The following is a 144,179-nucleotide window of genomic DNA, read 5'->3' as shown; positions in this document are numbered from 1 at the left end:
GCCATGAGACTTTTTTTCCCAGGAAATAGTGTACTTCCAGCCCACATAAAGACAACTTGAAGCCTTTTGATCCAAGTTTTCCATGATGTTACTGGATACTGTCATGAAAAACAACTTGCCTTTTCTTACTCACCATCTTTTTTTTCTATTGGTAACTGCCAAAATAAAGGAAGCACCAACATAACTTCTATATAGGGCGTTGGGCCAACACGTGCCAGAACAGCTTCAATGCACCTTGGCATAGATTCTATGTCTGGAACTCTATCGGAGGGATGCAACACCATTCTTCCACAATAAATTCCATAATTTAGTGTTTTGTTGGTGGTGGAAAACAATGTGTCAGGCACTGCTCCAGAATCTCCCATAAGTGTTCAATTGGGTTGAGATCTGTTGACTGAGACGGCCATGACATATGGTTTACATCATTTTCATGCTAATCAAACCATTCAGTGACCACTCGTGCCCGGTGGATGGGGGCATTGTCATCCTATGGGGGCATAGCCATGGTAGACCCCAAAATTTGCCATAATAATGGCCTGCCCAGCATTTTTGTACTTGACCCTAAGCATGATGGGATGTTAATTGCTTAATTAACTTAGGAACCACGCCTGTGAGGAAGCTCCTGCTTTCAATATACTTTGTATCCCTCATTTACATGTGTTTCCAATATTTTGGTAGTTACCTGTATATTAGCTATTAAACCGCTGTTTAGTCCCTCCTCTGTTTGCCAACTAGAATACTACATTAAACCAAATGCTGTCCGGAGAGACACTGTTAGTTGAGCCCCCTTCTCCAGTGCCGGGTGATTGCATTCCTGCTGAGCTTGCCAATTCGCATCAGTCCCATCCCAGGTCAGGGCAAGCCGACGGACTGTTTTACACTGTCATTAATATCTGGAAGCTCAGAGACTTATTGGTTTAATAAATTCTCCCTGATGAACTGGAAAAGGATATCTTTCATAACAAAAGTAATTACCTCTGCCATTAAAACAGACCCCCGTTGTTGTCCACTGAAATATAAGACTGCCTGTTCCCCTGATCAACCCAATAACTTTGTTAACTCTATAGACTTTAGTCACACTGAGAAACTTAAACCGCATACACACACACACACACACACACACACACACACACACACACACACACACACACACACACACACACACACACACACACACACACACACACACACACACACACACACACACACACACAGACACAGACACATAAATATATATATAAAAAAGAGATAAATCAATGCAAAAATGTATATATATATACATTATATACATTATATACATTATATATACGTTATATACATTATATATACATTTTTGCATTGATTTATCTCTTTTTTAAAAATTTTTCACCTATGTTTTTAAGTAAATTGCCCTGTTACTTGATTTGATTATTTAGCATCAACCGTGTCTTGACTTTGGCTATTTGAAGTTAATTTGAGACATTTTCAATGTAGTACACGTGTAGAATACAGAGAAAAGTTATTGTGCTTGTGTTCTAGTAGCCAGTTCTTATGTTCTAGTTGTTCAGTAGCCAAGCAACAATAACTGAACAGAACCAGCACCATGGCCTAAATTCCTTTACAAGGTTTGGGACTGGTACTCACAGTGTGTCTGCAGGAGATGCGACCCTTTCTCCTTTTGGATATCAAAATAACAGGGTTGATGAGGAGGACATATAGAAAGGCTGCCTTATTATAGTGTGATAGACCCTGTCAGCCTTTTGCCAAGATTCCTCTTAGCTAGATCCATGTCCCCCCCCCTCACCAGCTCATGTGACTGCTAGGCTCCTTGAGCTGGGACAATGGATTGCTGTTGTGGGTTGAAACCATAGTGGCCTTGGAGCCAAGCTTGGGTGACGGACGAGATTAGAGGTCTGACTGGCTGATGGATCGATCCAGCATCCTCCTCAAAGGGGAACCAGTGCAGATGTAGTCTGTCTTTACTGGGGGTAACTGATGTCTTACTAGTCAGACCACTCAGACTCACGTCCAGTGGATATGGCAGACGGAAGCTATGGGTTCTAGACTGGATTGAGGTTGCGTTAACTGAAGCTTGTTGGTAGAGCAAGTGAGTGATACACATGCACAAACTGGATTGTACCAACAGAGAATATTCATCTTCAGTGTAATGACTTTGTAGTGAAGTATGAGCGATGGAGAAGAAAGGAAAATACTATTTATTGTAGGCTGTGAAATATCAGAGACAGATTATTCATTTGGCAAAGCATCCTTGAAACATTTAGTCTAAGTTTGCATTCTACATTTGTAGTAGCTCTACAGTGCATTTAACATTTTAACCTACAAGGCATTTGGGTAATTTTGATAAATAGTGAATAAAGTTAAAAACTTGTTTATAGCTCATTTTCAGTTAACTACCCATACACAGACACACATTATTGCTTACAGACAGACACACACACACACACACACACACACACACACACACACACACACACACACACACACACACACATACACACACACGCATGCGCACACACACACATGCACGCGCACACACACACACACTCACACACTTCATCCTTCTCATGTTACCATGCCATCTCAGGTTGATCTCAAATCCTGTTAGTGCTTTTTGTCCTGGTGGTCACGAGCCATCTCTGATCCTCCTGAAGGAGTCATTCTTTGTGGTATTATGAGATATTTCTCAAATGACTGGCAGTGGAGTGGTCATATATCAGCTTGTAATTTATCTCTATGGGAGGAATCAAATTGTAATCAAATCAAACTTTATTTAAAGTGCAGTATTAACATAAAGGAGATCAAAAAACATCACAAGGTAATAAAAGAGATTAATAAAAGAACCTCAAACAAAAAATCTGTCTAAAAGAAAACAAAGAACCACTAGGGACAAACGGAACAAACAACAAACATCTGAATCTGACTGTAACCTCTCTAGGCTGCAGGCTCTCTAACATTCTTCTTATAGATAGAGTGAACATCGGATCATAATATATGGTCTCAATCCCCCCTCCCCCTTTAATCACCTTAGTTTTATCACCTATTAAATGACAGAGAAAAAGGTTTGTCAAAGTAATTCAGGATTGGCCCTCGGGGTTGAATACAGGCCCCAACTAGCTAAAGAATGATACTGTATACTGCTTCTAGTGTTCTTGATGTAGACACTGTTGAAGACATTCTCTGTTGAGAGGGACTTCCAGTGCCTAAAATGAGATCACTTTTACTTCTGAATGCACCCTACCCATGGACAGAAGTGTAAGGCAAGTAAGCCATTTACTGGAGATGCCACTTTACAGGTAAAAGGTAGCACATTTCTCACCGATATCATACCTTCCATCAGGTAGCAGGTGTTTAAAACCTCTTACACCTCAAATTAAAGTACCGGTATAACATTACTGCAGTTTCTGGGGCTCCTCCGCCCGCTCGATTCTTTGGGAAAGTAGCATGGGGGAGGTTTGCTACTAATGTAGGTTTAAGGGGGTTGTGGGGGGAGGGGGGTCAAGCTTCAGTGGCCACCCCCATTTCGTCGTCTGGCAGGGCACAGACTCTTTGTTCTGAGCTGTTTGGAGACTTTTGTCTTTGGTTCACCTCCCATCTCCTCCTCTTTCTCCTCCTCTTCCTCCGTCTCCATGCAGGCTGCGTCCGGTCTGGACCACCAGGTTTGGTTTATTTGTAACGTGAGAAGGCCTCCAGGCTTCAGGGGCCCTTTGGAGGAGCCACGTGGGAACTTGAGCCCTTCTAAACAGCTCTTTTGCGGTTGGGTCAAGCGATCTAGTCCACTGGATGACATCAAAACCCAAACTTTGATAACATAATATCCCCTCCTCTCTGTCTCTCTCTCTCTCTCTCTCTCTCTCTCTCTCTCTCTCTCTCTGTCTCTCTGTCTCTCTGTCTGTCTCTCTGTCTCTCTGTCTCTCTGTCTCTATGTCTCTCTGTCTGTCTGTCTCTCTCTCTCTGTCTCTCTCTCTGTGTCACTGTCTCTATGTCTCTGCAGGTATGTATCTACATATCTCTGTCTGCTTTCTCTTAGAGGTTGACCCCAGTTAAGGGATATTCCATTTCTGTATGAAATCTGTTGTAAATATGCTGGAGTCCAATGGGACACAAACTGCTGCAAACTGCTGTCGGAAAGTGTCATTTGATGTCAAGCTCTTCCTGGTTGCACTGTGCTAAAGAGAGACTCATAATCATAAATTGTTATGGCCTTAAGTTTGGGAATTTGTCATTAAAAGTTCAGAGGAGACGTATAGAAATCTACTTTCGGGAGAGTGTGATGAATGGGGCGGCAGTGTAGCCTAGTGGTTAGAGCATTGGGCCATTAACCGAAAGGTTGCAAGTTCAAATCCCCGAGCTGACAAGGTACAAAATCTGTCGTTCTGCCCCTGAACAGGGTGTTAACCCACTGTTCCTAGGCCGTCATTGAAAATAAGAATTTGTTCTTATCTGACTTGCCTAGTAAAATAAAGGTAAATAAAAAATGAAGGGTTGAGCCCATTCAACCATCCTCCACAAGGGGGTCAGAGAGAGCACACTCCCTTTGGTTCCTTCCCTATATATGTCACTCCCTTTGGTTCCTTCCCTATATATGTCGCTCCCTTTGGTTCCTTCCCTATATATGTCACTCCCTTTGGTTCCTTCCCTGTATATGTCGCTCCCTTTGGTACCTTCCCCTATATATGTCACTCCCTTGGGTACCTTCCCCAGAAGTGTGCTGTTAGTGTTTCTTGTTTCTGTATTACATTGTGTTTATTTATTAAAACACTCACTCCCTGAACTTGCTTCCCAGCTCTCAGCGCACATCGTTACAGATATATATGCAAATATAACCAGGAATAGAGTGACTAGGCAACAGGATAGATCATAGACAGTAGCAGCAGCATATGTGATGAGACAAAAAGTTAGAGCAAAAGGGGTGAATGCAGATATTCCGTGTAGCTATTGGTTAACTATTTAACTGACTATTTAGCAGTCTAATAGCTTGGGGTGGAAGCTGTTCAGGGTCCTGTTGTTTCCAGACTTGTTGCATCGGTACTGCTTGCCATGAGGTATTAGAGAGAAAGCTCTATGACTTGGGTGGCTGGAGTCTTTGACACCTCCTGGTATAGAGGTCCTGGATGGCAGGGAGTGTGGCTCCAGTGATGTACTGGGCCGTACACACTACCCTGTGTAGCGCCTTGCGGTCGGATGCAGAGAAGTTTCCATACCAAGCGGTGATGCAGCCAGTCAAGATGCTCTCAATGGTGCAGCTGTAGAACGTTTTGAAGATCTGAGGGCCCATGCCAAATATTTTCAGCCTCCTGAGGGGGAAGAGGCATTGTCTTGCCCTCTTCACGACTTTGTTGATGTGTGTGGACCATGATAGTTCCTTAGTTATGTGGAAACCGAGGAACATGAAGCTCTCGACCTGCTCCACAACAGCCCCGTCGATGTGGATGGAATCCAAATGAAAGCTATGGTCCCTTATTGATGTCACGTCAATCAGTGTAGATGAAGGGGAGGTGACAGGTTAAAGAAGGAGTTTTAAGCCTTGAGACAATTGAGACATGGATTGTGTATGTGTGCCATTCAGAGGGTGAATGAGAAAGACAAAAGATTTAAGTGCCTTTCAACGGGGTATGGTAGTAGGTGCCAGTCGCACCAGTTTGTGTCAAGAACTGCAACGCTGCTGGGGTTTTCAAGAATGGTCCACCACCACCCAAAGGACATCCAGCCAACTTGGGGGGGGGGGGCTCAATATTAGGAAGGTGTTCATAATGTGTGTTATACTCAGTGTGTAAGACATTTAAAAAAACAATGCATTGATTTTGTGTGCGCTGGATTCCCTGCTTTTGCTCGGAGAAGGATATCTTAGGACAAGGTTAAGGAATGCGTAAATAAGCAATGCCAATGGCATGCTGCTTTCTTAGAAGACAAACGCCACAGTGGCACTGACTTGGTTGAAAGGAAAGTAGGGCGTGGCGCTATCCATCTAGAATGAAAGCTTTGTCAGGAATAGGAGTGTTGTACACTACTCGACACAGTTGATCGAACGTCTCAAGATACAGTTTAGGAGAAACTTGTGTCCACTGGCCCTGCCTTACCTGTAGCTAAACAGTGATTGCTACCAGGCCACTTCACGCTTCTTCTTCATGTCATCATTGTCATTGGCATGGTCCCTTTTATTACTGTGTCGGTTACAAGTGTGCTATGTTATCAGACCCCAGATGTAGGACTTTGCAACTTCAAAACATGGCTATTGAACTTGACATGTGTGTCAAATTCTCGTAACTCTATTGATTATTATTATGATATTGTATTGTATACATTTGATGTTATCATATTATTTATAGTTGATATTATTGTAAAGTATGCATTTCGCCTGTTCTTTACAAAGCATGTGACAAATACCACATGATTTGAAAGTCCTGGGAGTCTGTGAGTTGGCTTCTTACCGGCTACTCGTTTCATCCGCTGATTCACAAAAACACACACATATACAGCTTTTTATCCCCAAAAACTTGCTGACTACTCAGTCTTTATTAGATTCCCCCCTGTGTACATATTCAAATGACATTCTCATTATGTCTATACAATTGTTATTTTACAATTTTCCGACCAATGTAGATCACACGTTTTTAGTACTTTCTCTATAGATTTGTTTTGTATACCTTATCAAAGACATTGTTGTGTCATTAAATGTATGTACACTTCATTTTGTATAAATGACCTAATGTTTTTCATAATTTAAAAACGAATGTTGAGCTGTGAGTCAGTCTGAGTTATTTTTCAAATGTAGCAGCTGTTATCAGTGAGAAGGACAACGTGCCAAATGAGCTTTCTGTCAAGGACTGAGACATCAATGCATCATACAAAACCTGTAGGAACCCTGCAGAAACATAGCAAACCTACAATGACTGAATTAAAAAACTGACTTCTGGTATTCTCAAGGGCATTGTAAGAGAACATAGTGACCATTTTATCAATATGCAAGTTGATACGACAGGAGTGTAACTACATAAAATGTCTTTAACAAAAAACAAAGTTGACATTCTTCATGATTCAATGTCCAACTACCCAAAAAACAATACAGTCAAAAAGTGGGTAAAAATGTAATGTACACCAAAAAAAGTCGAATAATTTAATTGTATCCTCATAGACACTGCACACACCACCATTTTGAGTGGCAAAAGAGGGTTAAGGAACTTAAGAGCAACATTTGACTAAAGTTTTTGTTGATATTGCTTGTTGTCAGTTTTCTGTGAGAATCACCATGATGGGTCTGCAATGAAAGGAGACGGAATGTGAAATGATTATATATATTATTTCAATGTACAGGATACCTCTCCTCTCATTAGTAAGTACAAATCAATGGGCTTTAGGTACCTAACAAAATGTCTGATTCCATCCACAGCGTGCTGTGGGCTCAACCCACAGGGCTAAGACTGGGCTGCCAGGGCGGTGGCAGCAGCATCAGCGGCTGTAAATCAAATGAGATATACAGTACATAGAAGTGAATACAACAGCATCTGACTGCATCATACCGTACAATAAATGTATGTCAGAGTGAGAGACGGGTCAAATAAGTATGTAATGGAAATGGAAAATGTGCGCACATAAAATGGATGCACGCATGACTAAGTCCATTTGGATAAAAGCGTCTGGTAAACTGCATATATTATTATATATTAAAAGTGCTGACATGGTTTGGTGTGTTGCAGTGTTTTGCTGACATTACCCTGCGAGGCGCCCTGTGTCATGTCATCCTGTTGGTCTGGTTGGTCCAGAATGTCAGCTGGAACGGCCGAGAGAGAAAAAAAAACACATTTATTCCAATAACTTTCTGTCATCTGTGTGTTGCTCTGTCACTTCCTCATATTTGTCATTCCCAGCTCATCAAGTGCTTTGGATAAATGTGTGTGTGTGTGTGTGTGTGTGTGTGTGTGTGTGTGTGTGTGTGTGTGTGTGTGTGTGTGTGTGTGTGTGTGTGTGTGTGTGTGTGTGTGTGTGTGTGTGTGTGTCTGTCTGTCTGTCTGTCTGTCTGTCTGTCTGTCTGTCTGTCTGTCTGCCTGTCTGTAAGCAATAATGTGTGTCTGTGTATGGGTAGTTAACTGAAAATGAGCTATAAACAAGTTTTTAACTTTATTCACTAAAGGGGGGGGGGGGGGTTTAGCACAAAGCAATTTAGCACAGGCACAGCCAGTACTCCACACCAAACCTCTGGTGAGTTCATTAGAGTTGTTTATTTAACTGGTCTAGCCACAGCAAAGTGCCCTGGATTCCTGTGTATGTGTGTGTGTGCGTGTTTGTGTGTGCGTACGGGCGGATTCATGTTTGTGTCTGCATAGGGTCTATTGATGTGAGCTGTGGGAGGCATCAGGCAGGGCAGCCCTGTCTCCTCTCTTACCTTCAGTTGCCTCGACAACCGAGTCCATCTCACCAGACTTCATTAACTCTGTTCAAACAAACAGACATCTGATCAGAAAAGTCACAAGGACAAAAGATGTGTTTATTTTGTGGCTCGTTGACTGAGTTGACTGGTGAACACAAATGCACTGTTTCTTCGCCCGGTGAGGAAGCCTTGGAATGCTTGGTTCTTTCATTGGTAACTACCCCAAGAAGTAAGTCAGTTTTGGGCCTTACCTTCTGAATCTGGAGTCATTGTTTCTTCCCCATCTATCTCATCGACATCTGTGGGAAAAAAACATGAATTTGAATGATACAACAGCTAAAGAACAAGCCATTTGAAAGCCCCAGTGATATTATTCAGGATCAGAGGAAATAAACCTGTGTGTGAATCTGCGCCTGGTTCTGCATCCGATTCATATTGGTCATCCACTGAGTCTATGAAAATAAAATGATGGACCGTTTGACATAGATTACTTGACAACTCTTTCATTCACTATTGTATGGATCAGCTGAAAAACAGGCAAGGTGATTAAGTGACACACAAGATAGAAAGACTTACCAGAGGCATCCTTGTCCATATCATCTTTGTCCATATCATCCTTGTCCATATCATCCTTGTCCATATCATCTTTGTCCATATCATCTTTGTCCATATCATCTTTGTCCATATCATCTTTGTCCATATCATCTTTGTCCATATCATCCTTGTCCATATCTTCTTTGTCCATATCATTCTTGTCCTTATCATCTTTGTCAGACTCAGCATCGTCAGAATCTATATCAGAAAGAAGTGTTTCAGTTACCACAATATAATACCATTGTCACGAACAATACTACACCATCTTTTACATGGAATCACATACGTACTTTTCATTATTAGCTGTTTTTCCTGACCACATGACCTGGCCTAATTATTAGCTACATTTCCATGGTTTTGTAGTGGTAACCTCACCTTTGGGCTCTTTCATCATGCTATCATCAGTGTCCTCTGGCTGGGCTTCAGTGTCCTCTTCACTGTCATCCTCTTGTGGTTCAGGGGCATCGCTGGTCCCAATGTCCTTTTTACTGTTGGAGTCTGGTTCAGCCTCACTTTCATCCTTACTGTCCTCCTGACTGTCGGACTCTATTGTTTTTAGTTTCCTCTCCTCCTCTGCCTCCTCCAACTCCTCCTCCTTCTTTGCCTCCTTCTCCAGCTCCTCCTCATTTGCCTCCAGCTCCGCCTCCTCAGAATCCTGTGGATGCTTAAAATCTTGCCTCCCTACAGGGCTTCCCTCCTCGATGCTGTCTTCAGGGCCGGGCTTCTGGTCCCCCACCTCACTCCCCTCCTCCATGTCTGCTGCTACAGTCTCCTCCTGGCTGCCAATCACTCCTCCCTCCTCCAGGTTAATTTCCTGCTGCTCTAGTTCCTCCCTGGGGACCTGGATCACCTCATCGCTGTCATCATTGCTGTTGTCTGCGCTGTCTCTGTTTTTCTTATCATCTTTGTCTGGTTTGTCGTCTTCGGTGGTGTCCTTGCTGTCATCTGAGTCGTTCTTAACGTCTTTCTCTGGCCAGTCATCGTCTGTGTCAGAGTCTGAGTCTGCAGCGCCTTGTTTGCTGTCGCTGTCTGCCACTTCCTCTGTCTGTGTGTCTTCTGCACGGGCCTTACCATCTAGTTCAGTGTCCTTATCCTCATCACTGTCATCTCTGTCTGTGGCAGCATCTGCAGACAAGTGAGAGTGTTAAGACATCCTGGTAATGAATAGGGTTCTGTTAGGGCAGGTATTCCCAAACCCCCAGGGATACGCACAATGCCGTCGGGGGTATGCCAAATAAAAATGTGATTCGCATTTTTTTTAAATATATATATATATATATATATATATATATAAATATATAAATATATATATAAATATATATAGATATATATATATATATATATTTTTTTTTTACTTTTTTTCTTTTCACATTTTCAAACCGTCCATTTATATTTCCCAACGGGGCTAAACATTTGGTAATACATTTTCTTGCCTGAGTTGCATCGTTTCACTGCCAAAAATAAAATTTAACCATCTAGTGTTCAGCGAAATAACAACAAAGTCAAATACAGTTAGCCTAGTCAAATAAGTAACATCCAATCACATTAACCATTACTCGCTCGCTGGAATTACACTAACGGTCCGTATGTAGCCAAACGTAGCTGCTGCTCATGTTGTTATCTGTACTGATGGCGCAAAAGCAATGACAGGGAGACATAGTGGAGTGGTAATGCGCGTGCAAGCAGTTGCTCCCGACACCACTTGGGTCCACTGCAGCATCCACCGAGAGGCTCTTGCTGCCAAGGGAATGCCTGACAGCTTGAAAAACGTTTTGGAAACTAAAAGTTAAAATGGTTAACTTTAAAGCAAGGCCCCTGAACTCTCGTATATTTTCTGCACTATGCAATGATATGGGCAGTGACCATATAATGCTTTTACAACATACAGAAATGCGCTGGTTATCAAGGGGCAAAGTATTGACAAGTTTTTTTTAAATTGAGAGACGAGCTTAAAGTTTTCTTTACTGACCGTCATTTTCACTTGTCTGACCACTTGCACGATGAAGAGTTTCTCACAAGACTGAATCTAGGATTACAGGGACTCTCTGCAACTATATTCAATGTGCGGGACAAAATTGAGGCTATGATTAAGAAGTTGGAGCTCTTCTCTGTCTGCGTTAACAAGGACAACACACAGGTATTTCCATCTTTGTATGATTTTTTTGTGTGCAAATGAACTCAAGCCTTCGGACAATGTCAAATGTGAAATAGCGTAGCACCTGAGTGAGTCGGGTGCGCAATTACGCAGGTGCTTTCCCGAAATGGATGACACAAAAAACTGGATTCGTTATCCCTTTCATGCTCTGCCTCCAGTCCACTTACTAATATTTGAACAAGAGAGCCTCATCGAAATTGCAACAAGTGATTCTGTGAAAATGTCATTTAATCACAAGCCACTTCCAGATTTCTGGATTGGGCTGCGCTCAGAGTATCCTGTCTTGGCAAATCGTGCTGTTAAGACACTGATGCCCTTTGCAACCACGTACCTATGTGAGAGTGGATTCTCGGCCCTCACGAGCATGACAACGAAATACAGGCAGACTTATGTGCATCCTTTCAAGCACACCCTTCTCATTAACCTGTCGTGCGTTATTCACAATTCTCCATTAACAAATAAGGTTTTGTATGTAAGATGGTTAAATTAAGATCATAATTATTGATTATTATTATTGATTATATTATATATTATTATATAATTATTTGTGCTCTTTGTCACATCCCACGAGCCAGGTTGTGACAAAAACTCACAGCCATTCTTATGTTTAATAAATGTATCGTATAGTGTGTGTGTGGCAGGCTTACAATGATGGCAAAAAACAAAATTTGAGAGTTCGTTGACCCTGGTGCTAGAGGGGATACGCAGCTGGAGGTTGAATGTTTGAAGGGGTATGGGACTATAAAAAGTTTGGGAACTACTGTGTTAGGCTATATGAAGTAGAATATGTAGAACCAAGTGAGAACAAGAGAGATCCTAGTATTGAGCCTTTTGGGGGGCCAGTGGTAAGACCTACCCTATCATGACCCTTGGGTGAGAGACTAACGTAACCTTCAATGAGCTCCCCTGCAGAGTCGTTACCTAACGTTTTTTCTTCATCTGCGGCATCCTTTTCATCTGCACCAAGAGGATGCAGATGAGAGGGAAGTCAAAAACAGGTTTATGACCAACTGAAGGATAGAACAGCTCAAAATTACAGTTTCCCAGACAATCAATGTCCAGTTCAGAAATGTCAACTAAACACACCTGCATCACTCTTGTCGTCACTCTTATCATCATCTTTGTCCGTCTCTGTGGCCTCATCCATGTCATCACTGGTCACATCTACAATAACACATGATTTATGTCATCAAACTGCCGTAACCTATTATTTGATGTCTTTTAATTGTCCATGAACCTGTCTAGTACAACATTACAATAAAACCTTGATGTTGTTCTTCATACTTACCAGCAGAGTCAGCTTGCACGTCTGTCAGCACTTCATCTTGAAAAGAAACAAAAAGTTGCTTGTGTGTTTTATTATGAGTACCTAATCATATTTTCATTAGACAGGATAATGTATTGTCTACTTATCAATGCTTTGAATGGGGGATCAGTGTATGTGTGTCAGGACTGTCACAATGTCTGCTTTAAACACATTTTACCTGTGGAGTCACTTCCTGGGGACTCTGTGGAGTCACTTCCTGGAGACTCTGTGGAGTCACTTCCTGGAGACTCTGCGGAGTCACTTCCTGGAGACTCTGTGGAGTCACTTTCTGGAGACTTATCCACACCTGCTGAGTCTGAAATCATAATTTAATTAGCAACATAAATGTATTATATTTATTAATTAACAACATAGACCTGTTGATTTTTACAGCGATGTTTGTTACACTGATTATGTTTATTATAATGATAATGCCTGTTACAATGCTAATGTTTGTTACAATGATAATGTTAGTATGTTCTGATGATCTGTGAAGTTAGAGTTTGGTTATTGTGTAAGTAAGTCAGAGAGAATGGGTCTTACCCAAATCCTGTGTTGACACCTCTGTCGACACCTTCTCCCTGTCATCAGCACCATCTGTATCTGTGGTGAAGACAGACTAAATGTGTCAAAATTCAAACAATTTATGGCCGTTTTGTCATGGGCGAGTGTTATTGTGGCCCTAGTCTAGAATGAGTTAATTGTTTTAGGGTACGTCCCAAATGGCACCCTATTACCTATACACTATACAGTGCACGGTGCACTATATTTGACCTATACTAAACAGTCCTGGGTCAGTATCCCATCCAATAACTGGGTGTATCACAATTCCAGTACTTATTGTTGATCTGTCTATCTATTGATTGACGTATGTCAAGTCAAAATGATCATTCACAGTGATGAAGGACTTGAAGATTTAGGCTCAGTGGTTGTGAAGTCTGCCATTGCTTTCTGTGCTGCAAGATGTGCCCTCACCTGGTATATCATAAGTGTCTACGGTCTCTGCCACAGCCTCAGAGGCATCTGAAAAAACAGATCATATTTGATCATGTACTGACAGTCATCATCAGCTCTACCCTACATCCCTCCATTAACGTAGCCATGTGGACTCAGCTAATAATGTAACCTAATGTAGAAGGAGTAAAGGAAACGCCTGAGTGGAGTTCCCACATCCACCTTTCTGCAGAAAGGGAAGCTGGGTTGAAGAAAGCTGTATCCCTGAAAACAGGATGCGTCCGGCTGTTGGCAACTCCACTCAAGGTGCTAGTAATGTAACAGTATTACTGTATCATTATATTACTATGTATCAGATGAACTATCATTTTGTACTTTATTATATTATTAGGTATCAGATGAGCTATCATTTTGTATTTTATTATATTACTAGGTATGATAACTCTAGTCTAGAAGAATGTGCCTTTCATTTTGTATCTTTGTTTTGACTAAAGTAACTGTTGTGTCCAAAAGAATGAGACAACTTTGACATTGGGTAGCAAGAACATCTCTCAAAACATATTGTTTCACTCACCAGCTGCATCCGTTGTATCTTGGCTGCCTACTGCTTCAGCTGCATCTTAACATAATGACATTAATGTTATTGGAAGGTATGAAAATACTGTATCATTTCCTACCTTGTTATTGAACATGATTACATAACCATACAGTAGTTTGGCCATCTATTTGCTGCTGATGTTAACTGCCACTAAAATGGTTTATTTGATTAATGCTTGACAATAGATGTATGGCTGCAATATGTCTTCCCCCAGGTTTGTCCAATTCGCACTTGAAAGTAGACAGACAGATGCAGTAACTATTGTAAAAAAAATAATAATTAAAAAGCACATTACAGCACAGCACAGCACAGCACAGGCCAATGTGGCCTGGGGAAACAATGTGGCCTGGGGAAACAACAAATGCCATGCATTCTCATCGTCACCATGGAAATAATTTTAGGGTGTGTCTGACTTTCTCTCACAGATTTTCACTCAGGCTAATGTGTGGCACGCAGTGCTGTGACACGATAGAAGACTGCATCTGTACATCCTGCATTGTTATCAAATGATTTCGACCTTTTCCCTTAACCCTTATCATTGACCTTTGTGTATTTTGCTCCTAGGTCTCACCTGGGGCATCAGAGTCATCAGGATTGCCTGTAGTTTCCACGCTGGTATCTCTGTCTGTAGGACAAGGAAGGGTGAATATGATGCTCTCTGTGAAATCCCTAGTATAGAGTGTTTTTCATTGAATTCAAATGAATTGGTTTCTCACTGTTTGTGTCTGGGAATATATCACTGCTACTGGCATCTGATAAATGAAGAACAAACTGGAATTAGAATTAGACGTTTGGCATTAGAAGTTTTAGCCATGGATTCTTCAGTACTAAAATCTGTCTGGGTAAGATTAATATTACCATGTCATGTTTCCTTGGTAACTGGTTTTGATTGGGCTTACCGTCTTTCAGATAATGTATTCCTCTAAGACATCTGATGCAGTTTATAGCGGGTGTTAAAGAATGACAGTAAGTAAACAATGTGTTCTGTCGTGAGGAGGTTTGGGGAAGTGGGAAACGTGGTTTTTGGCAAGCCTTGATATACCTTTGGCTGGGATTTGAGACCCCTTTGGTTTACTGTCTGGACATTTACTGTCTGGTCTAGAAAGCATTTGTTTAGCTCTGTTTCGGGGGGGGGAGTTGTTATACTGTATGTGAGTATCCCCCATTGCAGATCCTCTATAGGGGATAGTTAAGGGTTTTTTATAGTCTTATAGCAGGCCCATTTTGTATGCTCACTAATTATTTGCTGTAATTTTGATAATTGTGGCTAATGAATGAGGTGTGTGTTTCTTACATTATAGTCTGAGCGGCTCAACATGTGTTGTCAACAGACCCACCCACACCCACCCACACCCACCCACACCCCCACACCCCCACACACACACACACACACACACACACACACACACACACACACACACACACACACACACACACACACACACACACACACACACACACACACACACACACACACACACACACACACACACACACGCACACACACTGACCTGGGGTGTCTGTTGTATCAGGTGAGGAATCCACTGCACCTAAAAACAAATCATGATCAACAGCTCAACGTTCCTTCTCTCATGTTGAACTTTCTTCAATGGTACTGTGAGGGGAATTTCTTTACTTTCTTAGGGAATCGGCATATTCATTCTTGTTCTCTAATCTACAGAGTTGGTTTCCTTGAAAGTCTAGTTGAGTTGGTTCTACATCATTCACTCTTGATGACATTAACTTCTTCCTTGATGGAAAGATCCCCAGACCCTCATACCTCCTGCTAGTTCTTTACTGGAATCAGTCCCATCTGTGGTCCCTGTGAACAGAGGATTTCTTATTAGCTCCCGTCGGTATAAAATGGTGCATACCTTGAGTGGTTAAGAAGGTATTAGGTAGGAGATACATTGGCGTCAGTACAAACCTGTGGAGACTCCCTCCGGGCTCCCTGTGAGGCCTCCGCCATCTTTGTCACCTGAGACAAAAAAAAGTATCATAGCACCCCTTGCCAATGATCACCCAGCTAAGCCAAAACCAAACTGGAAAACTCAGTATCTTAATGTATCCAATTATGCAACAGTCAAATGGTTTGACTTTTAGCACTGTTGAGGTTTCAGTCCATTGTTTTCAAATGGAAATGAAATAAAACGACAAAGCACATATCGGAAGCGATCCATACGTAACCTATATGTGTAGGCTTTGACTGGAGGGGTTGTCCGTGTGCTTACCTTTAAGGTGCACAAGCAGGGGGGCAGCTCTCTCTGAAACACACAGCACAAGGAATGGTGTCATTACACCAGCATAAACACTAGTTCAGACTGAATAGAAAACCACTTCTAATTAGCAAAGCTGATTAGCATGTACTTTTCTAACTGTTGTGGTGATTATGAATGTCATGATAAAACACGAATTACACATTACCATCATTGTCTGCCTCGGTCCCATCTGTCAAATAAATATGCATTAGATAGCATTAGGGGAGCATGATTAGTGGTTTGGGGAACTAGCTCCATTTGAATGGGTCATATATGAGGCCCACCCTACTACTCCTCTCTCTACCCCACATCAGGCAAAGGACAACAGACCTCTTTTGTGTCTCCACAGAGTGACCTGGGTTCTGATTACACTGCCATTGTGGAGAGGCAGAGGACTCCCATTGTGATTCAATGAGATGGATGGAGGTCGCAGTATACATTGGAAAAGCCTCCTCACTTAAACATTATGTCATGGTCATTTCGGTTTATATATTTGCTCACTTTATGTTTGCAGTGTAGCTTAGAGTAGCTTAAACTGGATAACTGGAAAGGTGAAGCATGATGAATGAAATTAAACTTAAATAAAAACCATCGTCTCGACAACATCTTGTGCACATAACTATAAAATTGTCATTATTATTAAACTGTAGTTACTGATGGAAGAATTCTAAATTCACCCACATTTATATGATTTAGAAGAATGTTTACTTGAATGTTTTCTTACCATTAACAGGGGCTGAGATAGCAAGACCAGCCAAAGCAAAGATCAAAGGAACAATCAACAGTCTGTTAGAATAAGAACACAGAGATATAACTGGTCACTTCCCTTTTTAAACAATCATTTAGTCAAACAGATAGTCTGTGTTCTCCTAGAAGCCATCTTAGGGTTTTTAGAGGCAGTGGAACATGTTAAAACGACTATTTGAGAATGGAAGGTTGCAGGAAATGTGTTTGCCCTGCTCATAGCATTATAACACATGTGAATATATGTACCTTGCAGCAGGGAAAGGTTCTTATGTTCAACATATCTTATGGATAATTACTGATCACTAAAACCAATTAAAAGTTCATCAATGAAAAGTTGTTAGATTATGTACTTTATCTTTGTAATATAATGAAAAGTCAAACACAGGGTGTTTATTAAACATTTTGACTTTCTCAAATTCTGACTTCTCAAAAGCTTTTTAAAGACTGTCTAGAGTCCCATCATTTTATCTCGTACCACAATCATTATTGGGTTTTTATCCTATTGTTATTGGAGTTTAGAAATGAACAAGGAAATCTTAAATAAGAAAAAGAACTACATCTCCAACATATTGCGATCCACACAAAAACAATTCATTCAACTATCCCCTCTTGCCATCATTGAAATACCCAAATCAGATGTAAACTTCTCAGGTTTCATTCTACATGTAGAGTGACAAATAAAACTTCCCCCAAGAATACAGATATATGTCCAAATAGATTGAGTAATTGTATAAGTACCCGTACACACATGTAAGTTCAAAATAAATACCAAAAGCTAGCCATCCTTGTGTTAGTATTCACTTACCGTGATAACATTGTGATGGGATAGTTTAGCCAGTGGGGCAACACTCAGGTGTCTCTATAGTTTCCAGTAGGTCTACAGTCTGGCTGGAGGGAACCCAAGGGGTTTTATACTTTCACCACTCCCTCCGCTCCTAGGGGGCAGAGCCTGTGAGACACACAGAGAGACACAGGGGGCTTGCAGAGGAACATCATTGCACTCCTTTAAAATAAGGTTGAGAGAGGCTCTGACAACTTTGTTTGTGTTTCCAAACAGTGATCTGAATCAATCCCCCATATCTCTCCCCTAAACATTCAGCCCCTCACACATACTCATAGTATACACTTACCCCGCCCCCCTCTCAAAGTACCCAAACATATCACTTAGGTGTGTAGATCGTTTTGTTGTTTTACTTCATTTGTTTGCCCGTGAGATTTTAATTGTGTTTCTCAAGTGAGCTGTGGTTGGTGTGCTCTTCTGGGGAACAAAACACAGATGTGTGGTTAGGCAGGAAATGTTCTTGGATTTTAACCACGTGCTTACTCTGTGCTTTTTTCTTAGCATAGCAGGCTACTCGTAGACTACATGCCTAGAAGTTATCTAGTGGTAAGGGTATGATGTAGCCAGATATAAAGTAGGTATGTTGTGATGTTTTTATGGTGTGAACTGAGAGTCAATGGCAGTAGAGGAATGGGTTCTACAATGCTATTTATGAAGGTTATGTAATGCTCACCGACACAGGATGTTGAACATGTTGTCAAAAAAAAATGTAAGCTTCATCAAATCTGTCCCTAAAATCTTTACATCCTTGTCAGAGCTGAATGCCAGCCGGAGAGGAGGAGATTGTTGAGAGACCTTCAGTCTTTCTTTGTTTTACATTAGGCAGTAGAGAACCTTCTTACAAGGTTCAGTATGGTTGAAACAGGGAAGCAAACATCAAGGCAAATAGTGTGCCTTGATGTTACCATTTTAAAGAATGTTGTAACATATTTAAAGCTTTGTAACTTTTTGATGATGTTTTCTAGCAGTGTTGGGAACCTCTGTGATAGTCTAGGACTTTGTCCCACCCAATCAACTTTCAGTGACTTCATTAGTGATGATGATTAGGATTTAGCATGTTAGGTTTTGAGACATTGACATAAAGATAAACCTGGACCAACATGGATAACTTTAGTACCATCTCTATGGAAAAAAAGTTGCTACATTATCACCCTTATCATTTCACTCCTCACGAGTTGCATCACAGATTTACACTCTCACTCTGAGGAAACTTTTAAAGCCAGTGTTGAAGAGAAAGGATAGTTTTTGTTTCGTAGTTCCAACCCAAACTCTTCTTGCATGCTTGTCAAATAACTCTTCTACTAACCTGATGAAAACATTCATTTAAGACATTTTCACATGCAAGATACCCCACTGGCAGGATTATAATGGGTCTGGACTTTTTCTTATAGGTCAGATTTAACTCTCTTGAGGATTGGGGATTGACTGTTTCAGATGCTAATCTGATGCTAATGTTAACGTTTGTATGGTAATTAGGCGAAAAGCCAATAGATAGTTACTGTAACAGAATAGAAGATGACTAGCTAGTTCCAATCATATTAACTCCCTGTTGTTAACTTTATAAACCTCTTTAGAAGTGTTTGTATTTTTTTTTGGTAATACCAATTCCCCCACACATAGTATACTCGGTCATATAATACTTTATATGGTCAAATAATATTCATAGAACAAAAATGAAAGTTTTACATCTTCCTAAGTCTGAGGGTGGTTTTAACCTTCCAGACATAGAATTGTATCAACTCACTACCCAAGGCTTATACTTGCGACATATAGTTAAAGCTGCAATATGTAACTTTTTGGCCGATCTGACCAAATTGACATAGAAATGTGTGTTATAGAGCTGTCATTCTCATTGGAAGCAAGACTATGAAGGGGTATATCTGTTTTATGTGTGCTATTTCTCTGCTTCCCGTTAGTTTTGGCTCTTTTACCCTTTCGGTTTTGTACACCAGCTTCAAACAGATGAAAATTCAATATTTTTGGTTATGGAAAGCGGTTTAGATGGTCCAGTGATTCTCTACACTATACTTGCTTGTTTAGTCACATACACTGAAATTAGGCAAACTATTAGAATAATAGCAACCAGGAAATGGTGGAGCGATTTCTGCATAGTGCATCTCAAACGGACTAAAAAGGAACAATGTGTACATATTGAAGATGTGGATGCTCATCCCCAGAATATTTGTACATGTTTATTTTCAAAGGATAAAGCTAAGAACATTAACAACTTCATAGTTAAAAACACTGTAACAACATGGAAGAAAATGAAACGTATTCTACAAGAACCAATGTGACTTCCTAAAAACACAACCCTATGGAACATTCCTTGGATAGCTTTTCAGAATTCACTGATAAATTGGTCCACATGGAAAACTAAAGGCATAGCAATTGTAAAAGACATGGTAACAGGAAATATATTCATTTCCATGACAGAATTAAAAAGTAATTTTGGACAGACCAATGTAGATAGTATCAGATACATGCCACATAAAAGTTATATATCACAAAATATGGATTAGAAATGTTTTGGACACCAGAGCAACCTTGAGGGAATCTTATTTGAGTCATAAAAGTTTGTTAATTTGATAGGGAAAATAGACAAAACCTTGCAGAGAGCATATCCAACTGACAATCTCTTAGAAAATAATATAAACTACTGGAACCAAGACTTCAGGAGAACTGATGTTGGCACAAGATGGAGGGAGAGTTGGAGCATAACTAACAAAATTACATTTAACAACAATGTACCCTTAATCCAGTATAAACCAATGTTAATTATACAAGAGACAAAATGCACAAATACTACAGCACAACAGCAGAGTCATGTTTTAAGTCTAAAACTATTAATGACTCAATAATCCATGCTCTCTGGGAATGCTATAGTCTCCGGAAGTTGTGGGCGGAGCTAGAAAGTTACAATGTAAACTTACTTTTAATCCGTCTGTCTGCATATTTCAAGACATGACATTTAGGGATGTCGTGAGATACCCAATGGGTTGGATGATGCTCTTCTCATCACTCATCTTGAGACAACGTATATACTAAACTCTTGGAAATCAATCCGCCATCATTGACACATGGGAAAATCAAATTATTTATTATTGAAATATTGAAAGTGTGTGGGCTACGGAGAGAAACAAAATGGTGCCGTTTCAGGCCATGTGGCAGAAAGTGATGTGGGAGCTGGAGATAAGGGAAAGGGGTATACCTAGTCAGTTGTACAACTGAAATGTGTCTACTGCATTTAACCCAACCCTTCTGAATCAGAGAGGTGTGGGGGGGCTGCCATAATAACATCCATGTTTTTGCCGCCTGGGGGAACAGTGGGTTAACTGCCTTACTCAGTGGCAGAATGAAAGATTTTTACCTTGTCAGCTCAGGGATTTGAGCCCACCACTCTAACCACCAGGCTATATATAGATTGGGGTGGGTGTGCTAGTGTGTCTGGGCAGGTGTGATGTAATTGATGTTTGTTCGATGTTGTTGTTTGTATGTGTATGTTTTGTATTGTCTATAAAAGATTAAAAAACATTTTACAAAAAATAAAAAGGATCACTTTAGTATCATCTCTATGGAAAAACAGCTGCTACATTATCACCCTTATCATTTCACTCCTCACAAGTTGCATCACAGACTTACACTCTCACTCTGAGGAAACTTTTAAAGCCATTGTTGAAGAGCAAGGATAATTTTTGTTTCTTAATTCCAACTGAAACTCTTCTTGCATGCTTGTCAAATACAGTGGGGCAAAAAAGCATTTAGTCAGCCACCAATTGTGCAAGTTCTCCCAATTAAAAAGGTGAGAGAGGCCTGTAAATGTCATCATAGGTACACTTCAACTATGACAGACAAAATTAGATTTTTTTTTTACAGAAAATCACATTGCAGGATTTTATAATGAATTTATTTACAAATTATGGTGGAAAATAAGTATTTGGTCACCTACAAACATGCAAGATTTTTGGCTCTCACAGACCTGTAACTTCCTCTTTAAGAGGCTCCTCTGTCCTCCACTCATTACCTGTATTAATGGCACCTGTTTGAACTTGTTATCAGTATAAAAGACACCTGTCTACAACCTCAAACAGTCACACTCCAAACTCCACTATGACCAAGACCAAAGAGCTGTCAAAGGACACCAGAAACAAAATTGTAGACCTGCACCAGGCTGGGAAGACTGAATCTGCAATAGGTAAGCAGCTTGGTTTGAAGAAATCAACTGTGGGAGCAATTATTATGAAATGGAAGACATACAAGACCACTGATAATCTCCCTCGATCTGGGGCTCCACGCAACATCTCACCCCGTGGGGTCAAAATGATCACAAGAAAACTGAGCAAAAATCCCAAAGCCACACGGGGGGACCTAGTGAATGACCTACAGAGAGCTGGGACCAAAGTAACAAAGCCTACTATCAGTAACACACTACGCCGCCAGGGACTCAAATCCTGCAGTGCCAGATGTGTCCCCCTGCTTAAGCCAGTACATGTCCAGGCCCATCTGAAGTTTGCTAGAGAGCATTTGGATGATCCAGAAGAAGATTGGGAGAATGTCATATGGTCAGATGAAACCAGAATATAACTTTTTGGTAAAAACTCAACTCGTCGTGTTTGGAGGACAAAGAATGCTGAGTTGCATCCAAAGAACACCATACCTACTGTGAAGCATGGGGGTGGAAACATCATGCTTTGGGGCTGTTTTTCTGCAAAGGGACCAGGACGACTGATCCGTGTAAAGGAAAGAATGAATGAGGCCATGTATCGTGAGATTTTGAGTGAAAACCTCCTTCCATCAGCAAGGGCATTGAAGATGAAACGTGACTGGGTCTTTCAGCATGACAATGATCCCAAACACACCACCCGGGCAACGAAGGAGTGGCTTCGTAAGAAGCATTTCAAGGTCCTGGAGTGGCCTAGCCAGTCTCCAGGTCTCAACCCCATAGAAAATCTTTGGAGGGAGTTGAAAATCCGTTTTGCCCAGCAACAGCCCCAAAACATCACTGCTCTAGAGGAGATCTGCTTGGAGGAATGGGCCAAAATACCAGCAACAGTGTGTGAAAACCTTGTGAAGACTTACAGAAAACGTTTGACCTCTGTCATTGCCAACAAAGGGTATATAACAAAGTATTGAGATAAACTTTTGTTATTGACCAAATACTTATTTTCCACCATAATTTGCAAATAAATTCATAAAAAATCCTACAATGTGATTTTCTGGAGAAAAAAAATCTCATTTTGTCTGTCATAGTTGAAGTGTACCTATGATGAAAATTACAGGCCTCTCTCATCTTTTTAAGTGGGAGAACAATTAGTGGCTGACTAAATAATTTTTTGCCCCACTGTAACTCTTCTGCTAACCTGATGAAAACATTCATTAAGATGTTTTCACATGCAAGATACCCCACTGGCAGGATTATAATGGGTCTTTGTCTCTTATAGGTCAGATTCAACTGCTGGGGATTGACTGTTTCAGATGTTAATCTGATGCTAATGCTAACCGCTTATATGGTAAGTCGGTGAATAGGTGATCACTGACGAAAGCCAATAGCTGGTTAGTATAACAGAATAGAAGATCATTAGCTATCTTCTACTCCTATTAACTCCCTGTTGCTAACTTTGTTGGGTCTTCATTTTAGCATTGTAGTGGTAGAGGGCCACCATCAGCACCCCATAGTGTACATAGAACTAAGGGGCTTTCCACCCTCGACTAGCGGGACTAAACTGCAGACCATGTTAGGAGCTAGTAACATAAGCATTTCGCTGTACCCGCTATAACATCAGCTAAACTGTGTATGCAACCTTTGATTTGATTTAGTCAGATGGTAGAGGCTAATTGAAATGACTCGGTACCATTAATACATTTGGTACAGATGCTAACTTCAGAAGGGGCTTCCCACCCTTTACTAGCAGTAGGACTAAGCTTTAGACGATTCAACAGAGCAACAATCAGTCGGCCTGTGCAACAGATAAGCATTTGATATCTTTCTCTTTCGTCTTAGCTTCTTCCTGACTCTGACGTCTAACCCCCGGTAGATTTCCAGAACACCTTGATAGTCTTTCCTTGTTCTTTTTAATTTACACAACATTTCAGTGGATGAACCTGTGAGTGAACTCAGATTTTTGCTGACCTGGTTGCTAGCTTGGCATTATCAAAACTAACTGCATCGTATCAGATTTAAATCTATTGAAATCTCTCGGAAAAAGGCTTTAATGTAAATAAGGGAGATTTCAGTGCCAAATGCTGACCACTGATGAAACATCTCTGTTTACTGCGCAGTTTTTGAATGAAAATAGTTCCTGAAATCTGTTGAGGAGGTATACTGTTGTGTAATGATGAGTCTTGTGATTGAACAATGAAGATAGTGTGGTATAATGGATTCAATTGGGTTTCAGTGTCAATGGTCTCAAATCACATCTTTTGCCATATTTTCCATATTCAGTGGTTCACTGGTTGGCCTCAACACTCCAGTATTAAAACATAGTTCACTTCCTTCCCAACATGGCTGTGGACTATCAAGTGTGAGGCATGACCTTACAAGTTTTTAACAACCTGCCAACTGAAACCTACTGACCCATTAGTTAATACAGATTCAAGTCCAAGGTTTTAGGAATAGAGAGTTAGAGATCAGTGCCTGGTCTTTCCCCCTGCCTGCTGTTGTCCTTTCTAGTATACTGATGTATCTTGCTCCAACCGTATCACTCCCCTGGCACATTCTAGAACACTGTTTCTGGTCCTGGGCACACTAAACACCTGGACTGAGGTCACTTCTATCACAATTTCTGCCAATTGATATGGTATGATTCCAAATCTATCTGTCCAGTGTTATTACTGAATGGACTGAAATTAAAATGGTATTATCTCTCTCCTGCCTTTTATTCAGAGTTGGGTAGTTTATTGTATCATAACGGATGTACAGCAGTAGTACAAGTGACCAGTCATATCAATGCTTTGAAAGTGAAGTCTTCAGTCAGTGGTGTTTGAGCTGGCGCACCTATGCCCGCTTGTACACCTACTCAGTATTAACATGGAACACCTCCTCATTCCTCTGATGAGAGCTTTTGGTAGGGTGGCTCTTATCTTCTCCTTTTACCTGGATGTTGGCTCTGTAACACAAAATGAGAGGCCTGTTATTTTTAGCCTACCACTTATTTAGAAGCAAGCACCTGTTTTCTAGCTCAATCCCAACCCATCCCTTCTGCATTAATTACCCTATAATGTAGTGTACATTGTGAAAAGCAATAGACTTAATTCCTCAACTGTGCCATCTTTAAAAAAGATGGCCACGTCTTTGTCAGAAAATAAATTCCTTATGTCAAGGAACTTCATGGTGAGGTAAAGGTTGATTAAAAACACAGGGGAACGTTCCAGATGTTGTCTCCTTTTTTTCCAAAGGGAGCTTTTATGACATTTTTAAATATGACATTGTAATGTCATCACAGCCAAAGGAGAGAAGGAAATCAATTTACTCATTGCAGCTTTATCGCCAAGTTTTTTTGCAATGAATGCAATGTATTGATTTATGCATCAACACTCTTGACGCTTATCTCTTTGCATTGAATGCAACGTATTGACTTATGTGTCAATAATGTTGATGCATATCTTTTCAAATCAAATCAAAGTTTATTAGTTGGGTACACAGATTTGAAGGTATTATAGCAGGTGCAGTGAAATTCTTATGTTACTAGCGGCAACAGTGTGTCTCCCCAATACAATACAAATACAGAAATCAAAACAAGAAATCAAGATATGACAGAATGAGTCCAATTAACAAAAGTAGATATGTTAGAGTGAGCATGTCTCAGAATCCAGAATATATATATATGTGGTGTGTAGAGATAGGATATGATTTGGAAGGAAATTGGTATGTACATTAGGATGAGGATGAAGAATGTCAAGAATACAGTACGTACATACACAGTGAGTAAACAACAGAAACAGAATAGGAGGTGACCAGCATTCAATGAGTCTATATATATATATGGTGCATTTGTCTCAAGGTGCAGGGCGGAGTACTGGGCAGGTAGCCCACTACTGATGGCTGTTCAACAGTCTGATCGCATTAATATAGAAGTGGTTTCTCAGTCTTTCGGTCCCATCTTTGATGCACCTGTACAGTCTCCCATGTCCCTGTGATGCTTTGGGATGACCGCACCACCCTCTGGAGAGCCATGTTGTTGAGGGTGGTACAGTTTCCGTACCATGTGGTGATGCAGCACGACAGAATGCTCTCGATGGTACATCTATAGAAGTTTGTAAGGGTCTTCGGGGCCTTGCCGAATTCCTTCAGCCTCCTGTGGTTGAAGAGGTGCAGTTGCGCCGTCTTCGCCGTAATGTTTTTTTTTTTTTTTTTTTTTTTGTATTGACTTATGCGTCATGGTCTTTCTTTGTATTAACAATGATACCATATTGGGAGACCTAGACGTCAGTTCAACGTCTAGTTTTGATTTACATTTTATTCACTTGTCAAGCATGAAACAACGTTGAATCAGCCAGTTTGTGCCCAGTGGGAAAGGCCATATGTATTTTTCATCACATTTAAAAAGAACATCATGGCCTATGGAGGATGGAGTTGTTTTTATGGAAAATCATGATGTATTCCTCATGGCTCTTCATTTGGTTATGGCTGATATCAGGAACAAATGATACATGTACGTATATGTGGGAAGTACAAATCCCTCTTTTCAGCTCAAGTCATGTAGAGCTAGTTCCTCTTTGTAAACAGACTACTTACCTGTGAATGTGCAGCTTCGTAAGGAAAGACTTGCTTGCCTGCCCTTCAGTAGCCGTGCTCTATACAGCTGCAGTCACAACAGGCCTGGACAGAAAACCCGGAAAACAGAGGACAAAGTGAGGTCTCAGGAAACTAGAGTTGATGGATCCAACAAAAGAGGAAGGTCAATCTTGAAGACAGACACCTCTGTTAAAAGATGGAGGCCATTCAGTGAAAGTGCAAGCATGGTAACCAGCCAAACTCTTTCCATTGCTCTGTGTTTCTTCAACTTTTTTATTCACAGTTGGAAGCTGGTGGTATGCATACAAACGGCTCTTAATGAGAGAGAAAGAGAAAGAGAGAGCGAGAGATTACTCAGAACTTGGTAAAACCCAAACCCTGTATATAATTGACAGAATATACAGGCTACAGTTCCCCTAATATACTGTACATAGTATTGGTTAACAAGAATCCCATATCTTTATAGGCCTAACTAATACACTTAGCTGACTAGGTGATGGTGGAGAACCCACTACTCTACTACAACTTCTTACCACGGTCTGTGTTGGTGAGTGTCAATAGCAACCGTGTTGGGTGGTTGAAGCATGCCTCTAGCCTGAGAGAAAATAAGGTGCCGGTTTTCTGACTAATGCCCTCCTCTTCTCCCAAGCACTAATTGTACTTACCTCAGTGTCTGTGTTTAATGATGGTGAAGTCACACTGAGAGCAACTGGTTAGCCTATTTATATTTTAAGGTCCTCAGTGAGTGATAGACCTTTCTGAAGTTTGTGTTTGGCCTGGTCTCTAAAAGGCTATCAAACAGTTGTTGTTGTTGTTATGTTGAGTTGCTACCATGCCTTGTTGCCATGGGTTGCTGCCTTGCTATGTTGTTGTCTTAGGTCTCTCTTTATGTAGTGTTGTCTCTCTTGTTGTGATGTGTGTTTTGTCCTATAATTATATTGTATTTATTTTTTATTCTTAATCCCAGGCCCCTGTCCCCACAGGAGGCCTTTTGCATTTTGCTAGGCCGTCATTGTAAATAAGAATTTGTTCTTAACTAACGTGCCGAGATAAAGGTTACACTTTTTTTTAATACAAAAGAAAATCTGATTTATTATGTGTGTGATTATGATTTTAGTTCTTCATCCTTGTTTCATTTGGATTCACTGTGTTTAGTCTTGTGAAACGTAAGCACAACAGACACCGTCTTACTAACATGAGTTGAAAAAAATCACTCTGGTAATATCTCACCTGTCTGCAATCCTTCTCAGGAGCAGCAGGGAGCAGCACTGAGGCCTTCACCCGATGAACTGTGCACTAGCTCATAGACAGGACGGAACCCTAGCAGAACTTTATAGTAGCCACATCCTTTTCTAAATTCAGTTCAGAATTGGGTCCCTACAAAAACCTGGACAATACAACATGCAGGAGATGGTCCTGTGTCAGTTTGACATGTGACTGATATTTTAGAGAGCATGTTCACATGATGCTTTTTCATGTAAGTGATGTGAAAGACTGTTGCTGTGAGCAACCGAGCGTCTTTGTCTTTGTCTTTCTGGCACCTAGTGTCTGTGAGGGAGGCCTTTGAATGACGCAGCACATCAGAGACAACAGACAGACCTTAAACTGCTTTAAAGTGCTTGTGTTCAGAGCCTGTACTGAGTTTAAGTGATGCTGCTGTAACTTTAGCTAGTCGGTTGACCTTTAACCCCGTTTCAGGATGCAGACAATCCAAGTCGTAGCAAAGATGCGTTCAAAGATGCAAAGTACGTTGAATTGTTCCCTATATTGACATTAGGCAGTATATGCTAGGTTTGTTGTTAACAACTTTCAAATATTGCAAACCTTTACAACAGTTCATGAAACATTAAAACACAACTAAGAAACACACTGAGGTAGTACAGCATGATTAACATAGAGCTTTCGCTTCACTGAGTTATACCTGCAACAGAGGGCGTTTTGTGGTTGCAGGGAAGTGGGGGGGGGGGGGAACCCAGCAAAGGAAGGTGACACCGGAGACCAGTGAACCATAAAAGGTCGATAGAATCTAGAGGAACTGGGCTGAGTGTTGTTTTGTCTTGCCGGTGTGTGGGTGTCACTCTAGAAGTCAAACCCCTCACAGAAAATATAAGAGGGAGGATGGAGTGGAGGATTATGGGGAGGGTAGGTAGCCTTAATGCCTCATAGGATAGGCTTGGAGGGTTGAGCTCTATAACCTTCTTGCATGGTGGTGTGGGATTCAGCTGAGAGAGAAAATAGACCCTGGTTGCCTCTCTCTGAGGACGGCTGCCTGGGGCCGGGCCGGATCCAGGGGCTTATCCATCCGATAAGGGCTCTTGCAGGCCCCAGAAGTTTAGTGTATCGGGCTGCAGGGGTGTCCAGTAACCTGGTGGGTATCCACTTCAGTGTAAGACTAAGAGTGGTCTGACCATTATGGGGGAATAGAACAGGTAATGCTGTTGTTGTATTGATCATAACTCTGATGGTTTAGTGTGGGGATTGGAAGTGGGACAATATTTCATGTTGCTGAAAAACCCTTTTACACTAGAAGGGACCTTGAGCAGGGTTACCCTCTGTCTGTGCATTCACACAGGTAATGGGGTTAGTAAAGTCAAGTATACACTAAGAGGGTAGTTTGGGAAACGTTATTCTGATGTACACTGACTGTACAAACTTTAGGAACACCTGCTCTTTCCATAACACAGACTGACCAGGTGAATCCAGGTGAAAGCTATGGGCCCTTATTGATGTCACTTGTTAAATCCACTTCAATCAGTGAAGATGAAGGTAAGAGGTCAGGTTGTATGCCTTGAGACAGTTGCGACATGGTTTATGTCCCCAATTGTGTATGTCCGCCATTCAGAGGTTGAATGGGCAAGACAAAATATGTAAGTGCCTATGAACAGGATATGGTAGTAGGTGCCAGGCGAACTGGTTTGAGTGTGTCAAGAACTGCAACACTGCTGGGTTTTCCACGCTCAACAGTTTCCTGTGTGTTTCAAGAATGGTCCACCACCCAAAGGATATCCAGCCATCTTGACAAAACTGTGGGAAGCATTGGAGTCAACATGGCCCAGGATCCCTGTGGAAAGCTTTTGACACCTTGTACAGTCCATGCCCCAAAGTATTGAGGCTGTTCTGAGGGCAAAAGGTGGTGCAACTCAATATAAGAAAGGTGTTCCTAATGTTTTGTACACTAAGTGTATATTAGGACACACCGTATGTTCTGTCCTTATCCTCCTGAATGTGATGGTTAATTGATATGTGTAATAATCTCTTTGATTTATGATTATGAGTTTTAACAGTTATAATAATGGATTTCATTTGTATAAACAGCCCATATGATTCAGGGTTGCTGGGTTCATATCAGGGGAACATAGCAGGAGTGAAACTTAGTTGCAACTCAATACTATATGATACACTATATACAGTTGAAGTCGGAAATTTACATACTTCTTAGCCAAATACATTTAAACTCCATTTTTCACAATTCCTGACATTTAATCCTAGTAAATATTCCCTGTCTTAAGTCACTTAGGATCACCACTTTATTTTAGGAATGTGAAATGTCAGAATAGTAGAGATAATTATTTATTTCAGCTTTTATTTCTTCCATCACATTCCCAGTGTCAGAAGTTAACATACACTCAATTAGTATTTGGTATCATTACCTTTAAATTGTTTAACTTGGGTCAAATGTTTTGGGTAGCCTTCCACAAGTTTCCCACAATAAGTTGGGTGAATTTTGGCCCATTGCTCCTGACAGAGCTGGTGTAACTGAGTCAGGTTTGTAGGCCTCCTTGGTCGCACTCGCTTTTTCGGTTCTGCCCACACATTTTCTATAGGACTGAGGTCAGAGCTTTGTGGTGGCCACGCCAACAATGCCTTGACTTTGTTGTCCTCAAGCCATTTTGCCACAACTTTGGAAGTATGCTTGGGGTCATTGTCCATTTGGAAGACACATTTGCGACCAAGCTTTAACTTCCTGACTGATTTCTTGAGATGTTGCTTCAATATATCCACGTCATTTTCCATCTTCATGATGCCATCTATTTTGTGAAGTGCACCTCCTGCAGCAAAGCCCCCCCACAACATGATGCTGCCAACCCCGCACTTCATGGTTGGGATGGTGTTCTTCGGCTTGCAAGCCCCTTTTCCCCCCCTTTTTCCTCCAAACATAACAATGGTCATTATGGCCAAACAGTTCTATTTTTGTTTCATCAGACCAGAGAACATTTCTCGAAAAAGTACGATCTTTGTCCCCATGTGCAGTTGCAAACCGTAGTCTGTTTTTTTTATGGCGGGTTTGGAGCAGTGGCTTCTTTCTTGCTGAGCGGCCTTTCAGGTTAAGTCAATATAGGACTCGTTTTACTGTGGATATAGATACTTTTGTACCTGATTCCTCCAGCATCTTCACAAGGTCGTTTGCTTTTGTTCTGGGATTGATTTGCACTTTTCACACCAAAGTACGTTCATCTCTAGGAGACAGAACACGTCTCCTTCCTGAGTGGTATGACGGTTGCGTGGTCCCATGGTGTTTATACTTGCGTACTATTGTTTGTACAGATGAACGTGGTACCTTCAGGCGTTTGGAAATTGCTCCCAAGGATGAACCAGACTTGTGGAGGTCTACAATTTGTTTTGTAAGGTCTTGGCTGATTTATTTAGATTTTCCCATGATGTCAAGCAAAGAGGCACTGAATTTGAAGGTAGACCTTGAAATACATCCACAGGTACACCTCCAATTGACTCAAATTATGTCAATTAGCCTATCAGAAGCTTCTAAAGCCATGACATAATATTCTGGAATTTTCCAGGTTGTTTAAAGGCACAGTCAACTTAGTGTATGTAAACTTCTGACCCACTGGAATTGTGGTACAGTGAATTATAAGTGAAATAACCTGTCTGTAAACAATTGTTGGAAAAATGACTTGTGTCATGCACAAAGTAGATGTCCTGACCGACTTGCCAAAACTATATTTTGTTAACAAGAAATTTGTGGATTGGTTGAAAAACAAATTTTAATGACTCCAACCTAAGTGAAGTGTATGTAAACGTCCGACTTCAACTGTGTACAAAAGTATGTGGACACCCATTCAAATTTGTAGATGTGGCTATTTCAGCCACACCCATTGCTGACAGGTGTATAAAATCGAGCACACAGCCATGCAATCTCCATAGACAAACATTGGCAGTGGAATGGGCATACTGAAGAGCTCATTGACTTTCATCGTGGCACTGTCGTAGGATGCCACCTTCCAACAAGTCAGTTCGTCAAATTTCTGCCCTACTAGAGCTGCACCGGTCATCTGTAAGTGCTGTTATTGTGAAGTGGAAATGTCTAGGAGCAACAACGGCTCAGCCATGAAGTGGTAGGCCACACAAGCTCACAGAACGGGACTGCCGAGTATTGAAACGCGTAACGTGTAAAAATATGTCCTCGATTGCAACACTCACTACTGAGTTCAAAAACTACCTCTGGAAGCAACTTCAGCACAATAACTGTTCGTCGGGAGCTTAATGAAATGGGTTTCCATGGCTGAACAGCCGCAGACACTCCTAAGATCACCATGCGCAATACCAAGTGTCGGCTGGAGTGATGTAAAGGTCACTGCCATTGGACTCTGGAGCAGTGGAAACCTGTTCTCTGGAGTGATGATTCACGCTTCACCATCTGGCAGTCCGATGGATGAATCTGGGTTTGGCGGATGCCAGGATAATGCTACCTGCCCAAATGCATAGTACCAACTGTACAGATTGGTGTAGGAGGAATAATGGTCTGGGACTGTTTTTCATGGTTCGGACTAGGCCCCTTAGTTCCAGTGAAGGGGAATCTTAATGCTACATCATACAATGAATGACAATTCTGTGCTTCCAACTTTGTTGCAACAGTTTTGGGAAGGCCGGTTCCTGTTTCAGCATGACAGTGCCCCTGTGCACAAAGCCAGGTCCATACACAAATAGTTTGTCAAGATCGGTGTGGAAGACCTTGACTGGCCTGCATATAGCCCTGACCTCAACCCCATTGAACACCTTTGGGATGAATTGGAACGCCGACTGTGAGCCAGGCCTAATCGCCCAACATTAGTACCCGACCTCACGAATGCTCTTGAGGCTGAATGGAAGCAAGTCCCCCCAGCAATGTTTTAACATCTAGTGGAAAGCCTTCCCAGAAGAATGGTGGCTGTTATAACAGCAAAAGGGGACCAACTGAATATTAAAACCCATGATTTTGGAATGAGATGTTCGACGAGCAGGTGTCCACATACTTTTACTCATGTAGTGTATGTGGTTATTTTCACGCCAGTGGAACGGAGCAGGAGTTAAAGACTTCAGTGAAACTTCACATGATTATTGCATTTCCATTTTCATTGGTGTGTTGCACTTGCATTCAGTAGCATCTATGAATCACATGTTTATGCACAGTATTGACGTCAAACGGAAGAACCAAGGACACGGATGGTTTCTGATGTTGTGAGATTCTTTCTGGTGTTTACAGAACAGCTGGTGCTGTGAGATCAGGATATCAGGACCTGCTTAGACAAAGCAATTGTAACAGCAGAGCAAAGGAATTGCAATATATGGGAAAATGAATGGCTGCAGTATTGCTGTTATAATGAGTACATGATGCATGGAATGCTAAGGCATATATGTATGAAAGTGTGTATTCTTATTAAACATGTATGTAGTTCTGTCCTTGTGCTGGACTTGTCTATTCATGTTATGCATTATGTCATGTTTTGTGTGGACCCCAGGAAGAGTAGCTGCTGCTTTAGCAGTACCTGATGGGGATCCTAATAAAATAAGAAATTGTCAAATGTTTTCATTAGTGGTTACCTTGAAAAAAGTGCGTGCTCGAGAAATACTACGCTGGAGAGAAGCACAAGGCTCATGTTGGCACCAAGACTCCAGGATTGGTATTCAAAACACAGGGAGCTTCAGGTCAGAAACAGAGAGCAGTGTGCACAGCCCCATTGTAAACACCAATAGTACTACTTACTGTATATACTAAGATGTCACATGGAAAATGGTAATAACACTAATAACCTATTATTTTTTTTGTACTTAGGTCTTCTTTCATCCTCATAATTGCATGTCGAATTATAATTCCAGATAACCTTTCTTGAAATAGTAGAACACAGGTATCTAGGTTTTACAAGTTAACCAGAATAATACATTTTGAAATGCCAGCAAAGCAATTTTTTAAAATCCTTTTGTTATTTAGGAATGTATTGTCAATTCATTATTATTATTATTATTATTCATTTTTAACAATCCGGCATGGTTCAAGGATGGAAAACAGTCAGAAATCACTTTGCTCAAAGAAGTTTATTTAGAATGATGTGATGTAAGATACAGAGGTTCACACTTAAACATGTTTTGAAATTGATATTCATCAAACATGTTTCATACATAATGTGTTGAATACTGTGGGTATAAAAATGATGATTAGAAAAAAGAAAGAAACATTTTTGATTGAAACACTGGTTTTGTGTTCGAGAGCAGGGTTGTTTTGAAAGATTATGCACCAAAAGATATGCTGACTGAGGACAGTATAACAGTCTTTGGGTAGGCAGCAACAGTCAAAGGTATCCTCATCAACTGAGATAAATTATGGGATTTCTTTAGCCTTTTTCTGTAAAGAATATCTAGTCTTTTCACTTTAGCTAACAACAGTTTGTATTGCTAGTTCGTAACTCCATATTTCCACCAACTGGCTCATGATCAAAATAGCAAGAGTCTCTCTAAAGGCACTGACACACTGGTTGCGTTTGCCAGCCGAGAGTACTTAGCACCTCTGAACAGAGTGCCAGCTGTAATTTGCAAACCGAGTGCAAACCACGCGAAAATGTTGGCTGTCAGACGCCCACAGGCAAGTGGTCCATAAAACACACCACGCCGAATGAACGGCGATCGACATTTAGTGCGGTGTGTGCGCTCATTTAGAAATGGAGGTATTTTCATGGGAGTGAGGTCCTTGCTATTTTGAAACAGGTTGGTGAATTTAGAGCCGTTTCAGTGGCTCTTAAGGTCAAGGTCAGTTATGATAGTTTGGCCTGGTTTTATGTCATCACAATACATTGTTAATTGAATCCTACATTTCATTCACAGAGAAATGCCCATGAGTTTGTATTGAACATACCACTGAGTGTTTTTCACAGATGTTACAGTAAACAATATGTCATGTCTTGCTGACTGTTCTGCTGCTCAAGATACATCAAAGCAGCTTCATCATGCGAGTACGGTTCTGTACACGTTCATGTTATGGCATATACAGTAATAGGATACAATATGTTTCTTCTTCTATGCAATTAACTAAAAGTAAATGTTTGCCTCTGTGTCTTTTTGTCATTTCACTGCTGACGGCGGGAGGGTCGTGATCTCCTCTTTTGTTGTGGGGCCGGGGCCTTTCTCCGGTTCCCACCTGCTGGCCCAACTAACTTTCCGGAGTTTTGTTGTGGAGCAGGAGTAGGAGGAGGAGGAGGAGGAACATTTTTCTTCTTCAGACCTTCATCTGAGCTTTCATCCTCTGAAAGATAAGGAAATGTTAAACTTCATTGTGGAACATTACACACATTTGATTGGTTCAATATTTGTGTTGGAAAGGTGTGTGTGTGTGTGAGTGTGTTTCTCGTCCCCACAAGGATAGTAAAACATGGAAAAAGGTTATTTTAGACTTAGGGGTTAGGTTTAGGGTAAGGGTTAGGTTTAGGGTTATATGGGTTAGGGAAATTTTAAATGCCCCCCCCCCACACACACACACCCGCTCCTCACGCCCAACCCACTAAGACTCACACTTGACTTTTTCCCCGTTACTAGCTCTGACTTTGCTAATAACTACTTTATTGAGGAAAAGTGTACTTACTATGCCTTTGATAAGTGGTTGTGACCACCTAGCTATCTTAAGATGAATGCACTAACTGCACTAACTGCTCTGGATAAGAACATCTGCTAAATGACTTAAAATAAACCATTTCAAAAATGTGTGTGTGTGTGTGCATGGTGCTTCCCTGTTTGTATATGGTCTCTTACCCTCCTGGTCCTCAACACTGTTTGCTGCAACACCTACAATAAGGAATTAAAGCACATTCATATAAATATTATTTTTTCTCTCCCCCAGACAGGTGTCCTGACTAAATTCCCAATCTGGCCCTCGAACCATCACAGTCACCTAATAATCCCCAGTTTACAATTGGCTCATTCATCCCCCTCCTCTCCCCTGTAACTATTCCCCAGGTCGTTGCTGCAAATGAGAATGTGTTCTCAGTCAACTTACCTGGTAAATAAAAAATAAAAATACATTTGTGACTAAATGGAACCCATAGGTCTACGGGTTATATTCCTACACATAACAAAACGATACCTACCAGGTCCAGTGACCCCATTAGGTTTAGGAGCTGTAGGGAGAGAAATTATGAACAAATACTTTAGATATACACACAATTATGTTTATTTATTCATTCAGAATTGTTATTATACCAGTATTCTTTCAATGGTTTTATTGTGAATACAGAATGACATAAACTCATCATCTTGTCTAACCTCTACAGTTGTGCCGCTTTACATCTAAGATCAAACATGTTGACATGTTAGAGCAAGGCATACATTTTCTGTCTAAATAATGTTTTGTTTCTTTTAAATACATCATATTTTTTTGTGTTTAATCTTGTGCTTTTTGACAAACTGTAATTATACTGCATCAGATCATTAAAAAAGCCCCTACCAGCAATCCCTCATTGTAATACTGTGGCATATATATAAAGAAATTGCAGAAAAATTGCATCATAAAAAACAGTATCACCAGCTATATTGTCTCATTTATGGATTCAACATTTATGGATTGCGTTATTGTCTGCCATCAAGCTTCACTGTACTGAGGGAATGTTTCAGGATACAAGAAGTACCACTAGATGGCAATGCAGGACAAAAGGTTCCAGGATCTCTCCTGTTTTGGGCGGTTCAAATGAGTCACGGAAAGGGCTCTGTAGACTTTTCTGAAGTGCAATCTAATACATAATCTCAGAATTTGTTAAAATTTGGTTCAGGTTATTGTTAGGGTTATGGACAGGTTTAAGGGTTTGGTTAAGTTAAGGGTTAAAGGTCAGTTTTGATTTGGTCTAGTTGGTCTGTTTAGTCCTTCCCATAGCTCACTTCCAGTGGGAAAAAAAATATATATATTTGCTCCTGTGACAATGACTACAATCTACACTGAGAGGCAGTGAAATCTCTATGTTCTTCTCAGGAACACTCCAGAATGTCCAAGCACAGAACAGAACCTCAATTTCTCGCAAGAGCAGGCTGTCACAAAGTTGACAGGCCGTATGTTATACAACTAGTCATTTAACATCACATCTTTGGCATAGATTTGAAGATTCACATTTGAGTTTTTTCAGCTAATTTTAACTTTCAGTGGGCATGGTTTACCTGTTTATGCTAGACACACTCAAAAGTCGACATAGTTACACCACTAATGTAGCTTCCTCCCGCTTTCTTGAGAAAATTGATTTATTGGACTTTCAAATAACCAGACTTGATACCTGCCTGGGTTTACGAACAAGTGTGCCCAGTCTCATGTCACATAGTAATGCGGAGGGGGGGGGGGGGGGGGTCTGTGATTCAGCAGACAAACAACCATCTGACCTGGGTTGGTCAAGACTACAAGACCCACTTTTATTTAGAGAGAATCAGAGGCTTCGTACCAGTAATCCACTCTCTTCCTGAAGTGTGCACTCGCAATCTCCTTTCCAGAGTTTGCCCCATGCCTAGACCTTCCCCTCTCCCATGGGTAGGACATCATAACCCCCCCCCCCCCCCCTTTCTGCTGTGCTCACCATTAGGCTGATCCGAGGAGATGGCATTTATGCTCTCTGTGGAAAAAGCAGAGATTGCCATTATGAACGGGTATATAGAGCACAGATTGATTACCGTTACGAATGGGTATATAGAACACATATAGACCACGGATTATGGATTAAGTGGCTGTTCCACTGGATGTCAGAAGGTGAATTCACCAATTTGTAAGTCGCTCTGGATAAGGGCGTCTGCTAAATGACTTAAATGTAATGTAAATGTAAACTACAGGCATATTGAGCACTGGGTGTAAAGAGTTAGCCAATGAGGTTATGATGCTCTTACCAGTTGGAGCTTCCTCTGAGGTTGAGTCCTTATCTGTTTGTGAGAAAAGGGAGTGTGGTTCAGAATCAGGCAGCAATGGGCCTTTCTTTACATAGTCTATTCATAGAATTTAGATCCAGACAACTTTAATGTCCTTAAATAGGCAATTAATTTTGCAGCAATCACAATACATACAGACAAAGTCACATTTTAAAAACAACAAGATCAAAATAGCAATGGATATTTACAAGCAAGTTGGCTGGGTAAGTGCAGTGCAATTTCAATATACAAATGACTGAATAAAAATTATTTTCAAAGTCAACATAGGAGTTAGGCAAAATCAGAACATTTCTCAGAATACCTGTGGACATGGCTTGGGCAGCGTGATCTGAAAGTGTCACACAGAGACACACATTGTAACCACCATTCACAGATACTGTTAGTAACTCATTAATAACAGTTAATAACTACTTTATGCTGATGTTACTGTACATGCTGTTTGATTCAGCATCTGTTTTTCTGTATTCAAACATAATTGCCAACACTTACCGTTATTAGTATCGAAGTCAGCTTGTACTAGCAGAACTGCCAGAGAGCAGAAGATGAGAAAATTCCTGGAAATCGAAATTCAAAATTGGAATTTAAAAACCAATGCTAATTGCAGACTAGTTAAAGAAGCAATGGCCTCGACACAGCTGCCTTCTCTGTTTCAGGCTCTTTGACTTTATGCCTGTCTCAGTGATTTTACGACCATCTGTTATTCTGAATTCTAATTTCCAATCACACACCAAATCCTTGTAATCAACAGGCTGCTTTGGGGATATTTTAGTTAAGGTGCCAAACGAAGGATCTCTGAAATCCACAACTTATTCCCATTGACCTGGGGGCAGACGTGTTCTTTAACCAGTGTATGGCATGGCCATTGGAAAATACCTAAGCCATCCTAATGTGGTGTTTTAAATACACTTTCTATTGAAAACCTTGGAACCAAAAAAAGCATCTAAATTGTGAAGGTATGGTGGTATCAAAAAGAGGTAAAGTGTGTACAAAAAATAATATGTATTTTTATTTATTTAACTACGCAAGTCAGTTAAGAACAAATTCTTATTTACAATGAAGGCATAGGAACAGTGGGTTAACTGCCTGTTCAGGGGTAGAACAACACATATTTACCTTGTCCGCTCTGGGATTTGATCTAGCAACCTTTCGTGTTACTGGCCCAACCATCTAACCACTAAGCTACCTGCTGCCCCGGTTATGTGACAATCATTCAAATTAAAGATGTAAACTAAAAAAAACAGCACTAAGTCTGCTCAATTCTGATATTTTGCCCAATTATTGATCTTTTGACCAATCAGAACAAATCTTTTGCCAATAATTGGAGAAAATATCATAACTGGGCTGTCTGTGTAAATGCAGCCTTAGGGTCCATGATGACATGTCACATTCTGCATCATACGCTTAACCTTTAAAAAAAATCATGTTAACAATAATACACTTACCTGGTCAACATGCCTTGAGGTTAGAGTCTGGATCCTGAATCATACAGTACAGGCTTCAATATTGCACTTCAACTGGTCCTGACGCAGAGGATGGTGGTGGCGTTTTTATACCTTTCCCAAAGCCCATTGGAGATGGAAGGAGGAGTGGCCTGCTTATTGTGGAAAACCTGTGAAAGAAGAAAAAAACGGTGTCATACCTATTAGATTTCATTAGATGCGTGGCTTAATGTACAGATTCATATGTTTCCTACCTACATGTATTCTCTCAAAGGAATCCTATTCCACCAAAGGCACATCTGAATATCACAGAAAACCTTTTGTTATATGAGGGTGTTTCTAACATTATATTTCCCTCTCTTTTCTGTGTGTGTTTTTTTTTATCTGAAGGAGACGTTGCACTACAGTCTCTGTAAAGTTCAGCCTCTACGCTACAGTGGCTGTCTGAGGGGGTGTTGGGAACCTGTGCCAAGAAGCAAGGTTAAGGTGGAAACCAGAATGGGCTTAGGGCCCATAGGGCTCTGGTCAAAAGTATTGCACTAATAGGTAATAGGGTGCCATTTGGGACATAGCCCTGATGATGGGAAGCTTTGAACAGCCTCTGTCCAGACCATGTGAAATGTGTGTACTTCCTGCATTTCAGGCGGCAGCATCTCGATAAGGACAATTCCCTGGTCCCAAATAGGGATCCTAGACTGAAATTTAAGTAAGTAAGTAATTAAGTAAGGCAAACCCAGACTAGGTGAAGGTCAGGAGGAACAGTCTGATTTTGGTCCAACAAGTTGGTGAAATAAGGTTACAAGGGTCTGTTTCATTCAAACATAATCCAAGGACCTAGTTTCTAGAGATGGGCTTGATAGACTTAACCAAGATTGTATCAAACTTAACAACAGTCTTAGCTTGGCACAGGCAGATCTTATCCTGTGGTATTCCACTTCAAACTCTCTACGTACAGTAGCTTATACTACACTCTTAGAAAAAAAGGTGCTATCTAGAACCGAAAAGGGATCTCCGGCTGAAATCTTTTGGTTCCAAGTAGAATCGTTTTGGTTTCTATGTAGAACCTTTCCACAGATAGGTCTACATGGAACCCAAAAGTGTTCGATCTGGAACCAAAAAGGGTTTTACTTGGAACCAAAAAGGGTTCTCCTATGGGACATTCCGAAGAACCCTTTTGGAACCCTTTTTTCTAAGAGTGCACTTTTTAAGTGCAGTGGACATGGAAGTGGGATCTCGCCTTACAATGCAGACTTCGGGTCTCAGGGTAGCCTACAGCATATAGTTACTGTTGTATGTAGAGTTATGGAGAAGGCCTCAGGCACTGACTGACCTAAGGATATACTCTTTAAAAAAAAGGTGCTAAGTAGAACCATACAGGGTTGTTTGGTTTATCCTCATAGGGGAATCGTTTTTGGTGCTGGGTAGAACCCTTTGCAGAGGGATCTAGAACCACTCTGAGGGTACTTTAAAAAAAACTACTGTATATGGTTTTACCTAGAACCCTCTACGAAGGGTTTTGTCTAGAATCTTCAATGAAGGGTTCCACTGAGAACCATTTTAACATCTAAAGGTTCTTCCTAGAATCCTCTATGAACGGTTCGACTAGCCTTATTAGCCTTTAAAATGTAATTCTTTATGACAATACATTGCATGTATCATAAGGCCTAGTTATACCCTAACCCATTGGTGTTAGGAATCTCCTGGTTTACAGGCCACATCAGTTCTGTAGTTTTGTAGAAATACACATCATGGAACAGCAGGGACTGTGAAGAGACACACACAAAGGTACAGACATACTCATACATTGTAATATTGTTGTTTGGTGGTATTATACATTTTGTATTGTAGATATGTAGTGGTGTAATAATGTTATATGATACTGTTTAAACTTTTGTTGTATATGTAATATAAGTGCTTTAATGTGTTTGGACACCAGGAAGAGCAGGTGCTGCCTTGGCAACAGCTAATGGGGATTCCTAATAAATACATATACAAAATCAGGCCTGCAAGTCACATTATGCTGGGTTGCAAAGTGATGTGTGATTCCTTTTGGAATCCAGCTAAAGTTAGGATATCCAACAAGTGTAATTGTTAATCATCTGGATCCTGACTTCAGTCAGAATGACTGCCAGGGTAGGGAAGCTAGAATACTGAGACTAACTCGATCATCGAAACTGGAACAACCATCTCAGTAATGGGTGCAATAAATCCAATTACTATCAGATTGGATTAGTTTAGATGGTATGTATCTTTGTGTAGCATAAAATGAATCAACCAACCAATGTGCATGCAAAAACACATTTATTACAGGAAAACAAAACATTCTGAAATCCCCCTGTAATAGAGCATGCTGCCTTTCAAAGAATCATCAAAGAACCCTTAATTCCAAAAACAGTTCTTAGGATGTTAAAGGTTCAAGGTAGAAGCCTTTGACTTACAAAGAACCCATCTTTTGATCAAAACAGCTATTGGTAGAACTCTATCCCTCCTTCAAGAACCCCTTTGGAACCGTTTTCTCTACGAGTGTAGTATATGCAGTCCTTTAATACACAAATGGCAAATCCAATGTTGTGTGAAAATATTATGGAACTTATTTCAACAAAACCAGCTATTAATGAATGACAACCGTCTCCAGAAGATAGCAATTTCATAAGTATAGAATAAGAGTAATTAGAGTACAGAAGCTGCGTGTGAACTCATTACCCCAGTCTGAATACAATGGCAACACTGACATTGCTCTCTGGAGAATGAAAGGCAAATTTGAGCCCCAGACTGCGGTAAAGTTTGCCCCATGTGCATCCAAAACAACCTGAAAAAGAGAAAGAAATCCAGCACTACCTGCGCGGACATGGTCAATTTCACAAGCTCATGCAGCTAAGACTAATGCCCTTGTAAGCCCCCCCCCCCCCCCCATTCGCATCTCGTCCACCGCCGTCATCCGATCTGTGGGGTTATTTGCTTTTTATCAGACGAAACAAATGCCAATGGAAATGAATTGGCCGTCCTCAGACAAGACAGGAAGTCTAACCATCTGGGTTTTACCTTTCCTGGCTTTCTATGGGAAGGCTCCTCTCCAGAGCAGAACAGAGGTTAGAGCACTGATAATGGGAGAGAGTAGTCTCCCTGTAGTACAGTTACATCTCACACGTCCCCTTGCTTTGGTATTTAGGCCTGTTCTGGCCCAGGTATCAAAGGAGTCCTCTGTCTGCTCTCACTAAAAGGATTTCTCTCTTTAAGTGTAAAAGGATAATTAGCTATTTCTCTCTCTCTCACATTATGGATCCCCTGATCAGGCCGATGGGAGCTGTCTTTTCAAGGCAAACATTGGCCTGGAAAGCCTTTGAAAGCTGGTAAGGTCAGATTTACATGTGCATAGGGAGGAGGAAGCCTATGAGTGCAATGGACTACTAGGGTTCCATCCCAAGCACTGAAAGGACTGGGACCCAACTTCACTTTTAATTAGGGATCGTCATACAGTAAGAAAATAAGAAGACTACAGTACTGTATATCAATGACAGTGGCAGTGACCCCTCTTAGGGAAAGTTCATGAGATTGTAAACACATTATACGGAACTCGTTGACCTTCACTATTTTTGGATGTATTGTTTATTAAACAACATACAAATCCTTGAGTATGAACCTTATACACTGGGCTCTAGTAAGGTCTTACCTCACTAAAAAAGTGGGGGGAAAGAAATTACGATATTCTTGATATTAATTACAAACCACAATATTATTTTTCAAGACAACATATTGATTTACTCGACTTTTACTGTAAAAATCTGTTTTGAAGACAATGTGATGACAGAAGACAAGAGCACAGCACTCTCGGGTCTCCAGTGTCCTCTCAAATACTATTGAATAAGATCGTTTGGTGCCAACTTTAGAAATTGCCTATAAAAATTCAGCCGCAATTTTCAGAGCTCTCCATCACCATGAAAAATTAGACCCTTCGACCAGCACATACCAGACAGGATTTATTCAACTGGGGATGGTATTGAATATCTAAAGTGTCACACATAGGCCTAGAATTAACCTGAATCATGATGCATTGTCTTTATTGTGATGGGGAATAATCTTTGGACTCTATAATCTGTGGACTCACCAACTCTAATGAGCAGTATCGAGACTTACCTGTCTTTTGGGTTGTGCTGAGGGACATGTTCAGCACCCATTTATGAAGGTAACACCTATAACATATGATATCTTCAGACTAGTTAAGAATTTTTATCTATGTAGATTATCTAAAAAGTACTCATGTCCCCTTTATGGTACAAACAGAGAACACTTTGTTTTTGGTCAATTGTGTTGCACAACAGCACTGGATTTACAGTACCAGTGAAAGTTTGTACACACCTACTCATTCAAGAGTTTTTCTTTACTTGTACTATTTTTTACATTGTAGAATAATAGTGAAGACATCAAAACTATGAAATAACACACATGGAATCATATAGTAATCAAAAAAGTGTTAAATCAAAATATATGTTATATTTGAGATTCTTCAAAGTAGCCAACCTTTGCCTTGATGATAGCTTTGCACACTCTTGGAATTCTCTAAACCAGCTTCATGAAGTAGTCACTTGGAATGTGTTTCAGTTAACAGGTTGCCTTGTTAAAAGTTAATTTGTGGAATTTCTTTCCTTCGAAACATTTTTCAGCCAATCAGTTGTGTTGTGACAAGGTAGAGGATAGCCCTATTTTGTAAAAGACCAAGTCCATATCATGGCAAGAACAGCTCAAATAAGCAAAGACAAATGACAGTCCATCATTACTTTAAGACATGTAGGTCAGTTGATCCAGAAAATTTCAAGAACTTTGAAAGTTACTTCAAGTGCAGTCGAAAAAACTATCAAGCACTATGATGAAACGGACTCTCTTGAGGACCGCCACAGGAAAGGAAGACCTAGAGTTACCTCTGATGCAGAGGATAAGTTCATTAGAGTTAACTGCAACTCAGAAATTGCAACTCAAATAAATGCTGATAAATAAATAAAGAGTTCAAGTAACAGGCACATCTCAACATCAACTGTTCAGAGGAGACTGCGTGAATTGCTGCAAAGAAACCACTACTGAAGGACACCAATAAGATGAAGAGACTTGCATGGGCCAAGAAACACGAGCAATTGACATTAGACTGGTGGAAATCTGTCTTTCGGTCTTGATTGTCCAAATTGTACATTTTTGGTTACAACCGTTCTGTCTTTATGAGATCAAATCAAATCAAATCAAATTTATTTATATAGCCCTTCGTACATCAGCTGATATCTCAAAGTGCTGTACAGAAACCCAGCCTAAAACCCCAAACAGCAAGCAATGCAGGTGTAGAAGCACGGTGGCTAGGAAAAACTCCCTAGAAAAGCCAAAACCTAGGAAGAAACCTAGAGAGGAACCAGGCTATGTGGGGTGGCCAGTCCTCTTCTGGCTGTGCCGGGTAGAGATTATAACAGAACATGGCCAAGATGTTCAAATGTTCATAAATGACCAGCATGGTCGAATAATAATAAGGCAGAACAGTTGAAACTGGAGCAGCAGCACGGCCAGGTGGACTGGGGACAGCAAGGAGTCATCATGTCAAGTAGTCCTGGGGCATGGTCCTAGGGCCGCGGTTCAGTTGAAACTGGAGCAGCAGCACGGCCAGGTGGACTGGGGACAGCAAGGAGTCATCATGTCAGGTAGTCCTGGGGCATGGTCCTAGGGCTCAGGTCCTCCGAGAGAGAGAAGGAGAGAATTAGAGAACGCACACTTAGATTCACACAGGACACCGAATTGGACAGGAGAAGTACTCCAGATATAACAAACTGACCCCAGCCCCCCGACACATAAACTACTGCAGCATAAATACTGAAGGCTGAGACAGGAGGGGTCAGGAGACACTGTGGCCCCACCCGAGGACACCCCCGGACAGGGCCAAACAGGAAGGATATAACCCCACCCACTATGCCAAAGCACAGCCCCCACACCACTGGAGGGATATCTTCAACCACCAACTTACCATCCTGAGACAAAGCTGAGTATTGCCCGCAAAGATCTCCGCCACGGCACAACCCAAGGGTTGATGAGATGCAGAGTAGGCGAATGGATGATCTCCACATGTGTGGTTACCACCGTGAAGCATGGAGAAGGAGGTGTGGGAATGCTTTGCTGGTGACACTGTCTGTGATTTATTTAGAATTCAAGGCACATTTAACCAGCATTCTGCAGCGATACTCCATCCCATCTGGTTTGCACTTAGTGAGACTATAATTTGTTTTTCAACAGGACAATGACCCAACACACCTCCAGGCTGTGTAAGGGCTATTTGACCAAGAAAGAGAGTGATGTTCAGTGAACAATGATTGGATGATGTGTACTTGCCTGATATCTGAAGACTTGCATTAGCTTTATGAGTGAATACTTTGCTTGGCAAGCTAACACAGTCTTGTGGTAACATTTTGTTCACTGCCAAAAATTACAGTGTGGGGCTTGTTGTGATGTTGCTTTGTCCCTGGCTCTATTCTGACATGCTTGGATACTACTAGCCTACTTGTATATCAGGGTTTCCCAAACTCGGTTCTGGGGCCGAGTTCTGTTTTGCCCTAGCACTACACAGCTGATTCAAGTAACTCATTTTCAAACTTTGAATTATTTGAATCAGCTGTGCAGTGCTAGGGCCAAAAACGTTCAGCCATGGGGGGCCCCAGGATCGTGTTTGGGAAACCCGGAATAGTGCCCATCAAATGAAATGCAGACAAGCGCCACCCCGAGGAGTGGAAGTCTTGATGAACTGCCTTCCTTTATCGCAAACTGGTTGCCGGAGTTCGGTGTCGCCATATTTTCAATCCGAAGCTCTGAGAGGTAATATACTGTATATTTTAATCTAGTTTACCCCCGTTTAATTGACCCTTTTTGCGTAGGAAAAACCTTAATGTTTAGATTGTAGTGTAGCCTTCAACACTTGTTCTGTCGCGCGCATGTTATCATCTCGTGGAATGAATGCGGTACCATAGCTTGCTGGGAGTTTTTCCCCGGACACGGCTTGCTGGTGAGCGGCTAATGTTAGCAAGCTACTATAGCTAACTATCTCTTATGGTTGTGTGGCAAGGCGTAAACCAAGGCACCGAGATAGAAATAAGACATTGTACTCACGTAAGAATATTGAAGTAGCTAATACACACACTAGCTTTAACATGAATAAAATCTCAATGTGGACATTTTTTTTTACCATTCTGAACCACCGGTTTTAGCTAGCCTCCTCGATTACCTATCTAGGAAAACACCATGCTTGTGGCCTGATGACCGTGTGATAATCAATGAAATTTGCTTTTCGTAACAAGTATAACTACCAATGTTGATGGGGCTAGTGATAGCTTTAAATGGGTTTGAACCTTTTTACATATATTTTTTAAATGTAAAACTATAGATACTCCTGGAACTAGCAAAGCGTTAGTGATTATCCAGTTAACTGTTAGTTAGCTAGATATTTAACGTGAGCTAGCCGGTTAGATGAATATATCAACAGCTAGCTAGCTAACGTTAGCTATAATTCTAGCCAAGATTAGTTGGAAAACTATCTTTAGGGGTCTATTGATTTACTTTTTTTAATGTGTGTTGTTGTATCTTGTACAGGTGTTTGACCAACTCGTCTAGATAGTTGGGTTTACATTTTGACAGCTGACATTCTGATGTTGAGTGTGAAGCTAAAGAGGACAACTTGTCTTCCAACAAAATATCTAGCTAGCCAGCTACCTAGCTCATTTGTGCAATGTATCTCGTCTGGCTAATATTCAATTCAAATAATATAACTTGTTTCTATCTGGAAGCAATTAAATCATGTGATTAACAGCTCATCAATTCATTGAATGATCACAAGCCTGACTCAAGCTCTGGCTATGTGTAGCCTATTACAGGGTAGCTGACTAACCTCAAATCCATGGTGAAAGAAGTTTCTGATGGAGTTTAGTCAGCTAATTACAGGGCAATTCTAACAAGGTAGCTAGCTATCTTTTGCCGTTGTTTCCTTTTGCTATACATCTAGTGTTGCTATACAGACAGTAACTTCTGATAGGGAAATTAAGGGAGTGGAACCAGAGTTCACAAAAATAGTAGGTAATATGTTGGTATGACTCATGTAGCCACATTTTTAAAATGTCTGTGTCCCAGACCCCATCACGTTTTTGGGCCATGTATCACATCTTGGTTTGCAATGGTTGCTCCTCCACCTACCATTCAAGGTGAATCCATGTTACCTGGGCATCTATATTTATCAGGTGCAATATAGGCTAGGTGTACTCTCAGGGATCATGTCTCCCATGATCATAAGGCTAATGCCCCTCTGCCCTTGTTATTGTTGAAAGCCAGCTGCTATCTTATCTAGGCCTATGCAATAATGTGATATTAATTGAGACAGTCTTTCAACGAAAATCTAATGTAGTCTATGTTTGATCTAGTCTAGGTCTCATATGGTACCTTCCCAAATACTGAGATCAAGTTTTTATTTTATTTTTTTACGTAGAATGTCTCTGGTATTTTAGATTCGATTCCCTATCTTTTATATTTTCCACTTTTTTTATCTGAGGGGAACACAGATCTGCCTTAAGTGCTGGCACAGGCCTTGTGACTGGCTCTAACTTTGAGAGAAGCATGTGATCTGAAGTTAGTTTAGCTATGGTACTGTTTAACAAAACAGCTCACTTTAAGGTAGTGTGTTGGAAAAGGGGGCCTTGGAGTCTCTGGAACGGTATTCTAACCAAAAAGTTATGCTGCAAAACACAATAGCTGTTGTTTCTGTTCACCTCTTACAATGCACAAGTGTCTGTTACATTTTTATTATGCACGTTGGCTTTGGTGTTTTGGTTTGAGTGGAATGTGTCTAGTTTCAAGTTTTGGTATGTGAAGCCATTGTGATACTATGTGCCATTGTCATGTTGTGAGGTAATATGGGTTTGTGAGATTTGAGTGTTTCCCTTTGTTGCAGTAACGGCAGGTTAAATGACAATGGAACGATTCTGAATAATATATTGTTTTTAACGATCTAGCCTAACCTACGTTTCCTTAAATTATTTCTGTAACATACTACTACTGACTTTTGTTATCGTTGTGTTAATCAATTATGTTTGTGATGCTTCATCTTTAGCTTGTATAGGCCGACAGGGTGAAATAAGGGTCAACAACATTCACTGAAGGAAAGGACAGAAGGGTCTGTTCTTTAGTGGTGGGGGAATCTGTGAAGTTGATTATTGCAATATTATTTGAAGAGATTATAAATATATTTATTTCTGGGTTGCACTAGTCTGCTGTACCTATGTCAACACCTTTGTAAATAATGAATGAACTTGTTTTCATTACTTTTATTTACATGACTGATCAAGAAAATTTTGTTTCTCTGCAGCTGACATAGGCCTATAGTGAGCAGTATGCTTTGGAAAATTGAATCGCGACACAATCACAATGCATATCGTAACGGCACCTAAGTGTCCTGATAATATTTTATTGTGAGGTCCCTGACAATTCCCAATCCTACAGTTCTTATAGTGTGCTGCAGGTATTATACCATTAGGTCTGCTGCACAGAATTCATTCTTCACACAGGACAGAAGGGCTGTCTCGTGTTTTTGTGAAGTTAGGCAGTGATACTCCCCTCCCGTGCTGTTGCTGTTTTTAAAATTGCAATGGCACACAGTTACCATATATCTTTTACAGACAGACTTTACCGTATGTTATCTGAAAAATAAACAATTTAGCACTCAATTCATACAGTCCCGTTTGTACCACATTGCATCCACCAGCTGCATTAAGTACTGCAGTGCATCTCATCCTCATGGACTGCACCAGAACTTGCTGTGAGATGTTACCCCACTCTTCCACCAAGGCACATGCAAGTTCCCGGACATTTCTGGGGGGGAGGGCCCTAGCCCTCACCCTCCAATCCAACAGGTCCCAGACGTACTCAATGGGATTGAGATCCGGGCTCTCTGCTGGCCATGGCAGAACACTGACATTCCTGTCTTGCAGGAAATCACGCACAGAACGAGCAGTATGGCTGGTGGCATTGTCATGTTGGAAAGTCATGTCAGGATGAGCCTGCAGGAAGGGTACCACATGAGGGAGGAGGATGCCTCCCCTGTAACGCACAGCTTTGAGATTGCCTGCAATGATAACAGGCTCAGTCCGATGATGCTGTGACACACCGCCCCAGACCATGACAGACCCTCCACCTCCAAATCGATCCCGCTCCAGAGTACAGGCCTCGGTGTAACCCTCATTCCTTCGACGATAAATGCGAATCTGACCATCACCCCTGGTGAGACAAAACCGCGACTCGTTAGTCAAGAGCACTTTTTGCCAGTCCGTCTGGTCCAGCGACTGGGTTTGTGCCCGTAGGCGACGTTGTTGATGTCTGATGAGGATCTCCCTTACAACGGGCCTACAAGCCCTCAGTCCAGCCTCTCTCAGCCTGTAGCAGACAGTCTGAGCACTGATGGAGGGATTGTGTGTAACTAGTGCAGTTGTTGTTGCCATCCTGTACCTGTCCCGCAGGTGTGATTTTCGGATTTATCGATCCTGTGCACGTGTTGTTACACGTGGTCTGCCACTGCGAGGACAATCAGCTGTCTGTCCTGTCTCCCTGTAGTGCTGTCTCAGGCGTCTCACAGTACAGACATTGCAATTTATTGCCCTGGCCACATCTACAGTCCTCATGCCTCCTTGCTGCATGCCTAAGGCACATTCAGGCAGATGAGCAGGGACCCGTGGCATCTTTCTTTTGGTGTTTTTCAGAGTCAGTAGAAAGGCCTCTTCAGTGTCCTAAGTTTTCAGAACTGTGACTTTAATTGCCTACCGTCTGTGAGCTGTTAGTGTCTTAACGACTGTTCCACAGGTGCATGTTCATTAATTGTTTATGGTTCATTAAACAGGCATGGGGAAACAGTGTTTAAACCCTTTAGAATTATGATCTGTGAAGTTATTTGGATTTTTATGAATCATCTTTGAAAGACAGGGTCCTGAAAAAGGGACGTTTCTTTTTTTGTTGAGTTATTTAATATACACTGCTCAAAAAAATAAAGGGAACACTTAAACAACACAATATAACTCCAAGTCAATCACACTTCTGTGAAATCAAACTGTCCACTTAGGAAGCAACACTGATTGACAATAAATTTCACATGCTGTTGTGCAAATGGAATAGACAACAGGTGGAAATTAAAGGCAATTAGCAAGACACCCCCAATAAAGGAGTGGTTCAACAGGTGATAACCACAGACCACTTCTCAGTTCCTATGCTTCCTGGCTGATGTTTTGGTCACGTTTGAATACTGGGGTGCTTTCACTCTAGTGGTAGCATAAGACTGAGTCTACAACCCACACAAGTGGCTCAGGTAGTGCAGCGCATCCAGGATGGCACATCAATGCGAGCTGTGGCAAGGTTTGCTGTGTCTGTCAGCGTAGTGTCCAGAGCATGGAGGTGCTACCAGGAGACAGGCCAGTACATCAGGAGACGTGGAGGAGGCCGTAGGAGGGCAACAACCCAGCAGCAGGACCGCTACCTCCGCCTTTGTGCAAGGAGGAGCACTGCCAGAGCACTGCAAAATGACCTCCAGCAGGCCACAAATGTGCATGTGTCTGCTCAAACGGTCAGAAACAGACTCCATGAGGGTGGTATGAGGGCCCGACATCCACAGGTGGGGGTTGTGCTTACAGCCCAACACTGTGCAGGATGTTTGGCATTTGCCAGAGAACACCAAGATTGGCAAATTCGCCACTGGCGCCCTGTGCTCTTCACAGATGAAAGCAGGTTCACACTGAGCACATGTGACAGTCTGGAGACGGCGTAGAGAACGTTCTGCTGCCTGCAACATCCTCCAGCATGACCGGTTTGGCGGTGGGTCAGTCATGGTGTAGGGTGGCATTTCTTTGGGGGGCCGCACAGCCCTCCATGTGCTCGCCAGAGGTAGCCTGACTGCCATTAGGAACCGAGATGAGATCCACAGACCCCTTGTGAGACCATATGCTGGTGCAGTTGGCCCTGGGTTCCTCCTAATGCAAGACAATGCTAGACCTCATGTGGCTGGAGTGTGTCAGCAGTTCCTGCAAGAGGAAGGCATTGATGCTATGGACTGGCCCGCCCGTTCCCCAGACCTGAATCCAATTGAGCACATCTGGGACATCATGTCTCGCTCCATCCACCAACGCCACGTTGCACCACAGACTGTCCAGGAGTTGGCGGATGCTTTCGTCCAGGTCTGGGAGGAGATCCCTCAGGAGACCATCCGCCACCTCATGAGGAGCATGCCCAGGCGTTGTAGGGAGGTCATACAGGCACGTGGAGGCCACACACACTACTGAGCCTCATTTTGACGTGTTTTAAGGACATTACATCAAAGTTGGATCAGACTGTAGTGTGATTTTCCACTTTAATTTTGAGTGTGACTCCAAATCCAGAGCTCCATGGGTTGATAAATTTGATTTTCATTGATAATTTTTGTGTGATTTTGTTGTCAGCACATTCAACTATGTAAAGAGAAGTATTTAATAATAATATTTCATTCATTCAGATCTAGGATGTGTTATTTTAGTGTTCCCTTTATTTTTTTGAGCAGTGTATATATGGAAACTGGAATGAGTTATCCTGCCTGTTTTCAAGTTAAGTCTCAATTACTCAGTTGAGTTGACTTCACAATAAGGTGGCTAATGTCATGGATTTGTTTGCCAGCCCAAGTCTAGATAGCATTAGCTGTGTTATGCCTACAACAGTGAAGTTTGAGTCCGCTAGGTGTACCTTTACAGCATGGACATTGCCATTCATGCACCTTATCAAAATATGAGTAATTCAATATTGCACCATCCCGTTCTCTGGGCTCTGTCTGCAATCACAACCAGTAGTATCTACCAGGAATAATTCAACAGAATAGTAGATGTTTGGTGAATCTATGAAATATGTATGACCACTGGAGTCTTTGCAACTCAATATTTTGATTATTTATTTAATCTCTCATTCTTGCCAATGCATATTCTGTAGGAAGGGTTAATATGAATTTGAAATAATTTGACATGATTTATATGAATTGGGTCATGAACATATGTACTGTGAAATGACCAATGTAGAGGTTAAATGTAGGTTAAGTCTGTTATAAGCTTATTCCCACTCTTTACAATATCTCTGTTGCATTGGTCTTAGGTAGTCTCCGTATAGGATATTCTCTCCATCGCGACACTGCTGCCTAGTTGAAGAGCTTGTGATCTCCATGCAGCGCCTTGGGGAAAAGCACACCTCGGCCTCAGAAGATGCCCTTCTGGAGGAATGAAACCATTGTCATTATACCCGACTGTAGGTCTATTTGCCTACGAGCCAAATTGAAGGGCATGCATGATGCGTGCAACATATTTGATCATTTGAATTAATCTTTATTCAGTTCAGTCATTATGTCATCCATTGTCATTTGTCTGATTTGCAATAGGAACTAAATCAAAGAGAATAGAACTCTTATCCATATGTTTATTGAAATCCATGTGTGTATTCAAAATTAGGCTAAAGAACTTGAGAATTTAGATAACATATATTTCAACTTGTAGGCATTGCAATTTAGGCAAATTTTGGGTACTGTTTTGTGGAATAGTTGTAGTACTCTATTTGTGTTTAAAAAGAAACCCTAGCTCACACGCCTCTCTAAATACATTTTCAACAAAGTTGTTGAAGCACGTGCAGTGGCTGATAGGGAAAACAGATCTGGCCATAAGAATAGGCTAGAGATAGTCTTGACCATTTGGGACCCCTTGGCTATTTCAATCAGGACAGGTTATAGCCAAGACGATCAATATTGTTTTCTCATTTATTTATATGGCTATAGCCTCTGGGATGGGGTTGTGCAATGCAAATGGCTATAACAAGCCTACATATGGAATTCACTAATACAACAGTCAAAATCCCTAATATAAGATCAGTAGTCTGTGCTCGCAAATACTGGAAAAAGTGTGATTCATTACTCACCACAGTAGCCCCATACGGCTATAAAAATAAATTATGAAATTATATGGCCATTTAAATAACACAACAGCATGGCATATTTATATAGTGGAATAGGCCTAGCCTAAATCATAATTACTTTCTTTTATGCAGCCCAGGCGGTTATTCTAAATGAGGTTCGTCTGTGTCTTTATCATTCTCACACAAGTCATTTGCAGAAGGCCTAAGCCTATACTACTTCATCTGCTGCTATAATGTCCTTATTGAATGCAGTTCTAAAACAGACTTTTATTTTGGAAATTAACTCGGAAGCTGCAAAGCAACTCTAACATCTGGGCTAGAGTTGCTTGATTGACAAGCTGACTTCGGTTCATGTCCTTTGCAGATGCCACGTTACTAACAAGTTTGTATAAAACAGATTTAACCGTTAAGTAGGAATTGAAGGTGTAACTGTTAATTCATAGTCGTAACACGGTTGTACGTTTACACATCTAGCTTAAGGTTTCTTGATTCCCGCACGGCTTTTCTCATGATCCTAATGATACCTGCCAAAAAGGTTGAACGTACGTTTCTGGTTCCTTACTTTTGGAGTTGCCTATATGCAAAATAATGGGCTCCATTATTGCGTGCTGAATGTTTCTGATCAGTGGTAGATGAGGAAATGACTAGATTATCTGCCCAGCCAGAGAATTAACCAAATATACAGATGGAGATTCAGTGAAACAACAAAATCACATTAAGACGAGTCACAGGCTTTTTGGTTGTGAATAGGCCTAGGCTACTGAGCGACTGCAAGTGAAGAGTAAAATAATCCCCTTGTTAAACTACATAACATGCTGACAAAATGTCAGTCCTAATAAATGAGCCAACTAGACAAGATCATCATGAACAGCACTCGCGTCAAATGAAAAATAATTTTTTAACCTCCTTTTCTCCCCAATTTCATGGTATCCAATTGGTATTTACAGACCTGTCCCATCACTGCAACTCCCGTAGTACTCGGGAGAGGCGAAGGTCGAGAGCTGTGTGTCTTCCAAAACACAACCTAGCCAAGCCACACTGCTTCTTGACACAACTCCCGCTTAACCCGGAAGCCAGCTGCACCAATGTGTTGGAAGAAACACCGTACTCCTGGCGACTGAGTCAGCGTGCGTTACGCTCGGCCCGCCACAGGAGTCGCAAGTGCGCGATGGTACAGGAACATCCCTGCCAGCCAAACCCTCGCGTAACCTGGACGACACTGGGCCAATTGTCTCCCAATTGTCTCCCGACCCGCTCCATGGGTCTCCCGGTCGCGGCAGGCTGCGTCAGAAGCCTGGACTCAAACTATGTTCTCCAGTGGCACAGCTGCTTAGACCACTTCGCCACTCTGGTGACCCCATTCAGGTCAATTTAATTACCATTTCCAGAGCCTGGTTGTAAACTAACCAATATGTTGATTCAGTGAGAAGGAAAATTGGACCTTTATTAATTTTTAAGCATACCCCACACTTCTCTCAAAGCAGAGCGAAACGGTGCTGAAATTGTTGACCACACGTGGGTAGACTAGTGTTTGTTCTATGTTCTATAACAATTGGATCAGTAAGCAACAAGTTGATGCCTTCATTGCACTGGTCTACTTTATTCTAATATTTTAGTAATTTGGTTATTATTTATTCCCACAGTAATTCGTTATGCATTTGTCCAGTTGTGGTTAAGAAAATCGTGCATGCGGTGGGCTATGTGAAGAGATGGGTGAAGTGACATGGCTCGCAAAGTTTAGAACTGCCAGGAGGATAGTAGTAACGGGTGCTGCTTAGCAACCATCAAGGGCTTAAGAAAGTAGTGCTGCCAATGCACCACGTGAACTTTACCGCATAGGTTGGTAGCCGGAAATAAAAGTAGAGGCTTTGTCGCTGGCAATACCTTTCATATATAAAGAAAAGTTGGTGAAATGTTAAGTTGGTTAAAAAACGTCTTGATTTTAACCAAACTTGTAGTGTTGTCTTTTTATTTTGCCTTTTTACATTTAGCGAGAGGCCATGTTTTTCCCTGTTCATTGATTCAGTAGCAGAAATCCAAATTAATGAAGTTATCCTGCTAAATCAAATAAAAATCAGCGCCCACATTATGACCATTTGAAAGGGATAGGCTAAGATTCTACGATGGGCCGTGATGACAAAAACACCCGTTTCATATGGCTCCACACTATAGCTCAACCTATAGTTGATATAGGTGTCTGGACTCAAATTAGGCCATAGGATTCAAAATACAGTGACGTGTCTGATGGCATCAACATCACAAACAACGAGAAAGTAGTAGTCAAAATACTCAAGGTACTGGCTCTGGACTTCTATTTCACTCCGTTACTGAGACCAGTGTTTCTTTCAAATGGGATGGCAGGTAGCCTAGTGGTTAGAGCAATGGACAAGTAACCCGAAAGGTTGCAAGATCGAATCCCCGAGCTGACAAGGTAAAGATCTGTCATTCTGCCCCTGAACAAGGCAGTTCCTAGGCCGTCATTGAAAACAATAATTTGTTCTTAACTGACTTGCCTAGTTAAATAAAGGTAAAATTAAAAATGCCTTTAGCCAGTGAAATGCATCGTGGGAGCGCAGCGGCTTCACAGCTCCGGTCCATCCGTGTGTGTGTTTCTCTCCCTGTTTAATGCATTTCTATGGTCTTCTCTGCCTTGACCCACAGGTCCTGAGGCAGCCTTTGTGTCCACCTGAACATGTCTGGCCCGGTCACCAGTCGATCCCGGGTTTACCCCGACGTGAACACACAGAGACCCCGGGAGTACTGGGACTACGAGTCACACGTTGTGGAGTGGGGGTGAGCTGAGCTAGCCATGCGATTGTCCACGGCAGCACCACACCCTTTTACCCATTTCAGTGTCAGACATACTGACGTACTTCTCACATCCTCTCTTCCTTCTCGTTTTCTCATGCAATGGGTTTTGAGAAAGAGGATATGAGAAAGGACGTGAGGAGTATGCAATTTAGATTCTCCCTATGAGATTTATCTATGGTGTGCTCCCCTATCTGGGTCATGTTCAGCAGAGCACAGCACAACAGTGTGGAAATGGAGCGTTCACATAGAAATATATGAAGTAGAACAAACATGCCTTATGTAGAGTAAGGACTCGCATCGGCTCTTCATCACATTCCACCTACAACATGGCCCTGGTGCGTTGCAACTCTAATTAAGAACTTGGAATGTGCCAGCTTTATCATCCCGTATCAGTGTTAACTCTGTTGGGGGAATCGTGGGCTTATCCGTCTTAACATTGTTGTGAATATTACTCATTGTTTTTTTCTCTGTCTGACCCTCAGGAATCAAGATGACTACCAGCTGGTGCGAAAGCTCGGCCGAGGCAAATACAGCGAAGTGTTTGAAGCCATCAACATCACAAACAACGAGAAAGTAGTAGTCAAAATACTCAAGGTACTGGCTCTGGACTTCTATTTCACTCCTTTGAACAGTTACTGAGACCAGTGTTTCTTATATATATATATATATATATATTACAGCAAATAAAAATAAATGTCCTTTTTTCAGGACCGTGTCTTTCAAAGATCATTTGTAAAAATCCAAATAACTCCACAGATCTTCAATGTAAAGGGTTTAAACACTGTTTCCCCATGCCTGTTCAATAAACCATAAACAATTATTGAACATGCACCTGTGGAACAGTCATTAAGACACTAACAGCTTACAGACGGTAGACAATTAAAGTCACAGTTCTGAAAACTTAGGACACTGAAGAGGCCTTTCTACTGACTTTGAAAAACACCAAAAGAAAGATGCCATGGGTCCTTGCTCATCTGCGTGAACGTGCCTTAGGCATGCAGCAAGGAGGCATGAGGACTGCAGATATGGCCAGGGCAATAAACTGTAATGCCTGTACTGTGAGACGCCTGAGACAGCACTACAGGGAGATGGCAACAACTGCTCAAGTTACACCAGAAACGCACAATCCCTCCATCAGTGCTCAGACTGTCTGCAATAGGCTGAGAGAGGCTGGACTGAGGGATTGTATGCCTATAGGCCTCAACAACTTCACCTATGGGCACAAACCCACCGTCGCTGGACCAGACAGGACTGGCAAAAAGTGCTCTTCTCTAACGAGTGCACTAGCGAATCCGATGGTCAGATTTGCATTTATCGTCGAAGGAATGAGTGTTACACCGAGGCCTGTACTCTGGAGCGGGATCGATTTGGAGGTGGAGGGTCATGATCTGGGGCGCTGTGTCACAGCATCATCGGACTGAGCTTCTTATCATTGCAGGCAATCTCAAAGCTGTGTGTTACAGGGGAGACATCCTCCTCCCTCATGTGGTACCCTTCCTGCAGGCTTATCCTGACATGACCCTCCAGCATGACAATGCCACTAGCCATACTGCTCGTTCTGTGTGTGATTTCCTGCAAGACAGGAATGTCAGTGTTCTGCCATGACCAGAGAAGAATAGCCCCCCCCCCCCACAGAGATGTCTGGGAACTTGCAGGTGCCTTGTTGGAAGAGTGTTGTAACATCTCACAGCAAGAACTGTCAAATCTGGTGCAGTCCATGAGGAGGAGATGCACTCCAGTACTTAATGCAGCTGGTGGCCACATCAGATACTGACTGTTACTTTTGTTCCCCCCCCTCCCCCCTGTTCAGAGACACATTACTCCATTTCTGTTAGTCACATGTCTGTGGAACTTGTTCAGTTTGTCTCAGTTGTTGAATGTTGTTATGTTCATACAAATATTTATGCATGTTAAATTTTCTGAAAATAAACTTAGTTGACAGTGAGAGGATGTTTCTTTTTTTGCCGAGTTTCTTTTCGTGTTATTTAGACAGTTGGAGACAGGCACGCGGGAATAACAGTAGGAACGGTGGAGACTGGGATTGAACCCCGGTCTCCAGTTGAGCGAGACATGTTACCACTCGACTACGGGCTCTGCACCTCAGACCCAAAGTTTCTCACGCTGTGGATGGGCTTCAGTAAGGCCCTGGCAGCTAGCCTTTTGTTTATAATTTGGCCTATAGACTGTACAATGGGCTCCCGAGTGGTGCAGCAGCCTATTGCACTGCATCTGTGCTAGAGGTGTCACTACAGACCCTGGTTCGATTCCAGGCTGTATCACAGCTGGCCGTGATTGGGAGTCCCATAGGGCGGCACATAATTGGCCCAGCATCGTTAGGTTTTGGCCGGGGTAGGCCGTCGTTGTAAATAAGAATTTGTTCTTAACTGACTTACCCAGTTAAATAAAAAATAAAGTACATGTTCTGGGTAAGGCTTTCTAGATACTGCTCACAGCATGGTATTTCACAGAAGCACTGTCCACCTTTATTTTCCTTTCAATCTCCTGCATGTTGTTCTCTTGTGCCTAACAGCCAGTAAAGAAGAAGAAAATCAAGCGAGAAATCAAGATTCTAGAAAACCTGCGAGGCGGCCCCAACATCATCACACTTCTAGACATCGTCAAGGATCCAGTGGTCAGTTTCTCCACCTACTAATAATGCATGCTGTCATGCTGCCCGGTACATATCATATGACATTTTGGGCACCATTCTCGCTGGTATGCATCCGCTATGTAATGATTTTACTCAACATATTTGGTCTGTGTTTATGAACATTTCAAAAATACATTTTGTCTTATGATTGCAGTCCCGGACTCCAGCCCTGGTTTTTGAACATGTTAACAACACAGACTTCAAGGTAAGTAGCTTCACTCATTTGTTTCCATTCAGAATGGAGGCCTTCGCTTGAACTGTGTGTCATTCTAGTGAACTGTTTTTTTCTTTTCTTGTAGCAATTATATCAAACGCTATCAGACTACGACATACGGTTCTACATGTACGAGATCTTAAAGGTAAGACCTAATTATGGGGGGTAGACAGCGTATGCCTGTCCATTTTTAAAAGTGTGTCTATATATACACTACCGTTCAAAAGTTTGGTCACTTTGAAATGTCCTAGTTTTTGAAAGAGAAGTGCATTTTTTGTCCATTTAAAATAACATAAAATGTATCAGAAATACAGTGTAGACATTGTTAATGTTGTAAATGACTAATGCAGCTGGAAGTGGGTGACTTTGACAATATACACTATGACAATATACACTACCGTTCAAATGTTTGGGGTCACTTAGAAATGTCCTTGTTTTTGAAAGAAAAGCACATTTTATGTCTATTAAAATAACAGAAATTGATCAGAAATACAATGTAGACATTGTTAATGTTGTATATTTCTATATTTCTATATCAGCAACCATCAGCAACCATCACTCCTGTGTTCCAATGGCACTTTGTGTTAGCTAATCCAAGTTTACCATTTTAAAAGGCTAATGGATCATTAGAAAACGCTTTTGCAATTGTTAGCACAGCTGAAAACTGTTGTACTGATTAAAGAAGCAATATAACTGGCCTTCTTTAGACTAGATTTGGAGCATCAGCATTTGTGGGTTCAATTGCAGGTTCAAAATGACCTTTCACTCTCGTCAGTCTGTCCTTGTTCTGAGAAATGAATGCTATTCCATGTGAGAAATTGCCAAGAAACTGAAGATCTCGTACAACGCTGTGTACTACTCCCTTAACAGAACAGCGCAAACTGTCACTAACCAGAATAGAACGAGTGGGAGGCCCCGGTGCACAACTGAGCTAGAGGAGATGCACATTAGAATGTCTAATTTGAGAAACAGACGCCTCACAAGTCCTCAACTAGCAGCTTCATTAAATAGTACGTGTAAAACACCAGTTTCAATGTCAACAGTGAGGAGGTGACTCTGGGATGCTGGCCTTCTAGGCAGAGTTGCAATGAAAAAGCCATATCTCAGACTGGCCAATAAAAAGAGAAGATTTAGATGGGCAAAAGAACACAGACGCTGGAAAGAGGAACTCTGCCTAGAAGGCCAGCATCCCGTAGTCGCCTCTTCACTGTTGACGTTGAGACGGGTGTTTTGTGGGTACTATTTAATGAAGCTGCCAGTTGAGGACTTGAGGCGTCTGTTTCTCAAACTAGACACTAATTATTTTAATGGACAAAAAAATGTGCTTTTCTTTCAAAAACAAGGACATTTCTATAGTTATACAGCAAGTAACTGCATGTGTTTCACGATCAGTTAAAATCAATTGATCAAGTAATTTCAGATACGTCAGGGTAGCCTCACAATACATCTCAATATTGGCCACCAATATTGGATTTTTGAGATTTGGCAAAACTGCGGCACTGTGTTGTGACACAACTGCACATTTTAGTGGCCTTATATTGTCCCCAGCAAAAGGTGGCCCTGTGTAATGATCATGCCGTTTAATCAGCTTCCGGTCAGGTGGATGGATTATCTTGGCAAAGGAGAAATGCTCACTAACAGGGATGTAAACGACACCTGCCACTTACATTAAATGTCACAAGCATATTATCCACCTGGTACTGGACTGTTATGTTAGTTGAGTCAGGCTGCATCAATGACATTATGGCCTGACATCGGTAGGATATAGGCCAGTACCTTGCATTCACCTCTGAGATTAGCCTACATTCTGATGCACGGTTCCTGCACTGTATTTTGGACATGTTATAGAGCTTTAGGGAGGACTAGGGTGGGGAGCATCTAGTCAGGCTCTCTCCCACGGGGGAGGGGAGTTACCCGAGCTGCTACAGTGTTAATTTTGGCTGCCGTGTTAGATTGTTTTAGTCTTGGTCACGTTTTAGCAATTTTATTCTTCATTAGTTTTTAATTCAACAAAAACGCTGGACAATTTGTCTAGTTTTAGACACAGTGCATTTTCTTCCCATTTAAGTAATTAATATTTGCCCTTAACGTACATCATTTGGCATAATCAGATGGCCTTGTCCAACTAGGCCTACTGTCCACTCTAATACCTTAACTGGCAACATTGATATTGTGGCAGATTGTAACCAATGCCAGCAATAATAACCATACAGGCTATAAAGCCTTGGCTCCAGGCTAAACAATTTACATAACTGTTTGAGTGGGGTAAATAACAGTGATTTCATTAAGGTGTAGAATCTGAGCTTTCCAACAATGCTAGAAGTATTACTGTACTCTTAAAATTCAGCAAATAGCATTTTGTTTTTCCAATGGATAAAGGGAACCACAACTCTCATTTGCAGACCTCGAGAGTGGCAAAACAGATGAACAACGGCATATGTGGCAAAATAGATCTCATGTGATCAGAGCAAAAATTGCCTATACGAAAGAAAAGATAATCACAGACATTGTTTCTAATTGAGGGAAGTTGCAATTGAAGTGCCCTGGCTTCGTAGCAGTTCAAGAGGCGAGTGATTGAATGACCTCCCTGGAACTGTGTGTGTGGAGGAGCCTGCTTTGCTCAAGCAGCCCGCGCAACTGAAAGAAGTTATCAGCCATTGAGAGGATTCCATTAAATATTCTGAGAAGCCATGCATGCTTATGATTGGACAAAACGGTTGAAAAGGAGATTTGTGGCATTTTCGTGAACTAAAATGGAAAGTAATTTTAAATAGTAATTTAGTAAATAGTTTTTTCCCCAGGGCGTCTTGTTATAGTCATTCGTTTTTGTCAGGTAAAATAGGTAGTTGACTAGTGTATTTCGTTGTAGTTCTTGACGAAATTAACTGAGCCGCTGCTGAGGGAATCTCTTTACTGTGGCAAGCAGAAACTCTGAGCAGAGCAGGCGAGGAAGATGCAAACCAAATGTAGGAGACGTATTAAAAGCATGAGGATTTATGAGTGGACAGGCCTGACACATTGTGCCTTTCTGTACTCGCAGCCCAACCCCTGCTCAGCGAGGAGTATTTCTACCACAATTGCTCCTCACGCTGGTGCTTCAGGAAAACTACTATGCCTGAGACTTCATCAGTTTATTATATGGCCTGTATGGATGGATGAAAACCTGCTGGTGTTATATTTATTTTAATAAAAATTAAGCATATACCAAATATGACTCTGAGGACAATGGGAAGATACTGTACTTTTGTCTTCATCTTTTTCTCTATAAATGGCTGGTGGTGGATTACAGTACAATGGTCTGTCACAGGGTTCACCATGGTTTTCTGCTCTATGGCAGCTCTGTCTCAGTGGTAGCAGCCTTGTTGATACGTGCTGCCAAGCTAAGGTGTGCTAAGCTGGATCACAGAAAGCGCTCCCCATCCCACAAGCCCGGTAAAGCATCTGCTCCTGTTCTTATCCCACAGACTTGGCCTTCTCGCATATCTGATGCTCTCTCCCTGGCCTCACTGATGCTGGTGAAACATCAGCTAAATTAGCTGTCAGAGATCCGGAATTAAGGATAGGAATCCCTATCCATGGTTGTTAGCCTATAGATTAGTAGTGATCTCAGATCATGGGACAAAAACCTGCAGCTCTCCGGGAGAAGGGTTTATGAGGATCAGTGGCCTATCGTGACTTATTAAGTCCGTTTAAGTGCTGTGTTGGGCTATATGCTGACAGTGAGAAAGCAAATTAATCATTACACCATCACCACCGATGACACTCAATGGGTGTTGGCCAAGTATTTTCCATAATGTTTACATCAGTAGGACTTAATGCAGCCATAAAGATGACTGACAAGGCCACTGTCCCGGCTTAATTGGCTGGAATACGTGAGAGAGAACCTGCTATTCACCTGAACGCCGTGGCATTTTCTTTCCCGTTGCACAACTTTCTGCCTCTGTGTCCTAGTTCACCTGAGCCAGTTCCCAGCTGTTTCTGCTCTCATCTCTCCTCTCTGTTCCCACCCACAGGCCCTGGACTACTGTCACAGTATGGGCATCATGCACCGAGACGTCAAGCCACACAACGTCATGATTGACCACGAACACAGAAAGGTACTGGCCTATTTCTCCCTCCCTCCTTTCCCTGATTAGCTAAATTACTCCACCAAAGACCAACGTATGGGTGGAGTATTGCCCCACAGTGTGCCACTTGTTTAGTTGGCTCACAAAGCACCCGGTCTCATCTGTGATTGGTCCAATTGTGACATACAAGGCATTTAGCCAATTTGTTGATCAAGGCATTTAACCCTAATTTGCTCCAGAGTTGCCATACTATTTTCTCTGACCCTGTAAAACAACCCATCACTGCATCTATCCGATGTGTGAGACAATACACCTTTAAAAAAAAATAATAATAATAATTTACCTTTTCATTCAGTTGGTAGAATATTTCATGTTGCCTCCTGAGGTAAGACACATTTCAGAGATGGTCTTTGGTTTATTTTTGTAATATATAATTTAAGGTTTTGTCCTCCAGTGCGACTTTAAAGTGTAGACATCTGACACTGTATACACAATTAACCATTCATGTATTCCACCCACATGTATATCTGTTAAGTTTCGAACAAAATGTCCTGAGTGTTGGTTTGATCTTTCTCTGACTATAAAGTCCTGGCTGTTTGGTTCTAGTGATGTAGCTGTTGATTGGTTGTTTCTAGCTTCGCCTTATAGACTGGGGTTTGGCAGAGTTCTACCACCCTGCTCAGGAGTACAACGTACGAGTGGCGTCCCGATACTTCAAGGGTCCAGAGCTGCTAGTCGACTACCAGGTCAGGCAGTTCTCTGGCTTTTTGGAACATTTATCCCGGTGCTGTTGACTGAGCCCTGATGCCGTTCCCTGTTGACTGTGCCCCTATATAGATGTACGACTACAGTTTAGACATGTGGAGCTTGGGCTGCATGCTGGCCAGTATGATCTTCAGGAAGGAGCCTTTCTTCCACGGACACGACAACTACGACCAGGTGAGAGCTCAGCCACCATGTTAAATCAACCAAACTATATATCAATCAATTACATTGTATCTGTATAGTGCTTTTAACTAAAGTGTCAGTGTTTTAATAGTAACCTGGCCTTAACCCCCAAAGAGATGCACACACAAGCCCAATGTTAATGTGTGTATTGCCTTATCCTAACCCCTCTATATATCCAATATGTTCAGACAGCAGGTGCTGTCCCCCAGTGTTTAATGCATGTCAGTCTTGTTTGTTTTGCAGCTTGTACGAATCGCAAAAGTCCTGGGCACAGAAGACCTTTATGACTACATCGATAAATACAACATCGAGCTAGACCCACGGTTCAACGACATTCTGGGCAGGTAGGTTCATCTCAAATCTCCATGTTGTGTTAGTGTTGCGTCTATCTGTCAGTTTGAGCAAGGCGAGGCATAGAATCACATGAGTAGTTATGTGGGATGGAAGGTGATTTGTCGATCAGCGATTCAGCACATACCCAACTGCAACACACTAACACTTACTGTGTGACCATTTATGCTCTATCAAGTGGGTGGGAGAGGTTTGAGGAGAGGCTGTGTCCTTGTTGTATTGTTGCTGATCGTTTAGTCTCTTTTTGTTACCCAGACATTCCCGTAAACGGTGGGAGAGGTTTGTGCACAGTGAGAATCAGCACCTGGTGAGCACCGAGGCTCTGGACTTCCTGGACAAGCTGCTGCGCTACGACCACCATGCCCGCCTCACAGCCCGGGAGGCCATGGACCAGCCCTACTTCTGTGAGCTGCACCTCATTATCCATCTCTCACACACACTCACCATGGACCAGCCCTACTTATGTGAGCTGCACCTCATTATCCATCTCTAACACACACTCACCATGGACCAGCCCTACTTCTGTGAGCTGCACCTCATTATCCATCTCTCACACACACTCACCATGGACCAGCCCTACTTCTGTGAGCTGCACCTCATTATCCATCTCTCACACACACTCACCATGGACCAGCCCTACTTATGTGAGCTGCACCTCATTATCCATCTCTAACACACACTCACCATGGACCAGCCCTACTTCTGTGAGCTGCACCTCATTATCCATCTCTCACACACACTCACCATGGACCAGCCCTACTTCTGTGAGCTGCACCTCATTATCCATCTCTCACACACACTCACCATGGACCAGCCCTACTTCTGTGAGCTGCACCTCATTATCCATCTCTCACACACACTCACCATGGACCAGCCCTACTTCTGTGAGCTGCACCTCATTATCCATCTCTCACACACACTCACCATGGACCAGCCCTACTTCTGCGAGCTTTAACGTTACCTCCCTGTTATCCATAGTTTCCGTGTCAGTTTTTCCACAGTCTACACTGGAATATATTGGATTGTCATGCATCTCTGCACACCATTTGTGTATTCAATGATGTGCTATGTTTGCTTGTGTGATTGTAATTGAGTTTGTCTCTCTGTCAGACCCCATTGTGAAAGACCAGGCGAGGATGGGCTCTACATCAGGGCTGTCGACTGGTTCTACCCCAGTCAGCTCCTCCAGTATGATGACAGGTAACAAACACAGGGTCTGATGATATGTCTGCAAAGGAGGATGGTTATTGATCAAAAACGGAATCAGTTCTTGTGTGATAATTTGCTAATGGAGGAATGTCCAGCCACTTCCTCTGATGCGGTTTTCATCTTCATCTTTTAATTTCTCTTCTCCAGGCATCACCTCCATGTCCTCGTCGCAGCCCCTGGCTAATGTGGCGGGCTCTCCTGTGATCTCCTCCCCCAGTGCTCTGGCCACTCAGGTCCCAGCTGCTGCCGGGGCCCAGCCCTGAACGGTGCCCTCAGCCTGGGGCCTGGGATGGGACCCTCTGTCTGGCCTGGCCTACCCAGCCAACCACCATTTTATGTTGAGTATAACAGAGACGAAGGAAAAGATATTAGGTTCCCCTTTTCTTTTTTTCATACAATAATTATATATTGAGATCCGGGAGAGAGAGAAGAGAACAAACATTACTTGCGTCTGTCTGGATAAAAACCGTAGCTGCATTCTTTCATGATGACGGTGTCTAGAAATGCAACTACGTAGAAAGTAAGAAAAATGGACAATAAAAATGATTTTATATGTCCCTAAAGTACATGTTTGTTTTCTATGGGTCGGAGGTTGATTTTCTAGTTCTTTTTTTCACATCAAATGACTCATGGGCTGCTTGTAACACTTTGTTAATTACGTTTTCTGTTGGTCATATTTTCGTCATTGAATTTCTCTCAATAGAACGGCACCCCTGATTTAGTTATTTCAGTGTCATCCCTAATGTTTTTATCACGAGGCAGTGTCACAATGATTATGCTTGTTATTTGGTTGTGGCTATTTCAGGCTCATTGAACTAACTTTTTGTACTTGAGTTATGCTGACATATGACTGTGTTTATAAAATGTATTCAATAAGCCCATGTTGTTTTTACTACATCCAGTGCACAGTGTGTAGTTCCTAGTAGTTTAAGAGACTTCACTGACCCATTTTGTTTTGTTCACGTGTGTTTGAAGCTGAGACCATGGAGAAAGTCCAGTTGGCTTGATTAGAGGCTTACTTTTTCTCTAAATCTGCTTGCTGAGTTTGTTACCTGAGAGCACCCAGAATGATTTTTTTTGAAAATTATTATTCTTTTTTTGTACAATTGAATAATTAAACCATGTAAGTAGATACATCAATGAGACCAGGAATAGAATCTCTAACTCTGTAGCTAAAAGGGGTATTCTGAGATTCAATTTGGTTTAATAGATTCAGAACCAGGTGAGTTAGGGCTCTATTAAATCTGTTAATGTGATTATGCAACCTTCCTGAGATTGCATATATCGTCTCAATCGGAAATTACCTTAATTTATATTAACACTTCAGCGATCCAGGTTGAATAAAGCCCTTACTGTAAACAATGGCTGCAGCTCAGTGTTCAGTATCTGACAGGTAGGACTAAGAATGGGCTTTGTGTGCCCTACTGAACATTAGGTGGACACCTGTAGATTTGGTAATGTCAAGTGGAAAAGACCCGGCCCTCATGCAATGCAGTCTCCCTAACAGTGGGTACATTCAACAGCAGTACATCTTATCTATTAGATTGAGTACTGCTGACGGGGTTTTCCCTGCTGTGAGTGAGTCACAAGGAGGATCGTGTTACAAAGTCAGTCTTCTGGTTAATTTGATACAGGCAACCTTTACTGGAGCAGAGCACCCACCTAGATCTCATGGAGTCCTGGGTCAGTGCTGGGTCCACGGGTAGCTGTGACCTAATTACCTATATAGTGTTCTACAATTGACCAGGGCCTATAGGGGGATCAAGTTGTCATTTGGGACACAGCCTGGCAATCTAAATCCAAAGTAGTCTTCCCATGCTAGACCAGAAGCTCCCTACTATCTGGGGAAGGTTAGGAAGGGAAAAACAGCACAGGAACCATGGGGGTGACATGGAGGGCTGAAATGTGAGTGTTTTTGGGGGGACTTGTGTGTTGACCTCGTAGTAGACTTATGGGGGTTGACATGAGGTAACGGGCTTTCAAGAGCTCTGTTTATACCTGCTATATCTATCCACGTTCAAATTGCCCACATTTTTTTAGCAAAATAACTGATGAATTTCCACTAAATAGCATAGCCACAATCAATTGGCCATTGTAAAAATTCTAACACCTTAGTAGGGTTAGGCATAAGTTTACCAGGATGGATAAAAATCTTATTTTAAGAAACTGTAGAAATAGGCTGGATTTGACTTTGTGGCTGTGGTAACTAGTGACAACACAGCCAGAGGAAGTTGGGGACGAATTGATTGATTGGGTGAAAGGTCTGTGGGAGCAGTTTACAGGATGTCACCTGTGCAACTAGAGGTGCAAAAAAACTTGAACCTTTACTCCACACACTCATACAAAGCTCGCCCTCCATTTTGGAGAATCTGACTATAATTCTATCCTCCTAATTCCTGCTTACAATCAAACAGGAAATACCAGTGACGCACTCAGTAGAGAAGTGGTCTGATGACTCGGATGCTACATACTGGACCGTTTCGCTAGCACAGACTTGAATATGTTCTGGGACTCATGCGATGGCATTGAAGAGCTTAACACATTAGTCACCGGCTTCATTAATAAGAGCATCGACCACGTAGTCCCCACAGTACGGTACGTACATATCCCTACCAGAAGCCATGGATTACAGGCAACAACAGCACTGAGCTATAGGCTACGGCTGCCGCTTTCAAGGAGCGGGACACCAACCCGGACACTTATAAGAAATCGCACTCCCTGCCAACCAGGGACTCTATACCAGGAGGTGACACAAAGGAAGACCCTAAAAATTGTCAAGACTCCAGCCACCCAAATCAGACTTATGTGTGCTACTGCACAGCAAGCAGTACCGATGCAGCAAGTCTGGAACCAACAGGACCCTGAACAGCTTCTACCCCGAAGCCATAAGACTGCGAAATACAGAACCAGTCAAAAGTTTGGATACACCCACTCATTCAAGGGTTTTTCTTTACTTTTACTGTCTTCCACATGGAATAATAGTGAAGACAAACTATGAAATAACATGTAGTAACCAAGAACGTGTTAAATCAAAATATATTTGAGATTCTTCAAAGTAGCCACCCTTCGCTTTGCACACTCTTGGCATTCTCTCAACCAGCTTCACCTGGAATGCTTTTCAAACATTCTTGAAGGAGTTCTCACATATGCTAAGGACTTGTTGGCTGCTTGTTCTTAGCTTTGTGGTCAAACTCATCCCAAATAATCTCAATTGGGTTGATGTCGGGTGATTGTGGAGGTCAGGTCATCCAATACAGCACTCCATCACTCTCCTTAGTCAAATAGCCCCTACACAGCCTGGAGGTGTGTTGGGTCATTGTCCTGTTAAAAAACAAATGATAGTCCCACTAAACGTAAACCAGATGGGATGGTGTATCGCTGCAGAATGCTGTGGTAGCCATGCTGGTCAAGTGTGCCTTGAATTCAAAATAAATCAGTGTCACCAGCAAAGCACCCCACACCACCTCCTCTATGCGTCATGGTGGAAACCACACACATGCGGAGATCATCCGTTCACCTACAGTTGTGGCCAAATGTTTTGAGATTGACACAAATATTAATTTTCAAAAAGTCTGCTGCCTCAGTGTCTGGATATTTTTGTCAGATGTTACTATGGAATACTGAAGTATAATTACAAGCATTTCATTGACAATTACATGAAGTTGATGCAGAGAGTAAATATTTGCAGTGTTGACCCTTATTTTACAAGACCTCAGCAATCCGCCCTGGCATGCTGTCAATTAACTTCTGGTTCACATCCTGACTGATGGCAGCCCATTCTTGCATAATCAATGCTTGGAGTTTGTCAGAATTTGTGGGTTTTTGTTTGTCCACCCGCCTCTTGAGAATTGACCACAAGTTCTTAATGGGATTAAGGTCTGGGGAGTTTCCTGGCCATGGACCCAAAATATCGACGTTTTGTTCCCCGAGCCACTTAGTTATCACTTTTTCCTGATGGCAAGGTGCTCCATCATGCTGGAAAAGGCATTGTTCGTCACCAAACTGTTCCTGTATGGTTGGGAGAAGTTGCTCTTTTTCTTCACAACAATTGAACCGCTCTCCTTGAAGTTCTTGATGATCCGATAAATGGTTGGTTTCGGTGCAATCTTACTGGCAGCAATATCCTTGCCTGTGAAGCCCTTTTTGTGCAAAGCAATGATGATGGCACATGTTTCCTTGCAGGTAATCATGGATGACAGAGGAAGAACAATGATTCCAAGCACCACCCTCCTTTTGAAGCTTCCAGTATGTTATCCGAATTCAGTCAGCATAACAGAGTGATCTCCAGCCTTGTACACGTCAACACTCACACCTGTGTTAACGAGAGAATCACTGATATGTCTTCAGCTGGTCCTTTTGTGACAGGGCTGAAATGCAGTGGAAATGTTTTTGGGGGATTCAGTTCACAGTTCACTTGGAAAAGAGGGACTTTGCAATTAATCTGATCCCTCTTCATAACATTCTGGAGTATATGCAAATTGCCATCATACAAAGAGGCAGCAGACTACATTTGTGTCATTCTCAAAACTTTTGGCCACGACTGTACTCTTAAGTCTCACAAAGACACTGTGGTTGGCACCAAAAATCTCACATTTGGACTCATCGGACCAAAGGACAGATTTCTACCGGTCTAATTTTCATTGCTGTGTCTTGGCCCGAGCAAGTCTTTTTATTGGTGTTCTTTAATAATGGTTTCTTTGCAGCAATTCAACCGTGAATGCCTGATTCACACAGTCTCCTCTGAACAGTTGATGTTGAGATGTGGCTTTAATTTGAACTCTGAAGCATTTATTTGGGCTGAAATTCTGAGGCTGGTATCTAATTAACTTATCCTCTGCAGCAGAGGTAACTCTGGGTCTTCTTTTCCTGTGGCAGTCCTCATCATAGCCAGTTTCAGAGCCAGTTTCATCATAGCACTTGGTTTTTGCAACTGCACTTCAAGTAACTTTTAAAGTTCTTGAAATTTTCCGTATTGACTGACCTACATGTCAAAGTAATGATGGACTGTCGTTTCACTTTGATTATTTGAGCTGTTCTTGCCATAATATGGACTTGGTGTTTTTCAAATAGGGCTATCTTCTGTATACCACCTCTACCTTGTCACAACACAATTGATTGGCTCAAACACATTAAGAAGGAAAGAAATTATACAAATTAACTTTTAACAAGGCACACCTGTTAATTGACATGCATTCCAGGTTACTACCTCATGAAGCTGGTTGAGAGAATGCCAAGCATGCACAAAGCTGTCATCAAGAAAAGGGGAGACTACTTTGAAGAATCTCAAATATAAATATATTTCGATTTTTGAATTTTCTGGGTTTCTGCATGATTCCATGTGTGTTATTTCATATTTTTTATTCTACAATGTAGAAAATAGTCAAAAATAAAGAGAAACTCTTGAATGAGTAGGTGTCTAAACTTTTGGTACTGTAGTTAGTTAACAAATAGCTATGCTGACTGTCTGCATTGACCCTTTTTGGGCTAACTTTTTCACATACACTGCTGCTGCTGTTTATCACGTGTCACTTGACTCCTAGTTATATATACACATATCTATATCAATTACCTCATACCTTTGCACAGACTCTGTACTTGTACCCTTTGTATATAGCCAACTTATCGTTACTCAATGTGTATCTTATTACGCATTTTACGTTTCTTTCTGTCTGTGTTGGTAAGGGCCCATAAGTAAGCATTTCACTGTTAGTCCACACCAGTGTACGAAGCATGCGCCTCAATTTTTTAAATGTTTTTCCAGGCTAAATGAAGGCATACTGTACTGTCTTTGGAAAAGGGAGGTGAATGGAGGGAGGGTGTTAAACGTAGGCTATGACAAGGTTGCAAGTTCGAATCCCAATGTGGCTGTTTTCCAATATTACCCAACACATTTAACTAATCACATTTCTATCTACTTGGCAAAACAGGTATTTTTACTGCTCAGAGAACTAAATGACTTTCATAACAATTAAGACTTTTGTCATAATCTGATTTATTAATAATATATTAATAGTATTTTGGATTGAGTCCATCAAGAACAGTTTCACATTCACACTGCGTCCAGCCGGTGGTAGCATTGCTTCAAGAGAGAGTAATGAAAGTAGTGAGTCACTAAAACACAGTGGATGGCTGCTACTGGCGGACCTCTCAATATTCCCACTCAGCTCTACTCATCACACCAGACAGCACCAGGAATGGACAGTGGATGACTGAAATATTTTATTATTTCTATACAACTGAAGGTGGTTTCTTCAAAGGCTGACAGAAGAAGGCGACTTTCAATGCAGATAACAGAGACAAGGCTGTGTGTCTGTCTGGTGAGGTGTAAACTAACTACACCTGTACAAGAGTTGACCTGATATCAGAGAAACTGGGCTAGTAACTAGAAAACAACAATTCATGATGTGCATTCATTTTGTGTAGGCCTAACCAGCTATGCAGATGGGGGCGGGTGGGTTAAATCAAAGGGCCCTCGAAAGGCCACTGTGACCCTAAACTTCAACGGCATTTTACTCCATGTGGGTAGATTCAGCATACAGCCTCCATGTAACAAAAAGCATGGTGCAGAGAGAGAAAGAGAGGGTCAGGTTTCAGTACAGGATGTGAACATAGAGCCACCCAAGTGTGCTCCACTCAGTGTACCATACGCTCTGGGGTGGTGTGTCCCTTAGGTACAGATCTGGGATCAGCTTACCCTGCTAAACTGACCCAAGATCAGCGTCTAGGGGCAACGTCACCCTACTTTGTCCAATACACCCATTTGCCACATGAGCCAGTACAAGTGAATAGTCCTACCTGTCCTAACATCAATTACATAGTGTAGATACAGTACAAATAAACCTGTTGGTTATCATCCAAGTGCACCCCACCTTATTCCTATAACCTTCCCACCTGTTCTCATCTGCAAGACCACTGAATATTAAAGCTAGAAAGAAGCATCATGACAAAAATATATTACAGTAAACACATTATCAGGGCATTGGAACAAGGGTCTTTGTTCTCCGGTATCCATGGGACGTCCAACTCCGACGTCACCCCATAGAGCTCGCCAGTTTGTAGTCCTAAAAAACAGAAATGAGCTACCTTAGGCTATGGCTGAATGAACCTATGTGGAAAATGAAATGGGGAAAGAATAAGGTTTTGAGATAAAAGCCTAAAATAAGGTCAAGGTTAACACAGGTTTAGGAGATTTTATGTTTTGTTCTATGAGATAATATCAGTCAGTTAACATGACCTTTATAGATGAAGCCTTTATGCGCATTTTTGATGACATAAATGCTTCAAAATCCAAATCCAAAAACCCAACAAAACGGCATTAATTTCCCCATAGGCTTTGTCCAACGAACCACGGCAGAGTTAGTGGCTACAAAAAGACGCCATTACTATCTCTCTATTCAAGTTTAAATTTAAAATGCTAAGGGTTATGGTTGGGGTTAGGTAAGGGTTAAGGATGGTGTTGGGGTTGGGGTTGGGTAAGGGTTAAGGATGGTGTTGGGGTTAGGTAAGGGTTAAGGATGGTGTTGGGGTTAGGTAAGGGTTATGGTTGGGGTTAGGTAAAGGTTAAGGATGGTGTTGGGGTTAGGTAAGGGTTATGGTTGGGGTTAGGTAAGGGTTAAGGATGGCCCAAGGATTCCAGATAGCATTAACCTTGGAACAAGGAGTGAACAGAAAACAGCTCAGTCCCCCTACTGTAGGCAGGGAGAGAAAGGGCAACCAGGCACAAACATTCCACCTCCCCCATGATTCACATTGGTTTCATATTCATATAGCTAAAGCTGTCTCTCTTTCAGACAATGATTTGAGGCGTTACCACCATTTGGTAGCAAGGGGGCGTTGGAGGTACAATGACAAAGTCAACTGCAAGTCAAATAATTTGCAGCGAGGCACAACCCCATGGTTATGATGGAGTTCAATGTGGCGAGTGTCAACGTCCTGTGCCACATCCACCATCCATTCCAAGCAACCTCCGGCTGGCTCTTGGATAAAAAGTCAGATTCAAGGAGGGCTTGATCCATCGGCCCCCTCAGTAAGAGCCATCTTTAGGCACCAGGGAGACTCATCACACCCTTCCCCTGGTGGAGACGCTTAGCTCACTCCATGATTCATAGTTCTCATAGTTCAGTCACAAAGTGCATTGGCTGTGGACTCATCCATCGTCGTTATCCATTCGGGTCAGATCGATCAGGTGGCAGGCAGTTGATTGGCTGAGGGTGGAAATGGGGGTCACATGATGCAGCACTTGTTCTTGAAGATGTGTGGGTCTTTGTAGCGCAGTCTCTGTTTGGGGCGGTACTTCTCCAGGTAGGTCAGCTGCTTGCTGTTGATCGCACCTCTGCGCTTCCTGTAAAAAAAAAGAAGTCACATTTATATAAGAAAATGGCAACCTGTTCTCATTCTGAGAAATCTTCTATCCAGGTAGGCCACTTGAGTTCAACATCTAAACATAGTGAGCAGGCTATGTTGTTCAAACAGTTGGTAATGGACAGGAAGGTGTGTACATACATGGGTTAGCTGGTAACATCACAAAAACAATGTGCACACTTCAATGTGGTGGAAGTCCATGAATGGTTGTGATTCTGGATGGTCAGATGGCTGGCAACAACAGCAAGAAACTTCCATGTGGGGAATCATAAGTGGCTGATTTCAGCTAGTTTCATCTTGTTCTTAATACCATGTCTTGTTTTGAGGTGTTTTGACTGATGTCATGTCAATGCTAATATGGCAGAAATTCGCTAGCTAACCAACAAATCAAATCAAATTTTATTTGTCACATACACATGGTTAGCAGATGTTAATGCGAGTGTAGCGAAATGCTTGTGCTTCTAGTTCCGACAATGCAGTAATAACCAACAAGTAATCTAACTAACAATTCCAAAACTACTGTCTTATACACAGTGTAAGGGGATAAAGAATATGTACATAAGGATATATGAATGAGTGATGGTACAGAGCAGCATAGGCAAGATACAGTAGATGGTATAGAGTACAGTATATACATATGAGATGAGTATGTAAACAAAGTGGCATAGTTAAAGTGGCTAGTGATACATGTATTACATAAGGATGCAGTCGATGATATAGAGTACAGTATATACGTATGCATATGAGATGAATAATGTACGGTAAGTAACATTATATAAGGTAGCATTGTTTAAAGTGGCTAGTGATATATTTACATCATTTCCCATCAATTCCCATTATTAAAGTGGCTGGAGTTGAGTCAGTGTCAGTGTGTTGGCAGCAGCCACTCAATGTTAGTGGTGGCTGTTTAACAGTCTGATGGCCTTGAGATAGAAGCTGTTTTTCAGTCTCTCGGTCCCAGCTTTGATGCACCTGTACTGACCTCGCCTTCTGGATGATAGCGGGGTGAACAGGCAGTGGCTCGGGTGGTTGATGTCCTTGATGATCTTTATGGCCTTCCTGTAACATCGGGTGGTGTAGGTGTCCTGGAGGGCAGGTAGTTTGCCCCCGGTGATGCGTTGTGCAGACCTCACTACCCTCTGGAAAGCCTTACGGTTGAGGGCGGAGCAGTTGCCGTACCAGGCGGTGATACAGCCCGCCAGGATGCTCTCGATTGTGCATCTGTAGAAGTTTGTGAGTGCTTTTGGTGACAAGCCGAATTTCTTCAGCCTCCTGAGGTTGAAGAGGCGCTGCTGCGCCTTCTTCACGATGCTGTCTGTGTGAGTGGACCAATTCAGTTTGTCTGTGATGTGTATGCCGAGGAACTTAAAACTTGCTACTCTCTCCACTACTGTTCCATCGATGTGGATAGGGGGGTGTTCCCTCTGCTGTTTCCTGAAGTCCACAATCATTTCCTTAGTTTTGTTGACGTTGAGTGTGAGGTTATTTTCCTGACACCACACTCCGAGGGCCCTCACCTCCTCCCTGTAGGCCGTCTCGTCGTTGTTGGTAATCAAGCCTACCACTGTTGTGTCGTCCGCAAACTTGATGATTAAGTTGGAGGCGTGCGTGGCCACGCAGTCGTGGGTGAACAGGGAGTACAGGAGAGGGCTCAGAACGCACCCTTGTGGGGCCCCAGTGTTGAGGATCAGCGGGGAGGAGATGTTGTTACCTACCCTCACCACCTGGGGGCGGCCCGTCAGGAAGTCCAGTACCCAGTTGCACAGGGCGGGGTCGAGACCCAGGGTCTCGAGCTTGATGACGAGCTTGGAGGGTACTATGGTGTTGAATGCCGAGCTGTAGTCGATGAACAGCATTCTCACATAGGTATTCCTCTTGTCCAGATGGGTTAGGGCAGTGTGCAGTGTGGTTGAGATTGCATCGTCTGTGGACCTATTTGAGCGGAAAGCAAATTGGAGTGGGTCTAGGGTGTCAGGTAGGGTGGAGGTGATATGGTCCTTGACTAGTCTCTCAAAGCACTTCATGATGACGGAAGTGAGTGCTACGGGGCGGTAGTCGTTTAGCTCAGTTACCTTAGGGAACAGGAACAATGGTGGCCCTCTTGAAGCATGTGGGAACAGCAGACTGGTATAGGGATTGATTGAATATGTCCGTAAACACACCAGCCAGCTGGTCTGCGCATGCTCTGAGGGCGCGGCTGGGGATGCCGTCTGGGCCTGCAGCCTTGCGAGGGTTAACACGTTTAAATGTTTTACTCACCTCGGCTGCAGTGAAGGAGATACCGCATTTTTCCGTTGCAGGCAGTGTCAGTGGCACTGTATTATCCTCAAAGCGGGCAAGAAAGTTATTTAGTCTGCCTGGGAGCAAGACATCCTGGTCCGTGACTGGGCTGGATTTCTTCCTGTAGTCCGTGATTGACTGTAGACCCTGCCACATGCCTCTTGTGTCTGAGCCGTTGAATTGGGATTCTACTTTGTCTCTGTACTGACGCTTAGCTTGTTTGATAGCCTTACGGAGGGAATAGCTGCATTGTTTGTATTCAGTCATGTTACCAGACACCTTGCCCTGATTGAAAGCAGTGGTTCACGCTTTCAGTTTCACGCGAATGCTGCCATCAATCCAAGGTTTCTGGTTAGGGAATGTTTTAATCGTTGCTATGGGAACGACATCTTCAACGCACGTTCTAATGAACTCGCACACCGAATCAGCGTATTCGTCAATGTTGTTATTTGACGCAATACGAAACATGTCCCAGTCCACGTGATGGAAGCAGTCTTGGAGTGTGGAGTCAGCTTGGTCGGACCAGCGTTGGACAGACCTCAGCGTGGGAGCTTCTTTTTTTAGCTTTTGTCTGTAGGCAGGTATCAGCAAAATGGAGTCGTGGTCAGCTTTTCCGAAAGGGGGGCGGGGCAGGGCCTTATATGCGTCGCGGAAGTTAGAGTAACAGTGATCCAACAGTGATCCAACTGTTAGGATGCACGTGAGAGACAAGTGCTCATTGTGCAAATGTATTTTTATGTTTCAATAAATATTGGAGACAAAATATAGTTTATATGTTGTCAACATTCTAAGCCAACCTGCCTGTTTTGCCCCACAGTTTCGCACACATTGGTTTTGTTGCTAAACAACCAACCTGTCTGTACAGTTCAAAGGTTCTACCTACATCCAAGTTGGCTAGACTTTAAATATACAGATTAGCTGGCTACTCACTAGCACGTGGGCTTGTGCTTGATAGATTGTTTATGAGACCTGTGTTAATTTTCTATAATGCCTGCTACCAGAAGTTTGTCATTATTAGTGGATGTGCATGGTTCTGGTAAAATGTGTAAGAAAAATTGCATTTTCATAGACCGACTTGAAAGCCAGATCAGTGATAATTGAAACAAAAAGCAGGTTAAACTATTTTGGTAAAATAATTTAATTATTATAGTTGTGGAAGGCTTATACACTAAACAAAAATATACATGTAAAGTGTTGGTCCCATGTTTCATGAGCTGAAATAAAAGATCCCAGAAATGTGTCTCATGCACACATCTTATTTCTGTAAAATGTTGTGCAAATTTGATTACATCCCTGTTAGCGAGCATTTCTCCCTTGCCAAGATAATCCATCCACCTGACAGTTGTGGCATATCAAGAAGCTGATTAAACAGCATGATCACTACACAGGTGCACCTTGTACTGGGAACAATAACAGGCCACTCTAAAATGTGCAGCTCTGTCACACAACACAATGCCACAGATGTCTCAAGTTTTGAGGGAGAGTGCAATTGGCATGCTGACTACAGGAATGTCCACCAGAGCTGTTGCCAGAGATTTTAATGTTCATCACTTCATGTTTTAACATGATAATGCACGGCTCCATGCCATAAGGACATGTTCACAATTCCTGGAAGCTGAAAATGTCCCAGCTCTTCCATGGCCTGCATACTCACCAGACATGTTTAGGATGCTCTGGATCAACGTGTACGTCAAAGTGTCCCAGTTTCCGTCAATATTCAGCAACTTTGAAGAGGAGTGTGACAACATTCCACAGGTCACTATCAACAGCCTGATCATCTCTATGCGAAGGAGATGTCATACTGCATGAGGCAAATGGTGGTCACACCCGATACTGACAGATTTTCTGATCCACGACCCTACATTTTTTTTAAATATCTGTGAACACCAGATGCATATCTATATTTCCAGTCATGTGAAATCCATAGATCCATAGATTAGGACCTAATGAATTTATTTCAATTGACTGATTTCCTTATATGAACTGTAACCTCTTTGAAAATGCTGCATGTTGCGTTTCTATTTTTGTTGAGTATACAGTTGAAGTCGGAAGTTTACATACACCTTAACCAAATACATTTAAACTCAGATTTTCACAATTCCTGACATTTAATTCTAGCAAAAATTAGCTGTCTTAGGTCAGTCAGGATCATCACTCTATTTTAAGAATGTGAAATGTCAGAATAATAGTAGAGAGTGATTTATTTCAGCTTTTATTTCTTCCATCACATTCCCAGTGGGTCAGATGTTTACATACACTCAATTAGTATTTGGTAGCATTGCCTTTAAATTGTTTAACTTAGGTCAAATGTTTCGGGTAGCCTTCCACAAGCTTCCCACAATAGTTTGGGTGAATTTTGGCCCAATCCTCCTGACAGAGCTGGTGTAACTGAATCAGGTTTGTAGGCCTCCTCGCTCTCACACGCTTTTCCAGTTCTGCCCACAAGTTGTCTATAGGACTGCGGTCAGGGCTTTATGATGGACACTCCAATACCTTGACTGTTGTCCTTAGCCATTTTGCCACAACTTTGGAAATATGCTTGGGATCATTGTCCATTTGGAAGACCCATTTGCGACCAAGCTTTAACTGATTTCTTGAGATGTTGCTTCAGTATATCTACATCATTTTCCTACCTCATGATGCCAACTATTTTGTGAAGTGCACCACTCCCTCCTGCAGCAAAGCACCCCCACAACATGATGCTGCCACCCCCATGCTTCACGGTTGGGATGATGTTCTTCGGCTTGCAAACCTGCCCCCTTTTTCCTCCAAACATAACGATGGTCATTATGGCCAAACAATTCAATTTTTGTTTCATCAGACCAGAGGACATTTCTCCAAAAAGTACAATCTTTGTCCCCATGTGCAGTTGCAAACCGTAGTCTGGCTTTCTTATGGCGGTTTTGGAGCAGTGGCTTCTTCCTCGCTGAGAGGCCTTTCAGGTTATGTCGATATAGGACTCGTTTTACTGTGGATATAGATGCTTTTGTTCCCGTTTCCTCCAGCATCTTCACAAGGTCCTTTGCTGTTGTTCTGGGATTGATTTGCACTTTTCGCACCAAAGTACGTTCATCAATTTATTTATTTTTATTATTTATTTATTTTCTTCTTGGGCCTCTATAACTATATCTATTGTTTTTATTTTTGTTGTTGTTGTGTGATTTGGATTTAATCCCCTCTACCACACGGAACCCCACTAATCTACTGATGGAACGCAAGAGGTGGCTAAGGAACGCAAGAGGTGGCTAATAACAGACCGCCATCCTCTGCTAGCTTGCTACCGATGGCCTAGCTAGCTGTCTAAATCGCCGTGACCCCCAACCAACCTCTCCACTCACCGGACCCTTTTGATCACTCGACTAAGCATGCCTCTCCTTAATGTCAATATGCCTTGTCCATTGCTGTTCTGGTTAGTGTTTATTGGCTTATTTCACTGTAGAGCCTCTAGTCCTGCTCACTATACCTTATCCAACCTATTAGTTCCACCACCCACACATGCAATGACATTTCCTGGTTTCAATGATGTTTCTAGAGACAATATCTCTCTCTTCATCACTCAATACCTAGGTTTACCTCCACTGTATTCACATCCTACCATACCTTTGTCTGTACATTATACCTTGATGCTATTTTATTGCCCCCAGAAACCTCCTTTTACTCTCTGTTCCAGACGTTCTAGACGACCAATTCTTATTGCTTTTAGCCGCACCCTTATTCTACTCCTCCTCTGTTCCTCTGGTGATGTAGAGGTGAATCCAGGCCCTGCAGTGCCTAGCTCCACTCCTATTCCCCAGGCGCTCTCTTTTGACGACTTCTGTAACCGTAATAGCCTTGGTTTCATGCATGTTAACATTAGAAGCCTCCTCCCTAAGTTTGTTCTATTCACTGCTTTAGCACACTCTGCCAACCCGGATGTTCTAGCTGTGTCTGAATCCTGGCTTAGGAAGACCACCAAAAATTCTGAAGTTTTAATTCCAAACTACAACATTTTCAGACAAGATAGAACTGCCAAAGGGGGCGGTGTTGCAATCTACTGCAAAGACAGCCTGCAGAGTTATGTCCTACTATCCAGGTCTGTACCCAAACAATTTGAACTTCTACTTTTAAAAAATCCACCTCTCTAAAAACAAGTCTCTCACCGTTGCCGCCTGCTATAGATCACCCTCTGCCCCCAGTAGTGCTCTGGACACCATATGTGAACTGATTGCCCCCCATCTATCTTCAGAGCTCGTGCTGCTAGGCGACCTAAACTGGAACATGCTTAACACCCCAGCCATCCTACAATCTAAACTTGATGCCCTCAATCTCACACAAATTATCGATGAACCTACCAGGTACCTCCCCAAAGCCTTAAACACGGGCACCCTCATAGATATCATCCTAACCAACTTGCCCTCTAAATACACCTCTGCTGTCTTCAACCAAGATCTCAGCGATCACTGCCTCATTGCCTGCATCTGTAATGGGTCAGCGGTCAAACGACCTCCACTCATCACTGTAAAACGCTCCCTGAAACACTTCAGCGAGCAGGCCTTTCTAATCGACCTGGCCGGGGTATCCTGGAAGGATATTGATCTCATCCCGTCAGTAGAGGATGCCTGGATATTTTTCAAAAATGCCTTCCTAACCATCTTAAATAAACATGCCCCGTTCAAGAAATGTAGAACCAGGAACAGATATAGCCCTTGTTTCTCCCCAGACCTGACTGCCCTTAACCAACACAAAAACATCCTATGGTGTTCTGCATTAGCATCGAACAGCCCCCGTGATATGCAGCTGTTCAGGGAAGCTAGAAACCATTATACACAGGCAGTTAGAAAAGCCAAGCTAGCTTTTTCAAGCAGAAATTTGCTTCCTGCAACACTAACTCAAAAAAGTTCTGGGACACTGTAAAGTCCATGGAGAATAAGAACACCTCCTCCCAGCTGCCCACTGCACTGAAGATAGGAAACACTGTCACCACTGATAAATCCACCATAATTGAGAATTTCAAGAAGCATCTTTCTACGGCTGGCCATGCTTTCCACCTGGCTACTCCTACCCCATTCAACAGCACTGCACCCCCCACAGCAACTCGCCCAAGCCTTCCCCATTTCTCCTTCTCCCAAATCTGTTCAGCTGATGTTCTGAAAGAGCTGCAAAATCTGGACCCCTACAAATTAGCTGGGCTAGACAATCTGAACCCTTTCTTTCTAAAATTATCTGCCGAAATTGTTGCCACCCCTATTACTAGCCTGTTCAACCTCTCTTTCGTGTCGTCTGAGATTCCCAAAGATTGGAAAGCAGCTGCGGTCATCCCCCTCTTCAAAGGAGGGGACACTCTTGACCCAAACTGCTACAAACCTATATCTATCCTACCATGCCTTTCTAAGGTCTTCGAAAGCCAAGTCAACAAATAGATTACCGACCATTTCGAATCTCACCATACCTTCTCTGCTATGCAATCTGGTTTCAGAGCTGGTCATGGGTGCACCTCAGCCACGCTCAAGGTCCTAAACGATATCTTAACCGCCATCGATAAGAAACATTACTGTGCAGCCATATTCATTAATCTGGCCAAGGCTTTCGACTCTGTCAATCACCACATCCTCATCGGCAGACTCGACAGCCTTGGTTTCTCAAATGATTGCCTCGCCTGGTTCACCAACTACTTCTCTGATAGAGTTCAGTGTGTCAAATCGGAGGGTCTGCTGTCCGGACCTCTGGCAGTCTCTATGGGGGTGCCACAGGGTTCAATTCTTGGACTGACTCTCTTCTCTGTATACATCAATGAGGTCGCTCTTGCTGCTGGTGAGTCTCTGATCCACCTCTACGCAGACGACACCATTCTGTATACTTCTGGCCCTTCTTTGGAACTGTGTTAACAACCCTCCAGGCAAGCTTCAATGCCATACAACTCTCCTTCCGTGGCCTCCAATTGCTCTTAAATACAAGTAAAACTAAATGCATGCTCTTCAACCGATCGCTACCCGCACCTACCCGCCTATCCAACATCACTAGTCTGGAAGGCTCTGACTTAGAATATGTGGACAACTACAAATACTTAGGTGTCTGGTTAGACTGTAAACTCTCCTTCCAGACCCATATCAAACATCTCCAATCCAAAGTTAAATCTTGGCTTCCTATTTCGCAACAAAGCATCCTTCACTCATGCTGCCAAACATACCCTTGTAAAACTGACCATCCTACCAATCCTCGACTTTGGCGTTGTCATTTACAAAATAGCCTCCAATACCCTACTCAACAAATTGGATGCAGTCTATCACTGTGCAATCCGTTTTGTCACCAAAGCCCCATATACTACCCACCATTGCGACCTGTACGCTCTCGTTGGCTGGCCCTCGCTTCATACTCGTCGCCAAACCCACTGGCTCCATGTAATCTACAAGACCCTGCTAGGTAAAGTCCCCCCTTATCTCAGCTCGCTGGTCACCATAGCATCTCCCACCTGTAGCACACGCTCCAGCAGGTATATCTCTCTGGTCACCCCCAAAACCAATTCTTTCTTTGGCCGCCTCTCCTTCCAGTTCTCTGCTGCCAATGACTGGAACCAACTACAAAAATCTCTGAAACTGGAAACACTCATCTCCATCACTAGCTTTAAGCACCAACTGTCAGAGCAGCTCACAGATTACTGCACCTGTACATAGCCCACCTATAATTTAGCCCAAACCCCTACCTCTTTCCCTACTGTATTTAATTAATTAATTAATTTTGCTCCTTTGCACCCCATTATTTTTATTTCTACTTTGCACATTCTTCCATTGCAAATCTACCATTCCAGTGTTTTACTTGCTATATTTTATTTACTTTGCCACCATGGCCTTTTTTTGCCTTTAACCTCCCTTATCTCACCTCATTTGCTCACATCGTATATAGACTTGTTTATACTGTATTATTGACTGTATGTTTGTTTTACTCCATGTGTAACTCTGTGTCGTTGTATGTGTCGAACTGCTTTGCTTTATCTTGGCCAGGTCACAATTGTAAATGAGAACTTGTTCTCAACTTGCCTACCTGGTTAAATAAAGGTGAGATTAAAAAAAAAAAATCTCTAGGAGACAGAACACGTCTCCTTCCTGAGCTGTATGACAGCTGCGCGGTCCCATGGTGTTTATACTTGCATACTATTTTTTTGTACAGATGAACATGGTACCTTCAGGTATTTTGGAAATTGCTCCCAAGGATGAACCAGACTTGTAGAGGTCTTGGCTGATTTCTTTAGATTGTCCCATGATGTCAAGCAAAGAGGCACTGAGTTTGAAGGTAGGCCTTGAAATACATCCACAGATACACTTCTAAAGCCATGACATACTTTTCTGGAATTTTCCAGGTTGTTTGAAGGCACAGTCAACTTAGTGTATGTAAACCTCTGACCCACTGGAATTGTGATACAGTGAATTATAAGTGAAATAATCTGTTTGTAAACAATTGTTGGAAAAATAACTTGTGTCATGGACAAAGTAGATGTCCTAACCGACTTGCCAAAACTATAGTTTGTTAACAAGACATTTGTGGAGTGGTTGAAAAACAAGTTTTAATGACTCCAACCTAAGTGTATGTAAACTTCCGACTTTAACTGTGTATAAAAAGAGAGCGAGAGCGTAATTGTTGCATTTTATATTTTGTTCAGTATATTTAGCCTAGGTATAATTTTATATATTCCTGACTGTTGGAAATGTAGTGTATCGACCTTTATTTGTGCAACAAAGCTTAATTTGAGAAAATCAAGTAATTTTTAAATAATTTATTTCACATTTGTTTATCCATTTCACTTGCTTTGGCAATGTAAACATATGTTTCCCATGCCAATGAAGCCCCTTGAATTCATAATATCATGAATTGCCCATAAATTTGAAAAAAAAAAAAAAATCAAGGTATGATTTTTAAGCCATATTGCCCAGCCCCAGATAAAAATATCTAATCTGATTCTGAAGAGGTTGAAATACTCTCATAATAGGGCCATTTAAATAAATACAGATACATAAGTAATTTAATCAATGAATGTAATATTACTCAAGAGCAACAACCCACTGGGCACTGACGTCAATTCAATGTCTATTCCACATTGGTTCAACGCAGAGGTGTGGATTTGAGTCCCATGACATGGACTTGAGACTCGACTTGGTAGAAAATAAAATGAGACTTGATTTGGAGCCACAAGACTCGGGACTCGACTTTGACTTGAGACTGATAGTTTGAAATTCTATGGCCAGGTTCTGTAACGTTTTGTCGCTCATTTTTGTGGCACAGACTCTGTGGATTAAGCTACTCCATCGCACTTTCAAAAAACCTAATTGGCTAGTGAAACGCACACTCGGGACACTGATTCGACAAGTAAACTGTCAATCAACACAGGTCGGGTGAGCTTGCACAGTGAGAAGATTTTGGGGGGGGTGTGAAACTGAATGTGAAAAATACATATAGCCTACCATTTGTATTTTATATCTTTACCTTTGCTTCTTCGATCTGGTCACTAACATAGGCCTATGGCATTGCACTAAATTCTTGTTTCAAAAACAAATCTGTGCCTCAGAACCAAAACGTTGGGCATCTCGACTGTTGACCAATGATCAACATTGGCGAGCAAAGGCGGGCTCATATATCTAGATTAGCGACCAGAAAGCGATTGTTTTATTTTCTCTTTGCCAGAACAATAGGAACTTGTAACTTGCTTGTGTCTCGAATAATAGTGACTTAGTCCCAGCTCTGGTTCAACGTAATTTAAATGATGTGGAAACAGCTTTGATTCAACCAGTGTGTGCCCAGTGGGAAGATGCATAACATTACTGCAGTAGATGATGATCAAGCAATGGTTTGAGTGAGTGAGTGAGTGAGTGAGTGAGTGAGTGAGTGAATGAGTGAGTGAGAGAGTGAGTGAGATCTAGTCTGTTGTACAACTGGAGGGAAGGAAGAAGGGAGGGAGGGAAAGATGGAAGAGAGTGGGGATACTCACTGTCTGATGAACTGGATGGCATCCTCATACTTCATCCCACTCTCGATCAGTGCCAACGCCACCAGCACCGGGGCTCTGCCAAGACGGAACAAGCACAGCAGTCCCAGTCAGAAACTACCACTTGCTGATTACCTGCACAAACTGATAGAAAAAGATCTCTCTTTCTTTGATTACGTTCCAGATGGCACGCAAAGGGCCCCTAAGCATAGCATTGGGAAGTGGGGGGTGCTGAGGGTGGGACATAGAAAGGCTACTCCACGTTTGAAACAATACGTATGTGCCTGTAGTTGGCTGTGTGTGTGTACACTGTCCCATTCACAACCTTTTCAAACAGCACAATCCTTGCAAGGCACGGACAGAGCCACGTGCTTTAAGCCAGACAATCTTCCACTTCCAGTAGCCAGTTTAATCCACAAAAGCTTTAGCTCAACACTGCTTCCTAATAAGGTGAAGGGAAGGGGGCTCGTCTGCTATAAACTCTGAATTTTGTGTTCTTTTTAATGACGAGGGAGGATAGAGATTTCTAAGTCGCCACAAAAACATGGCAGTTCAGTTCTCAGCATAACCAGGGGCAGACTAACAGATCAATCTGCGGCCATCAAGGTTTTTACTGTTAGACACACAAATCCAAAAGACTTTAACTAAACTGAAGCCTGCAACCCCCTTTTAGTGAGCCTCCCCTCATAGAAAAAGGGTACAAGTGCTGAAAAAGTGTTTCCCCATCTGAAACACATGAAAAAAAAAAAGTTGGTCCAAGAAAACGTTGGCACCCTTTCAAAAGCCGAGGCTAGCTCCTTGGGGAGGAAGAGACGTGCGTCAGAGATGGGGATTCACCGCCCCCAAACCAGACCGCCAGGGGCGGTGGCCCCTCCCCCCACGTCACTGTGTTTTATGACTTTACCCCCCACTACATTCTGTTGAGCCGTTTGTTTCTGGTGTTCGGGTGTGTGTCTCCTACAGTATACACTTCAAGCAGCTACACTGTGAGTGTGTATGTGTGTGTACATGCGCGCCACACACTCAAAGATGAAGGATGGCAGCAGCCACACAGTGTGTATGTGTTTATAGAAAGACTGATCAGTATAATACTGTCGTATTGTTCAAAAACATGTCCCAGTTGGGCGGTTGTTAGCTACAAGTCACTTTCTCCCTTCACAGCTTCTGAGAGAATGGAGGGAAAGTTATCCTATCCCTGCTGCAGACACTGAGCGGTGGATCCAGGGTCATCTCTTCGCTGAGAGCTGGGCTAGGGCCTGATATAATCACTCAAAGAACAGCAGATTCAATTATAGGGTATTAGCCCCCACTCCTCTCAGACTGGGGCCGGGCCTGATCCCAGCAAAAAGGTAATGGAACATTTGATTTGATTTGGAAAGAGCCCAGCGTTTGCATGTTATAGCGGGAACCGTAAAAACAAATGCCTCCGAAAAGATTCCTTCCTGTTTCGTCTTCAGACTCCCCCGGTGCCTCTAATAATACTGTGGGATTACTGCCTTACTGCGGCACCAAGGGGACGGTTGGTGTTGACTTTGGCCCAGTGCTCGGCTAGAGGGGGGGGGGGGGCTGGGTCTACAGACATGGGTCTAGAAAGAGGGTTCAGTTTAATGTGGTGGGCTCCTCACGGTTCGCCTGGTCCCAGATCTGTTTGTGATTTCTTGTCCACTCCTTTGGACACGTTACATCAGCACAAACAGATCTGGGACCAGGCTACCTCACTGTGGCTGTGTAGAGGGAAGTTCTGAGCTAGAAGGATACTTGGTTCCATTATCTGGCTTTCTCAGAAGGCCACTCTCCTTTCCCTGGAGATGTGTGTGTGTCCAATGGTACTCTATTCCATATATAGTGTACATGGAATAGAGGGCATTTGAGATGCAACCAAAGAGGTGCCCATCCTATTCTTGAACCGGTAGAGGTGTCAGCAGAGGGTCCTCAGAAGAGGAAGGGGAGGACACTCCTACTCAGTAAATTTTTGTTTTGTTTTTGTGAAACATACTTTTTTAGATAAGACTATACTAAATATATTCACATCACCAAATATCTGATTAAAATACACTGCTTTGAAACAAAGGTCTACAGTAGCCTCAACAGCACTCTCTGGGGTAGCACCATGGTGTAAGCCGAAAGACAGCTATTTTCCGTCCTTTTCTGGTTACATTTACTTTAGTATAATAAGTAGGAGGCTCATAGTTCTCACCCCTTTCTATAGACTTACACAGTGATTCATGTAATTGCTGTACACTGTACTGCGGGATTACTCATGTGTTAGATATAGTAACTATGTTGGCTATGACATTAGCTAATATGGTGACAACGATGTAGGGTGTGTGTAGCGGTTATGGTATGAAGGCTTGGAAAGGTTTTTTCGCCTGGTCACAGACAGCTGTAGTGTTGTGCACAACTGAAGGGAAAAGGTGAGAGGAGGAAGCGTGTAGCTGCGAGAAGGAATTATACAACGAGCAAAGTGATGATGCTGTTCGTATGTGACTGCTATGAAAGTCAACTTGTGTGCAGGTGATCAGGGGTGTATTCATTCTGCCGATTCTAGTGAAAAACATTTCTTAAATGGAAGCAAACAGAACAAAACAGGAATAAACCTATATGCATTTCTCCAATAGAAACTATTTTGCAACTGTTTGGACTGATGATTACAGCTTAGTTCAGATAGATGCAGGCAAGAGTGTGCAAGGCGGTATTTAATGTGTCACCTTGATTACTCTAATTTCTCTCGACTTGTGCACCTACAATGGGGAGAACAAGTATTTGATACACTGCCGATTTTGCATGTTTTCCTACTTACAAAGCATGTAGAGGTCTGTAATTTTTAACATAGGTACACTTCAACTGTGAGAGACGGAATCTAAAACAAAAATCCAGAAAATCCCATTGTATGATTTTTAAGGCAGGGTAGCCTAGTGGTTAGAGCGTTGGACTAGTAACCGGAAGGTTGCATGTTCAAACCCCCGAGCTGACAAGGTACAAATCTGTTGTTCTGCCCCTGAACAGGCAGTTAACCCACTGTTCCTAGGCCGTCAGTGAAAATAAGAATTTGTTCTTAACTGACTTGCCTAGTTAAATAAAATAAAAATATTTAAGTAATTAATTTGCATTTTATTGCATGACATAAGTATTTGATACATCAGAAAAGCAGAACTTAATATTTGGTACAGAAACCTTTGTTTGCAATTACAGAGATCATACGTTTCCTGTAGTTCTTGACCAGGTTTGTACACACTGCAGCAGGGATTTTGGCCCACTCCTCCATACAGACCTTCTCCAGATCCTTCAGGTTTCGGGGCTGTCACTGGGCAATATGGACTTTCAGCTCCCTCCAAAGATGTTCTATTGGGTTCAGGTCTGGAGACTGGCTAGACCACTCCAGGACCTTGAGATGCTTCTTATGGAGCCACTCCTTAGTTGCCCTGGCTGTGTGTTTCGGGTCGTTGGCATGCTGGAAAACCCAGCCACGACCCATTTTCAATGCTCTTACTGAGGGAAGGAGGTTGTTGGCCAAGATCTCGCAATACATGGCCCCATCCATCCTCCCCTCAATATGGTGCAGTTATCCTGTCCTCTTTGCAGAAAAGCATCCCCAAAGAATGATGTTTCCACCTCCATGCTTCACGGTTGGGATGGTGTTCTTGGGGTTGTACTCATCCTTCTTCTTCCTAGAAACACAGCGTGTGGAGTTGAGACAAAAATAGTGCTTTTTGGTCTAATCAGACCACATGACCTCCTCCTATTCCTCCTCCCAGATGGTCATTAGCAAACTTCAAATGGGCCTGGACATGCACTGGCTTGAAGGGAGACCTTGCGTGCGCTGCAGGATTTTAATCCATGACGGCGTTGTGTGTTACTAATGGTTTTCTTTGAGACTGTGGTCCCAGCTCTCTTCAGGTCATTGACAAAATCCTGCCGTGTAGTTCTGGGTTGATCCCTCACCTTCCTCATAATCATTGATGCCCCACGAGGTGAGATCTTGCATGGAGCCCCAGACCGAGGGTGATTGACCGTCATCTTGAACTTCGTCCATTTTCTAATAATTGCACCAACAGTTTTTGCCTTCTCACCAAGCTGCTTGCCTATTGTCCTGTAGTCCATCCCAGCCTTGTGCAGGTCTACAATTTTAGCCCTGATGTCCTTACACAGCTCTCTGGTCTTGGCCATTGTGTAAAGGTTGGAGTCTGTTTGATTGAGTATGTGGACAGGTGTCTTTTATACAGGTAACGAGTTCAAACAGATGCAGTTAATACAGGTAATGAGTGGAGAACGGGAGGGCTTCTTAAAAAAAAACTAACAGGTCTGTGAGAGCCAGAATTCTAACTGGTTGGTAGGTGATCAAATACTGATGTCATGCAATAAAATGCAAATTAAATTACTTAAAAATCATACAATGTGATTCAGTTTTTTTGTTTTATATTCCGTCTCTCACAGTTGAAGTGTACCTATGATAAAAATTACAGACCTCTACATGCTTTGAAAGTGGGAAAACCTGCAAAATCGGCAGTGTATCAGATACTTGTTCTCCCCACTGTATGTTGTAAACTTTCATTCGTAGACTAGGTTGTAACAACATCATGATGGGTATAGAGAAAATTAGAGTATCATGTAGTAGCCTAAACCTATTGATGTTACATTGAAATGGGGGAATGGTATATGAATGACAGTCATCCAATATGCTCTAATATAAATAAGGACGTGCTCATAAAAAATAAATAATAATCCTCCATGATCTTAAACAGCACCGACTGCCACTGGGTGTTGGGTACAGTTAACCCAGGTTTAACCAACTGACTGTCAGATTAACATGGTAAGCACTGTGCAAAGCTCAGTCTTTGCAGTGACAGTCAACACGAACTCTTGGGTCCTGTTCCCCGTGATACCTTGGTCAACAATGCCCCCTTGATCTGATTATAAGCAATGACAGGCATGATGACTCAAACACTGCTGTCTATTCACATCAAACTAAATGAACTACTTTATTTTTCACTGACTGTCTCCCCTATATGTCCCAGGAGTGAAGGTACAGTCTGTGGATTTGTGAATCTGTTCAGTAGTCATTTTCAGATGTAAGTAAACAAAGTATCCCTTACATGCCCAGTCCAGCCACACGGTGCATCCCACTGGACCCCTACAGAGCATCCCGCTGGACCCCTACAGAGCATCCCGCTGGACCCCTACAGAGCATCCCGCTGGACCCCTACAGAGCATCCCGCTGGACCCCTACAGAGCATCCCTCTGGACCCAAACAGAGCATCCCGCTGGACCCCTACAGAGCATCCCTCTGGACCCAAACAGAGCATCCCGCTGGACCCCTACAGAGCATCCCGCTGGACACAAACAGAGCATCCCGCTGGACACAAACAGAGCATCCCGCTGGACTCCTACCGAGCATCCGACTGGACCCCTAAAGAGCATCCTACTGGACCCCTACAGAGCATCCTACTGGACCCCTACAGAGCATCCTACTGGACCCCTACAGAGCATCCTGCTGGACCCCGACAGAGCATCCTGCTGGACCCCGACAGAGCATCCTGCTGGACCCCTACAGAGCATCCTACTGGACCCCTACAGATCATTCCACGGGACCCCTACAGAGCATCCTACTGGACCCCTTCCAAGCATCCTACTGGACCCCTACAGATCATTCCACGGGACCCCTACCAAGCATCATACTGGACCCCTACAGAGTATCCTACTGGACCCCTACAGAGTATCCTACTGGACCCCCACCAAGCATCCTACCTGGACCCCCACAGAGTATCCTACCTGGACCCCCACAGAGTATCCTACCTGGACCCCCACAGAGTATCCTACCTGGACCCCCACAGAGTATCCTACCTGGACCCCCACAGAGTATCCTACCTGGACCCTCACAGAGTATCCTACCTGGTCCCCTACAGAGTATCTGTAATGTGAATATGCCTTTTTTAATCCAAAGCAATTTACAGTCATGCGTGCATACATTTTTACGTATGGTCGTCCCAGGAAAGCCAATATCCTGGCGTTGCAAGCACCATGCTCTACCAACTGAGCTGGTCCCCTCACCTGCCCAGTCCAGCCACACAGTGCACGGCTACGCAGCAGCCCGGGTCTTCCAGGAAACGAGACCGTAGCAGACTCAGCCAGTCCTCCACCACCTTGGAGGGAGGGGGCGCACCGTCGTCAAACTGCCAGTCCTGGGGAGAGATGGAGAAATAGTGTTAGACTGAGACCTTAGGTTTCAACAACGCACGAGTGGCGCAGAGGTCTAAGGCACTGCAGACCCTGGTTCGATTCCAGGCTGTATCACAGCCGGTCATGATTGGGAGTCCCATAGTGCGTGCACAATTGGCCCAGCGTCATTAGGGTTTGGCCGGGGTAGGCCATCATTGTAAGTAAGAATTTGTTCTTAACTAACTTGGCTAGTTAAATAAAGGTTAAGTTTTAAAAAAAACATTTAAAATTATGTTCCTGGGAACTAGTATTTTTTGGAATCTTATGCATATTGTTTTGTAATGTTGTGTTGACTGCACTGTAAGTGTTCTTTGTTGTAATTTTCAAAGCTTCATATACGAATAGTCATTTGAAATGAAATGACCGAAGACCACAGTGGAGGAAACATTGGTTTGCATGACCCTGCAATGCCAAGCACAGCACACCTATCAGTAAACAGAAGGAGCAGGCATCCTTCCATCTTTTGATTCAACACAGGGTAGGGTGACCTCATTTTGAGTTTGTGCGAGTGAGCCATAGCCCCTCTATAGATATCTGAGACAGTTCACCCTATCAGCAGCCTTCAGTCTAAGACACACATGTTTATGGTACAGATTTGATTTAGCACAGCTGCCTGGGGACAGAGGGGTACAATTGATCTCCGGCCACACAGTATCAGCCATAGCGGTCTGGACCCAGGGCCTGTTGATCTCCGGCCACACAGTATCAGCCATAGCGGTCTGGACCCAGGGCCTGTTGATCTCCGGCCACACAGTATCAGCCATAGCGGTCTGGACCCAGGGCCTGTTGATCTCCGGCCACACAGTAGTGGTCTGGACCCAGGGCCTGTTGATCTCCGGCCACACAGTAGTGGTCTGGACCCAGGGCCTGTTGATCTCCGGCCACACAGTAGTGGTCTGGACCCAGGGCCTGTTGATCTCCGGCCACACAGTATCAGCCATAGCGGTCTGGACCCAGGGACTGTTGATCTCCGGCCACACAGTATCAGCCATAGCGGTCTGGACCCAGGGCCTGTTGATCTCTGGGCACACAGTAGTGGTCTGGACCCAGGGCCTGTTGATCTCCGGCCACACAGTAGTGGTCTGGACCCAGGGCCTGTTGATCTCCGGCCACACAGTAGTGGTCTGGACCCAGGGCCTGTTGATCTCCGGCCACACAGTAGTGGTCTGGACCCAGGGCCTGTTGATCTCCGGCCACACAGTAGTGGTCTGGACCCAGGGCCTGTTGATCTCTGGGCACACAGTATCAGCCATAGCGGTCTGGACCCAGGGCCTGTTGATCTCCGGGCCACACAGTATCAGCCATAGCGGTCTGGACCCAGGGCCTGTTGATCTCCGGCCACACAGTAGTGGTCTGGACCCAGGGCCTGTTGATCTCTGGGCACACAGTATCAGCCATAGCAGTCTGGACCCAGGGCCTGTTGATCTCCGGCCACACAGTAGTGGTCTGGACCCAGGGCCTGTTGATCTCTGGGCACACAGTATCAGCCATAGCAGTCTGGACCCAGGGCCTGTTGATCTCCGGCCACACAGTAGTGGTCTGGACCCAGGGCCTGTTGATCTCCGGCCACACAGTATCAGCCATAGCGGTCTGGACCCAGGGCCTGTTGATCTCCGGCCACACAGTATCAGCCATAGCGGTCTGGACCCAGGGCCTGTTGATCTCCGGCCACACAGTAGTGGTCTGGACCCAGGGCCTGTTGATCTCCGGCCACACAGTAGTGGTCTGGACCCAGGGCCTGTTGATCTCCGGCCACACAGTAGTGGTCTGGACCCAGGGCCTGTTGATCTCCGGCCACACAGTAGTCGTCTGGACCCAGGACCTGTTGATCTCCGGCCACACAGTATCAGCCATAGCGGTCTGGACCCAGGGCCTGTTGATCTCCGGCCACACAGTAGTGGTCTGGACCCAGGGCCTGTTGATCTCCGGCCACACAGTATCAGCCATAGCGGTCTGGACCCAGGGCCTGTTGATCTCCGGCCACACAGTAGTGGTCTGGACCCAGGGCCTGTTGATCTCCGGCCACACAGTAGTGGTCTGGACCCAGGGACTGTTGATCTCCGGCCACACAGTAGTGGTCTGGACCCAGGGACTGTTGATCTCCGGCCACACAGTATCAGCCATAGCGGTCTGGACCCAGGGCCTGTTGATCTCCGGCCACACAGTATCAGCCATAGCGGTCTGGACCCAGGGACTGTTGATCTCTGGGCACACAGTAGTGGTCTGGACCCAGGGCCTGTTGATCTCTGGGCACACAGTAGCGGTCTGGACCCAGGGCCTGTTGATCTCTGGGCACACAGTAGCGGTCTGGACCCAGGGCCTGTTGATCTCTGGGCACACAGTATCAGCCATAGCGGTCTGGACCCAGGGCCTGTTGATCTCCGGGCCACACAGTATCAGCCATAGAGGTCTGAACCCAGGGCCTGTTGATCTCCGGCCACACAGTAGCGGTCTGGACCCAGGGCCTGTTGATCTCTGGGCACACAGTATCAGCCATAGCGGTCTGGACCCAGGGCCTGTTGATCTCCGGGCCACACAGTATCAGCCATAGCAGTCTGGACCCAGGGCCTGTTGATCTCCGACCACACAGTATCAGCCATAGCGGTCTGGACCCAGGACCTGTTGATCTCCGGCCACACAGTAGTGGTCTGGACCCAGGGCCTGTTGATCTCCGGCCACACAGTATCAGCCATAGCGGTCTGGACCCAGGGCCTGTTGATCTCCGGCCACACAGTAGTGGTCTGGACCCAGGGCCTGTTGATCTCCGGCCACACAGTATCAGCCATAGCGGTCTGGACCCAGGGCCTGTTGATCTCCGGCCACACAGTAGCGGTCTGGACCAAGGGCCTGTTGATCTCCGGCCACACAGTATCAGCTATAGCGGTCTGGACCCAGGGCCTGTTGATCTCCGGCCACACAGTAGTGGTCTGGACCCAGGGCCTGTTGATCTCCGGCCACACAGTATCAGCCATAGCGGTCTGGACCCAGGGCCTGTTGATCTCCGGCCACACAGTAGCGGTCTGGACCAAGGGCCTGTTGATCTCTGGGCACACAGTATCAGCCATAGCGGTCTGGACCCAGGGCCTGTTGATCTCCGGCCACACAGTAGTGGTCTGGACCAAGGGCCTGTTGATCTCTGGGCACACAGTATCAGCCATAGCGGTCTGGACCCAGGGCCTGTCGTCCACACAGTATCTCCGGGGAGGGAGGGAAACACCTGGATGTCTGGGGAGATTTATAATGCACCACTGACTCATACATCTTAACAATAGTCCCACATAGCTACAACAAATACACAATGCAACCACACACAGACACACATGCAGGGTAGTATTACATGCACACACAGAGCCATGTAGAAGAACAAACAGGTATTACAACAAAACCGTACACACACACAGAGCCATGTAGAAGAACAAACAGGTATTAGAACAAAACAGTACACACACACACAATTTTGGTTTCAGCTGGTGTCTGTTGTTAACAGTAAACAGTAACAGTAAAACCTTCTGAGAGATGAGATCACACGCCTCATCACACGACTGGACTCAGGAAAGCCCACAAATACATACAGGCACACAGATTGACGCACGCACAAACAGACACGGAATCAAGCACCACCACAACAGACCAGTTCTCATTTGAGGGTTAGACTATTTATTTGCCTGAGCTGTGTCTTACACTGTTTTCCTGGGGTATTAGCATAAGCTCCTGAAGGTTCAATATTTGCAGTGTAGTACATGTTGTAAGCTACTGCATGATGTTGGCTGAGGTAATGTGGGATATGTCAACAGGGCAGGAACCACAGCAGCTTTGGCCTACTTTGGGGACGAGGTATGGGCACACACATACACGCTTTCCTCGCACGCTCACAGACAGTTCCATTCAACGTGACCTTGGAATGCTTTTTAGAATGTCAAGATGACCTGCGACAATTCCATGCCCTGAACACACACAATATACAACACTGTTCACACATTAGCTATACCAGTATGAGGCCCTAGCTTTGAAAGCCTGTAGCCAAAGCAACTCACTGCATCAGAGCGACAGTGGAGAGGAGACACCGGATAAACAAATCACTACAGATTTCCAATCAATTCCTAGTTAACAGTGATATCCCCATCCAGTTTACATGTCTTCAGCTGAAAACGCCACGAACATCCTCCATTTTACATGACAACAGTTATCCAACAATTGAAGCAGCCATTAGTAATAACAGCCATCCTCCCAGGGCTATGATAACAGGAAAATGGAATTGACCCCAAGCTGATGGCTTGATCGTGTACAAGCCTTTAACTAGATCTCTCCAGATTTCCCCTATATCACTACGGAGACAGAGGAAGGGGAGGGGAGAGGTAGGCAACTCCCTCCCATGCACTGTTTTTCAAGACTCTGGAGAGCGAGTACCAATTGCCATGATCCTCAATGTGTTCCAGTGCTCTGGCAGAAAGCGAAGTACAGCCTTCACATAAATAGCAGTCCATGGTGTTGTGCTTACGTAACAGCATACCCTGTAAATCTCTCCTTTCATATCCACACTATTCACTGAGAGAAAGAGGGAGAGAAAGATAGAGATTAGAGAGAGAGAGAAAATAGAAAAAGGAACAAATTTAATAGAGGAGGCCACGCGGGGTAACCAGGCTCTGCAGCTGCCATGGCAACAAAGGAACGTTGATGTACTGGTAATCAGAAACACGTGCCTTCAAGTTCAGTTGCAGATACTGGTCTGAGTTATGTGCGTGTGTGTGTGTTTGTTTAGGAGTGACCCAGATGAGTCTTTGAAAGGGTTTTGGCTGCTTTCAGGTTGTTGGGTGTATATCAGTATTGATGTGTGTATGTGTGTTTGTTTACGAGCATATAAGGACGGAGCGTGCTCTTCCAGGAACTGGGCCCCAACCCCATTGCCCTCCTCTGAACACAGAACAGTCTGTTTGATAACACTCTGCCTACTCCTTCCCTACACGGTCATGGCCTTAGTGGAAATAGTCAGTGGCATCAAACAAACTCGACCAAAAAATGACGAAAATCATGAAATATGAAAGGAAAACGTACACATTATGGCGGTGCCGAAGATTCAGCACTGCTAAATGGACAGCGTCTTTGCACAGGTAGGTGGTTTAGCAACAAAACCGAAACGTTTCCAACTATGGGGCAAAACAGACTGGTGGTTTAGAATGTTGACAACATGTAAACTATATTTATTTTTATTTATTTAACTAGGCAAGTCAGTTCAGAACAAATTCTTATTTACAATGACGGCCGACCAAAAGGCCTCCTGCTGGGACAGGGGCTGGGATTAAAAATAAACAATTAAATAAATATAAATATAGGACAAAACACACATGACAAGAGCGACAACACCACATAAAGAGAGACCTAAGACAACAACATCGCAAGGCAGCAACACATGACAACAACATGGTAGCGACTCAACATGGTAGAAACATTATTGGGCACAGACAACAGTGTTTTCAATGTTTATTGAAAACATGAATACATTTGCACAATGAGCACTTGTTGTCTAACATATAGGGTTGCACATTTTGGGGAATATTCAGGTGGAAACTTTCTGTGGAAATGAACGGGAATATATGGGAATTAACGGGAATATATGCAAATTAATATTAATACCATTTAAATGTAGAAGTTTTCTGCATTGGATATATTTACCTTCTCATCAGTAGACATAATTGCAAATGATTAAATCCTTCAATAAAAAAAATATATAATAATTTAGTTACGATTTGAACTTTAATTAAATGAGTTGACTCTTCACATGGGATGATTTCACTGAATAACAAAGGGGATATTGAATGAATCCCAATGATCCATTGCATCTCCCAAAAATGTTTCCAACATACATAAAATGATGTCTAGAAACTAAAGCTTTGGTTGTCTTCCTTTCAGGCTTCCATGTCTTCTCCCTGGACCTCCTCAATGTCCACCTCTTGAACATCAGACTCTCAGGCTTCCATGTCTTCTCCCTCGACCTCCTCAATGTCCACCTCTTGAACATCAGACTCTCAGGCCTCCATGTCTTCTCCCTGGACCTCCTCAATGTCCACCTCTTGAACATCAGACTCTCAGGCTTCCATGTCTTCTCTCTGGACCTCCTCAATGTCCACCTCTTGAACATCAGACTCTGAGGCCTCATCTTCACTGTCACTTTCCAACCTTGTTGAGGATGGCTCGTTATCAGGCTCAAAAAGTCTCAAATTTTCCCTGATGGCCACCAATTTTTTTTTCAGCCTATTGCGTGCTTTGATGTGTGTGATCCTAAACAAGGACCAAACAAGGACCAGTTTGGTCCTCTGAGGCGGCTGATGTTGGTGGGATTTGGAGGATGATGGAGGCAACAGGGGAAAGAGCCTCAGATCCACAAAGTCCCTTCCAACAGCTGGTTGATGAGATATGTTGGCACAACTGCCATATTGCATCTCCAATCCAAAGCCCTTGCTTGCAAGTGTACTTCTCCAGACTGCCAAGAACCTTGCCCTCATCCAGGCCAAGGTGGCGAGACAGTAGTGATGAAACCATAGGCCTTGTTGATCTCTGCACCAGACAGGATGCTCTTGCCAGCATACTTGGGGTCCAACATGTACGCTGTGGCGTATATGGGCTTCAGGCAGAAGTCTTCACGCTTTTTGATGTATTTCAGAACTGCAGTTTCCTCTGCTTGGAGCAACAGTGAAGTGGGCAGGGCCGTATGGATTTCTTCTCTTACATCTGAAAGCAGAGTCTGAACATCAGGCAGGATGGCATTGTCTCCCTCAATCCGTGCAATGGCTATTGCTATAGGTTTCAGGAGTTTAAGGCTGCTTACCACTCTCTCCCAAAATACATCATCGAGGAGGATCCTCTTGATGGGGCTGTCCATATCGGCAGACTGTGATATGGCCATTTCTTGGAGACTCCTTCCCCTCCAGAAGACTGTCAAACATGATGACAACACCACCCCAACAGGTGTTGCTGGGCAGCTTCAATGTGGTGCTCTTATTCTTCTCACTTTCCTTGGTGAGGTAGATTGCTGCCATAACTTGATGACTTTTCACATACATACACGTATCCATTGTTTTCAGTGCCATGATGTCCTTGGGGAGAAAATTCAATCCGTGAGCTGCACAGCCAATGGGTGTGATGTGAGGGTAGGACTCCTCCACTTTAGACCAAGCAGCCTTCATGTTCGCAGCATTGTCTGTCACCAGTGCAAATATCTTCTGTGTTCCAAGGTCATGGATGACTGCCTTCAGCTCATCTGCAATGTAGAGACCGGTGTGTCTGTTGGGGCGGCAGGGTAGCCTAGTGGTTAGAGCGTTGGACTAGTAGCCGAAAGGTTGCAAGTTCGAATCCCCGAGCTGACAAGGTACAAATCTGTTGTTCTGCCCCTGAACAGGCAGTTAACCCACTGTTCCTAGGCCATCATTGAAAATAAGAATTTGTTCTTAACTGACTTGCCTAGTAAAATTAAGGTAAAATATTATTTTTTTAAGTCCCTTGTCTGTGATCTTGTAGAATACTGGTTGAGGGGTGGAGATGTAGTTAATTATTCCTTGCCCACAAACATTAGACCACCCATCAGAGATGATTGCAATACAGTCTGCTTTCTCTATGATTTTCTTGACCTTCACTTGAACTCTGTTGAACTCTGCATCCGGCAAATGAGTAGATAAAATATGTCTGGTTGGAGGGGTGTATGCTGGGCAAAGAATATTCAGAAATCTCTTCCAATATATATTGCCTGTGAGCATCAAAGGTGAACCAGTTGCATACATAGCTCGAGCAAGACATTCATCAGCATTTCTCTGACTACGTTCCTCCATTGAGTCAAAAAAACTTATCTGATTCCAGGAGGACCATGAGCTGTTGCTATCGATAAGGTGTCTGATTCATAATTTTCACCTCAAATAGAAGTAGAGGGATTTTGTCAGAGGTTGCTTGTTGTGAGCGCTGAGGGAACTTTATGCACTTGGCCAGATGATTCTGCATCTTTGTTCATCACATATGATTTGGCACAGTATTTGCAAAATGTACACAGCTTTTCCTTCTACATTAGCTGCAGTGAAATGTCTCCAAATATCTGATCGTTCCCGTGGCATTTTCCTGTAAAGATTAGGAAAACAATAGTAAAAAAACAACAGATACAATTCCATGTACAGATAACGAGTTAAGCAGTTAGATTAAACAACTCCTTTGTAAACGATAAATGTTTTAAATGAAACATGTATGGAAACAGGTGAATTAACACTCTTCAGTAAGCATGCTCAAGCAAGCTAAAACCCACATGGTAGCAAAAACTAACTAGCAGAAAATGTTAATTAATGAGTCAGAAATGATTTAAAACCTCTTACAGCTCCCCCTCTACTTTGTACAATTTCCACCTGAAGACATACCCAAATCTAACAGCCTGTAGCTCAGGCTCAGAACCAAGGATATGCATATTCTTGGTACCATTTGAAAAAATACACTCTGAAGTTTGTGTACATGTGAATTGAATGTAGGAGAATATAACACAATAGATCTGGTTAAGATAAAACAATGAAAACAAACCATACATTTTTTTTACATCATCATCTTTAAAATGAACAAGATAAAACAAACATTCAGATAGGATGATGGGGACAATTTCAGTGAAAATTATAAGAGGGCAACAGTACTTGTGCAAAATTTCAGGATGATAACTTCCAAAATGAGTGTGCTTCATGACATTTATCAAATGTATCCAAGTGGCCAAATTGGTGAAGGTATACATTTTGAAACAAATAACTATATACAAAATACTAAAATGGTATTCTAACAAACCCCCCCAAAAAATGTAGAAAAAAAGGGGTAAAAAATAATTATTGATGAAAAAAATATATATAAAAAATATATATACATTTACAAAATAACATGGGTAACTATTTAACGACTTTCAATATTTGGAAGACCCTCAGTCCTCTATCAAATCAAATCAATTTATATAGCCCCAGCCTAAAACCCCAAACAGCAAGCAATGCAGGTGTAGAAGCACGGTGACTAGGAAAAACTCCCTAGAAAGTCAAAAACCTAGGAAGAAACCTAGAGAGGAACCAGGCATTGAGGGGTGGCCAGTCCTCTTCTGGCTGTGCCTGGTGGAGATCACAGTGGTTGTAGAGGGTGCAACAGGACAGCACCTCAAGAGTAAAAATGAACAGTTTAGGGTTCCATAGCCGCAGGCAGAACAGTTGAAACTGGAACAGCAGCAAGGCCAGGTGGACAGGGGACAGCAAGGAGTCATCATGGCAGGTAGTCCTGAAGCATGGTCCAAGGGCTCAGGTCCTCCGAGAGAAAGAAGGAGAGAAAGAGAGAGCAGACTTAAATTCACACAAGATAAGACAGGAAACGTACTCCAGATATAACATACTAACCCTAGCCCCCCACCCACTTTGCCATATAACCCCACCAACTTTGCCATAACTCTAGACAATATTCTGCTGCTGATGCCAGATGCCATAGCAGTCTCTTTCTGATGTAAAGCAGAGGGTCACTGAGCATGTGGTGCATGTGATGGGAGACTTCACCTTGCAAACCTAGCAACGCCTAATGCTGTGCCCTTTTGGCCCTTAGGCACATCCATGCCTGCACAAATATATTTGGGCAGATGAACACTTGTGGCAGGAGCAGAAGGGACAGGGCTTGGTGCAGTGGTGCTGTTGCCAGCAAACTCATTGATGCTCCCTCTAATGTAGACTGATTGGAGGAAGCATGCTGGCTGTGTTGAGATGTATGGGTTTGCATTCTACACAATACCATTTTATATAAAATGGGTTTGCATTCTACACAATACCATTTTAAGACAATACCATTTTATATAAAATGGTATTGTGTAGAATGCAAACCCATACATCTCAACACAGCCAGCATGCTTCCTCCAATCAGTCTACATTAAAGGGAGCATCAAGGAGTTTGCTGGCCACAGCACCAAGCCCTGTCCCTTCTGCTCCTGCCACAAGTGTTCATCTGCCCAAATATATTTGTGCAGGCATGGATGTGCCAAAGGGCCAAAAGTAGATATACACACACACACACACACACACACACACACACACACACACACACACACACACACACACACAGGCTATGGTCGTTCTCATACAAACAAACAGACCCTCACTCACAATGACTAGCTAACGTGTACTTTACCCATTTCATTACATCTTTATATATTGCAAATAAAATGTCAAAACAATCACAAATAATATTTTATATTAATTTCAAACAACGGCATTAGCATGAGAGCAACTTACCAGTCCAAAACAATGTCCTCTCCTTTCAAAAAATATGCCTCGGTTTCAGTCTTCAAAATGGAGTCTTCAAAAAAGCAGATGTCTCACTTTCACAATGAATTTCCTCTAAAATTGTTTCTACATTCGTATATCTAGTCTTAGAATTAGCTTTCCTTGACTTATTCGCCATGATGTTGGATAAATAAACAGCTGAAGGTGGAAGTCACCTAAATACTGCTGTGCGTAATAAGCTTTGCTCCTTCGTGGTAGAATTGGCAATGGCGAAAGAACGGTCCTTACGCCAGCGTTCAACGGAAAGGTTTGTCTTACAACAAAGAATCATGGGATATTGCCGTTTACCTATGCTCATTGGCCATCTACCCAGCTAGATTTCAAGACGATCAGTGGTCATTGGGTTAAAAGACAGTCAATCATCGAGACAGTGGTCATATAATTGGTGCACAATGGGCTCATCACTTGTTGTCTTCTAATCATTTTTTCCGGGTCAATACGTCCCGCAAAGTTACCCATCATGTTTGTTTGTGTTACTGTTAATTTCAAGGAAACCAAACATGACTGGATACAGTCAGGGAAAGTCTATTTTACGTTGGATGTTACGTCGAAAATTGAATGACACGAAATTCAACGAGATAAGCGTTCACAAAATGTTGTGTTAGGCTATAAAACAATGGATTTAACCGAACAAAAGACCATTCATTGTGTAACAATGAGCCTTGGGATTGCAACCAGAGTAAGATCTTCAAAGGTAAATGATTTATTTCAATGCAATCTGTGATTTCGTTACGCAAGTGCTGGCTGAATAAGTAGTTTGATACGGGGGTCTGTGCTCAGATAATCGCAGCGTATTCTTTCGCAATAAATCATTTTTTAAATCTGACAACGCAGTTGGATTAGCAAGATTCTAGGCTTTCGAACCATGTAAGACACTTGTATTTTCATGAATGTTTAATATGACTATTTATGTAGCGATCACATATGTTGTCGAATTTAATCCCGCTAACGTGTTCGGTGCGCAGAGGTTAAACACACTTTGCTGTAGGCTACTATTTACTAGTTAACAAAAAATCATGTATGTCATAAAATAAATTCACCCCACTCAGTATTGTAATCGAAACGTACCAGAAAGCATGTAGTCCTTGGCTAAGACAGTGCAGTAGAGTGAGCTCGATAGAATGCACTGTGCATGCAGAAGGTTGCAATTCCATTGAATTGGTGATAGTTTCACCAAAATATCCCACAAACCCTAAAATTGCCTTATGTGTATCCCACAAAAAAGTTTCACTGTTATAAACTTTTTTGATGAATTTCGGCAGAATTCCCCAAATTCCCGGGCTTAACTTCCCATGGAAAATTCTGGATATTTACCGGAATGTTTCCGACCCTTTGCAACCCTACTACCATACATACGTTTCTGCCATATTGGCATTGAGATGACATCAGTCAAAACACCTCAAAACAAGACATGGTATCAAGAACAAGATAAAACTAACTGAAACGAGCCACCTACGATTCCTCACATGGCAGTTTCTTGTCATTGTTGCTAGCTATCTGGCCATCCAGAGTCACAACAACACACTGCCTTCTGCCCCATTGAAGCGTTCACATCATTTTCAAGGCGTTCTCAGCTAACCCGTCTATACTGGAGCTCTGTGGCATGGCACTGAATGGACAGCACCTCCGTATAGTAGCCAGCTATAACATTATTCCATTTGTGTGCGGTTACACATTTTTTGGGTCACAGTTAGGTAGCCTACACTGTGTATATGAAAATCAGAACTGGCACACAGATCTTTAGAAATGGTAAATTGGCACTCCACATGAAAAAATGTTGCTGACCCCCTGCTATAGGCTAAATGAAGCCATCCTTGTGGAAATGCTTTCCTGCGCTTCCCACCAACACTGTCTCATTGCGTTGCATCCAGATATGAATACCAGCTAATTTCTGCATTTGCCTGTCTGCATTATTCGCCAGGGAAGGGAAACATTCTGCGAATATTGAAACATTGTTGAGTTTAAATGCCAAAATCATATTCAAAGCAATCGGCGCACTGCATAATGTAGCCTTTATTTAACTAGGCCAGTCATTTAAAAACCTATTCTTATTTACAATGACGGCCTTTCCTGCCAGACCCAGACGATGCTGGGCCAATTGTGCGCCACCCTATGGGACCCCCAATCACTGCCGGATGTGATGCAGCCTGGATTCGAACCAGGGTCACTTCAGTGACACCTCTTGCACTGAGATGCAGTGTTGTAGACCGCTGCACCACTCAGGAGCCCGAGTGGCAGAGCAGTCTAGCTAAACAGCTGACCAGCAAAGCAGAGGGCCCAATCTCTGCTCCCTGCCTTCTAAAAGTGACAGAAAAAGGTATACAGGCTGGCATGGTCTTAATCAGCCATTTAATACTATAAACAGCAGTTGAATTTTAAATCGGGATTGGAATTAATTCAACCCCCCCTCAAAAAGAAAAAATATGACTACTTAAAATGTGGGGTTTTGAGCTAGGGTATGGCAACTACCATACCCTACCATTAAACAAAGAGTCACACACTCCATGTGTGTAAACTCCCAGTCATTTATTGGGTAAAGCACCTCACTGTGTCTTCTTCAGGGTAATGTCATGAATGCTTTAACCAGGTTATGTAGACAAATAGCGCAATCAGTGCAACCAATGACAATACCCTACCATACCCAACTGAAACCCCTGGAATCAGTACTGGAAGTCCTGTCCAAGACCGAAACACTCCGCTCTACCCTGCTCTTCTCTTCACAGTGCGTGTGTGTTTGTGTGTCCACTTCACAATGAAGTGTGAGGGACGTGACACTGGTCTGTACTCACCACCACGGTGATGCCGTCCTTCTCCAATGGAGCCTTATCATAGGTGACCTCACACACTCTCACTACCGTCGTGGCTCCGTACTTCTTAAGGTCCTACGGTGGAGGAAGAGGGAAGGAGTTCCGTTGATAAATAACTCAACACTGTGTGTGTGTGTGTGTGTGTGTGTGTGTGTGTGTGTGTGTGTGTGTGTGTGTGTGTGTGTGTGTGTGTGTGTGTGTGTGTGTGTGTGTGTGTGTGTGTGTGTGTGTGTGTGTGTTTTGGCGGGTGGGGACATGCGTGTACAAATATATAGCCTATACACGTGCATGGACCCATACTCATAGTAGTACAGCAGGCTGATTTAGTTACTTTAAGGGTTCTGTCTGTCTGCCTGGGACTGTGTCTGTCTGGGACTGTGTCTGTCTGGGACTGTGTCTGTCTGGGACTGTGTCTGTCTGGGACTGTGTCTGTCTGGGACAGTCTGCCTGGGACGGTCTGCCTTTCTGCCTGGGACGGTCTGCCTGGGACGGTCTGTCTGCCTGCCTGGGGCGGTCTGTCTGCCTGGGACGGTCTGTCTGCCGGTTTGACTGTTTGTTTGTCTGTCTGCCTGCCTGTCCGTGGCATTGTGGCACTCTTTAAGATAGCCCACATGTGGTTCTGAGAAGGTCAGCCTTAGTTCTGCTATTGTCTGACTGCGAGGCACGCTCCTCTCACTGCCCGTGCCATGCGAACGACGTGGCAGTGGGACACATCGCCATGGAAACTGAAGCATTGTTGAAGAGGGAGCAGCCAGCGCACCGTTGTCATCATCAGACCCTCTCTATAGTCTGTGCTTTTTTCTCAGTGTCATTGAAACACCTTTCTTAAGATAGGGCCTTGGAGCAGTGTCAAGAAGATGTGTCAGTGGAAACAAGGAGAGAGACAGAAAGACAAGGAAGGAGAGAGAGAATAACGACATGAAGAGAGGGAAAAAAATAGTGAGGATGAGAGGGAAAGAGAAATGGGAGAAAAGAACTAGAGAGAAAGAGAGGGATGTATGGAGAGAGAATCATGAGAGAAAAAAATATTAGCAGGTCTAAACGAGCGGGGGATAGAACGGTCCTCACCTCGATGAAGCTGTTGAGGGTGGAGTTGGTGGGGTTGTGCGTGATGAGCAGCCGCATGTTCTTGTAGCACACCTCGGCCGGCGCCGGACGGTTCATACGGGCCATGTTGACAACCCTTACCCAGCTGGGGGGGCGAACACAACACGGACAGGGACGCAAGGGGACCACAAACTGGTCGTCCACGGTGGCCACGGTCGCTGGTGGGCTAAACTCCTGCAGACGTTCTCAGTCCTGTCCCTCCTTTAAGACGATAAAAAATACAAGTCTGTCCTCGGGTTGGTCGATCCTTGGGAGGGTCACTGTGGTTGGTTTAGATGAGGTCTTGGGCTTTCACTGAAGAGTCGTGGAATAGTTAGTCCAATCATCCCATTAGGGTTCCTGAGAGAGGGTCTTAGAGTGACAGACCTAGGGTGTGGAGAGTCCTGGGAGGCAGGGAGCCCTCGATGCGTTGGTACCCAGGGATCAGTGCAGGGTATTAGGCGGACAAGGCAGAGCAGTGGGCATCCTCCCCTGGATCAGCCTATGCTCTGGGATGTTGAGCGTGGCAGTAGTCTCCAGTCCTCTGCAAGAACGCCATCAAAAGCACAGCGCCAAGGGTGTAAAACTGTGCGGCGCCAACAGGGAGGAAAGGGGGGAGGCAAAGAAAGACAGAAGAGAGAGTTAAACCACAAGCAAGATAAATCTGAGAAACAAACACGAAACACTGGCTGCATCCTCGGGAAGAGCTGACTGGAGAACAGATTAATGATATTTCTCTCTCTTTCACTCTTCCCCTCTCGTCTCTCCCCTCCCACATGACTGGCACTATGTAAACAGGGTCGGCTCCATGCATAAGCGACATCAGGGGGCTGCTAGGGGGCCCCCGAACCCAAAAATAATGGAGAATTTTTTTTTTTATAATAATAATTCATTAATAGAAAAATAGATAGGAGAGAGCGATTGAAATAGATGAATAGCTGGATATATACAGTCTGGAGGTGTGTTGGGTCATTGTCCTGTTGAAAAACAAATGATAGTCTCACTAAGCGCAAACCAGTTGGGATGGGGTACCGCTGCAGAATGCTGCGTAGCCATGCTGGCTAAGTGTGCCTTGAATTCTAAATAAATCACCAACAATGTCACCAGCACAGCACCATCACACCATGCTTCACAGTGGGAACCACATGTGTGGAGATCATCCGTTCACCTACTCTGCTTCTCACAAAGCCACAGCGGTTGGAACTAAAAATCTAACATTTGGACTCATCAGAACAAAGGACAGATTTCCGCTGGTCTAGCGTCCATTACTTGTGTTTCTTGGCCCAAACAAGTCTCTTCTTATTATTAGTGTCCTTTAGTAGTGGTTTATTTGCATCAGTTTGACCATGAAGGCCTGATTCACGCAGTCTTCTCTGAACAGTTGATGTTGAGATGTGTCTGCTACTTGAACTCTGTGAAGCTTTTATTTGGGCTGCAATTTCTGAGGCAGGTAATTCTAATGAACTTGTCCTCTGCAACTATGGGTCTTCCTTTCCTGTGGCGGTCCTCATGAGAGGCAGTTTCATCATAGCTCTTGAAAGTTTTTGCAACTGCACTTGAAGAAACTTCAAAATTCTTGAAGTTCTTCACTATTACTCTATAATGTAAAAATAGTAAAATTGAAGAAAAACCATGGAATGAGTAGTTGTGTCCAAACTTTTGATTGGTATATATATATATATATATATACACACACACACACTGAACACAAATATAAATGCAACATGTAAAGTGTTGGTCCCATGTTTCAAGAGCTGAAATAACCTTTTTGTTCACCCACACACACACACACAATTCTGTAATTATTCAGACCTCTCGACCTTTCCCACATTTTGTTACATTACATCCTTATTCTAAAATGTTTTTTATTTCATTTTTATTGCCTCATCAATTTACAGACAATACCCTATAATGACAAAGCGAAAACAGGTTAAGAATTTGTCAAATTTATTTAAAAAAATAAAAAATGGAAATATCACATTTACGTAAATATCCAGACACTTTACTCAGGTGCTATGATGAAACTGTCTCTCAATCGGACAGCCACAGAAAAGGAAAAGTTCCTTCGAGTTACCTGCCTCAGAAATTGCAGCCCAAATAAATGCTAAAGTAACAGACACATCTCAACATCAACTGTTCAGAGGAGACTGTATGAATCAGGCCTTCATTTAAAAAAACGGAAATATCCTCTCAAGCTCTGTCAAGTTAATGGGGAGCATCACTGCACAGTCATTTTCAGGTCTCTCCAGAGATGTTCGATCGGGTTCAAGTCTGGGTTACTCAAGGACATTCAGAGACTTGTCCCTTAGGCATTCCTGCGTTGTCTTGGCCGTGTGCTTAGGGTCGTTGTCCTGTTGGAAGGAAAACCTTCGCCCCAGTCTGAGGTCCTGAGAGGTCTGGAGCAGGTTTTCATCAAATATCTTTCTGTACTTTGCGCTGTTCATCTTCTCTCAATCCTGACTCGTCTCCCAGTCCCTGCCGCTGAAGAACATCCCCACAGCATGATGCTGCCTCGACCATGCTTCACCGTAGGGATGGTGCCAGGTTTCTTCCAGAAGTGACGCTTGGCATTGGCTTCATCAGACCAGAGAATCTTGTCTCTCATGGTCTGAGAGTCTTTAGGTCCCTTTTGGCAAACTCCAAGCAGGCTGTCATGTGCCTTTTACTGAAGAGTGGCGTCTGTCTGGCCACTCTTCCATAAAGGCCTGATTGGTGGTGCTACAGAGATGGTTGTCCTTCTGGAAGATTGTCCCATCTCCACAGAGGAACTCTGGAGCTTTGTCAGAGTGACCATCGGGTTCTTGGTCCCTTCCTTGACCAAGGCCCTTCTCCCCCGATTGATTCCTTCATCTGATGAAACCAAGATTGAACTCTTTGGCCTAAATGCCAAGCATCACGTCTGGAGGAAACCTGGCACCATAGTACAGAGAGATCCTTTATGAAAACCTGCTCCAGAGTGCATAGGACCTCAGACTGGGGAAAAGGTTCCCCTTCCAACAAGGACAATAACCCTAAGCACACAGCCAAGACAACAGAAGAGTGGCTTCAGGACAAGTCCCGGAATGTCCTTGAGTGGCCCAGCCAGAGCCTGGACTTCAACCTGATCGAAAATTTCTGGAGAGATCTGAAAATAGTTGTGCAGCAACACTCCCCATCCAACCTGACAGAGCTTGATGATCTGCAGAGAAAATGGGAGAAACTCACCAAAGAGGTGTGCCAAGCTTGTAGTGTCAAGGCTGTAATTGAAGAAGACTCAAGGAGTCTCAAGGCTGTAGTTGCTGTAAGGTGCTCCAACAAAGTACTGAGTAAAGGGTCTGAATACATTGCTTTGTCATTATGGGGTATTGTGTGTAGATTGACACAGAAAAGGGTACATTTAATACATTTTAGAATAAGGCTGTAACCTAACAAAATGTGGAAAAAGGGGTCAAAATATTTTCCCAAGGCACTGTACAGCCGTGGCCAAAGGTTTTGAGAAATGACACATTAATTTACACAGTCTGCTGCCTCAGTTTGTATGATGGCAATTTGAATATACTCCAGAATGTTATGAAGAGTGATCAGATGAATTGCAATTAATTGCAAAGTCCCTCTTTGCCATGCAAATGAACTGAATCCCCCCCCAAAATATTTCCACTGCATTTTAGCCCTGCCACAAAAGGACCAACTGACATGTCAGTGATTCTCTCGTTAGCACAGGTGTGAGTGTTGACGAGGACAAGGCTGGAGATCACTCTGTCATGCTGATTGAGTTCCAAGAACAGACTGGAAGCTTCAAAAAGGAGGGTGATGCTTGGAATCATTGTTCTTCCTCTGTCAATCATGGTTACCTGGAAGGAAACACGTGCAGTGTTCATTGCTTTTGTCACGCCTTGGTCTTAGTATTTTGTGTTTTCGTTAATTAGTTGGTCAGGCCAGGGTGTGACATGGGTTTATGTTGTTGTATTTCGTAGTGGGGTTTTTTAGTTATTGGGATTGCGGCTGAGTAGGGGTGTTGCATAGGTTTGGCTGCCTGAGGCGGTTCTCAATCAGAGTCAGGTGATTCTCATTGTCTCTGATTGGGAACCGTATTTAGGTAGCCTGGGTTTCACTTTGTATTTCGTGGGTGATTGTTCCTGTCTCTGTGTAGTTTCACCAGATAGGCTGTAATTAGGTTTCACGTTCCGTTTTGTTGTTATTTCTTTATATCAGTTATTTCATGTACCGCGATTCATTTGTTTCATTAAAAAACATGAGTAACCAGCACGCTGCATTTCGGTCCGACTCTCATTCAACAAACGAAGAACGCTGTTACAGCTTTGCACAAAAAGGGCTTCACAGGCAAGGATATTGCTGCCAGTAAGATTGCACCTAAATCAACCATTTATCGGATCATCAAGAACTTGAAGGAGAGCGGTTCAATTGTTGTGAAGAAGACTTCAGGGCACCCAAGAAAGTCCAGCAAGCGCCAGGACCGTCTCCTAAAGTTGATTCAGCTGCGGGATCGGGGCACCACCAGTACAGAGCTTGCTCAGGAATGGCAGCAGGCAGGTGTGAGTGCATCTGCACACACAGTGAGGCGAAGACTTTTGGAGGATGGCCTGGTGTCAAAAAGGGCAGCAAAGAAGCCACTTCTCTCCAGGAAAAACATCAGGGACAGACTGATATTCTGCAAAAGGTACAGGGATTGGACTGCTGAGAACTGGGGTAAAGTCATTTTCTCTGATGAATCCCCTTTCCGATTGTTTGGGGCATCCGGAAAAATGCTTGTCCGGAGAAGACAAGGTGAGCGCTACCATCAGTCCTGTGTCATGCCAACAGTAAAGCATCCTGAGACCATTCATGTGTGGGGTTGATTCTCAGCCAAGGGAGTGGGCTCACTCACAATTTTGCCTAAGAACACAGCCATGAATAAAGAATGATACCAACACACCCTCTGAGAGCAACTTCTCCCAACCACCCAGGAACAGTTTGGTGACGAACAATGCCTTTTCCAGCATGATGGAGCACCTTGCCATAAGGCAAAAGTGATAACGAAGTGGCTCAGGGAACAAAACATTGATATTTTGGGTCCATGGCCAGGAAACTCCCCAGACCTTAATTCCATTGAGAACTTGTGGTCAATTCTCAAGAGGCGGGTGGACAAACAAAAACCCACAAATTCTGACAAACTCCAAGCATTGATTATGCAAGAATGGGCTGCCATCAGTCAGGATGTGGCCCAGAAGTTAATTGACAGCATGCCATGGCGGATTGCAGAGGTCTTGAAAAATAAGGGTCAACACTGCAATATTTACTCTCTGCATCAACTTCATGTAATTATCAATAAAAGCCTTTGACAGATATGAAATACTTGTAATTATACTTCAGTATTCCATAGTAACATCTGACAAAAATATCTAAAGACACTAAAGCAACAAACTTTGTGGAAATGAATATTTGTGTCATTCTCAAAACTTTTGGCCACGACTGTATATACACAGACTTTCTTAAGGTGGGGGCGGACTCAGTAGAGGTCTCAATTTACTGTTGAGAGTTAGAATAGAAGACTACACAACGTGCAATTTCAAAATGTGGTCTGCAACCAAATCTCACTTAGGGCCTCCAAAAGGCTAGGGTCAGCCCTGTATGTAAATTATGATTCAAGATGGTGTGCAACATAAAATAATGGTTTGTTTATTAAATGAGCAACAAAAAGGCATTCAATTCACCTTCCATCACTGTTTTCATTTCCCCAACCAATTTTCCACATTAGATATGCTGGAAATGATTCTCTAAGGGTCAAAATAACAATAAAAACATTACATTTATGAGAACATTTTCACAGAGAACAGAATTTATCTGCTTTACAACCTACATACTATACGTGTTCAATAAAAAAATACGATTTCAGGAATTGTTTACAATTGCCCATATTAGTTCTGCTCCAGATTCAATTATACCATTATTAGCCTAGTCTACAATATTGAAGAATTGTGGAGCATTACACTGACACACACTAATACAGGTAAACTTTATAACCTCAAAATCCAATTCAATCAGTGCCATAAAAAAGCCAATAAGACTGCCCCCAGTGAGCCGCTGTTTGACAGACACTGACCGACGGTAGACCCCCCCAGCCGCGCAAAGACGCACCTCGGTTCACTCCGACAATTTAAAACTGCCGGTGTAAAAAACACATTCAATCCACATCAGATCCATATATTTATCTAAATGTATGGCACTGGTCCACGTACATCGAATCCTCTTACCGCTCCTCGGAATTATGAGTAAACCTTACGACAAAGTCAGACCAAACATCTCTTGCAGAACGGCTTTCAGTTTGTAGAGCGTTGGTTATGAGAACAGACGTGGCCAAAATAGTTTGTGCGCCCGTCTCTACCGCTCTCTTGCCCCTCCCTGTGCTGCTTTAGCCTACCTTACGCAGCTAGCTCCCTGCTCGAAATAATTCAGCCTGTTCTGTTATTCCCAAGATAATCACTGGAGGTTAACAGCCGACACCAAATACCATTTTCTCTGACTCGGTTGAGACAGTTCAGACTTGATTTATTTATGACTCGGCTACACTAGGTCGGGTCTGCCGCTCATATCATAGCAAAGCAGACAGAGCCTCTCCTCATACGAGTGGAGAGAGAGCCGCCCACAACGGTCAATCCCACCCATCTTCATTCTTCAGTTCTCATCTCAGTAAATGCTGCTGAACCCGCCAAAAGTGTCTCTCACTTGCAGGAAGAAATAAACATGGTCAGGGAAGTGTACAACCGTCTTCCACTAAATCTTTCATTTATCCCCAATGTAGGATAATCAATGTAATTGAGATTAGGAGAGTGAAATTGAGGAGAATTGCTCCCCTTACTCCAAAGCAATGGAAATATTTGTGCCAATGTTCCATACATTTTTTTATATTTTGTGTAGAGATTCTTGAAAGTTTATTAATTTATTAAAATGAATAAAGGCTCAGGTCCCCCACACTCTAAAAATTTGGGGTTCAAATCAAATTGTATTTGTCACATGGTCTGGATACAATAAGTACCGTGAAATGCTTACTTACAAGCCCTTAACCAACAATGCAGTTAAAGAGTTAAGAGAATATTTGCCAAATAAACTTATGTAAAAAATTCTAAAAAGTAACAATAAAATAACAATAAACGAGGCTAGTCAGTGTGCAGGGTACAGGTTAGTGTACATAGGTAGGGATAGGTATGGGATGAAGGTAGGGATGAAGTGACTGCATTGTAGGGGGGGTCAATGTAAATAGTCTGGCAGTCTTATGGCTTGGGGGTAGAAGCGGTTAAGGAGCGTTTTGGTCCTAGACTTGGCGCTCCGGTACCGCTTGCCGTGCGGTAGCAGAGGGAACAGTCTATGACTTGGTTGACTGGAGTCTCTGACAATTTTATGGGCTTTCCTCTGACACCACCTATTATATAGGTCCTGGATGGCAGGAAGCTTGGCCCCAGTGATGTACTGGGCGCCACCCTATCAGTGAAAATTTGACGGTCAACTAGCTGAGAAAGTTTGAGAGGGTTTATCTAATGTTCCTTCATTAGATTTGAGCTAATCTTGTTCTGGCTGGCATTAGTTGTTGATCTTGTTGTTGTTGATGTGCATATAGGGAAAGAGAGCTGGACTCCCATGGTATTAAGCTACAAATTTGCAGAAATCCATTCAAGTGTATTTTGTGGCTTTTGCTGAATGTGTTCTAATGATCTAACGTCGTGCTGTTGCAACTGCCTGTAAACACAATCTAGTTCAAAGTGAATGATGGCAGGCCCTTGTAGCAAATTGCATTGTTTGCATAAAGGCCTACGGTACCTCTGACTGGCTATGGCGCACCGGTCTGAGTAGACTCCAGTCCTGCACAAGACAGATGTTTTTATTAGGTTTTATTTCTTGCAGTGTCTATTAATTGTCCACGGCCGCTTTCCCACTCTGTATTGCTATAGAAGTTTTACAAATGCCTTAGTATACGCAATTCCCAAACATTCTAAGACTTTATGAAAACGTGAAAATGACCATATCTTAGTGCTCACTTGTCAGAAAATGTTTTTAAAAATAATATTAAGTGTCATTCTTCCTGGGGGTGTATATCAACAGATTTTAATAAGATAAAATGTTGCTAAAATGCTGGCGGTTCAATTTTAAAAGTAGTAATAAGTTAAGTAGTAAAAAGCAAATGCATCCAACAAATGTTTTGCCTTGCGTGCTGTGAATATGGGACCGAAATGTAACTTTTTACTACTTTAATACACATAAGTGAATTGGTCCCAAAACTTTTGATCGCCAAAAATTGGGCGACTATGTACTTTCTAAACAGTTCACCCGTTATGAATAAAAAAATGTCCCTTAAAACAAAGCTGACAGTCTCCACTTTCAACTCATTTTCATTGTATCATTTCAAACCCAAAGTGATGGAGTACAGAGCCAAAAAAACAAAAAATGTGCCACTGTCCCAATACTTTTGGAGCTCACTGTATGTAAGAATGTTGTTCATCAACTACAGCTCAGCCTTCAACCCCATAGAGCCCCCCAAGCTCATCACTAAGCTCTGGACCCTGGGTCTGAGCCCCGCCTTGTGCAACTGGGTCCTAGACTTCTTGATGGGTCGACCCCAGGTGGTGAAGGTGGGCAGCATGCCAATTGGTAAACTTGATGATTAAGTTGGAGACGTGTGTGGCCACGCATGGGTGAACAGGGAGTACAGTGTACTGATCCTCAACCTGGAGGCTTCACAGGGGTGTGTGCTCAGCCTCCTCCTGTACTCCCTGTTCGCCCATGCGTGGCCACACACATCTCCAACTCAATCATCAAGTTTGCCAACAACACAACAGTGGAAGGTCTGATGACCAACAACAACGAGACAGCCTACAAGAAAGGAGGTGAGGGCCCTGGCGGAGTCATGCCAGGAAAATAACTTCTCCCTCAATGTTAACAAAACAAAGGAGCTGATCATGAACTTCAGGAGACAGCTGAGGGCGCACGCCCCCATCCACATTGACAGGGTCGCAGTGGAGAGGGTGAAAAGCTTCAAGATCCTCGGCGTGCAAATCACTGACAACCGGAAATGGTCCATCCACACAGACGGTGTGGTGAAGATGGTACAACAGTGCCTATTCAACCTCAGGAGACTGAAGAAATTTGGCTTGGCCCCTCAGCCACCCGAGCCACGGCCTGTTCACTCCGCTACCATCTAGAAGGCGGAGACTGTACAGGTGCATCAATGCTGGGACTGCAAGACAGAAGCTGTTTCTTAATCTTCAGGCCTTCAGACTGATAAATAGCCACCTCTAGGTGGCGTCTGCCCAGTACCATCTGTTGGTCACATATACCTTAAATATAAAATGGGCCTCACAATAGGCCCTAGGATCTCGTCACAGTATTTCTGTGTATTGAAATTGACATTGATAAAATGCAATTGTGTTCGTTGTCCATAGTTTATGCCTGGCCATACCATAACCCCACCACCACGGGGCACTTTGTCCACAACGTTGACAACCGCAAACCGCTCGCCCACACAACACCATACATGTCGTCTGTGGTTGTGAGGCGTACTTCCACATTCTCTAAAACAACGTTGGAGGCGGCTTATGGTATTGCATAAAACAACGTTGGAGGCAGCTTATGGTATTGCATAAAACAACGTTGGAGGCAGCTTATGGTATTGCATAAAACAACGTTGGAGGCAGCTTATGGTATTGCATAAAACAACGTTGGAGGCAGCTTATGGTATTGCATAAAACAACGTTGGAGGCGGCTCACTGCATTGTAGTGCTAGAGGCATCACTACAGATCTGGGATTGTTCCCAGCTGTGTTGCAGCCGGCCGCGACCAGAAGACCCATGAGGAGGCGCACAATTGGCCCAACATAGTCAGGGTTAGGGGAACGTTTGGCTGGCTGGGATGTCCTTTTCCCATTGCGCTCTAGAGACTCCTTGTGGCGGGTGGGCGCTTGGGCGCCAGTTGTGCGGTCAACAGCTGTACAGTGTTTCCTCGGACACATTGGTGTGGCTGGCTTCCGGGTTAAGCAAGCAGTGTGTCAAAAGCAGTGCAGCTTGTTGGGGTCGTGTTTCAGAGAACTCATGGCTCTCGACCTTTGCCTCTCCAGAGTCCGTATGGGAGTTGCAGCGATGGGACAAGACTGTAACTACCAATTGGATCAACAACAACAAAAAATTGCACTGATAAATGATGGGGACTAGCCTGCTCGTCCTCTGCAGCATGTGTTGTCCCAATCAAGCACCCAAGCTAACTGGCTAAAGTTGGCTCGCTTGCTAATTCCAGAAACACAGAGAACATCTCATTCTGACCATTTTACTCGCCTTAGCAAAGCTGGTTAGGCTGTCTACATGTTTTACAGAGCGTTCGTGACGAACAATTACTTTTTTGCCTAGATAGCTAGCTAATGAAGCGATTCACATTTATTGCTAGCTAAACAAATGACACCTGCATCTCTAGCTGTGTAACCGCCAAAAAACGATACGGGGAAAAGTTAGTCACTCAGCCACTCCTCCAATGACATAACGTCCTCCTCGCAGCAATCTAGTTAGCTAGTGTTAGGCGCTGTGTTTTATATATTGCTACATAAATAGATACAGTAGCATATTAGCCACGTTATGACTGACTTGTGATCATTGTCCTTACTAGTTTGATTGTATTGACATTCCCAGCCTTAGTTACATTTGTCCGTTTTTGTCCCCCAAAAATTATAATTGAAACAAACAGTGCATCCTGAATGGCGGTAGCATTTTTTTTTTAAATACTGTCAAGTTGGCTTGGCACAATCTTGCTTTCATTGCCGCCGTTCATTACCTTGTCTGTCCAGCAGGTCTCCCTTTCCCCTGAGCCCCCCTTTCTAAACAATAGCCATACAGCTCTTCGGTCTAGCCTTTCCCTGCCTTGCATGCCCAGGCAACTACTTTTAGCTTTTCGCCATTCTCAGTGCAGGTGGTACATAAAGCCCTGAAATCCTTAGATCAGAGAAAGCCTGCAGGTCCTGATCTTTTGGATCCCTGCTTTTTAAATCTGGCAGCTGATTTCATAGCTGAACCACTTACATATCTGTTCAATCTAACCCCGGAATGTAATGAAATTCCAAAGATCTGGAAATCAGCATTTGTCCTACCACTTTTAAAAGGGGGAGATCCAACTCTTTTAAATAATTATAAGCCAATCTCAAAGTTGTCACCCCTGGTGAAAATACTTGAAACCCTTGTAAGTGAAAAGTGAAAAGAGTTTTTATTTACTAACTCTATTTTATCAATGTACCAATCGGGCTTCAGGAAGAAGCATAGCACAATTACAGAAGCCATGAAGGTTTTAAATGATTTCACTGAAGCCATTGACAAAAAACAGCACTGTGTCTCACTTTTTATTGATCTCTCTAAGGCTTTTGATACAGTTGATCATGCTATACTAAGGCAGAGATTGTCGAGTGTAGGTCTTTCGGAGCATGCAGTTGCATGGTTTGCTAACTATCTGTCTGATAGAACTCAATGCACTCAATTTGATGGGCTTATGTCTGTTAAATAATCTGTCTTGAATGGTGTGCCCCAAGGCTCTGTACTTGGTTGTCTCTTACGCACTATTTATATAAATGATTTAGACAAAAATGTCCAAAATGCACAACTTCATTTTTATGCTGATGCTACTGTTATTTCCTGTTGTCCCGCATCTCTTACAAAAGCTTTCCAGAACATGCAAACTGCTTTTTATACAGTTCAACATACCTTGTGTCAATTGACGCTTATCCTCAATACTGACAAAACAAAATTAATGGTGTTTTCTAATGCAAGAAATCTGAACCTTTCACCTATTACTACCTGTCAGGGCAAGGAGATTGAGGTTGTAACCTCATATAAATATCTTGGAATTTTAATTGATGACGGCCTCTCTTTTAAATTGCATATTCAACAACTTGCAAAAAAATTTAAGCTGAAATTGGGATTTTATTTTAGGAAGAAGGCCTGTTTTTCTTTTGAAGCCAGAAGGTGGCTAGTATCAGCTACATTTATGCCTTTACTAGACTATGGGGATATTTTATATATGAATGCTTCCGCTCAGTGTTTGAGATCAATTGACACTCTTTACCATGGCACTTTGAGATTTATTTTAAACTGCAAAACCCAAACACACCACTGCACTTTGTATACCAGGGTTGGCTGGCCTTCTCTAGTTACTCGTAAGCTCAATTACTGGTATACTTTTATTTACAAAGCCATTTTGGGTTTACTACCTTTTTATTTGTGCATTTTTATTGTTCAGAAATGTGGTGGGTCGTCTCTTCGTTCGCTGGACTTTATCCTGCTAACTGTTCCAAATGTCCAAACTGAATTTGGTCAAAGGGCTTTTATGTACTCTGCGCCATCGCCTTGGAACACCTTACAAAATACTTCTAAACTGGAAGAACTTGTCCCGATTGGTGTTTTTAAATCACAGATGAAGGATTTTGAGGCTGATTCCCTGACCTGTCAATGTTTTTAATTTGCTGTTTTATACTCTTGTGAATTCAATGGTTTTTACTAGATTACTTGTAGTTTTTCATGTTGTCTGTCTGTAATCTTTTTTGTAATGACTTGGTGCTGCCTATCTTGGCCAGGGCGCTCTTGAAAAAGAGATTTTAATCTCAATGAGCCCTTCCTGGTTAAATACAGATTTTTTTTAATCTAAAACAAAAACAAGCTAAATGGCAAGTAAATTGCAAGCCTATTCTATACCACCCTGACAATCAAAACAGTAAAGTCCAACCCCATAAATCTTTAAAGTGAAGTGACAAACAGATTATAGGTGGGTGAGCAGCACAGGGCATTGACTCAGCAGTTAAACAAACAGAAACACACAATTACAGGCTGAGGTCCCTGAGGGTCCAATTCCCAGAAGTCAGTACAAGTGGGAGCTATGGTGGAGCTTAATTGTGTGGTGCTGTGCTGTGTGTTTGTGCAGGTTAGACTCAAGGGTCACATGCAATCAACAGGAGAGAAAGCGAGAGGCAGGGATGTTGAGATCAGTAAATCTCAGGAGGTACAAGGTTGATGGATGCACACATACACAACACGTGAACTGACTGGAAAAATGTAAGGATCCGATCGAATGGATCAAGGACTTTTGACACCGTTAAACTAGAATGAGTTTGTTTTCATTCTATTACTATGGTTGACACACCAAGGGCAATTCCACATTTCTTAAGTTTGGACATCACAGCGCAGCACAGTAGACACAGTAAAGTACAGTGCAGTAAAATACAGCACAGAACAGTAGATTAGGGTAGAGTTCAGTACAGTGCAGTAGAGTAGAGTTCAGTACAGTAGAGTTCAGCAGAGTGCAGTAGAGTAGGGTAGAGTTCAGCAGAGTGCAGTAGAGTAGGGTAGAGTTCAGTATAGTGCAGTAGAGTAGGGTAGAGTTCAGTATAGTGCAGTAGAGTAGGGTAGAGTTCAGTATAGTGCAGTAGAGTAGGGTAGAGTTCAGTATAGTGCAGTAGAGTAGGGTAGAGTTCAGTATAGTGCAGTAGAGTAGGGTAGAGTTCAGTATAGTGCAGTAGAGTAGGGTAGAGTTCAGTACAATGCAGTAGAGTAGGGTAGAGTTCAGTATAGTGCAGTAGGGTAGAGTTCAGTACAGCACAGTAGGGTAGAGTTCAGTACAGCACAGTAGGGTAGAGTTCAGTACAGCACAGTAGGGTGGAGTTCAGTACAGCACAGTAGGGTAGAGTACAGTACAGCACAGTAGGGTAGAGTTCAGTACAGTGCAGTAGAGTTCAGTACAGCGCAGTAGAGTAGAGTTCAGTACGGTGCAGTAGAGTATTGTTCAGTACAGTACAGTAAAGTAGGGTAGAGTTCAGTACAGTAGGGTAGAGTTCAGTGCAGTCGAGTTCAGTACAGTGTAGTCGAGTTCAGTACAGTGCAGTAGAGTAGGGTATAGTTCAGTACAGTGCAGTAGAGTAGGGTAGAGTTCAGTACAGTGCAGTAGAGTAGGGTACAGTTCAGTATAGTAAAATAGGGTAGAGTTCAGTACAGCACAGTAGAGAGTTCAGTGCAGTAGAGTATAGTTCAGTACAGTAAAGTAGGGTAGATTTCAGTACAGCGCAGTAGAGTAGAGTTCAGTAGAGTATAGTTCAGTACAGTAAAGTAGGGTAGAGTTCAGTACAGTGTAGTAGAGTAGGGTATAGTTCAGTACAGTGCAGTAGTGTAGAGTACAGTGCAGTAGAGTAGGGTAGAGTTCCATACAGTGCATTACAATGTACTGTACTGCGAGAGAGAGAGAGAGATTGCTGAACATAACAGTATGCGAGTGGAAGTGAGGACAGTAGCAGGTGACCCAATTCCGCTACCAATTCAAATTTTAATCACAAAATGTATATCAGTGAAATCACTAACTAATTGTCAGGTCTTCAATTACTTGTTAATTCTTCAAGAATGTTAATTCTAATCAATCTTCCTTTCTTTTTCAGCTTCAGACCAATGCCTACTTCTCACTTAAAACATCATTTTTTGTTTTTAAAATAGCCTTTAATTTGACACCCAATTTGAAATGCTCTTATGAACTAGTTTTTGTTGATACATGTTGGTTCTCATGGGTACTTTTTGATGGAAATGCCCCCCCCCCCACACACACACCCGTATTATCCTCCATTGAGCTCCCACCCACTGGGCACACACTGGTTGAATCAACTTTGTTCCCACGTCATTCAATGGAATAGATGTTGAATTAACATCTGTGCCCAGTGGATGTCTATATGCCATTATAATATGGAGTGGCTGTCTCTTCAGAACAATTACACAGCTCTTTTTTACACTGACAATTTTTCGAGCAGGTGTGGGCATCTGGGGCCTGGGTATGATGGCACTTAAAAGTAAACTGGAAACCAGGGAGTGGAGGGTCGACTGCACACCTTTCAGGACCAACAAGGTTTGGGAGGAGAGCCCATTTTGCTATCCATCCTCAAGATGCCACCGCCACCGGGCCCAACAGTCCACCCCGGATCAACATTGGGGGTTTCATGTGCAGATACATCCCTAGTGGCCGTGCACTCAGCACCCATGTCACGTTGTTGCAACGTGTCCCCTTGGAATTTGGAGATATTTATTTCTGCACCTTGGCGGTGTTCATAGAGGGGCCTGCCTGGAGGCCTCGGTTCAGGCTTGGTTCTCAGAAGTTTGAGGAGACTCAGACTTGGTGCATGGATGATCAAGTAGGTCGAGTTGCTATTTTGAAGAACAAAAAAAAAATGTACAAAAATATTTAACCTTTATTTAACTTGGCATGACACTTAAGAACAAATTCTTATTTACATTGACGGCCTACCCTGGCCAAACCCTCCCCTAACCCAGACGGCGCTGGGCCAATTATGCGCCGCCTTATGGTACTCCCGATCATGGCCTGTTGTGATACAGCCCAGGATCAAACCAGGGTCTGTAGTGATGCCGCTAGCAGTGCCTTAGACCGCTGCGTCACTCGGGAAATGCCATGTCATTTCACTGTGCCAAGATGGTGGCCTCCTTAAAATTCTGGCGTTTATTATTATGGCGGTGACCTCTTCAAAGAATTATGGTTTAATCGTTGTGGAGACACAATTTGAGAGGTCAAGTGAGTGTAGCATCATGCAGCGGGGTGATGGTTGTGACTGAATGTGGCCTGTGTGTGTGTTTATGTGGGAGTTTTGTCCGTGTATGTGTCTCAGTGTGTAACCTCCATGTCCAACAGGGCTGTTTTGACACCAGGCACTTCAGTGAAGCGATTTCCCTGAGTGGGGACTTGATGCTCTCTCGACTGAAACTGAACTAAAAATAAACCTGCCAGCTGCTTTCTGATGCATTTAGGCCAGTGGGTACAGAGAACCGAGGGCTGCACAGTATGACATAACATGGGAGAGTTGGGGAGGGAGGCTGTGTGTGTGTGTGTTGAAATCAAAGACGTGCTTCATGAATTTTGGGCCATCCACTGACCACTGCCATTTGAAAATTAAGAAGGCAGGCCATACTAAATTAGGAAATAAAAATGATTGGCATGGAAATGGATACTGATATGGAGGGGGAAATTAAATTAGTTGCAACAAATCCACTTATCAACATACCTAACTAATGTCCTACAGTAACCTTTTAACACAGACTACCAAAACAAGAATCACAGCACATCAATCGTTCCAATAAGAGTAACAATCAAACTTCAAATGCATGAAATAGGTCTGCTACAACAAGCTTTACATTGTAACACTGTTGTCATGGTAGCAGGGTAACACACAACACAGCAATGGGGTGAGAATATCCTATACATTCATGAAGATGTGGCCGCCAACTTCAAAGCAGCACCATTCCACTAAGGGTTAAAGGTCGCAACCGGAGGTGCCCAAACAGAAGAAGCAGTAGAGCAGCAGCTGAGAGCCCTTACCCAGACGTCAGTGCTTCAGAAGGTGTCAATGCCACCTCCCAGATGTCATTAGCGGCAATATTTCACACATCCACCAAGAGGAATCCAGGTGGCCTCTAAACCATTTCAAACCAGCGTCACGTCTATAGGCCTGAAACGTCAGCATACGTGTGAAGGTTTACAACCGACCTGGGAGCTCCATGTATAGAGCGTGACTTGTTTGGGTCGTGTCCAGAGGGGAGAGAACATTTTGAAACTGGAGGTAGACTACCTGAATTTATCCATTATGAACACACACATTTCCCCTTTCTGTTGCAAAATGTTCCGCTACGGTGTGCCCTGCAGAACATGACCCTGAACTGAGGTGAACTACACCATAAAACACTTTATGCAGCCAGTCACATATTAGGGGTTAGCATTTTCAGTCGTATTTACCAGTTGGGGGAGTGCGGGAGCTTTGATTTTCATTGCCTCAACATGGCTCCTGAAGTCCCTTGTGCGACATTTACATAACTTGATCCCTGACCTTTGAGTGGAACCTTTCCCGCCCGAGGCTGGGCCTCCACTGGCTGTCATCACGAGGCCAACAAAAGAGACATCTGTCATCCATCAACAGCACACAGGACTGGAGCAAAACTCCAGGGATGGTATGTCCATGTCCTGAACACATGAACACAACCTTTCCTCCATGCGAAACTGAGTAGGTCAGCAAGCAACCCACGGTGAAAAACATTAGCCATCATGACTGAATACATGATCAAAGTAATGATGGCTCCAAACACTGATCTTCAGTCAGTTTTGCATTCACCCACCTAATGGTTATGGTTAGGCAACAAAGCCACTTTGACACGACTTTTGTTGCAGTTGCAGGTTGCAAGTGACATCTCAAGCAACTGTGCTGATACATGAAGGAACTGAAGCACCATTTCAATGGCATGCAACATCCATTCAAAATGAAGCTGCTTTTGTCATTTAATTCCATATGGTTTTGGAATTCTCCATTACCAATGTCATCTGCTGCATTACATCGTGATTTCACAAAGTATGGGATTTTAATGAATGAATCCTTTATCGTCCCATAGGTAAATTTGCTTGGCAACCTTACATGCATTTGTTCTAGACATACATATCACATCGGACTCCAGTAAGACTAGCTGTCACCATTGGTGTTATTGGCACCTGATCCTAATAAAATAAAATAAATCACAAGACACTTCACTTAGCCTATACACAACATACACCAAATGTACAAAACATTAGGAACACCTGCTCTTTCCATGATATGGACTGAGCAGGTGAATCCAGGTGAAAGCTATGATCCCTTATTGATGTCACTTGTTAAATCCACTTCAATCAGTGTAGATGAAAGGGGGAAGACAGGTTAAAGAAGGATTTTTAAGTCCTGAGACACAAATTGAAGCAGTTCTGAGGGCAAAAGTGGGGGTGCAACTCAATATTAGGAAGGTATTCCTAATGTCTGGTATACTCAGTGTACAGGACATACTTCACAAGACACAGACAATATTAGTTGGTAGGTCATTTTATTGTCCTTCTGTGTTAAGGAACCTGTTGCTGGTTGGTATGAGGGGTAAACTCTGTGCATAAGATAATCTCTACCCCAACCTAATGATAGACTGCTAGTGTCTGGGGTTCAATGCTCTGCTTCGCTCTCTGATCAGCTCTGTATTATTGGGAGGAAATGGATTCATCATGATTTCCATCCTCCCCCATTCTCACAATCAATGAACCAGACCCTGGGTCTACTGTGACACACACATGAGGAAGGGAGAAAGGACAGGAGACAGGCCCTAGGACCAGTGTGTCTGGGCTAGCTCAGTTTGGTTGCCTACTGTGGCATCCCTGAGTTGTTCATCATTCTGGTGGTTGGCAAGGGAAAATAAAATATTTCACTTTTTCTGGTAAATACAGTTCCTAGAGATTTATACATATGCTGTTGTTGACAGGAAACGTTGTGTAGGTGAAGCCGGCTATATTGAGATATGGTTATTTTCCGTTGCTAACCACCAGAATGATGCACAACACTGGGAGTTCGACCAATGCACACACTCCAGATGTTGTGTCCCAAAGCTAAGGCCATTTATGGAAATTGCCTCCCTAGCAGCAGGTCACAGACAATGGCTGTGTCCAAATAATCTCTCCTTCCTCCTGAAGTGTGCACTCGTTCACTGATCCCCACAAATTTAAAAGCATTGGATTGGTGTTGGAATGGGCTAGAGGGAGTTTCCATACACCAGTCATTTCCTTTTAAATACATGAAGTAAACAAGTGCACACTTCAGGAGAAAGATCATTTGTACGCACCCCTGTTGTGTGGGTGTTAGTGGCTTCTACAGACAGGAGTGAGTTTTTAGAAACCACTACTTTACAGCAAGGATCCACTTAACCTCATTTAACCTAATTTATCCTTTCACTTCTGACACTGCATCCTAGCAGTCAAGGGGGGAAAAAATCTACTACCACAATCTAGGCCAATCTACTCCTTCCACCCAAAACATCCTAATGTGAGTAACTAGACATAATTCAAATGTGACTGATATTACACAACGCTAAGAATTCATATATTTAGGAGGATAAAAAAACAAATCAGATGTTATTGGTCTCATATTTAGCAGATGTTATTGGTCACATATTTAGCAGATGTTATTGCAGGTGTAGCTAAATGCTTGAGTTCCTAGCTCCAACAGCGCAGCAATATCGCACAAATTCACAAATCTAAAAGTAAAAGAATGGAATTAAGAAATATATAAATACTAGGATGAGCAACGTCGGAATGGCATTGACTAAAATACAGTAGAATACAGCATTTACATACAGTTGAAGTTGGAAGTTTACATACACTTAGGTTGGAGTCATTAAAAACTCATTTTTCAACCACTCCACAAATTTTTGTTAACTATAGTTTTGCAAGTCGGTTAGGACATTTACTTTGTGCATGACAAGTAATTTTTCCAACAATTGATCATACTTTTTGACCATAATGACCATCGTTATGTTTGGAGGAAAAAGGGGGAAGCGTGCAAGCCGAAGAACACCATCCCATCCGTGAAGCACGGGGGTGGCAGCATCATGTTGTGGGGTGCTTTGCTGCAGGAGGGACTGGTGCCCTTCACAAAATAGATGGCATCATGGGGACGGATAATTATGTGGATGTATTGAAGCAACATCTCAAGACATCAGTCAGGAAGTTAAAGCTTGGGTCTTCCAAATGGACAATGACCCCAAGCATACATCCAAAGTTGTGGCAAAATGGCTTAAGGACAACAAAGTCAAGGTATTGGAGTGGCCATCACAAAGCCCTGACCTCAGTCCTATAGAAAATGTGTGGGCAGAACTGGAAAAGTGTGTGCGAGCAAGGAGGCCTACAAACCTGAGTCAGTTACACAAGCTCTGCCAGGAGGAATGGGCCCAAATTCACCCCACCTATTGTGGGAAGCTTGTGAAAGGCTACCCGAAACGTTTGATCCAAGTTAAACAATTTAAAGGCAATGCTACCAAATACTAATTAAATGTATGTAAACTTCTGACCCACTGGGAATGTGAAGAAATAAATCACTCTCTGCCATTATTCTGACAATTCACATTAAAATAAAATGGTGATCCTAACTGACCTAAGACACGGAATTTTTACTAGAATTAAATGTCAGGAATTGTGAAAAACTTTGTTTAAAAGTATTTGGCGAAGGTGTATGTAAAGTTCCGACTTCAATTATATGGCATGAGTAAACATTATTAAAGTGACCAGTGATTCCATGTCTATGTACATAAGGCATCAGCCTCTAAGGTGCAAGGTTGAGTAACCCTGAGATTTCAAAAGCATGACTAGAGAGAGACTGTCAACAAATACAGCAAAGAGATGCTGTTTCTGAGTGAGTTCGTGTTTAAGTTCTTACTCAGCACTGTCAACACTTTGTATTCAACACTTAGAACCCATAAAATGCATGTTTGTCCTATTTCCACTCAGCGCTACAAGAAGCAGTGCAGCAGTAATGAATGAGTAGGAAAGTGTATCTGTTGGCTTGCGTTATTATTAGCAGCTTGGGTCTATTTTAATAGCAAGGAATATTTCATTTTCTCTGGTGATAGGAGTAACAACATGCATTTTCTCTGGTGATAGGAGTAACAACATGCATTTTCTCTGGTGATAGGAGTAACAACATGAATTTTCTCTGGTGATAGGAGTAACAACATGCATTTTCTCTGGTGATAGGAGTAACAACATGCATTTTCTCTGGTGATAGGAGTAACAACATGAATTTTCCCTGGTGATAGGAGTAACAACATGCATTTTCCCATGCGGCAGAAATAATGCGGTGCGACACGAGTTTCGCCATCAGGTGGAAGATGGTGTCCTTTTTGGTCAGTGTCAGTGGAGGAATGGGAGAGCAGAGGGATGTTGAGAGATGGACCCTCTGCTGTTCTCTCCCTCCACTGAGACTGACCAGATGCAGGCACCATCAGCCCAGTAAATAAAAATCTAATTATTTAAAATATATGTTCACTCAGCTGTGCCTCACAAGTTATACAACAATGGATCCTATCACCAGTGTGATCATATAGCCTACCTCAAATTTTGAAACAACAATGCATTGGCAGATAAATTCAAGCAAAGCCAGTGTGCGGTGGTAATTTATTGGGCCTATAGCTTACTGCACAAACCTCATTGCCACAGTACTGTTTTTAATTGGTTAACCTGTTGAAACTCTGGGGGCGCTATATCATTTTTGGATAAAAAGACGTGCCCGTATTAAGCGCAATATTTTGTCACAAAAAGATGCTCGACTATGCATATAATTGGTAGCTTTGGAAAGAAAACACTCTGACGTTTCCAGAACTGCAAAGATATTTTCTGTGCGTGCCCTAGAACGTGAGCTACAGGCAAAACCAAGATGAAACGGCATCCAGGAAATGAGCAGGATTTTTGAGGCTCTGTTTTCCATTGTCTCCTTATATGGCTGTGAATGCGAGAGGAGTGAGTCAGCCCTTTCTGTCGTTTCCCCAAGGTGTCTGCAGCATTGTGACGTATTTGTAGGCATATCATTGGAAGATTGACCATAAGAGACCACATTTACCAGGTGTCCGCCCGGTGTCCTGCGCCGAAATTGGTGCGCAAAAGTCAGCTCCAAGTATTTTTCCACAGAATTCAGAGAAGAATGCAGGCTTCCACGAACGATATACCAATGAAGAGATATGTGAAAAAACACCTTGAGGATTGATTCCAAACAACGTTTGCCATGTTTCGGTCGATATTATGGAGTTAATTCGGAAAAAGTTTGACGTTGTAGGTGACTGAATTTTCGGTTCGTTTCGGTAGCCAAATGTGATGTACAAAACGGAGCGATTTCTCCTACACAAAGACGCTTTCAGGAAAAACTGCACATTTGGTATGTAACTGAGAGTCTCCTCATTGAAAACATCCGAAGCTCTTCAAAGGTAAATGATTTTATTTATTTGGTTATCTGGTTTTTGTGAAAATGTTGCGTGCTAAATGCTACTCAAAAATGCTAAGCTAGCTTAGCATACTCTTACACAAATTAGTGAATTGCTATGGTTCAAAAGCATATTTTGAAAATCTGAGATGACAGTGTCGTTAAGAAAAGGCTAAGCTTGAGAGTAGGCGCATTATTTTCATTTTATTTGCGATTTTCAGAAATCGTTAATGTTACATTATGCTAATGAGTTCAGGCTATAACTGTATACAGGTTTTTTTCATAGCCAAACGTGAACAAAACGGAGCGATTTGTCCTACACAAATAATATTTTTTTTGAAAAACTGCACATTTGCTATGTAACTGAGAGTCTCCTCATTGAAAACATCCGAAGCTCTTCAAAGGTGAATGATTTTATTTATTTGGTTATCTGGTTTTTGTGAAAATGTTGCGTGCTAAATGCTACTCAAAATGCTAAGCTAGCTTAGCATACTCTTACACAAATTAGTGAATTGCTATGGTTCCAAAGCATATTTTGAAAATCTGAGATGACAGTGTCGTTAAGAAAAGGCTAAGCTTGAGAGTAGGCGCATTATTTTCATTTTATTTGCGATTTTCAGAAATCGTTAATGTTACATTATGCTAATGAGTTCAGGCTATAACTGTATACAGGTTTTTTTCATAGCCAAACGTGAACAAAACGGAGCGATTTGTCCTACACAAATAATATTTTTTTTGAAAAACTGCACATTTGCTATGTAACTGAGAGTCTCCTCATTGAAAACATCCGAAGCTCTTCAAAGGTGAATGATTTTATTTATTTGGTTATCTGGTTTTTGTGAAAATGTTGCGTGCTAAATGCTACTCAAAATGCTAAGCTAGCTTAGCATACTCTTACACAAATTAGTGAATTGCTATGGTTCCAAAGCATATTTTGAAAATCTGAGATGACAGTGTTGTTAAGAAAAGGCTAAGCTTGAGAGTAGGCGCATTATTTTCATTTTATTTGCAATTTTCAGAAATCGTTAACGTTGCGTTATGCTAATGAGCCTGAGGCTTTAGTCACGATCCCGGATCCGGGATGGGGAGTTTCAAGAAGTTAATGTTGCAAAGGCTAACATTTTTTAAGTCATATTAATACAAAATCTGAGCAGTCGATCTCGGCATGCATTTTGACTCAGAAAGTGATCTTGACTCTGAAAAGGTTGGTGACCACTGGCCTAGTGGTTAGAGCGTTGGGCCAGTAACCAAAAGGTTGCTGGTTCGAATCCCTGAGCCGACAAGGTAAAAATCTATCGTTATGCCCCTGAACAAGGCAGTTAAACTACTGTTCCTCAGTAGGCTGTCATTGTAAATAAGATTTTGTTCTTAACTGACTTGCCTCGTTAAATGAAGGTTAAAAAGAAATGTTTAAAAATGGAACATTAGCAAGTAATATACTCTGAAGCAGTGGATGGTGTGCACGCCTCGAGTTGGACTAGAAGTCTACTGTGACGATGTGCGCTGAGAGTCGGGAAGCAAGTTCAGGGAGTGAATGTTTTAATAAATAAAACACAACATAATACAAAACAAGAAACAAGAACAGACATGAAACAGAAACATGAACAGACATGAAACAGAAACAGTAATGCCTGGGGAAGGAACCAAAAGGAGTGACATATATAAGGAAGGTAATCAAGGAAGGTAATCAGGGAAGGGATGGAGTCTAGGTGAGTCTGATGACGCGCAGGTGCGCGTAACGATGGTGACAAGTGTGCCACTCCCCGGCGCGTTCGGCTCCAGCTGCAGGACGCCAACCCAAGGGATGATCCATGGGAACCAGGCGGCTGCTTAGTATGCTCTTACCTTCCAGTGGATGGAATGAGCTGGGGCTCAGCAAGTTATTTAGAAGAGGTCTGCGCGAGGAGGACAACCGGACATCTCCCAGACGATCAATGAACAAGGTGACCTTCTTCGTCAACACCATGATTAGCTGGCTCAACTGGGGACGGCCATGAAAGAGGTTCTCCACAGTCTACAACGTCTCAACAGGGGAGGATATTCTAGAGCCAGTCTACCCAAAGAGTCAGCGGAGGATATTCTAGAGCCAGTCTACCCAAAGAGTCAGCGGAGGATATTCTAGAGCCAGTCTACCCAAAGAGTCAGCGGAGGATATTCTAGAGCCAGTCTACCCAAAGAGTCAGCGGAGGATATTCTAGAGCCCGTCTACCCAACGAGTCAGCACACCAGCCCATTAAGCAACCTGCTCAGGTCGGCGATGCCTGTTTATCCCTCCCGGAGAAATATGACGGGACACCATCCAAATGCCGTGGCTTCCTCCATCAGTGCTCCCTCTATTTCGCACATCAGATGGGAGCTCCCACCACCGAGAGGTCTAAGGTTGCCGTGGCTTTTTCTCTGCTGACTGGGTGGGCATTGGAATGGGCTACGGCCGTCTGGAAGAGTGGAGAGGAGGAGCTCGAGTCTTATAAGGGGTTCGTGGCTCTGTTTAAATGGATTTTCGATCATCCTTCAGAGGGCAGAGTTGGAGGTGAGCGTCTGCTTCAGCTCTAGCAGCGGAATCAGACGGCTGCTGAGTATGTGCTTACCTTCCGGTCAGTAGCAGCTTCCAGTGGATGGACGTTATTTAGAAGAGGTCTGCGTGAGGAGGTCCAGATGGAACTGGCCTGCCGAGATGACAACCTCACCCTGGACGCACTCGTTGGGATGACAACCTCACCCTGGACGCACTCGTTTGGATGACAACCTCACCCTGGACGCACTCGTTGGGATGACAACCTCACCCTGGACGCACTCGTTGGGATGACAACCTCACCCTGGACGCACTCGTTGGGATGACAACCTCACCCTGGACGCACTCGTTGGGATGACAACCTCACCCTGGACGCACTCGTTGGGATGACAACCTCACCCTGGACGCACTCGTTGGGATGACAACCTCACCCTGGACGCACTCGTTGGGATGACAACCTCACCCTGGACGCACTCGTTGGGATGACAACCTCACCCTGGACGCACTTGTTGGGATGACAACCTCACCCTGGACGCACTCGTTGGGATGAAAACCTCACCCTGGACGCACTCGTTGGGATGACAACCTCACCCTGGACACACTCATTGGGATGGCCCTCCGTCTGGATAACCTCCTCCGGGAACGTCGGCATCTACATACCTTCTCCCTCCTTCGGCGGGTGTTCGGGATCAGAGCCTGAACCCATGGGGGTAGGGGTTATGCGCGTTATGTCCGTTACTTCAGAATCAGGGGTCCACTAAAGCAGAGGGACAGTCACGTGATGTTACATCACCTGGACCAGGAGTGAGTATTCCCTCTACTGCTCTTCATGTTAGACTCTTTAGTACCCATCACTCTGACTGACTGTCCCTCATGCCCTGTGTCCACAGATGTAGTGGATTCCGATGTCACGGGGAACAGACCCTTGCCTCCTCTCTCAATATTACTACCTACCCGCTCTCCTCTCCTTTTCCAGTTCAATGTCTCAAATGTCGGCCTCTAGGATCCAGAACCATCACACATGACCCAACCACTGACCCTCACGTGGAGCCAAATCAACGGGAAAACATCCCCTTCTTCATCTCCAGTACACCCGTTCACAAGATCATCCTCAGCCTACCTTGGTTTCAGCAGCATGACCCTACCATCTCATGGTCAAGGATGAGAATCACTGACGGGTCACCTGAATGCCGGAAGACCTGCTTTCCTGTCCCCTGTGGTTCCACGTTGGTTGAGAGTCCTGTGGTTGCCCTCCAGCCCAACATCCCGGAGGAATATCAGGATCTAAGGGAGGTATTCTCCAAGACCCGCGCTACCGGTCTCCCTCCTCATTGCCCCTGGGACTGTGCCATCGACCTGTTTTCCAGTGCTACACCTCCGAGCAGACGCATCTACCCTCTGTCTGTGGCTGAGACCCAGGCCATGGAGGACGACATTCAAGAGGCGTTATTTTGTGACGATGTGCGCTGAGAGTCGGGAAGCAAGTTCAGGGAGTGAGTGTTTTAATAAATAAATGCAACATAATACAAAACAAGAAACACGAACAACGCACAGACATGAAACAGAAACAATAACACCTGGGGAAGGAACTAAAGGGAGTGACATATATAGGGAAGGTGATCAGGGAAGTGATGGAGTCCAGGTGAGTCTGATTATGCGCAGGTGCGCGTAAGTAATGATGGTGACAGGTGTGCGCCATAATGAGCAGCCTGGTGACCTAGAGGCCAGGGAGGGAGCACAAGTGACATCCATTCCGAATACCTCTTCTCCATATCTTGGAGCAGCCTCTGGGATAAGTTTGATTGCCCTAGAGGGGTACGAACAAAGGATCCAATTCGGGAAAGTCGTATTTCTGGTCGTACTGCTGGTGATATCCAAAAGTTCTTTCCGGCTGTACACTACTGGTCAAAGGTTTTAGAACACCTACTCATTCAAGGGTTTTTCTTTATTTTTACTAGACATCAAAACTATGAAATCACACATATGGAATCATGTAAGTAACCAAAAAAAGTGAGGTGGGGGAGGGATAGCTCTTGAATGAGTAGGTGTTCTAAAACTTTTGAACAGTAGTCTATAACATAAAAAACATTATGAGCTAATAATGTAATACTGCAAAGTTGCTTAGGAGCTAGAAGCAGAGCTGCCATGTCTGTCAGCGCCATCTTCTTAGCAGCTTTAGCCTAGTGGCTGATTTCTGTTTTTTTCCAAGTGCCTCAGACGCCACAGGACCACATTAAAACCTCTACTTGGCATTTGTCACCAATGCCGGCCCGGGCGTCTTCAGACAGAACACCCCACAATGACTAGGTGTGTGTTACTGTTAAGCAGGGGGGCTTTGGGTGTCTAGGTGGCACAGTGAGTCATTCTGTGTGTGTGTGTCTGTGTGTAATTCCTGTGTTACGTAGAGTCTGAGGAAAACAGGTCAGTCAGGCTGAGTCGTGACTAAACACAGACACCAGGAGTCCCTCCCGTTCCCTCTCTCTACCAATCTCGCTCTCGTTTCCCTGAATTGTAATTTAGTCAGCTATTACAGAATTGTCTCTCAGTGTGCAAGCAGAGCGGCAAACAGATTTCTCTGACAGTGCTCACGACAATGCTCACAGCAGCTCCTCTGGGTCCAATCACAGCCACAAGCAGTGCATCTTTACAGCCCTGAACCAACTCAGTTGAAGTTTCCCCTATGGTCAGATCTAGGATCAGCTTCCCCTCCTCCAATCGTAATCTAAAACATAAGAGGAGAAAATGCTAAACGGACTCCAGATCAGCGTCTATGGGCCACTTCAGCCTACACTAGTCATATCACTTTGCTTGAGGACTCTGAGAAGAGGGAATTCAAATCACACTAAAATTAGAGGATGGGTGTTTAAAGATCACTCATTCATCACAACAACATACTGAATGCAGGTGCTATGTTATGGAGAAAACACACCACATTAAAAGTCAGTCCATTTGCAGTCTGTTCGCTTGCTGTCTGCGCGGTGTGTTATAGTGACCGCCAGGGGGAAACAGACAGACATCATTTTCGCCCGTTTCTACATATAGAATCGGTTTGCAAATTAGTGCTGGCACTTGAACAGAGGTGCCTACCAGCCTGGCCGTGCCTTTTGGTTAAGTAAACATTGGCTATAGGCCTTTAAATGAGCAGATTTACATGTAGTGTACATGGTGAACGTCCATCACAATCACTACCTTTGTTGTCCTCCACAGATAAATCTGACCCGATTCCAGTCATTGTTTTGAATCAAGATTGTTTTTAACCTTGTGTTCACTTGACTGTGAACTGTGTCAAAGCCAAGGCTATTGATGCAGAAGAACAGGCCCAGAGTTACAGGCAGACACACACACACTATACTCAACAACAGCAGAGCACCACTTCCCCTAGTGATCGATCGATCAATATATCTATATATAATATAATATATATAATAATTTTGCACGCCCAATTTTTCAGTTTTTGATTTGTTAAAAAAGTTTGGAATATCCAATAAATGTCGTTCCACTTCATGATTGTGTCCCACTTGTTGTTGATTCTTCACAAAAAAATACAGTTTTATATCTTTATGTTTGAAGCCTGAAATGTGGCAAAAGGTCGCAAAGTTCAAGGGGGCCGAATACTTTCGCAAGGTACGATCGATCGATCGATAGAGTGGGTGAACTAAAAGCAAGGAGGATGGAAAATAGATTATAGGAAGAGGGAGAAAGAGATGGATTGAGAGTGAGATCATTCCAGAATATGAAATAAATTGAGAGGGAGCGAGAGAGAGCGGGATCAGAGAAAGGAAAGACAGTGAAAGAGATGAGCTAAATGTAGGCTAGAATGAAAGGGCTGGGGATTTGGCAACAAGAGATTTCTCTCTCTCTGTATGTATTTTTATTTGACATTATAAAATCTCTTTTTCCCCTAGTTGCTCTGGGAGTCAGAATTCCCACAGCTATCAGTAGGTCAGGACTATCCCATCGTGGTTTTGGTGAGTCCCCCCCCCCCCCCCCCATGTTGTCAGTAATGGGTCAACTGTGCGCTAAGGAAAGTCCTGGTAGTTGAACTACTTGGCTCAAGTGGTCAAGCTACACTAAGAGCTGCTCAGGCTTCTCGGGGATCGCCTCGTCACACACCATCGCAGAGGGATCGCCTCGTCACACACCATCGCAGAGGGATCGCCTTGTCACACACCAAAATTGTCCTACTCCACTCACTTGCTCCGGCTTTGGGCAACACCACAGCTTTGATTCAGAATCCAAAGGAAGCGGCTCACATTCTGGCTGTGTGTTCAAATGGATATTCCCATTCCCTGCAGCTGGATGATTTCAAATGACACACACAAAGCTAGGCTAATGACACGGAGCTTCCTGTTTCAGATAGTCACAGCCGGTGCCCCAATCTGCATAGAAAACACCATGTCTGCATTTCAAATGTAACACTATTCCCTATGAGGGCTCATAGGGCACTGGTCAAATCTAGTGCACTATATAGGGAATAGGGTGACATATGGGATGCGCAACATGAGAGAGAGGAAAGACCAGGCAGAGTAAACCTACCCCCGTCCTCACCCCACTTCTCTGCCATACAAATATGTACGTATTATGTACGTATTACGTACACAGCAAATTATACTGTACTCAACTCTACAGTACTGTATTGTACTGACCTATACTCTACTGTGCTCTACTCTATTATCCAAACTTCTATGATAAGTTTAGATTTGTACTGACCAAATTTGAACTACTTTTCAAAGAGAGAGAGACACAGAGAAGAGACAGGGGGAGAGAGAGCGAGAAGAGACAGGGGGAGAGAGAGAGAGTGAGAGAGAGAGAAGAGAGACAGGGGGAGAGAGAGAGAGAGAAGAGAGACAGGGGAGAAAGAGAGACAGGGGTGAGAGAGAGAGAGAGACAGGGGGAGAGTACATGTGTTCATGTGTTCTGTACATGTCTTGTGTTCATGTGTTCTGTACATGTGTTCTGTACATGTCTTGTGTACATGTGTTCATGTGTTCTGTATATGTCTTGTGTACATGTGTTCATGTGTTCTGTACATGTCTTGTGTACATGTGTTCATGTGTTGTGTACATGTCTTGTGTACATGTGTTGAGTACATGTGTTGTGTACATGTCTTGTGTACATGTGTTGAGTACATGTCTTGTGTACATGTGTTGAGTACATGTCTTGTGTACATGTGTACATGTGTTCATGTGTTCTGTACATGTGTTGAGTACATGTGTTCTGTACATGTGTTGAGTACATGTGTTGAGTACATGTGTTGAGTACATGTGTTCATGTGTTTTGTACATGTGTAGTGTACATGTGTAGTGTACATGTGTTGAGTACATGTGTTGAGTACATGTGTTCATGTGTTCTGTACATGTGTTCATGTGTTGTGTACATGTGTTGTGTACATTCTGAAACCATAGCGTTGTCAAAAAACTTACAGAACCAAGTCCATTCCACCACCCCATCCTGTTACCACCCACCTCCCGAGAAAAGCCTGCTCTGTTTTTCATATTACTCAATGTGACTCGGTTGAGCTTGCCTCGCTTAATGGACCAATAGAATAGTCCCAAAACCATGCTCATCTTCCATTCCAGACACACAAGATCAAACTAGCTCAACATATTTAAAAGATTTCAAATAGTATTTGATTTTGAACCAAGGTCTGAATCTGATACATTGGATAACAGCCATCTGGACAATTTGAATGAATCCTGGTGAGATGACAGCAGGGAGGTCTGACCCCACCGTGGGACGTTTCACTATGGCAACTTCTTGTCATCTTCATCCAATCTTTTCAACTTCCACATGCTTTCCAGCAAGCATAGAGTTGTCCCAATAATATGTCCTTTCTCCTGAAGTGTGCACACTTCACTAATTCCCACAAACCTAGAAGCATTAGATTGGTGGAGGCATGGGCTGGTGGGAGTTTCTACTATTTTTCTTATATCAGTCATTTCAAATCAGTGAATAAGTGCACACTTTGGGAGGAAGGAGAGACATGGACTCCGTAGTGTAAAACAGTCTCACAAACATGCAGCCAACCCAATGGTGGTGCACAAGGGGTTAAGGTTAGGATGAGCGTTATAGTTAGGGGTTAAGGGTTAGTGGTTAGGTTTAGGGTTTGGGTTATGGTAACGGGTTAAGGTTAGGATTAGCGTTATAGTTAGAGTTAGGTTAGTGGTTAGGTTTAGGGTTTGGGTTATGGTAACAGGTTAAGGTTAGGATTAGCGTTATAGTTAGGGGTTAAGAGTTAGTGGTTAGGTTTAGGGTTTTAGTCCAGCCACCCATCCTCTGCATGTAACATTATATAAACAAAATATTCTCATATTTTACAAAATGAATACACTGAAATGTCCTACAAAAATTAAGAACATTTTATAAATGGGGCCCAAAAACTGGCGTCACCTAACGAGAGCCTAGTTAAGACATTGCTTCCTCATCATCATCATCGCCACCACCATACCAGCCTGCTTTATACACAGCCCTAAAGGAGGTCCTCCCTAGTGTCCTGTTATCCCTGGTTATACACACAGAGAGTACCACTAACACCGCTGGGGACAAACTGTTTTTATTAGAGTCAGTGGCGCTAGGCTGGGGTTGGAGAAAGTACCATGTTTTGCCCACTAGATGCCCTTTCATCTATTTTGCTGGTTTCTTGTGTTTATTTAATGGATTACAACATTTTCTTTGCAACTTTGGGTAGAAAACAAATAGCTTTTGCTCATCGTGAAAATAAATGTTGGGGTCAACCACACAGGTCAAGCCAGTCCTCCATGAAAGGAATTCAGTTCGCAAATTGATGGACGTCATGACTCATGATGCCTAAGTCAATAAATTACATTCAATGGGAAAAGATATGCTGCAACGGGTAAACTGGTGAGAGACTCAGAGACAGAGACGCAGGCAGGCAAATTATTAGAACATTACTGGCATTTACAATTAATTAAACAGATGGATTTTGATGGGTATTTTTGTATTATTATGCTAATTAGATTTCCACGCGTACATTGACTCATACCATTACAAAACACTATCCATTGTATGTTTGGGACTTTTACCATTGAAGACTATAACATTGAAATCATTAGAACTGCTATAGCCCAATGGTTTAGTCGTTTACCAGGAATGGGCCAACTAATCCAGAACTTTTTTGAAGGGAATAAACTACACACATAGGGGACGTTTCCTGGACACAGATTTAGCCTAAGAGAAGGACAAACTGAATTGCTTTCATGGAGGACTGGCTTAAATTGTGAGGTTGACCACACAATTTATGTCATCATGAGCAAAAGCTATTGGATTTCTACCCAAAGTTGCAAAGATGTGATCTATCTATAATGTTGTGATCTATATAATAAACACAAAAGACAACATCGATAAAAGGGTGTGGCGGGTACAGCAGCATCTAGTGGGCACATTATGTTCATTACGTACTCATTTATATATGGTAAATAATAAATAATGCATGTGACTTCAATGGCTAATTTCTCTGAAAGGGGAGATGGGGGGGTGAACGACCAGATTCACAGGGAATACATGACATAATATAAAGAAGCAATACTCCAAGCCACAGCTACATACTACTTGTCAGACATAGAGAACTGATACGATATACTAGTTGTTTGGGTTGGATTAGCATGGAGGTCTGTGGGTGGCTTTTGATCAGTTTATTGAATTCCCCATGTCTTACTTAATGATAGGAAGAAGTTTGGCCGAATTAGATGTTAGGTACTATATTTAATTAATACTATATGAATCCTATAAATTAAAATAACTCATTTGGGTGCAATCAACTAGCTTAATCTCCCCGATCAAATTATATTTCTACAAAATAATGTGTCAGGAACACTAATCTTATCTGTTTCTGACTAACAAACCAATTCCAACACAATCTGAGTCGGAATCCTCCTGTGCTTTTTGAGGTGGAACGACCCACTGATTTTGTGGAAGTCGCTGTTTATTTTCTGAAAGACGAGATGTTGAGCAGCAACTTCACAACTGGGCTGAATACGGGGTTGTGTTCATTAGGGACTAAGAGAAAGAAAACAAGTGTTTCTCATTGGAAAGGTACAGAGCTGAATGTAGAGTACAAATGCAGAAACAGGCTAAATTAGGCTAAAATAACAGGGTTGTGTTCATTAGGGCAGGGTTTCCCAAATTCGGTCCTGGGGCCTCCCGCACAGTTTTTTTTTCTCCCTAGCACTACACAGCTGATTCAAATAGCCAACTCATCATCAAGTTCGAGGACCGAGTTTGGGAAACCCTCCATTAGGGCACAAGAGAAAACAAGTGTTTCTCATTGTAAAGTTTAAGGTAGTATCTCCCTGTTTCACATTATTTTATACCATTATGTGTCTACTGAATACGACCCCGTCCTAAACGGAGCAGCAGGCATCTGGCCAAGACCAGACCTCAAAAACAACCACAACTAGACGTCTGGAAGCATCTTGTACGTCATTTAGACTGAGTGGAGAAAACCACTGCTCTCCTGTCTCTGGCATGGGGACAGGGGGTCATGTGGACCCTTTCGAAAGAGAGGGAATTCTCATTGGCTCTACAGGTAGGACCAAAGCACTTGGTATAGCTTCCTTGTGAGGTCCCTCTCGTGGTGGATGTGTAGAAGAGCTTTGTGGCCAAGCAATTCTCACTGAAATCCCAAAGAAATGCAGCAATGTGTATATGTAGAGATCACATTTCAATATAAAAGTGTAAACCATTTAAGAGCACATAGAAACAGCCCAACTCTTGATTCACCGGAATTTGTATTGGAGGACAAATTGCACCACATACTCCTCTTACGCAGTGGTAACGAAAATTCTATTGTCTATATTTCTATTATTTCAATCACTTTCCTATGGAAGATTGACAGTTGAATTTATAACAATGGATATCCCCACTCAAGTCAACATTATCTGATGTGTGGACCTAAAAACATATTTGTGGTGCCATTTAAAATGTTAGTACATTTATTAGCCAAAACATGACACCCACCCTGTATTCAAGAGTATGCCATGTCTCAACTGATGGCAGGCACAACAAACACCTCAATTTATGTAAAATAGGGTCCAAGTTACAACATACACCCCCCCTTACCGTCAGAATAGCCTCAATAAATCAGGGAATAGTCCAAGGTGTCGAAAGCATTCCATGGGGATGCTGGCCCAAGTTCACTCCAAGGCTTCCCACAGTTGTGTCAAGTTGGCTGGATGTCCTTTGGGTGGTGGACCATTCTTGATACACACGGAAAACTGTTTAGCATGAAAAACCCAGCAGCGTTGCAGGTCTTGACACACACTATATATATTTTTAACCCGTCTCCTCCCCTTCATCTACACTGTTTGAAGTGGATTTAATCAGTGGAATCAATAAGGGGTCATACCTTTCACCTGGTCAATTTATGTGATGGAAAGAGCAGGCTTTTAAAAATGTTTTGTACACTTTTTTTTGATAATTGCTGTTAAAGTTTTTTTAAATGACAATTTAAAAGAAATATATAAATCATAAAACAGTTTAACAAGCCTGTTTGTCAGCTTTCAAATTATTATCAACCGTTTATATTTTCCAGTGATGAAGACATGGATGGGGTATTGAAAATGGGTCAATTTGAGCACCTCTATCTCAGGAATGTTTTGGCATTCAGGTCCAAAAAGTACATTTGTGACCACTTCTACTATGGGGCAAACATGTAGGCCTACGGAAGGTTTCGTTCAAGTCAAAAGGGATGCAGCCAGAAAGTGATTGAAATCATATGGAATGACCTTACTTACAATCGACGTTAGTTTCATGGTTGAAGAATAAAATAACCTGCAAGAACTGCCCTAATTCTGCCTTCAATGATTGCAACAATGCTGCAAATGTCCATCGCCCACAATACATTGTGACATAATGTCGTCTACATGGTGGTTACAAAGTAGCAAGACATTACACGATCCTTCCACTCAAATGTTACATTGTATCGCATTGTTGCTACTTCAACAAAAAAAGAGATAACAGAACAAGAGACGTGGAATCATGTTTAGACTGTCTGCATCGGCCGCATTCGATTAGTCGTGATTGAGAACTCTATACAATCTCAAGTTCAGTCGCCATCTAATCAATCGTTATCATTTCAAACTTGCTTGCCACTAATTTAATAGGTTGTAGCTAATGTTGCCAAGCTACCCTGACCAAGAAGCAGGAAGACACCCAGCACTGTCGTAGGCAGAACGCATGCATCGCATAGCGATCTCAGCGCATGGCTGTTTGAAATTGTCATAACGTTATATTTCGAGCTATGTGCAGCAGTCGGGCCGGCAATAGACTATTTGTCAATAGAGTAGTGTCTAGACAAGTTATTAGCCTACTGGTGTAGGTTTGTGATTAGTAGTTTACTCACCAGTCGTTTTCTTGCTGATACTACCGGTAGGTCCAAGGTGGAGTATTGGGTTCATGTGCACTGACGTTCATCCCACGAGCTACGTGCGTCAGTCAAGAGTCTGAATGCATGATTTCGGGACAAATGGGAAAAGAATGAAGTCGTTATTGCGGGAATTCAAATCGCCGGCTGGACTGGGCTACACAAACTCTATGCTGTGGACCACCAGATGGGCTCCCGAGTGGCGCATCGGTCTTTGGCACTGCATCTCAGTGCTGGAGGCGTCACTACAGACCCTGGTTAGATTCCAGGCTGTATCACAACCGGCGTGATTGGGAGTCCCATAGGGTGGCGCACAATTGGCCCAGCATAGCTAGGGTTTGGCTGGGGTAGGCCTTCATTGTAAATAAGAATGAGTTCTTAACTGACTTGCTTAGTTAAATAAATATTTTAAAAATTACTTGCTTAGTTAAATAAATATTTAAAAAATAAAATGCACAGGACTTGGAGATGACAATGGATATTTCTCTGCAGCCCTATTATAGCCTACTAATGTGATGAGTTCAAGCCGGTTCAAGCCCATGTAGGCCTAGCCCATTTAATATTACCTAGAGCTTTCCAAAAACACAATCTTCATAGTCGTGAAAAAATGAAAAAAATATAATGTTAATTATTTATAGACTGGACATCACTGCAGGGTTAACCTAAAGTAGCACGCTGTATTGAAACTGCATTGGCAGGCCTGGCCTATCAATCAGCCTACAAAATATCTCAGTGGAGTCCTAGAATTGAGGTTACTTTTCGCTGAACAGTAGTTCATTTCCTGTCCAACATTTCCATCTAGTGAAGAATTGTTGAATCACATTCAATCGCATGTTAGGATGGAGAACGCAATACAAAGCAGGCTTGACTAAACTATACACAGGAAAGAAAAAAAGCATTTAGAAAACAGTCCCCTGTTTATCTGCTTTTCAATTATAGGCTAAAGCTGTGAGTGGCAAGGCAGCACTTCTCAGCATTCCGCATGTTATAGTCCTGTGAATGTCTAATACATATTTAGTGGATGCAAATGCAACAGAATCCCTTGTTATACAGAACACATTCGCTGGGACGATGGAAGAGATGAGTGAGGTGAACATAATTTCACTGAGGTCAGGCCCTTTGTATATAACGACATTTAAATACCAAAAAAAAAAGGTTGTGGAAAATAGCTGACCAACCAACTTAAATCATCCATTTGATAAAACTGTAGTTATTTAGGGATAATGGAAGAAAGAAAAAACATGTTATGATATAATTTATAAAAATAAATTATTAAAGAGTACAAAACATAATGACTACAACAAGACATGAGGTGATGAATCAAAAGTTTTTAAATCTTCCCTTTGCTTGATATTGCAGCCATTGAAACTTAGGTCTTACATTGAACTTTGTTTTTGTATAGATACCCAAATTATCATATAATTAGATTTGGACCATCCTACTTTTATTGCTAATTAGATTTGAACAAAGAACGAATCTGATTTATATGTCTACGAAATATAGCATCAACCTGTAATAAAAAACACCAGCTGGCTACAAATGTCCAAGTTATTCTTAGATGTTTTCTTTAAATGAGAGGTTCCAGCTGTATCAACAGACATTTATAAACGCATACATTGACATTGTCTAGGTTATAGATTAACAATGTATACACAAATGTTACCAATTTAATCAGGGATGGGAGCATATGAATGTGTATAAGTAACTTATTAAGTTGTTATAAACTTTAATGAGGCAAAAACGACTTAAAAGTGCATAATGTGAAGTGAAAAACATATTTTTCTCCATGTAAAATGGTGATCATCATAAGCATATGCAGGCACAGGGTACTACTACACGTACAGGTGTGCATTCCAGGTTAACTAGGCCTATAGGACCTTTTCATACCAGGATAAGGTGGTAAACAGCGGGGCGGGGCCCTGAGGAAATGGCCCTCAGACTTAACTTGGTTTCATTGATTCATTATATGGTTATTTTAAAACAATAATGGTCGAAATCATCAATGCAAGATCTATCCCTGAAGTTCAGGACATCTTCGTAAGCACGTCTTATAATTCACATGTCATTTGATAAAACAGTCAGTGCAGTCCACGTTGTTTTGTAATCATCGAGTCGGCTTTCAATATTGTTGGCTCAAATATACTATTTATTTTCTTTCATTCTACTCAAATAACTGTATTAGACCGTAATAGATCAATAAGCCTTACATGAGATAAACAACTGTTTTTTAAAACCTTCCTTCTACATATAGCCAGTAGTCTAAATCGTTTGAAAATAATATACATTTGAAGTTAATTTAATATGTAATTTTGGTTTTGTAAGCCTATACGGAATACATTTTAAACGTACTTACGTATCCAGTCTACTAAATATTTATCCAAGGGATTATCTAATGTGGCTAGACTACTACTTTCTACAAAACTGGAGCCTGAAGGCCCTACCTATAGTCCAAATAGTCTCCCTCATTTAGGTCTATCAGTTCCATTGTCCAGGGGTAAAAGGCTTACTGATGAGGCTACCTGTACCATTCACATGCAGCAAATCGTTTATCACAGGGCCATAACATTGAAACGTTTGGAAATCATAGTTTTGACCTAGCCCCGACCCATCCACAGATTATTTACATTTTTGTTCACAGTTTGTCTGTCTTTAGGGACAGGGGTCGAAACCAGAGGTACTCAACTCTTCTCCCACGAGGTCAGGAGCCTGCTGGTTTTCTGTTCTACCTGATAATATTGATTTATTTTTATTAAATGTAACCTTTATTTAATATTGGCAAGTCAGTTAAGAACAAATTCGTATTTACAATGACAGTGTCCTACATTGTCCTACAGTGTCCTACCCGTATTTACAATAACAGTGTCCTACATTGTCCTACAGTGTCCTACCTTTCCTAACATCAACATACAGTACCAGTCAAAGGTTTGGACACACCTACTCATTCAAGTTTTTCCTTGTTTTTACTATTTTCTACATTGTAGAATAGTGAAGACATCAAAACTATGAAATAACACATATGGAATCATGCAGTAACCAAAAAAGTATTCTCTCAACCAGTCACCTGGAATGCATAGTCCCAATAAGCGCAAACCAGATGGGATGGAGTATCACTGCAGAATTCTGTGGTAGTCGTGCTGGTTAAATGTGCCTTGAATTCTGAATATATCATTGTTAGTGTCACAAGCAAAGCACCCCCACACCATCACACCTCCTCCTCCATGCTTCATGGTGGGAAACATACATGCAGAGGTAATCTGTTCTCCTACTCTGCGTCTCACAAAGACACGGCACTTGGAACCAAAAATTGCGAATTTGGACTCATCAGACCAAAGGACAGATTTCCACAATTATTTGGCCTGCAATTTCTGAGGCTGGTAACTAATGAACTTGTCCTCTGCAGCAGAGGTAACTCTGGGTCTTCCTTTCCTGTGGTGGTCCTCATGAAAGCCAGTTTCATCATAGAGCTTGATAGTTTTTGCGACTGCACTTGAAGAAACGTTCAAGGTTCTTGACATTTTCTGCATTGACTGAACTTCATGTCTTAAAGTAGTGACTGTCATTTCTCTTTGCTTATTTTAGCTGTTCTTGCAATAATATGAACTTGGTCTTTCACCATCATCTTCTGTATACTACCCCTATCTTGTCACAACACAAATGATTGGCTCAAACGCATTAATAAGGAAATAAATTCCACAAATGACAAAACACACCTGTTATTTGAAACCCATTCAGGTGACTACCTCATGAAGCTGGTTGAGAATCTCAAATATAAAATCGATTTGATTTGTTTAACACTTTTTGGTTACTACATGATTCCACGTGTTATTTCATAGTTTGATATATTCACTATTATTCTACAATGTAAAAATGAGAAGATGTGTCCAATCCTTTGACTGGTACACACCTACTCCCCTGCATCTCAGTTGGATTTATAAAACAGGGTGATTTATGGAGCCCAACTTGGCAATGTGGTCGTACATTCCTCTACCCATGTTAACACTCAGAATCACTTAACACTGAGAACTACAGGACAGTGGAGTCTATATAGTGAGACAGTTTGTGAATCAGAGCTGTTCAGCAAAGGAGAGGGCTATCCTCTGGGTTTACATTTACATCATGTTACTAAACATATGTA

The 144,179-nt window shown here is 42.8% G+C and overlaps 3 protein-coding genes across 8 annotated transcripts; 1 reads left to right on the top strand and 2 right to left on the bottom strand.

Annotated features, from left to right (window-relative positions):
• Positions 1-6,483: 6,483 nt before the first annotated feature.
• On the bottom strand, positions 6,484-17,870 carry LOC135549682 (otolith matrix protein OMM-64). Of its 2 annotated transcripts, none has more exons than XM_064979878.1 (23): positions 17,783-17,870; positions 16,955-17,016; positions 16,397-16,420; positions 16,204-16,236; positions 15,900-15,950; positions 15,753-15,794; positions 15,484-15,522; positions 14,689-14,724; positions 14,544-14,597; positions 13,949-13,993; positions 13,396-13,443; positions 12,964-13,023; positions 12,599-12,736; positions 12,403-12,438; positions 12,201-12,278; positions 9,335-10,084; positions 8,942-9,157; positions 8,761-8,817; positions 8,617-8,664; positions 8,381-8,428; positions 7,712-7,768; positions 7,360-7,453; positions 6,484-7,255 (listed from the first exon to the last, which is right to left on the bottom strand). In XM_064979878.1, exons 1-22 carry the CDS (start codon positions 17,791-17,793, stop codon positions 7,413-7,415), a joined length of 1,974 nt encoding a protein of 657 aa, XP_064835950.1. In that variant the 5' UTR covers positions 17,794-17,870; the 3' UTR covers positions 6,484-7,255; positions 7,360-7,412. The 2 variants fall into 2 exon arrangements, with proteins under 2 accessions (XP_064835950.1, XP_064835951.1); XM_064979879.1 differs by having other exon boundaries at positions 13,949-13,987.
• Positions 17,871-45,877: 28,007 nt separating this feature from the next.
• Positions 45,878-66,230, top strand: LOC135549681 (casein kinase II subunit alpha-like). Of its 2 annotated transcripts, XM_064979877.1 has the most exons (14): positions 45,907-45,979; positions 46,132-46,166; positions 55,766-55,897; positions 56,398-56,509; positions 58,446-58,547; positions 58,720-58,770; positions 58,865-58,924; positions 62,793-62,876; positions 63,482-63,592; positions 63,684-63,785; positions 64,038-64,138; positions 64,401-64,549; positions 65,256-65,345; positions 65,502-66,230. In XM_064979877.1, the coding sequence occupies exons 3-14, from the start codon at positions 55,797-55,799 to the stop codon at positions 65,615-65,617; spliced, it is 1,179 nt and encodes a 392-aa protein (XP_064835949.1). In that variant the 5' UTR covers positions 45,907-45,979; positions 46,132-46,166; positions 55,766-55,796; the 3' UTR covers positions 65,618-66,230. The 2 variants fall into 2 exon arrangements, with proteins under 2 accessions (XP_064835948.1, XP_064835949.1); XM_064979876.1 differs by lacking the exon at positions 46,132-46,166 and having other exon boundaries at positions 45,878-45,979.
• A 5,330-nt stretch (positions 66,231-71,560) lies between these two features.
• Positions 71,561-140,111, bottom strand: LOC135549680 (protein tyrosine phosphatase type IVA 3). 4 transcript variants are annotated; one of them, XM_064979873.1, is made up of 6 exons: positions 140,024-140,111; positions 105,356-105,959; positions 104,270-104,362; positions 90,997-91,127; positions 84,952-85,026; positions 71,561-73,695 (listed from the first exon to the last, which is right to left on the bottom strand). In XM_064979873.1, exons 2-6 carry the CDS (start codon positions 105,458-105,460, stop codon positions 73,578-73,580), a joined length of 522 nt encoding a protein of 173 aa, XP_064835945.1. In that variant the 5' UTR covers positions 105,461-105,959; positions 140,024-140,111; the 3' UTR covers positions 71,561-73,577. The 4 variants fall into 4 exon arrangements, with proteins under 4 accessions (XP_064835945.1, XP_064835946.1, XP_064835944.1 ...); XM_064979874.1 differs by lacking the exon at positions 140,024-140,111 and adding an exon at positions 111,771-111,981; XM_064979872.1 differs by lacking the exon at positions 140,024-140,111 and adding an exon at positions 111,589-111,762.
• Between the last annotated feature and the right edge of the window lie 4,068 nt (positions 140,112-144,179).

This window comes from Oncorhynchus masou, chromosome 12 (assembly GCF_036934945.1).
Source record: "Oncorhynchus masou masou isolate Uvic2021 chromosome 12, UVic_Omas_1.1, whole genome shotgun sequence".
Classification (NCBI taxonomy): domain Eukaryota; kingdom Metazoa; phylum Chordata; class Actinopteri; order Salmoniformes; family Salmonidae; genus Oncorhynchus; species Oncorhynchus masou.
The sequence above is the reverse complement of the archived record's forward strand: the minus strand, read 5'-3'. Positions and strand labels throughout refer to the sequence as shown.

Excerpts from the sequence above, each read along its gene's own strand:
- LOC135549682 (XM_064979878.1), bottom strand. Across the intron at positions 15,951-16,203 it reads CCTGCTTGTGCACCTTAAAG|GTGACAAAGATGGCGGAGGC; the intron begins GTAAGCACACGG and ends TTTTTGTCTCAG. Across the intron at positions 14,598-14,688 it reads TATATTCCCAGACACAAACA|ACAGAGATACCAGCGTGGAA; the intron begins GTGAGAAACCAA and ends CTTGTCCTACAG.
- LOC135549681 (XM_064979876.1), top strand. The coding sequence starts at position 55,797 with ATGTCTGGCCCGGTCACCAGTCGATCCCGGGTTTACCCCGACGTGAAC. Across the intron at positions 58,925-62,792 it reads ACATGTACGAGATCTTAAAG|GCCCTGGACTACTGTCACAG; the intron begins GTAAGACCTAAT and ends TCCCACCCACAG. Across the intron at positions 62,877-63,481 it reads TTGACCACGAACACAGAAAG|CTTCGCCTTATAGACTGGGG; the intron begins GTACTGGCCTAT and ends GGTTGTTTCTAG.
- LOC135549680 (XM_064979873.1), bottom strand. The coding sequence starts at position 105,460 with ATGGCCCGTATGAACCGTCCGGCGCCGGCCGAGGTGTGCTACAAGAAC. Across the intron at positions 104,363-105,355 it reads CCCTCAACAGCTTCATCGAG|GACCTTAAGAAGTACGGAGC; the intron begins GTGAGGACCGTT and ends CCTCCACCGTAG. Across the intron at positions 73,696-84,951 it reads GCCATCCAGTTCATCAGACA|GAAGCGCAGAGGTGCGATCA; the intron begins GTGAGTATCCCC and ends TTTTTTTTACAG.